We start from the raw sequence: 144179 nt of genomic DNA, 5'->3' as shown, positions 1-144179 counted from the left end.
GTCTGATTGTGATATCTAATACTCTATTGGTGTAACGTCGGGTGCAGCTGAGGCATCCTTAAGTAAAGCTTGCCTTGGCTGGATGGGTGTGGGTATGCCGGTAAAGTCCTTCAGTGGTACAGCACTATCTCTGTGTACAATATCCACAAGAATGTGGCCACGGGGCCTATACCACCTCTGGCTGGGACTTCAATGGTGGCTGCACGGGCGTTGATTGTATCAGCTGACTCACGACTCTAATTGTATTATTTGTACACCTTTGGAAATAGGTTGAAGTCAGGTAGAACGACAAGCGCTGTCATATTGTTCATATAACAACAAGCGATATGTCATTTGCTACTTGTTCAGTTAGACACTGACTTCCCCTTGACGTGACATTCGGAAGTATGTCTATACAATGTTAAAACATGCACCGCTGCGGATGCTTGTAATCTATGGGCCCGTGACATTAGAACTGAATCTATAGCAGAGGGACCCGTGTTAGAAGAGGTCCGATGCATTCTACTGTTAACAACTAAATTAGGTCGGGTGGTTGGGCTCGGTTGATTGTGTTTCCTGGGACCCGACTGAGTGGGCTGTTGTTCATAATATCAACCGCTGGTTTGTCGCTGTATGGCTGCGATGTTAAATTGTACCTCACTCTTGTCCAGACTCCGACTGAGTGGGTTGTTGTTCATAATATCAACCACTGGTTTGTCACTGTATGGCTGCGACGTTAAATTGTACCTCACTCCAGGACGCGTCTGTTACGGGCGGCTGTGATATTTCTGACTCTGGCGTTAAACAACATTCACTAACTCATGCATCCTTTTAGACAAAAAAAAACAACAACAGGCGATGTCCAGCGTCTCAAACTAAAACCATTACATATATATTATACATTGTGAGAACTGTTTGAAATCCAATGACGTTACATTGGCTACGCAACGAAAACAGGGATAATATGTTTGTAATCTCTATGCATCCGTTTCAAATAATATTTAGCACTACTTTATCTAAACATAACTTAGTTCTACAGATATTTATCTACCAGAAGATTCCCGAATGGTACATCGTATATTATCCATTCATGATCCGACAATCGTATAAATGTATATGTGAGCTTAGAGAACGTACATGTGTATGCAAAAAATATGAGATATCTTAGCATTCTGTCACTTTCCCCATTTTATACAAAGACACTCTTCGTATACTGTCACTTATTGTATCTTGTACATCCGCAGAGGTTGCATATTATATCTACTTAAAACCACTTACGACTGCTACCACGAACAAGCAGACAATGGCCCGGGTCAGTAGCTGGCGCCGTCGACGATGTCTTCACGACGTCTACAGACCACGGTGTGGCTTTATCCATGACAGCCTCGAACTCCCCCTGTCTGTTACACCAAGCGTAGGCCGAGCCACGGGGTAGTCCGTCGACGACGAGGATGTACGCCTGGCAGATGGATGGTATGACGTCGGCTGAGGGGTTGATGGTGACGCTGTTGTTGTCTTGTGTAGTAGACAAAGTACAGCTGCAGTGACTAAAGCCACCGGACATGCCGGCACTCTGGATGTGGAAGACGTAGTCTGTGAATGGGTCGGTACCGCACAGGTCCACGACTGAAGTGTGAGTGAGATTGTCAATGAGTTAGTGAGTTTTTACACCCTGTGAGAAAATCCCCATTGTTTATAAACGACAGCAACTAATATCCTGACCTTCAGGATGTGGGGCAACGAATTTTTGTCAAAACAGATGCTTGAAGTTATGTTCTACAAACATGGAATAAATGGCCTTTTTATTATGGATATTTGTTAAATCGTCAGTTATTATATTAATAATGGCAACGTGATTTAGCTCAAGCTGATGACAGAACAATTGAGTTCACGAGACCTGTCATATATATCCACGTCACTACCACGTTATTAAAGGTGGATAATTATATGTGTCCTTAGGTGCATCAAGATCATCAACTTTGTTCCTTCCTGCGTGTGCCTCGATGTACTCACCCGACACGGTAGTGGGAGGACATTCTGATACTAATGTCGTTTTTACCTGTGTACTGCATCCTATTACAGTCAACTATGGTTATAACGAACTCAAATGGACCACTAATTTTAGTTCGTTATAACCGTAGTTCGTTATAAGCATTATATACAGCATATATACATCAAATAGCCGGGACTTAAAAATAAGTTCGTTTTATCGGTCAGTTCGTTATAAGCGTGTTCGTTATAACCGTAGTTTACTGTAAATGAAACTAATACTAGTTTTCCATGTATTCCATATTAGTCTTACCCGGAATTCGATCTTGAGGACACTCGGCATAGACCCGGTGCACTGGAAGTAAATACAAATATCATATACAGCACATAATTCTTACCAATCAGAATGTTATTATATCGTATTCGCACTAATGATCTTATTTTTCCTCGGTCGTCAGACTGTATGTGACCGCCGTCATATAGCTGGAATATTGCTGCGTGCAGCGTTAAACAACAAATAAACAAACAACAACAAGACTGTATGTGAACAATAGGTATTAATTATACTATTTATTCACACATCACACCACTGTGAATGCATGTATATCTATATACATATGTACATACATAACATATCAATCATATTTATAAATGAAGGTGATATTAAATCGCATTTATTTAATAATTCATATATATATATATATAACATGTTCCTCGGGGTTTTAAAAATGCGTGATCAGGATTATAATACTTATGTTACTTATATACATCTCATGCCACACGGATACCTGAATCTCTTCAACTTAATGTACATGTACCTACCCGTGTTTACAAGAAACACAGCCAATGGTATGACCCAACCTATATCCATGCTTGTTAGTATCTCTTAATCCATTCTGAGTCTCCCTATGTCTCCCCTATGCCCACATCTGCTGGGGTCATCCCCTTCAAGCTCGCTCATACCTTTTATATTAGTTATGAACATATTCACATCATGTTGTGCACTTGAGCGTTGCGAAATGCTTTCTCCGCCATTATGTCCGCCACAAAAACTACTAGTTGTGATTTCACCTACTACAAGGAATGTGATTCTCCAGTCGTCATATATAGTACGCATTGTGTGGAACGACATTTAGCAATTGTTCGGTCCATTTATACCATAACGTCGCCAGATGGTCCCGCTCTAATACACAGGTCAATTGTGATAGGTAAATAATTTCTTCAATTCAACACTTCTCGTTTCCCACACACAATCTCCCGCCTAGCGCATCCAGAGGACTTGCGGCGAAAGCACATGTCTCTGCTATTGTGTGCTCAGTGATAAATTAGGCTACTTGTAAGGGACGTGAGAGGTACATGTAGGTATTCACTGTTGGGACGTTGACAGTCGCATAGATGCACAGCAACGACTCTCCTCTCTCGTTGATGTTCAAATATACATCCAAGTTTAATATTTGCTGACCTTCAATTCAATTTCGCAAGTGTATTTATCCATTGCTATGTTTGCATAAATTCCCAAAGAAAACAGTGAAAAAAGATATATTTACTCCATCCGCTGACAATATTAGTTAAGTAGAGTATAACTGTATATCATCACTAATATAACGATGTTGATCTAATTTGAGGTTTATTAACTTTATCACTAAAAACGGTAGAGATGTATGTTTATTATAAAGGTGAAGGTGGGGATATGTACATGCAAGGTAACTATAACTGACCCCTGTATCACCTTTGGTGAACATCTGAGCCGAAATAACATCACAAGGGTTCAGTAAATAACTGAAGAAAAGAACGCCAATATTTATGCAACTCTACCTGGATTCGTACTTAGAGGTTAAGAGGTATGTTTCAACTTTTATTGAATTAGTCGAATTTACATCCGATATACAAAATATTAAGCGCTAGATAAACTGGATATAGTTGCGATGTATTATATATATATTTCTATATACTATGTATGATATGTAATTTCAACACAGGGCGCTGCAAAACGGTGTTGCTACAATGTTCGCTGCTCTTTCCGAAGACCTTTCCTTACTCCCATCTGGGAAGAACCCCTTGACCATGGAGATGCACTCGTGGTGACAGTTTCATGGAAACGTAGGGACGCATTTTGTGATTTGGCAATTAGTACTAATTATTCGTGTCATCATGTTGAATATATACCCCCAAATGTGTCATTGTGATGTTATACGTTTACCTTAAATATACCCGATCACCTGTATAAAATATCCTGGTTTCCCTCGTTGTGATGTTGCGGGAATATATATAGCGGCGTCCCTTATACTCACTAAATATATATAAACTATTGGAAATGTATGTTTCAAAAAGGACGGGTTGGGGTACATCCCCCTTCACGACCTCCTGATCCGTGGATATGATGCTGAGTTAATTCGTCAACTGTAGTCACTCACTCACAACAAACTTCTTCTAGAAATTCTTCAGGTATCCACGATCAGGTACTTGGTTGCCCGCCCGTTGTCCGATTTTAGTCCGCTGTGATATCGTTATGATGAAACCCGACCCACTCACTCGCACATCAATAGACCATTAATACGGTCACATTATCCCGGTCAACATGACTGTAAGACCATCGTCTAAGGCGCCGCAATTCGCTATGCAGAGTTGCGTCCCTTGGGAACGCCAGAAACCTATGATTGTGGGTTCGAATCCCGGTTCGCCCCGATTATGTTTCTAGGTTTGTCAGCACCGTACCCGTGCTCGTGGGCTTCACCGAAGTGGTAAACGTCTTAGACCTACATCACTTCGGGCTTTCCTCCCACATTAAGCTGACACGCCGCGATATAACTGGAATACTGTTAAAAGCGGCGTTAAACCCAAATCATTCACTCACTCACTCACTCACTCACTCGCTCACTCACTGTAAGACCATCGGAGGACTGGTGGCTCCATTGTCTGAAAGGTCGCAATTTGCTTGCAGAGCACCGTCCCTTAGGTGTACCAGCAGCCTATGATCATTATTGTACAAGGCGGATCCCTTTGCCACCACGTTTAAGCAATGTCAATACGTTATTGAATTCATCCGTGATCTCATCGTTGCGATATGTGTACAGATCATACACCTTGCTTAATAGCTGCTGTTTCACTACGCATATGTAAATGGCATATGTTACTGGGGTGAATACAGTGTTAGCCCTGGGTAACTCCACCTGTGATTAAACCCGTGAAGATCCGGGGTAGAATAGGTCTTCAGTAACCCATGTTTGCCGTAAAAGGCGTCTATGCTTGTCGAAAGAGGCGACCAACGGGATCGGGTGGTCAGGATCGCTGACTTGATTGATGCATGTAATCTTATCCCAATTGCGTAGTTTGATGTTCTCGATGTCAATCAATGGATTGTCTGGTCCATGTTCGATTATTTACATACCGCCGTAATACATCTGGAATATTGCCGAGTGCGGCGTTAAACAACAAACAAAAAAAACCTGTAATTAAATACCGTTTTCAGATTACGTTTACAGCCTGTCAGTAATACTCTGGTTGTGCAGGAATTTTGCCGGTAGATTTCCATGGTAACTCATAATCGAATCATTGGGGGCCTTAAGAATATGTATATATGTACTCTTGTCTCTGTCAACTACAGAGACTGATAGAAATGCGAAGCTATATGTATTTAAATCATCGAATCTTTTTACATCACATGACCTTCGCGAAACACTCCTTTGTCAGGTAAATCTGTACGTATCTGCAGATCCACGTTCGGTATACGTAACCATCGCCACATTATATACAGCTGAATGCTTAGTGAGTTTGCTTGACGCCGCTTTCAAAATTATTTCAGTTGTATCACGGTGAGTAAGATGTTGGAGGAAAGCCCGAAGTGATGCAGGTGTCAGATGTTTACCACTTTGGTGAAACCCACGAGCACGTGTATGTTACTGTCAAGTTTTCTGGTATGCAAAAGTGATTCATTGTAGTCAGTGAATTGTACCGCCGTACCCCCCATAAACAACTGAATGTACCTCTTCGTGGTCGAAGTTTGCAATAAATTTTAAAAAAACTACCACTGCTACCATATAGCTGTATAATTACCGATGCGATTTGATCAAGCCCTCACGAATTTTACTCTCTTGGTGCAGTCTTGTGCAGCAGGTTACTTGTTGCAGAGACACAACGTGGACGATGCTAAGTGGATGCAAGTTTTATTTTACATTCATATATTATAGACAGATATGTGATAAATACAATTGTTCATGTACAAAAAAGATCACAATGATATAAAAGTATGAAATAACATGTTTAAAAGTTCTTCACAAGAAGTTACTAAATGCTTAGCTGAGTATACGGCTTTACATGTCAGAGTATCAGAGTAGTATATTGTTATCACAATGTGAAACCGTGGACAAAATAGTACATATGTACAAAGACCACTTGATATATACTCTACTAACCCGTAGTATACAATATAATTAACTAATCCATACACAGTACTTATTCAACGATGCGCCATTGGCTGTCTGATATAACTTGATAATTCTATAATGACCAATCAATTATTTACGCAAACATATATGCGTGGAAGTAACATTACAAAATGGGATTTAGAATGTGGTCTACGTGAACAATTCACAGCGTAATGTTCCTGCATACGTACATTTCCCCCCCCAAAAAACATTTCTGAAACAGAATGTACGAAACTTTTATTTTGATAAATATTATATATAAATAAATTCATATCAGGCTATTAATCCATCAGGAGTAATTGCTTTGGAGTATTACAAGATAAGGTCGATGAGGGTATCAGTTAGCAATCTTGAGACTGAATTGTGAACAAAGAAACCGTATGGTAAACCTTGTCCTCGTCCTTGTCTTTCCTCTCATTTTGAATACATGTAAACTGTACATAAATCTGCTTCTTCTGACACCCGGACACATGGACACCCGGAACCTAGGACAACTGGACTTCAGGGCAAGGAACCACGACATCCCATATGCGAACGATAACCCACACAGCCAGTGTCCAGAAGTAAGCCATTTTCGTTTGGCACCAATGGGCCTGACACAGCATCAACACAGCATCAACACATGATGCCGACCATCTTCATCACTGCATGTTCTGGGAGAGTCTCAGACGAGGTCCAACTGTCAGTGCCACGCAGTTCACTCAGTAGACTTTGTACGTGGGCAGGTAGTTGACTGGAGGGAAGAGGATCTCGTGGCTGGGCTTGTACATCAGGGTGGAGGCGTTACTCTTGAGCACCAGAGTACTTCTACTGAACAGCGTCCTGTCCCAACTCCCGTCAGATGTTGAATCAGTTGACGCATCGGACTCTGGATCGCTCTTCCTCCGACTTGCTAAAATACAAAAGCGTTGTCTCGAACATTTAGTGTATCTATAGGTTTAAGATAGTTCCTAACTCAGATTTCTAGGAGGAAATACAAAATAGATGGATGGTGATGATGTATAAGGTGTAAGCGAGGCGGGAATGAAAATACTGAAATTTGACATGATCAAAACGCTCGCCTTCGACTATTCCAGTGTGTTGATTAAGTAATGAGAAACAGTTTTGTACTCGGCCAACGTCTTCAAAGGGATAGTCATACATGTATGGTTGAATGGTTCTCCCGTCATGACACCACACTTGCCGTCAAAGGCGAATATGCTTGTAAGAGGCGACTAACGGGATCGGGTGGTCAGGCTCACTGACTTGGTTGATGCATGTCCTCGTATCCCAATACTCGTGATATCAATCCAGACTCAGTTATTTACAGAAAAACAAACAAAACCATGACACCATAACTTCGTGAGCTTCTTGAGCACGGACTGATGTTGAAGGATATTGTTATTCATCACTCATTGAGCTAAATGTAGCTCGCGAACATCCACATACAATGTTTTATTTTGTGCATAGGCCCCATGACGAAAAAATGGCTATTCAAGCCATACTGACTGTGGAAAATTCAACTATTCGTAATGTTCCATAATGTTGATTCATCAATACCAATTAACACACTCACAGTGATAATATCGACAGACGCCAGCGATGGCTATGAGAAGGACTGTTCCTAGGATACATCCGACCACCAACCCTGAAACAGATGTTAGTAAATCAATATTACATGTGTGTTTAGCCACAATTGATATACTTCATTAAATGAGAACGTGTAGATGCCAAATAAAAAGCCATTTCGATTGTTCCTTACAATCTCAGTGTTTACAATACTGGCCGGAATAGTATGTAAACGTAACGACGACCAACATTTTGCAGAGAATGTGTAAAGGGTACACATAGTACATGTTGGACACACTGTATAAACAAATCATTTTATTATTGACCGCCTTCATGGTCCAGTGGATAGAGTGTATGCCCGGAGAGCTGAATGTCGATCGAGTCATACCAAAAGACATTGAAAGATGGAACTTGTTGTTACCCTGCCTGGCGTTCTGCACTAAGGGGATATAAACAAGGATTCGTCGGGTGGGAGTCAGTATGATGTGTCTCAATGGGGCATCCATGTTAAACTGCGGCATGGTATATCAGTGTGCTAGCACTATAAAACCAGTATTAGTCCTGACCAGTACAAGCAGACACACAAACACAGACGCGCGCGGGCACACGCACACCTTCATGCACGTCGCTATATAAGTTAAGTAATCTTGATGTTAATCGTGAGGATTGATCGGTCCAGAATACATCATTTGCAGACTGTGCGTCACAGGGATTGGATATAACGTTCAATGAAGATCCGGGGGTGACAATCTGTGTTCTGCGTTAGCGCATTGCGATGGCATGGGTTGTGCTGACTGACCCTATTTACAGGCAGGTGTTATACAGCTTGAACCGTTGTCGGCTATTACAAAACAAATGCTTTGTCTTGCATGAAATTAAAATGAGTTCCAAGCTACCTATGCTGCTCGTGTAAGAGGTGACTTATAATTAGTGGCCTGGTGTCCAGGCTCGGTGACTTTTGTTTGTTTGTCATTGTACCCTTACAGTGGGGATCATGGATCAATATATCAGTGACCTGCTGTTTGGTTCAGACTCGATTATTTACAGACCGCTGCCATATAGCTGGAGGGGGCACGGGTGGCCCAGTCGTCTACGGCGCCACAATTCGCTGCTCAGAGTTGCATCCCTTGGGCACGCCAGAAACCTATGATTGTGGGTTCGCCCCAATTATGTTTCCAGGTTTGTCAGCACCATACCCGTGCTCGTGGGTTTCACCGAAGTGGTAAACGTCTACGACCTGCATTACTTGGGCTTTCCTCCCACATTAAGCTGACACGCCGTTATATAACTGGAATAATGTTAAAAGCGGCGTTAAACACAACTTACTCGCTCACTCACTTATATAGCTTGAATATTGCTGAGTGCGACATTAAACGAGAAACAAACAATCAAATCATACAATCATCACATGGTTAAACATACCACTTACCTATAAGTTCCCTGGTGTCGGACACGGCGGCTTGTGGTGGTTTGGGCGTAAGTCCTGTAATATCACCTGTTGTCGTGAGGGTTGAGGTGCTGGACGTATCTTGTCCAGGACTCCCTGTGTTAGTTGTGTGTATAGTGGGAGACACTGTAGACACCCCGGGTACACGGGGAGTTAGTGTAGTGGAGGGTATACTGTTAATAGTGGATACATGTGGTGAGGTAAGCATGGAAGACGGGGTATTGGTTATGACAGAGGTAGAAGAAAATGTGCGGCCTCCAGAACTCGAACCAGATGGTACACTTGATGTGCCTGATGCCGTTGCTCCAGAATCTGTAGCAGAGCCCGTTATCCCGATCGCCGATGTGCTAGTTTTGACTCCACTTTCACTTGTTTCTACAGTTGTACCTGTAGCAGTAGTGTCTGTGACTCCGCCTGTGTTATCAGTTGTGCCTGCGGCAGTGTCGGTAACGCCAGCTGTTTTATCAGTTGTACCTGTGGCAGTGTCTGTGACGCCGTCTGTGTTATGAGTTGTACCTGCGGCAGTGTCGGTAACGCCAGCTGTTTTATCAGTTGTACCTGTGGCAGTGTCTGTGACGCCAGCTGTTTTATCAGTTGTATCTGTTGCAGTGTCGGTAACGCCGTCTGTGTTATGAGTTGTACCTGTGGCAGTGTCTGTAACGCCAGCTGATTTAATAGTTGTACCTGGGGCAGTGTCGGTAACGCCAGCTGTGTTATCAGTTGTACCTGTGGCAGTGTCGGTAACGCCACCTGTTTTATCAGTTGTACCTGTGAAAAATACCATCTGTTTTATCAATCCTTGTAGAGCCAACAGTGCTGACCGTTGATACCATATCAGAAGTATGACCTGTGATCCCTGTACCGCTGTGTGTTGATGTGTTCGGCTCTGGAGATGTTAGTGCAACAGAGTATCATACACGTACTACATGCATAGTTTACGTATTTACAACATATATAACAACATCATGCAGTTAGAATGATACAAACGTTAAATTCATTATCATTATGTAACCCTTCACCATTAAATATTATATATTATCATTTTGCACATTGTGGCAGTGTCTCTGACACCAGCTGTGGTATCAGTTGTACCTGTGGCAGTGTCGGTAACGCCACCCGTGTTATCAGTTGTACCTGTGGCAGTGTCTGTGACGCCAGCTATGTTATCAGTTGTACCTGTGGCAGTGTCGGTAACGCCACCTGTGTTATCAGTTGTACCTGTGGCAGTGTCTGTAACGCCAGCTGTGTTATCAGGTGTACCTGTGACAGTGTCGGTAACGCCACCTGTGTTATCAGTTGTACCTGTGGCAGTGTCTATGACGCCACCTGTGTTATCAGTTGTACCTGTGGCAGTGTCTGTGACTCCGCCTGTTTTATCAGTTGTACCTGTGGCAGTGTCTGTGACACCAGCTGTTTTATCAGTTGTACCTGTGGCAGTGTCTGTGACACCACCTGTGTTATCAGTTGTACCTGTTGCAGTGTCTGTGACACCAGCTGATTTAATAGTTGTACCTGGGGCAGTGTCGGTAACGCCAGCTGTGTTATCAGTTGTACCTGTGGCAGTGTCGGTAACGCCACCTGTGTTATCAGTTGTTCCTGTGAAAAATACCACCTGTTTTATCAATCCTTGTAGAGCCAACAGTGCTGACCGTTGATACCATATCAGAAGTATGACCTGTGATCCCTGTACCGCTGTGTGTTGATGTGTTCGGTTCTGGAGATGTTAGTGCAACGTTACAGAGTATCATACACTACATACATTCGCATTTACAACATATATAACAACATCATGCAGTTAGAATGATAAAAACGTTAAATTCATTATCATTGTGCAACCCTTCACCATTAAATAATATATATTATCATTTTGCACAGTAATATATGTATATTGTGTAAATTAGTGCGTATTAAGTGCGGGATTAAAATATACGTGAGTGATTCTTTTTAAGTAATGACATTCCTCGGCAAATCCATACTTACGGCATAAACAATGTCTTCATATTTCGAATGGGACCACATTAAACATTCCACCTCAGCAACTTCATTAGAAGTCTTTCAGTAAACCCGTTAGTTCTATGAGTAAAAAATATCTGCATATTGTATTTAATGCTTAAAAATTTGTAATTGAACAATTGAGTGAGTGAGTGAGGTTTTACGCCGCTTTTAGCAATATTCCAGCAATATCACGGCGGGGGACACCAGAAATGGGCTTCACACATTGTACCCATGTCGGGAATCGAACCCGAGTCTTCGGCGTGACGAGCTAACGCTTTAACCACTAGGCTACCCGACCGCCCCGTAATTGAACAAGGAATCAATTAGTCCTTGAGACCGTTACCTGAAGAAGTTGGAGTTGATGTCGTCGTTGTACCTGGGGATATGATAGCACATGTCATACAAACACGTCCCATTTTAATTCTGGAAACCCAATAGTCTCGGTCAAAGGTATTTACAAAATTAAACATGCTGTTTTCATGGGAACATACCAAGGAAGAAATATTTTTTTTAAATTGTTCAAAAACTCAATAATTACACTATTTCGCCCATGGGCGACGAGTCGCCCATGGGTAGGCCCATGGGCGAGAATATGTTCCTTTACTTAAAACTCATGTTTTATTTCGCAAATACATAAATGTATTTTTTTCAAGTATCATGACACAAAATTTAACTCATTTTAACTTAATTCAACGATTTTATAGCGTTATTAAAATATTTCGCCCATCGAGGAGAAAAATGTTTTGCCCATGGGTCGTCCCTTTGCTCAAAACTCATGTTTTTGTTTCGCATCATGTTTCTACAAGATTCGGGTCAATGATATACGAAGGTATGACCGAACAAAAATTAAAGGACACTTATGATATATATTGAGTGAGTCGTGTTTCAACTGTCAGTATTTCGCGCTTCAGTCTGTTATGATAATTTTGGAGGAGTCCAATATGATCATTAGTCAGATCGTAAATGTTTTGTTTAAGTGTTTGTTGTTTGTTTGTTTGTTTGTTTGTTTGTTGTTTAACGCCACACTCAGCAATATTCCAAGTATATGACGGCAGTCTGTAAATACTTGAGTCTGGACCAGACAATCAAGTGACTGATATCATGATCATCCATTCACGAAATTGGGATTCGATGACATGCATCAACCAAGTCAGCGGGCTGACCACCCGATCCCGTTAGTCGCCTCCTTCGACAAGCATAATCACACGTCTGTAATACAATGCACTTCACACAATAACGCAAAACCCAGAACCAAGGCTTACTCCCCCACAGCACGTAAACACACAGGGTAGTTACAACTGGGTAAAACAATAGACACACCCTAGTGGTGTAATGCCCGTTAAGAACCTTGAGCCACATTTTGACAGTAAACCACGACAATGTCAGGCCACACATCATGCATTATTCCAAAGTCTCCATGCACCTCGTGAAAGCACCACAAAATATGTGCAAACAAACTAAAATCACAGCCACACCAAAGCTTTCTAGAGTAACTCGCCCTAATCACATCCACCGCCTCTACATTTTGTTCTTTTTCCACAATTCTCATAGTGTGTTAAATATCAAATCTTTGCACATATCCAACAAAAATAAAATTATATCAACTAGAGTGATCTTTATACAAACGAGCCGACTAGACTACAAGCATAAGCTCCAGGAGGTGACCCAACATCTACACCAACTTCGTCCCTCGTATACCTGTAAACACTGGTTGACTTGGCAAGGCGGGGAGTAGCCTCCCCTGTATTTTCGTTGTTGTGATAGTAGTAGCTGTATTGGAAACATGTTTCAAATAGGGGATACATCACAAACAATAAGACGTGGTTCCTATCTTTTCCATATATTCCATACGACCAACAAGGGGTAAGTCCAATGCAATGCGCTGTGCCGCTGTTAGACACTTTCTATTTCAGTTCAATCTCCATGAACCTTTGTTAAACTATTGGAATATGTTAATGTCACTCTCTCAAACAGAGCAATGGTCATGGTGATATTCAGTGAAATGCAGTTATATTCGCAGTAATCAGAGCAAATCAATGCAAATAAGATGTTTCATAAGTCATATTGTCCGAATGGCAAAAGAACTAGAAGCTTTGTAAAAACAGGATCAGATTTTATGAACATTTATATGATAAGTACATCTAACTTAGCACGTCTTTTTGTTTTGTTATATCTTGTTGTTTAGTTATGGGTCATTCCATTATCAATCAAGGTAACAGCATTGCACTTTGTTGTGCACTCAACCAGAAAAGTTGTTATAACTAATGGGAGGACACTAGGATCAGTGTTTCAGTGTTTCTCTGTGATCATTTTATTTGATACTTATTTGCCTTTGTATGTACTTGGTTCTAAAAACCTATCATGCTCCACCACATATCAAAAACAATATAAATTGTAGATTTAACAATATCAATATAGTTTTGTATGAGAAGAAATGAAACTTTTATAAATTGTAACGTCAATTTTGTTTGTAACGGTTGAGGCTACTGTTTTGCCTCGTCATCGATGACATGATGTTATTCACTAAAGTGACATGACTTCACGTTCTTCCAATTTCAAGAAGCCATCCAAAGATGTGGCTGTGTATACATGACAAGCACGTAGGGCAATATTTACCTTTAAAGGGAGGGAAGGGTAGAATCGCTACGGTGGCATTATCCCGCCGGAACGTATTCCTCGCGGTCACAGAGACAGGTGATACCGTATCCCTACTGGATGAGTCTGAGGATGCTGGTTGTGTTGTTGCATCTGTAGTGGATGCAGATGATGAGAATAGCGCGGGTGCAGTTGTTGTTGAACTACTGGATGAGTCAGATGTTGACGTAACGTCAGGCGGCGTCGTATCTCGTTGTAGGGACGTTGTTGGTGATACTGTTTGTTCTGTCGATGCTGAAGTAATGGGCGATGTCGTATCTGCCGTCGTTGTTGTTGTTGTTACCGTTGTCGTTGTCTCTGTCGTTGTGACCGGAGGTGCAGTGGTGGTCCGACGTTTTAATGGAAACGCATCAATCGTGTTCATGCCCCGTCTTGTAGTTGTTGACGTTGTTTGAAGCTGTTCACCGCATATGACATCAACAACTAAAATGTGTAGTTTTAATTGGTATTAATACACAATCCCAATGTTGCATATTAGTACGTGAGAGACGATAATGATGAAACGGCGCATTTTAAGCTATATCACGACGTTTTTCTTAGATTACATCCTGGTCAGTAGGGCTACCACGAGGACACGGGTATGGTGATGACAAACCTAGTATCTTTATCTGGGTGATCAGGGATTCGAACCCAGGATCATATGAGTGCGACGCGTTTGATGACATCATGGCAATCCCCAATGTGTTAAAAAAAACATATGATCAATTTTGTCAATACATAAATTGAATGTCGGTGCTATGATGTGTCATACACGAAACTGATATAAGTATACATTGGTATGACATGTATGACCATACATTGGTAAGGTATAATTTCTTTCTTTTGTATCACTCGCGCAGCATCCGCTGTGATACATAGTTTTTTAACATACACACACATACATGCACACACATACATGTATTGATGTACTTGTGTTTTAAGTAAATTATACTGTCAAAATTACATGTGTGTGTGTGTGTGTGTGTGTGTGTGTGTGTGTGTGTGTGTGTGTGTGTGTGTGTGTGTGTGTGTGTGTGTGTGTGTGTGTGTGTGTGTGTGTGTGTGTGTGTGTGTGTGTGTGTGTGTGTGTGTGTGTGTGTATTTATGTATTTATGATAAAGTACAAGAAATATTAGTAGCAAAAAGAAAACATACCCGTCTGTGCTGTAAGAAGAATGCAGTATCCAGGATCAGGGCTGTTCGTCGTGTCTGTCCTTTTGATAGTAAAACTGAGAGGGCCTCTGTTGTCGACTCGTTCATTTACCGTGGAAAATCCATTTGGGTTATCACAATTCCAGTTATAATTGGCATTACTCAGTCCAGCATTGAAAAACACATCTGTGAACTTGCATGTTGTGGGGTTCAGTGTGCTGCTCGGGGTCACAGTAACAACAACGGGTGAAGAGGACTCTACTCTGCAAGAACACTCGAGGTAGGCATCCGCCATGCCTTTTGAGTCTAGGTAGGCCCCAAACACTTTTAGTGATTCTGCTGTACACATCTGCAGCACTGACGAACAATTGAAACAATTACATACAAGAAGACAGAAAATAATAGAGTTGTAAACATACCTTCTAGTACTGGGAACAATAAAATAAATAGATATAGACACAACCTTAGTATACTGTTTTGTAAGAATAGAATATAAGTACATGTCGTAAATATAATCATTTAATGAAGAGTGCTTTTGAAGTAAATTGGACGTTTAATTCATATTATCAAAACTATACTTCCCCTAAAAGATTAGTTCTGTGACTTCCACATGGCTTTATAAGTGTTACGTGGGACATGTGTGGGTTTCGAAGATCACAAGAACAAGTCAACAAATAAATATACAAAATTGATTATCAACCTTCTATCAAACGACCAGTAGCATCTTACCCGGTGTTCCGTCATCTGGGCAGGCAGAGCGAACAACGTGGCCTGAGAGGAGCAGGGATGAAAGAAGATATCAGACAGTAGGGATCAAGATGGCCTCCAACTAAAACCTCCACAGTGACTTGCAGGTTACGATAGGAACAGGTATTCGAAAAGAAGTAATTAAAGAAAATAAGGCTGGGAATTTTTAGGCTGTTTTTTCATTTTTGACCTGACAACAACACAAATAGCGAGACAGATCAATTCATTTGGTTATCCCAGTTCCAGTTATAAATGGTATTACACAGTTCATGATCAGCATTAAAACACACATTAGTGAATTTCAGTAATTTATGAACAATATGTTTTTTTAATATTACAAGATTTCCCACAGTTATCAATACGAAGTGGAGGTTTTGGTGAGCATAGAAGTACGAATAAAAAAGGGCGAAGCGAACATGCAACAACATGTAAAGAACATATAGAACAGACAAAACATGTACATCTCTAGAAGGGGCAGTTAAGACAAGATAGACATTGATGACTGATACATGTAACTGGCACAATGAAATGAATAAAAATAAGACGTGAAGGCAAGTATATATAGCAATATTATATCTCTGCTAGTTGTGTGTGTGTTAAATCAAAGTTTGAGACTACTGACACGGATGCTCATATTAAGACCACAATAAACTTAGTATATATATTTAAAGTATATATATTTCGTAATTCATGTTCACGTTATTTGTATGTTCACAGACATACTATATCTACATCCACACCCTAAACATGCAGTCCTGAAAAAGCATTCACACTGTGTTTGTCACCCGCACACTTAAAATGTAGTCCTGAATTTTTTTCACATTAAACATGTAATCCTTTCCGCTCAGTAAACACTTAAAACGTACAGTCCTTTCCAAACTGTATCTCTGACACAATAAACATGTAGTCATTTCCACACAGTATTGTTCACATACAAAACGTATAGTCCTTTCCAAACTGTATCTCTGACACAATAAACATGTAGTCATTTCCACACAGTATTGTTCACATACAAAACGTATAGTCCTTTCCAAACTGCATCTCTGACACACTAAACATGTAGTCACTCCCATACAGTATTGTTCACACACAAAACGTACAGTCCTTTCCAAACTGTATCTCTGACACAATAAACATGTAGTCATTTCCACACAGTATTGTTCACATACAAAACGTATAGTCCTTTCCAAACTGTATCTCTGACACACTAAACATGTAGTCATTTCCACACAGTATTGTTCACATACAAAACGTATAGTCCTTTCCAAACTGCATCTCTGACACACTAAACATGTAGTCACTCCCATACAGTATTGTTCACACACAAAACGTACAGTCCTTTCCAAACTGTATCTCTGACACACTAAACATGTAGTCATTCCCACAGAGTATTGTTCACACATTAAACGTGTAGTCGTGTTCACAATGTCTCTCTGACACACTAAACATCCTTTCCGCACAGTATCTATCACACGCTAAACCTATAGTCCCTTCCACACAGTGTTTTCAACACAAAAGCGTGCAGTCATTTCCCCACTGCATGTTCCACACACTAAACACGTAGATTTTTTTTCCACAGTGTATTTTCAACACACTAAACATGTAGTCTCAAGCTCACTATATCTCTCACACAAAAAAGATTGAGTCCTTTTCACATTGGATTTTGCATACACTGAACGTGTATTCCTTTCCAAACTATCTCTCAACGCTTAACGTGTAGTCCTTAAATTTCTAAAAACTGTATCTTTGACACACCAAACGTGTCGTCCTTAAAGTTTCCAAACTGTATGTCTCACACAATAAACGCGGCATGTACACACAAACTGATCATGTAGTCCTATCCACAATATGCATCTACCACACACTAAACATTTCATCTCATAAACACTGCATACCTCAAACACAAATCCCTTAGCCATTTCCATGTTGCAGATCTCACCCATGGATCCTTTCGTACTGCAATCTCATCTCGCACATTATATAATTGTTGTAGTCGCATTCACATTGTATCATTCAAACACATAGCAAAGTTCTATCAATGGTGTATCTCTCAAATATGAAAGTTATGTCCTTGGCCTACATCTCACACACTAAACATTCTTCCCTATCAACAGTTTACCTCAAATACTGATCACCATGCAACATAAAGACTTATCCCTAACACATTCATTATTTCTACAAACCCACACAGTATGTCACACAATATATTGTTTTATAAATATTTTACTTAACTTTCACACTCTAAACATATAGTCTATCCGTGTTGTATTTATCATGCCTGAACACTTAACAATATCCACAATCTATACGTAACCCACTGCAGAATCAGGTCGAAGACATCACAGAGAAAACAATATCTTGAGTATACAGTTCAGAATACATAGCATGTATACCTGGTATGTGAAAAGCCCATACTCACCAACCAGGAACAATGTATTCCCCAGCAGCACAACAAAGGTCAACCCATTACACGTTTTCATCTTGGAATGATCTCTTACAATACGACAAGCAGTGAAGTCAATACTCTTCGATCAGCGTGACGAAACTGTTCCCGATGTACACGAGGAAATACAGTAACATCCATGGTAGATCCCCTCTCACTGGATGTGACATCCGCAACAGATCTCTGGTGGCGAGTTCAGACAGTTGTAGTCAAAAGGTTCCTCAAGTATGTGACGCAATCAACCCCGACAGAAACAACGTAACCTCCATTCAAACGGTGTGAAAGTAACATAAACCTAACGTAGCAGAGTCATTCAGGTGCTGCTACGAAATCGTTTCAGTTTCCATACAACTCTATTCATGCACTCATGTTTTCACAGACCAATGGCGTTAAACCATATAAAAGCAGTTCTGGCTTATTCAAATACACTCGCGAAGATGAGGATTGCTACACAATGTCAACGTCAATATAACGCTATACGTACAGCATCCAATGGAAGCCGCAGGCCTAACATATATATTTAAGCAAACTGACGCTGAGATGACTACCGCGGTATGTTGTCAGAACGGGTGGAGCATTGGTGGACAAAGGCCCACATGTTAGAAACAGTATAGATAAGATGACTGGCATCCAGCTTAGCGGATAGTAAGATTGTGATATATGTTTCTGGATGTTTGATGTCAATTGGAACACGCCCTGTGTACAATACCCTTGTAGTGGATATCGGGGTGGTAATACGGGTGGTGATTAAAGGGGAATCACGTTCCTGGAAGTTGATCTACTCGTGACTACCCTATCACAAGTAAATATTACGACATCAAGAGCTATATATTTACATCGTCTAACATTGACATCATGATGTTTATGAGTAAGCGGTGTGAATGTTTGTGACGGAGTAATCTGTTTGATTATCGTGATTAGTTACTCGGTCATAACGATGTGGTCGTCATGGATACAAGTTCCGTACATGTATCAAGGATGATGGGCGCGGGGGTCATCAGGTCTTGTTATATCCGGGGGGCACGGGGGGCCCAGTCGTCTGAGGCGCCGCGATTCGCTGTGCGTCCCTTGGGCATGCCAGAAACCTATGATTGTGGGTTCGAATCCCGGTTCGCCCCGATTATGTTTCTAGGTTTGTCAGCACCATACCCGTGCTCGTGGGATTCAGTGGTAAACGTCTGAGACCTGCATCACTTCGGGCTTTCCTCCCACATTAAGCTGACACGCCGCAATATAACTGGAATACTGTTAAAAGCGGCGTTAAAACCCAACTCACTCACTCACTTGTTATATCCGAAAGTCTAAGGTGTCCGTATTTATTGAGTTGTGTCCCGCTACCGTGTTGGGATCTCGGCTAAGGTTCGAATCTCGTTCGTTTCGGCGAATATGACCTGGTTTTAACACACATTATTCTGACATACTGTGCTTTAACTGAAATACTGTTCAAAGCGGTTGTAAACCAAACTCACACACTACTCATTTTCATGTTCATTTTGTCATACTTGACTTCGTAATAGGGGTCATTCGATATATCAGACCGTGTGTTAGCTGTAACATCACAATTGACAGGGTAGGGTACTAATAAACTTTATTTATCTTACATTTCAACATTGACCACATGTGGCCTACCTTCATCGCATCATGTTCATAAACTTATGTAAGATAGCTACGCGATAAATCGCAAAGAACAATACAGGGCGAGGCGTGGTTCATTTCACGATAAATCATTGTTCTGTAATGACGTCATTTCTGGAGATTCGAACATACGTTTGCATATGGATGACGTAGTATATTGGACGACGTTATATTTGAGAGGGAAGTGTGTGGTGAGTTGTTCCCCATAGATGTAGCCGGGCAACACAGATAAACGCTATGGTCCAACGATCCCATATAATTGTAGGCGAGATACGACACTCAATATTGGAGTGAGTGAGTGAGTTGGGATTAACGCCGCTTTTAACATTATTCCAGTTATATCGCGGCGTGTCAGCTTAATGTGGGAGGAAAGCCCGAAGTGATGCAGGTCTCAGACGTTTACCACTTCGGTGAAACCCACGAGCACGGGTATGGTGCTGACAAACCTAGAAACATAATCGGGACGAACCGGGATTCGAACCCACAATCATAGGTTTCTGGCGTGCCCAAGGGACGCAACTCTGCACAGCGAATCGCGACGACTGGGCCACCCGTGCCCCCCAAATATTGGAAGAAAAGGTATGGATAATCGACGTGAAAATTATGAGAATATCTGGGAAATACCAAACTTAACCACCCTGTTCATAAAATGGGCTTCTCAGACATAGCCGAGGACGGATTGAATTCAGGGAGTCACAATTATCTAAAACGGATAAATATTTTTAAAGCTTGTACATTTTATAAACATATTTAAACAGTCTGTACATACTGTTGAAATCTCATATAAAAAATAAACGACTCGTGGGCCCGCATGTTTTTTTCCCCGCAATGTTTTATTGCTGAGCTCATCATGGTTTATCTCCCTGCAGTGTTTAACTGAACAATGAACGACTCGCACTCGTCGTTTGTTTCTTAACTCAACATAAGTAAGTGAGTCAGTGAGTGAGTTGAACGCCGCTGTGAAGAGTTATTGAGTCACGTCACGGGTGTCAATTTGAAGTGGTAGGGAGCCTGAGGTGATGCGAGTCTAAGGCGTTTACCACTTTGGTATAGAGCTGGTAGAACCTAGACACATAATCAAGGCGAAACTACTGATTCGAACCCAAGAGCGTCTTAGATAGAGACATGCCAGTCAGTAACGAATTATAGGGGACAACAAAACGTTGTTAATAATAATTGTTTATGCGTACTAGATTTTATTGAAATTGATCTGAAAATGTGTTGCTTCCACGATACTCTCGGTATTTTTATTCCAATACCACCGTCATCACCGAATCGCCATCTAGATACTCAGAAATATCTCTATCAAAGCAAAACTTGAGTTATATTGTGCCTGTACATTTTAACAGACGGCCGATATCAAGGCTTGTAAGCAAATGGAAGAGCCATCACACAGTGGTAGAGGTACATGCTGCTATACTCATCCTCCGGTCTCACTTCATGTATCGGGTTTCTACGATGCCCTGAAATAATGATAAAGGTAGATCTCACTTGTATACGTCATGATTAGGAAGAGCATTTATGGATGTCAATTTCTTTATTAAGAGGAACACAACGTTTCGGAGTATATACTGACTCCTTCATCGGGTGAAAGAATGCTTTGAGGCAGTGAGCATACATATGTACATGTAAGGACAACAAAAGTAATAAGATAACAAAAGGCAATGCTACAAGGGGAGCCAACTGATAATTTGCGCTGATAGGTCATAAGCATAATTACGACATTGTTATTCGTCTAATATCGGTATCGCAATATATCTATAAATACTAAATTGTGGAAACATATAAGGCGGTATCAATATGGATCCGGAGAAGCGTAGGCATAGAATTCCAGTAACATCCACGTCAACTTTAACTATTAAAGGGGAAGTGTACACGCAAAAATCACTTTCTTTCTTTTTCTAAACAAAACGCAATTTTAGAATTAGTTAGTATCTGTGTTTGAAAATATACACTCATTTTTTCTCACAGTGAAAGTAGGAAGCTCACAATAGTGTTAAAATGATATGCCGTTATGAGGCCTTCGTTTTACGTGCAAAATAGGCCTGAGTTATCCCCCTTAGATTATGACGTAATTGGTGCTAATTCAACTGGGTCCCTGTCTATTCTCAACGCAAAAGATATCAAGGACCAGTTTTTATGTAAAACAACATGGTCTACGACACACTCCGGCGCAGTGGTGACTCAGCATAACACTATGCTGGCTGGCATCTGAGACGCTAGAATCACACACCTGGACCTACACCACGTGAAGCGGCTCCAAATAAGCATGATGACGTCATAATGTTTATCAATTGGCACCAATGACGTCATATTGCAAGGGGCATAAGCCCACACTCCGTCGCAGTGGTGACTCAGCATAACACCACTGCCACAGGCTAATTTGCATATCATGTGACCAGACTTTTCTCTTGTTTGTAAACAAACGCGCTTTTTCAGAAATCAGTATAGAACGGACTAATGCAAGTATTTGGGGGCGCTTTACATATTGTTTTGCATAACTATATAGATATGCTACTACAACTGCGACAGTGAGTTGCATGACAATATATATTTATGCATCAAAGTGACAGTGTCGCTAGCCCTCCGTTGGGCTTCGATGACAGCACGTGGAGCCGTACAACCAATGTAAACATAGGATAACTACGCAAAAACAAGTAGATTTTTACGTATTTGCATACTTTCTAAATGAAAGTTAACCATTCTTTGACATTTGTTTATGAAAATGTGTAGACTAGTCAAACACGAAACGGATGAAAAGCATATACAATATCTTGAATGGACTGTGAAAGATGTGACGAATCGTCACATGGCGCTGGCCTGTGGCAGAGGTACTATGCTAGCTGGCTGCCGGCCGCATGGAACTCTGGGTAGGAGAGTGGCATAAGCCATGGTGTTTTTGTTGTGGAAATAGAACACTTGGTAAATGTGAAAAATATAAATCGTTTAATGCGAAAAATATGTTAATTAATTGTGATATTTTTATATTTTTGTCTATGACACTTCTATGTTAACACTTTTAATGTGGAAAAAGTACAAGAAAAATAGGTTCATTTCCGTGTGAACTTGCCCTTTAAGGATCATGAGGGGTGTTCGCTGCTTTTGCGAACACCTGGCATTTTCACTATTTGACAATAATTCATAAAATCGGAATCGTACAATGGACGATTATGGAAATGGTTTATTACTTTTATTTAATCAGCAGTATTTTAAATTATATAACGGCCGCTGATAATATTCTCAGGGGAAAAAAGTGGTTCATAGCATGAGCAACGGCCAAGGCTATATATCCCGGTAAGATGACACTAATACTTTTTACATTGTGTCTACGCAATACACAGTTTAGACGATACGTGTTATCTGTTATCGTACCCCAACGGCGTAGAGCCATGCTCGCAATATAAATGACGCAATCGTGTCTGGTTACCGCCATGTAGCTAAGATATCACCGCTGAATGCGGAGTAAAGCAACAAACAAACAAACAAACGACAATCATGGTTTTGTGGGACCTTTTCTGCGAATTCCAGCGAGATACATGAAATTTGTTTGTTTGTTTGTTTGATCGTTTAACGCCGCACTCATCAATATTCCAGCTATATGACGGTGGTCTGTAAATAACCGAGTCTGGACCAGACAATCCAGTGATTGACGTCATGAGCATCGATCCACATAGTTGGGATACGATGACATGCATCAAACCAAATCAGCGAGCCTGATCATCCGATCCAATAACTCGCCTCTTACGACAAGCATATAACATGAAGTGCTACCGTCCCTACTAATGCTACTCACCAACAAATATAAACACAGCCACGAAGGCAAGCAGGAGGATGAAAGCTCCAACAACGGAACCGGATATAACGCCACCTGTAAGTACATCCATGATACATCCCGCGGGCGGAGTTCCACACAAGAAATCAGTGCTACACTATCGTACAGTTAAACCTCCTTGGTCCCAGTGAAATCCTTCGGGCGTTTCTGGTGCAACGAATTATCATGTCCTGGTTAGTACTATTGATTCCCATCCCGTATACTTGGTATATGTATATGCAAATGAGTTCATCTAGCAGGCACTACTTTCAAGTCCAAACATTAATGACTTCCTTCTCAATAAACTGTCACCTGACGTAACATATATGCTTAGTGTGGGGTTTACAGTTGTGTCTCGGTGTTTCTGAAGACAGGCATGGCTGCTTGTCATTGGCACTATATCATAAATTGGACGGTTCACTCACATATTGTATTCATACTCGGTTTCTAAAGCTACGTCAGTGCGAAAATTACTTCTTAAACATCGACAATTGACAGAATGACATTATGTGATAAATACATTAATACCTTATCAAACGTTAATATTATGTATAAGGATTCGAATAAATACTATACAAAATGCTTGCCAAAGTCTCGCATAAGACAATTATTATTCCTAATACTAGTATCGGATATTAAGTATACGTAAACCCACTCGACTAATACTCTCTAATTATGGGAACGAAGCCGTGAATATATAACATATAGTCCCTGCCAGTGATCCATTTTGCTTGCGATTAACACCATCATCATTGAGTTTTGATCACGTGATTACTATCGGGGTAATCTTCGGCAGCGTACGTACACTAGCAGCACGAACTTAAACAACACATGCATGTAGTATTAAAAACGCTTTTGGTCAAGGTCACTGCTCGCAGTCAACTGTTGGTCGATTCTTACCCGGATGGTAACCACGTGATCAAAACACAATGATGATGTTTGTCGCCAACAAAATGGATATTTCTTAAAAAGCGCACTTTGCAATTAATGTTAGTAATATTCTTTATCTGCGGAATGGCTTGTTTTTCACTTTATAAGTATTAGCACACATGCAGCAATTTTCTTTAATAAATCATCGCAATATTTCGTGATTCTATTTTAAGTGGCAAGGACTATAGGTATTATGTGACATACTACTTAATAGTCAATTATTCTGCAGATGACATTCACTGTTATATCTGGAATAATGATATGAAGTTAACCTTACCTAATGTATTCAGATTGTCCACCTTGTCATTCTGTTGGTTGTCTGGAGACGCATTTTGCACAGTACTCCCCGGAGACGATGTCGTGGACCAAACACTAGTCGAATCTGTACTTGAGCTGTTTCCTTCGTGTTCCAAAGAAGTGTTACGCTGCTGATCAAAATCCGTCGAGTGTGAACTCGGTGTTGAAATTGCCGTGCTTGTTAGAGTCGAAGTCGAAGACGACGTATTGGTGTATGTCAATAGAGTTGTTGCTGCTGTTTTGTTTGTTGTAGTCGTCGTTGGATTTGTCGTCGTGACGGACAGTGTCGACACCACGGGGTCGTCAATAGATATTTGCGTTCCAAATGCTGGTGATGTATACTGAAGTGTTGATGACGCTGTTGGAGTAGACGTTGTTGCCGTAGACGATAACGTCTGCGAGGGAGGTGCTCTTGACGGGCCATAAAACGTATTGAACACGGGTGTTCCGTTTACAGAGATAACTGAAATTCATTTATTCACACTTTGCTCATTGTTGGATATACAATGTATGTATAAACACAATGTCATTCTTTTCGCATATTGAAGCAAATGATATGTTACGGTTATGAGATATGTGTAAGTGTTATTCACCCTATTGTAATTACCAGTATGCCAAGATGCCTGAAACATTGGATTTGTTTGATTAGCAGACTCAGTGAAGAATAACCCACTAACTACTGTGTGAATTATGTCGTCGTTATCTTTAAGTGACATTTTAGAAACTGTATTATCCATAAAGACAAAGTTGAGCTATGGATACCAACTGCTTTACGCTTTCAATGTCCTATCAATGATATAAAGTCCACATGAGCATATGCATGTGTGTGGTTTGTAAAAATAGAAACAGGTGAAGAAATAGCAAGTTCTTTATATTCTTTCGATACCGAAACTTCACGCTGGAAGAATAAAGAAGATGGAATCTTTAAGCCAACTCTTGACATGTCATGTTATGATGTTTCTGGAAAGGACGTTAGCAATTTTACAGGAAGCTAAATAGCCGCCATTACACCTTGCATTAGCACTGATTCCAAATAATTAACATTCTTGTCGCTGGTGCAAACGATTAAGTGATTATGGTGATACTCACGTGACATACAGCCCCCACAGATGAGAGCAATCCAGTACATCAGACCCTCAATACAGAGCATTACGATGTGCGTCTCTTCTGCTCACACTTCGCAGAATGTCAACGACGTTCTTACAGAACACACTGGTTTGACAACACAGTTAAAAAAATTATTCATAACACGAACAAACCTATTTCTGTTTTGTCTCTAAGGTGTGAACACGCTTCCTGAAGCGTCAGCTTTTAAATTAGCTGGTAAAGCTTGTACAGATCCTGCATATGACGGCTTCTTGTACTGAAGATTAATTTCTTACGAGCTCTCTACATATTAACACCGTGCGGCAATTAAGATATGACAGTTGCATGTACATAGGATGTCCACTGCACCTGCTTACGGGATGTGAGATACATTATTGTAAATTTATGTGTCTGTCTGTCAATCTTTAGGAGGAACATTAATACTCATTTCCACCACACACGTAATGTTTAAACGACAGTTCTCTCATACTTATCTCTCTTTTCTGGCGCATCTGGGACTTTCTGCACCTGTTTTAGTGATACAAACCTTGTAAATATCTGTTTGTGTTCATTTTGTATCATTGACAGGACAGCGTGTTTTATTGATCATTCCTAAATCTGTGTATATTACATGACAATCGTCCATGTTCTGTCAAGCTTTATTTGGTGGGTAGCGGTTGAAGCTTTGTCTCCTCACGCCAACATCCTGGTTTCGATTCTCTACATAGATACAATGTGTGAAGTCGATTCTTGATTTCGCAGCCGTGATGTGGTTGTAATATTGCAAAACATAGTGTCAAATTGAAATCAATTCTTGATCTCTTTTGAGTATTTCATTCAAATATCATCTGATGAACATCATGGTTCCGAAAGATGACATAAAATAAGACACGAAGAAGGGGAATTTACAAAAAGCATGAAGAGACAAGGCCATATCCTTGTTTGGAATCATTATTATTTTTATTACCATTCTAATTACACTAAACTACGTTTATAAGGAACACGCTTGTAACAAACTGACCGATATAGCGAACATATTTTTAGTTCCAGCCATTTGTTGTATATATGCTGTATATATTATACTTATAATGAACTACGGTTATTGCAAACTACAATCAGTGATCCATTTGAGTTCGTTATAACCGTAGTTTACTGTACAAAGAAACAACAAATCTTGAATGTCTCCTTTCAGTATGTTACAACTCTAGCCTTAAGTTATAATAATGTGGTTAAGTCGCCGTAGACAGGTGTTCGAATCCCCCTTACAATGTGTGAATACCATTCCTGGGTTCTGAATAATGATCAAACTCACTCACCAACGGATCACGACACCCAAACTCTTTGGGGGAGACACCAATTGACACAAATATTTAAGACGCGCAAGAGCTTTAATCTTATTTCATGGTTCACTTTTATTATGCATTCATGCGTGTGCATCTCTTTATAGTATTGCAGTGATAAACAGACATGTTAAAACTGCCGGGGGTGAGTTTTGATAGCCATCCAAACATTCCTATATGCCACAGATGGTGCTTGTTACTTATCATGCTGTGAGAGTTATGGCTTGTTTTGTGTTCGTGTTATGCATGTTAGTGAGTATTGTGTTTGTATGTATTTTAATGAGCTGCGAGTGGCAAAGTGGTGGCACTGATAATGAATTTCCAGTTTGTTATCTATTCTGTCGTTAGATATCATGGGACACACAAGTATTCATTAGATATTTATTCAAGCTTCAGCACACATCTAGAGGTTCTTATCCAATGGGCGTTCGTCATTTGGGTAACATCTCGTACACTTATGTCCCAATAATGTTCTCCAACCAATACACATCCGACTAAAAAGGTACACTACACATGAGAGTAGAGCAAACTTTATTACTCTTCTAAGATGCGAATTGAAGGCAGACCTTCTGTTTTAGCGAAGATTGTTTTAAAATCAAATCTGTAGTGCGCAGCGCCGTAAATTTAAAATCCTAACTGACGAGCTCTTATTGTCAACACCCTTACGTTAAGATGCAAAAGACTATTTTAAACACAATGAAACAACTCTAAAACAAGGAAGGTCCAGGTTAAATACATGCAGGTCATATTTCATTATCCGTTCACTGTGTGATTATTCATAACCCCATGCAGCAATAAGTGGGATTTAAATAAAATTTTAAATTTAAATTTTATATAAATAGGTTCAGTTAAGCAACGTGACACGAAACATTCGCATTGTAAACAGCCGAATTTCTGTGTCGCTGGGTCCAGGACTGTGTGTTTTCTGTCGTAAAAGTTCAACCACTTATTTCACTGTAGCAACAGCAGCAGAAGCCATGATATGGCGTGCTTACGGAGTCGGTTGCATGTGAGACCGTAAACGACAATTGCAACAGACATCTGTGGGAGGACGAACACAGCGAGAAAAGCAACTGTGAGTGAGTGAGTTGGGTTTAGCGCCGCTTTTAACAGTATTACAGTTATATCGCGGCGTGTCAGCTTAGTGTGGGAGGAAAGCCCGAAGTGATGCAGGTCTCAGACGTTTACCACGTCGTTGAAACCCACGAGTACGGGTATGGTGCTGCCAAACCTAGACACATAATCGGGCCGAACTGGGATTCGAACCAGCGATCATAGGTTTCTGGCTTGCCCAAGGGACGCAACTCTACACAGCGAATCGCGGTGCCTTAGACGACTGGGCCACCCGTACCCCCGATAAAAGCAACTGATCAGCGGTCATTTTGTATGACTGCAGTATGCTGCTAAATGTTCTCCAGTGAGCAACAGGTGCACATGAGGTGTACATGTCACCATAGACACACATAATTCATAGGGCACAAATACAAACAACATGACGTCACCCCAATCCTAAAAGTGTACTCTATTGCAGGACAAACTGCCGTCGGCGCCTTTGACCTTTTGCAAAGCATGTCGCATTTGTGTGTTTGTTTCTTGTTTAACGCCGCACTCAGCAATATTCCAGCTATATCTGTAAATAATCGAGTCTGGACCAGACAATCAAGTGATTGACATCATGAGCATAGATCCCGCATGTTACAAATCTTGATAACATATCATTACGCGTATCCTATCTATGTATGTTACATTATGAGGTATGATATTGCGTGTGTATTTCCACCTAAACGTAACCCCTCGGTTAATGTTGTACCTCCTCATGGTTTATTCGGGGCGGTCGGGTAGCCTAGTGGTTAAAGCGTTTGCTCGTCACGTCGAAGACCCGGGTTCGATTCCCGGCATGCGTACAATGTTTGAAGCCCCTTTCTGGTGTCCCCTGCCGTGATATTGTTGGAATATTGCTAAAAGCGGCGTAAAACCATACTCACTCACTCATGGTTTATTCTCCCTGCAGTATTTCTTATATGCGACATCAACATTATGTACAGTCTACTTAAGGATGATGATAAAATATAAACGATTTAAAAATATTTACTCGTATTAAAATAATGATGACACCCACAATAGAATCCGACCTCGGCAAGGTCGGACAAGTACATTTTCTGCACAAGTGGGTTTTTCCCGCATATTCTCACAATCCTCGCGGCGATTACCTGTACGTACCTTTTCTCCCAATACCGATTGTCATAACTCTTCCGCTTTTGAATGCGATCATTCGGCCATCGCGTTTACCTGCGTTGCCCAGCTACATCTGTGGGGAACAACTCACAAGGCTCTTCCCTCTCCAAAATATTGTCGTCCAATAATACGAGATAATCAAATTGCATGTTCGATTCTCCAGAAATGACGTCATGATAGAACAATGTTTTATCTTGAAATAAACCGCGCTTCGTTCTTCATTGTTCTTTGCGATTTATTGCGTAGCTATCTTATATATATATACGTATATAACATATCCCTGTGTGTCCGCCGTGACATGGCCCGTATATTGCTACAAGCAACGCAAGATCACACTCACTGTCTCATTCAACACAACACTACCGATCTGTGAGGGGTAGGGTTCTCAGAACGAAACTTAATGACCAAAGAATGTTCAAAATATCATTTTAACATATTCTATATAAACTGATAAGGAACAAACAATCCGTTTGCTTTCCGTACATTATTTCGACCGTGGGCCAACAAGTCGACTCAGGCCATCAATTAATCACCTGAAAGTACACTATCCATTTGTATCTGACCTGGAGGGCACTGCTGTGGTCATTATAAACGTAACGTGTTCATCTGCATGACAAGAACACGGCTCCTACTTACAAACCCCATGTAAGCTCTGGGTGGTGACAGCTGTAAATAATACAGACACAGTCCGGACAGAGAATCGACCTGAACTGAGGTTAACTGGGTCAGATGTGGGATGGTGTGATCCTGGGTCCATGCTCCGAGCCTGTGGTAACATCCTTTAGGCGATACATGTTTTGATCTTCGGTTTACGGATGTGACACAATCAGAAGATGAAATATATATAGTATTACAGTAAACTACGGTTATAACGAACTCAAGGGGACCACTAATTTTAGTTTGTAATAGGCATATATACATCATTTTTCAACAAATGGTCGTGACTACAAATAAGCTCGTTATATCGGTCAGATCGTTATAAGCGTTTTCGTTATAAACGTAGTTTACTGTAGTTGAAAGTTTATTAAATTTTTTATTTGAAACAGTTAACCGTTAAACATGTCTAATGATAATTGAATAATTGTATAGTGTCCTGTCACTACAAATCTTTTTCATACTGAACAAGCCTTCAATGGCACATGTAAAAATAACCGTAGATCATACTGTATAAGTATTACATAATAACGATATTGTCCACTGTCTGTATACATGTGTATTGAAAGGGCATCGTGGAGGGAACAACTTTTGCCAAGTCCATCTGACCTTTCTCTGTCACTTAAACATGCTGAGACGACCGTAAAGCCAATTGACTTGCGATGGTTGTGGAGACGGGCCTTGTTGGCTTAACCCCAATCCCCCAAATAGTTTGCCCCTGTTATACAGTGCCAGTTTTTGTTATTCCGTTAATCTGTAAGGCAATGTCTCTCTTTATGTGACGTGTAACACTGCACAGTTCACATACCTCGTTAAATCATCTTGGTGAAGTTAGGTATTGTAATACATCAACTAAACCGTTCCAACCGACTACACTGACTCTCTGTCCTGGCGGCATGAAGTGCGACGCAACAACAGTGATGTACCAGGTCTTACGTTTGTTGAATAAATTTAAATTAAGTAAACTATAATTAGCTGAGAGCTACATGCCGCTGTGAAACAAACACTTTTGACACAGAGACACGCTCCAGTGAACAAGAATGAGTTAAATCCTGAAGAAACCCAGAACAAACCCCATATATGTTTTGACATTGTGATCAATGCTCAGTGTTGATATTCGGTGAAGACTCGGCCAAGTTTCTTGGAGATATACTGCAGCGTATCCAGTCCAGGGAGTCTCCTGTCATACTCGACTAGCATCCATAGTGCGTTGTACCATTGACCACCACACTAATAGTTCATCCAGTGGCAGGATGAGCCACTGTCTATTGGAAACTTCGGATGTACCGAAGTCGGCTATTACGAGCATAGCTGAAATACCTGACGTATTTGAGGTGTGTACTCAGGTGAGTCTCGAGTTTCTAGGATTGTTGAAATGTTCAGTAGTCCTCTGTGACATACACCACATTCTCCACGTCCTTCTTCGTGTAGGTCTTCGTCCTCTGGTGGCCTTGAGAAGGAGTAACACGTCACATTCAATTTGACTGACACCTACCAGTACCATTCAGATTGATGTTTATCATTGCATCATGGCAGTTTGAATCGCCTAATTCAAACACCACTTTATTCATTAGCATCCTCAACTGAATTATTTTAGGGCAGTCAGGTAGAAAATGGTAAAAGCCGTTAAAGTGTACTATGAAGTGTTAATGTCCTACCTCTAATAATGGAGTATTGAATACAGTGGGCCTCAGAACACCCCCCTGTATAAGTATACTGTCACCAGCAGGTACATGATGATAGTTACGATAAACACTAACCCATATTTATACATGTGGCCACCCGCAGGACAAGTAAAATGATGACGGTTACAGTGTGGTATTCACCCATTGTATACATGAAGCCACCTGCAGGACAAACCATTGGTGCCTGTTACAGTAAAACTTTACACCAATAATACTGCCACTAGTGATATAGAAGTGAAGAGCTTACCCATGTGTATGAATACAGCCACCAGCAGGATCAAGAGAAGAAGCCCGGTTACCGAAACGCCAATCGTAACGCTATCTGGAAAACAAACATTATTTTTAATTAGCTTTACGTTCCAGAAATTAGAAAATAAAAGGTTGTATAGGGGATATGGCACAGCCGGTTACATATTAATATGTCCAAATTGAATTTTACAATACATAACATATATCGAAATTTGAACTTAGTTATATTGAAGTATTGTCACATCGTAGGGAACCAGGAACGACAGTAGTATGGGCCACCTCCTTTCATAAAAAAATACATATAGTGAGTGAGTTAGTTTTAACGCCGCTTTTAACAGTATTCCAGTTATATCGCGGCGTGTCAGCTTAATGTGGGAGGAAAGCCCGAAGTGATGCCGGTCTCAGACGTTTACCACTTCGGTGAAACCCACGAGCACGGGTATGGTGCTGACAAACCTAGAAACATAATCGGCGCGAACCGGGATTCGAACCCACAATCATAGGTTTCTGGTGTGCCCAAGGGACGCAACTCTGCACAGTGAATCGCGGCGCCTTAGACGAAGGGACCACCGTGTCCCCAAAAATACAAATAGATTTCCTATGTGATTAAAGACCTTTGCGATTTAATCATTTATGACACTTTATTCATGTGTTTTTGCTTAATCTATGCAAATGGCGTTTGTATTTCAGTTATGATGACGTTTTTTATTGCTCTTGGTCTTCATGTACCCAATGCATTGTGCAATGATCCATGCGAGGCTGGTCGTCTAGCCAGTGCAAACAGGTTTGATGTAGTGGTGGATTTGGATGTAGTCGATGACGATGGGACTGGTGTTGTTGACGTCATCGTTGCAAAGTATAATGGCTCGCTCCCTGAAACAGAGGCAAAAAGCTAACGTCCACCTTTTAGCACAGAGATGATCAGATTCTATACTTATATCATCGATCTACCCTTTATGTTGTCTGTGTACTCACTGTGCACAGTCATGGGGTAAAAGTTGAAGGGACAGATGTTCTGTGCTCTGTGCTCTCAGGTGTACCCTGAGAGAGTGTCAGCTGTGATCACCCTGTCTTAGTGTACGATCAGTCCCGAGGGGTCCTATATGCATACTACATGTCAACACCAGCTTGACAGATTCCTTACGCCTTAGCTGGTATGAAGCTGACTAACCTCGTCCACACACTCATCACTCTACCCCATGACAGCAGCGTCAGCTGAATGAGGCAAGGCTCAATCAGTCTCGGCAAGTTTTGATCGGGTGCTTCTAACAACGCTTTACTCGTCTGCTTGTTCTCGGATCTTCCACAATCAGGAAGAAACTGTTTACTCTCATTGCGAATGAACAATCTTTCAGTTACACTCAGATTAGTAGTTATGGCCCACTCGTCCAAGGCGCCGCGACCGCCTCCGTGGTCTAGTGGTAGAGCGTCCGCCCGGAGAGCGGTCCCCGGTCCCCGGTCGCGTCATACCAAAAGACGTTAAAAGATGGTACTTGTTGTTACCCTGTCTGGCGCTCGGCATTAGGGGCTAAAACAAGGACTGGATGGCTCGAAGTCAGTATACTGTGTCTGAGTGAGGTATCCATGTTAAACTGCGGCATGGTATCTCAGTGAGCTAGCACAATAAATCAGCATCAGTCTGGACTATTGCAAGCAGCCACACAAACACGTGCATGCACGTCGCTATATAAGTGCAATAATCTTGGACGCGACGTTTTCACCTCACCTCACCAAGGCGCCGCAATTGGGTCGTGTCCCTTGGGTTCGCCAGAAGCCTATGATTGTTGCCGTCATAAAGGCTAGAGGGGGCACGGCTGGCCCAGTCGTCTAAGGCGCCGCAATTCGCAGCGCAGAGTTGCGTCCCTTGGGCACGCCAGAAACCTATGATTGTGGGTTTGAATCGCCCCGATTATGTTTCTAGGTTTGTCAGCACCATACTCGTGGGTTTCACTGAAGTGGTAAACGTCTAAGACCTGCATCACTTCGGGCTTTCTAGCCACATTAAGCTGACACGCCGTGATATAACTGGAATACTTTTCAAAGCGGCAATTAACACAAATCACTTACTTTCTCACTAATTACAGTGTTAAGACTTTTCATTAAACAGAGGGAATTTAATGCTTGCGTTGTGGAAGTATATATATGAGGCGTTATGTATTCGACTAACCAAGAACATCGCTGGGTGTTGTAGAAGTTGAAGATGTTGCAGCAGTTGACGTTGCTGTTGCAGCAGTTGAAGCAGATGTTGAAGTAGCTGGCGTGGATTTTGCAGAAGTTGTTCTTAATGTTGATGTTTCAGTTGTTGACGTTGATGGTGTTGTAGCGAATGTGGATGTTGCTGTTGTTGACGTGGCTGTTGCTGACGTTGATGTTGCTGTCGTTGACGTGGATGTTGCTGTCGTTGACGTGGATGTTGCTGTAGTTGACGCGGATGAGGCAGTAGTTGACGTCGATGTTGCTGTAGTTGACGTGGATGTTGAAGAAGTTGCCGACGTCACATCTACCGTAGATGTAGTTGCAACAGCGGTGTGGCCACATTTCACTAAGAACGCTATACAAATAAAGAAAGGCAAATAAGCTATTGTTTCAGGTGTGGAAATACTGACTGAAATTATTCTATTTAACACATGCTATGTGGCCGACTAGAACCAGGAGTGAGAAATGGTATTGATAAAGTTTCAGTGGGAACGATCTTTATTTCAATTCAAATGTGCTGCAATATGAACGTACTTCATCAAGAGGTAACTTAAGGACTATATTCGCTTTTCTTTTGTTTGTTTGTTTGTTTGTTGTTTTTAACGCCGCACTCAGCAATATTCAAGCTATATGACAGCAGTCTGTAAATAATCGAGTCACGACCAGACAATCCAGTGATTGATATCATTAGCATCGATCCACGCAATTGAGATTCGATGACCTGCATCAACAAGGTCAGAGAGCCTGACCACCCGATCCCGTTAGTCGCCTCTTACGACAAGCATAGTCGCCTTTTTACGGCTAGCATGGGTTGCTAAAGACCTATTCTACCCCGGATCTTCACGGGTCTTGCTTTTGTAAACAAACAGGTAACAAAATGATGATAATAAAATGTAGGTGACTGCATTACTATGGATTATCTTATTACATCCAAATGTGCCGAAGCTCCATTGTAATATCTTCTTTGAGAGGCTCCTGATTGTTATAAAGAAGTTGTCCATCCATAAATCCTATCCTTACTTATCCACTGTAATATGTCGTTACGATACCGGCTTTGCGTACCATTCCTATCCGTGCTGAAGACCTGCAGACAGAAGCCCGGGTCTCCCTCCCCCTCCTGGGACAACCCGTCCCCCCGCCTCGTGATGGAGATGGTCCATGGGATGGAACTGTAAGAAAGCTGACCCCAGACGTGGGGAAATTCACACGAGCCGTTATTATATTCATAAGCCAACGTGTCTAAATCCTGCCCCAGGGAGAGTGAAGCATTGTACCAGTACGCCCTACACGTCGTGGGCCTGGTCACCTCAACCATCTGCATGCTGTGGGAGATATACGTCGACAGGGTGCAGCTGCACTGGTGATGACCCTCCGCCATCATGGCGGAGTCGATATAGAAGTCGTTCCCGCTGGAGGCGCGAGGGTCGCACATGTCAATAACTGAAATCAGTATTATTTATCCTCTTTAGGATCTTACGACAATTATGCGATGTAAACATAGGAGTGCTTGTTTGTTGTTTAACGCCGCACACGGCAATATTCCAGCTATATGTCGATGGTCCGTAAATAATCGAGTCTGGACCAGACAATCCAGTGATTGACATCATGAACATTGATCTAGGCAATTGGGATACAACGACATGTATCAATCAAGTCAGCGAGTCTGACCACCCGATCCCGTAAGTCGCCTCTCACGACAAGCATTGTCGCCTCTTAAGGCAAGCATAGGTTTGTAAAGACGTATTCTAACCCGGATCTTCACGGGTCAAGAATGGAGTGAGTGAATAGGGTTTAACACAGCCTTGAACAATTTATCAATTTATTTTAAGCTTACTGTGGAGGAAAGTGTTTCATGATCAGGTTCTTCACGTTAACCACTTTTGTGAAACCCAAGAGCACGGATTTACTGCTGACTAACCAGGAATTACAATCAAAGCGAATCTTGGATTCGATCTCACGATCATTTGATTCAGGCACAACTTTGGGACACCGACAGTTGCATATATCAACTATTTCTTGATTTTAACATGATACGAGAAACTTGGTAATATATACAAATATTGATCATAATGACGAAAATCACGAAATACTTGTTTGAACAGATATTGGTTAGGAAACCCTGATAAAAAAATATTTATTAAACCGTTACGTTATTCACAACGAAAAATATCCCAAACCTTTCAACGACGTGGGGCAGGCTGCATCTATTGATGTAACTGAAACATGACACTTTCATATGTATACCGACCATTGTGTTTTTGTGTCCGATTGGTCAAAAGGCACATGAATGATTTCTGTTGTCAATATTTACTGCTTAAGCATTGCCAGGTTTTGAAGTTCGCATTTACAGGGGTTTTTATAAGGTGGAACACGGGAGCTTAATAATAAAAATAACTCCACTATCAATATTCAGAAATGTGCTTTATAACGAAAACTAACAACAGAACAAAGTTACGTATACACTGTGAAATTGTATGCGTTGACGGAAAACATTACGACAAGCCAAAGTGCTTAGGACCAATTCTGCCCCGGAATCCCACCAGGGTCAAAATATTTAAGATCGTTGGTTTATTTCGACATGAAAACATATTTTGAGAAAACAAAAAACTACAGCATTGTAAAGTCCTTGATCAACTTCCAACCACAGTTGTATCTGTATGATCAGTGCAAGTGAGCTTCACGTGGTGTAGAGAATCATTACGACTGCTTTTAGATGAATCATATGCATAAGCCACATGCCTGGTGTTGTAGCGTTGATAATGCTCGCTCATTGTTTTAACTGGAAGCCTTTCTTCATACTGAGGTAAAAACACATCCACCTCAAGCCACTTACCTAGCACAGTCGCAGCACTGATATAGGACCAGACGAGACGCGACATTTTGAGAGAACTGCAAGAATATTCCAGTACGTTCAATCCTTAGGTGTATGAGTAAAACTTGAAAAGAATCTCTAGCGGCAGACTTCATCAGAGCGCCTGTCCCATGGCCAAGGACGAGGGGATGGTTGGAGATATTTATAGCATGTGGGATACGCTTGTACACTGAACAGATGACATTGGTCCTGTCTCCTGACTTATGCCTTGGACAAAGAACATACAGTCCACAGGACTCGGATGATGTATCCTCTCTTCCCACTGTTTGATGTGACCCAGCTGTCTGATGTGGCGTCACGGCGAGAGCCACGGAAGAGGGACGAGTATGTTCAGAAGGTAACATAAAATAAATTAATATGTTAGGTCCTATTGTTTTGGGTATTGTTTTTTTTGTGGTTTAACGCCGCACTCAGCAATATTCCAGCTATATGACGGCGGTCTGTGAATAATCGAGTCTGGACCAGACAATCTGGTGATTGACATCATAAGCATCGAACCACACACTATTGGGATACGAAGAACTGCATCAATCAAGTCAGCGAGCCTGACCACCCGATCCCGTTAGTCGCCTCTTACGACAAGCATAGTCGCCTTTTATGGCAAGCATGGGTTGCTGAAGACCTATTCTAACGAAGATCTTCACGGGTCTAATGTCCTATTGTGTAATACACTCATGTATACACAGTTTCAACTCATAGAGTCATCTTCAATGGGACAAGTCTCGGGCAAATTGACAGTCCTTGGAAGTCTAAATCAAGTCTTTCAAATGTAACTTTGTTTGGTTTCTAAGTTGAATACAATAATATGAAAGTCAAGGAGTTGATCAGCACCGTACAGACACAGAGAAGAATGTCAATACTTCGCACACGGCACTTAGTGCAACGTATGCATGTTCGCGGACGTGAAATGAAGTAGTTAAACTTCGTCTTCAAAATTATGTGTGTGTGTGTGTGTGTTGGGGGTGGGGGTGGGGGGTGGGGGTGGGGGGGGGTGTGGGGGGGGGGGGGGGGGGGTGTTTGGAAGTGTGAGTATGTGTGTGGAAGTGTGTATGTGTGTGTGTGGAAGTGTGTGTGCTTGTACTAGCTCGTACTGATGCCAATTTTATAGTGCTAGCCAACTGAGATACCTTGTCAGTTAAACATGGATACCTCACTAAAACACCATACTTACGCCAAGCCAACCAGTGCTTGCTTTATCCCCATAATGCCGAGCGCCAGGCAGGTTAACAACAAGTACCATCTTTTAACGTGTTGTTGTATGGCGCGGCCAGGGATCGACCCACCAACCTTCCAGTCTTCGGGCAAGGTCTAAACCTGGAAATATGCACTTTGCGTTTACAGTGGGAGAATATTGACAGATTTATAATCTGTACACATTATATATCTGTTGGGAAGGGGAAACTCGGGTGATACATACATGCATAGCGTGATTCACGTTATTCATATGTCCTTTACACAGACGCGATTCTGGGCAGATGAGCTCCATGCTAGTAATGTTAGTCTTACAACGTGTTTGTTTGTTTGTTGTTTAACGCCACACTCAGCAATATTCCAGCTATATGACGGCGGTCTGTAAAATAATCGAGTCTGGACCGGACAATCCACTGATTGACATCATGATCATCGATCCATGCAATTGGGATCGATGACATGTATCAACCAAGTCAGCGAGCCTGACCACCCGATCCCGTTAGTCGCCTTTTACGACAAGCATAGTCGCCTTTTACGACAAGTAATGGTTGCTGAAGACCTATTCTACCCCGGAGTCTTCATGGGTCGTTACAACGTGTGAACTGATTGTCCGTGAGCAAATCGCACGCCGCCGTTCCTCGTGTGTATTTTTATTGTTCAGAATCGATTGTCCGTGCAACTGTAGCTATACTTTGGCTGACAATTGATTGAATATTAGCAACAATAACTAATTCATACATCTGTGTATTATCCATAAGAATATTGGACAATTAGTAAGGTGGCAAAAATGACCATTAAATAAATGAGAAATATCAATAAAGTACGAGAAAAAATACTAAAACATTTTCATACACAAATAAGCTGGTATAATATTCTAATGAGATAAAGTATATCAAATCCATACAAGATAAACGTATCTGATTAAACTGCAAGAGAATATAAGTGACGGAAATCAAATTCGCTAACCATACCCATTGGAACATAAACACAACGAACTTTGTCGGACTTTGCCGAACGCCGGACAGCGGTAAGAACATTCGTGACCAACTCGTGTTATTCCGGGACAAGCCGAATAGCGAGAAGCATATATCACCACTCGCATGTTTCCGTAATGTACATTCGGCTTGTCCCGGAATGGGACGAGTTGGTCACAAATGCAGTGGGAAGGAGGGGCTACGGTCACCGTGACTAGCTTGGTTTTACAACCCGGTGACACTGTGTCTGAGTTGGGTATTCATGTTAAACTGCGGCATGGTATCCCAGTTGGCTAGCACTATAAAATCAGCATAATTCCGGACCAGTACAAGCACCACAAACACACACAGACAGACACACACACACACGCACACACGCACACGTACGCACGCACACACACTCCATGTAAGTGAAATAATCTTAACGCGACTTTAAACTCCATTTCACCTCACCACCAAACTGGTTATGATATTGCCTGTGCTGACGGCTTCTTTACAGACCGTGTCATACATGCACAATTATGCACAGAATGTACAACGCAATATTCAAAGGCAGGAAAACAGCAGTAAGAGGCAATAGTAAGGGCGGATCCCGGATTCTTGTCAAAGGAATGCGCGTGTGTGTAGTGGGGTGTATCGTTAGATCTACTGTTTGTTTGTTTGCACTCAGCAATATTAATATTCCGGCTGCATGACAGCGGTTTGTAAATAATCGAGTATGGACCAGACAATCTAGTCGCCTCTTACGACAAGCATATTCGCCTTTTACGGCAAGCATGGGTTGCTGAAGACCTATTCTACCCCAATCTTCACCGGTCTTAGATCTACCTGTTATATAGGTGAAGGGATGATTTCGACAGTGTTTTATATCATACAGTGAGTCAACTCTTAATTTCTTAAAATGTCTTCAACTTAAATGTCCCTGAGCCAAAGGTGTTGTCAGAAAGCCGACCATTATCACATCAACAGTGGTATGTATTTAGTGGTTATGGAATAATGTTTATTCATTCGGATCTAGCTGCACTAATTACATCTGACGGATAGTTCTAAGGGCATAGGAAACATACAAGTAGATAACAAACATTAATTTCATACAAGCGCTATACATCACTTGGGCGTGTACAGAATGTCAGACCACGTGAAGTAGAGGTACAAACATCTGTGATATCTTGCACCAGAACGCAAATAATTATTTGTGTTTTAGTTTATTTATAACACTTGTAAATATAATCTAGTATTTGACAAAATCAGTAAATTTCTATGTGAAATGGTTTGGGATTATTATATCACGTCTTATGTTGTATTTTATCCAAAATATGATCCATTTCTCAAATCAATTGATCACGCATAAATATTACATGTCAGGTAAAAAATTATATTATTAATAAAAAAAAGTATTTGCAAATATGCATACTGAAGTAGTATGTTTACGGATGGGGGGAAAATGAGTTTGATGTGGTAAATGTGGTTGTTTGTGGAGAGATCGTGTTCGTTGTACACAAGTGCAGCTCTTCATGATATTAGACCGCCTCCGTGGTCTAGTGGTAGAGCGTCCGCCCGGAGAGCGGAAGGTCCGGGGTTCGATCCCCGGCCGCGTCATACCAAAAGACGTTAAAAGATGGTACTTGTTGTTACCCTGTCTGGCGCTCGGCATTAAGGGGCTAAAATAAAGACTAGTCGGCTCGGAGTCAGTATACTGTGTCTGAGTGTTGTATTCATATTAAACTGCTGCATGGTATCTCAGTGTGCTTACACTATGACTCGGCATCAGTCCGGACTAGTACAAGCAGACACACACACACGTGCATGCACGTCGCTATATAAGTCCAATAATCTTGGACGCGGCGTTTAACCCAATTTCACCTCACGTTTAAGATATGAATTGAAGAAGCAAAGTAGCGAATGTCTACCGTGAATAAACATGTATATTGTCTGGTCTGGTTACGCCCAATATCTTGTGTTGACGTTATCTGGTCAGGTATGATTCCATAGCGACGCGGTGTCCCCTCAGGTCTCGGCAGGCGGACTGCAGGATCACCTGTCGAATAGGATACTGTCGCTAAGTGAGACACGGGTGACTCAAAAGAACAAGCCATTTATCTCTCATGTGTTACGTGCGGTCGCCTGATGAATACACAACGTTGACAGTTTCGTCAATATGTTCTATGATATATGGGGCATATGTTAAACCAACACATGGCTGGAAGCCGATTAGGATTAGGATTAGCCCAGGGAATGCAATATTCAGTTTGTGGATAATGCTAATGACGTTGTGTCAAACGTCTTAGAATCGGTGGTTGAATGCATTACAGGGAGTCCTGCCTCTTTTCCCGACCTTGAGGATACTCATTGAGATTCGGGAGGTAGGTGTCACGGTGTACATATTCCCACATAACGCAAGGGACTAGGGTCACCTGTCGGGTCTCACTGTAGCAGGTAGATTCACGGTCCCGCCTTTATTTAAAGAAACATTCCACGTGCCTATTCACAACGATGACGGTAACCACTCCATAGTGAATGTGTAAGATTAGCGGGGTGTTCTCAAATAGAAGCTGAATAATAGAATAATAAATTTGCGCTGAGCTTCGTTCTCGCTTCGCTCAACACAATCAGTCCAACACTTTGTACCAAAAATACACAGTTAGAGCAATCCGCAGGACATTAACGCTAAGCAATAAGAACAGTGCCATAGCCAGCCGGGGGTGGGGGTGATTTTTTTTTATAGAAAACAGTTTATTTGAATCATGAAAATACAAGTTGGGGACAAGTGATACTTGTACAAATATTTGCTGGAATATTGCTAAAAGCGGCGTAAAACCATACTCACTCACGCAATCCTACCACATTAAACTGGCACGCCGTGATACAGTGAGTGAGTGAGTGAGTGAGTGAGTATGGTTTTACGCCACTTTTAGCAATATTCCAGCAATATCACGGCGGGGGACACCAGAAATGGGCTTCACACATTGTACCCATGTCGGGAATCGTACCCGGGTCTTCGGCGTGACGAGCGAACGCTTTAACCACTAGGCTACCCGAACGCCCAACGCCGTGATACAACTAGAATACTGTCCAAAGCGGTGTTAAACCCAACTCACTCACTCAGTCATGCAGAGAAACTGCACTGTCTCTTAATAAAAGTAATTTTAGAAAACAAAACAAACAGATGAAACAAACAAAAATTCAGAGACAGTTTAGTGACATCAAAATTTGTGTTACAGTACGAGATCCAAAGTCCGTTTTCTTTCGAATTCACAATTTACATTCACCCGCTTGTTCAGACGAGCAGAATTTTGATTTGGAGGGCCGCGACCACAAAGGTAAGTGGACACGTTGAAAGGTGTAAATGACTTTATACCCGTGTAGGGAGCAGAAATGATCAACCAGGAACAGGAAATAACTTCATTTGAGCCGGCTGAACAAAGTTCAAGTCGTCGCATAATATACAGCTATATTTTACGCCCGCTTCAAATAATATCATGAGCTCATATTCCACGAGTAACATTAACAAACAAAAATTCATAGTAAATGAATTGTTTTGATTTTATTGAAAATAGATACAATTTGATTGCTTTTAAAACAATATCCAGTTATTCAATTATTAAACACATGATTTTATTCCAGGGTATGGTTCACACATGTATATCAATTTTCAACAAAAAATATATATATAGCACTTGATTGAATGCATTTTGAACCCACATCCCAGTAAAAACAAATAAGCTGTGTCTAAAGATAATGTATAACAATTAATACTAGTGTCACTACATTGGCACCTCTCCCCTACATTCTGCGAAGTATATGTGACCTCAAATATTATGGGCCAAAGTCTGAGAATACAAAAGTGGAAAGCATGCTAATATAAATACTTATTTAAGAGGATATAGGTAAGTCTAGTGGTCCATGTTCACTTGAGTCTGTCAGTGTTACTTACATTTGTAAACAGTTTGCACAAAGTTAGTTTTGGATAATATTCTACTTTTTACCCGCAAAATGAATCATAATATCTATTTTTATGACATGGGTATTGGATGTTTAATGTGTATCACAATATTTTACAATGCACAAGGGGGTATTGCGATACATACAACGTATTGTATGTTTCAAAATTTTGAAGTCAGAAGCAATTTGAAACATCAATGCAGGAATTGAAGTTCATAAATGGAACAAAACAAGATGCTGGAAAAGCACGATGTTTACTCATTCAATAAATATGCAATGATTTGCGCTCCGGGACAGTGATGACTTGGCGTTACCCACTTCCAAAGAAGAGCTCCAGAATGTGAACTTGCGTTTTGGAATTACGAAAACATTTTGCAGGTAAATGTGTATGGAAAGTGAATATCATTAAACACATGATAAAAATCGCTGTTTAAATCACCCGATGTATCGAGCATTAAAACATGATATTGTGATACGTATCATGGATAGAATGAACCTCAATTTTACCGATATACCGTTAATACTGCACACCCTTACTTCCCACATCATGGCATTGTGTCAGAAAAAAATAATATAAGCAGCAGTTGCATCTTGTATTAAATTATATTTGATATAATATTTACAACACATCACAGTATCATTGTTTTCTTGCTTGTAATTGGTCGATGTTTAGTTTTGGTTTGAATTCTTATCACCCTAAATTTGAATCAATTTTTGTTTGTTTTTGGTATTTGATAGTGAGTGAGTTAAAATGTAACGTAGCATCGGCATTATTTCAGAGATTGGCAACAGCTGCCTAGCCAATCTACTGATGCACAAACTGGGGAGTTTCTGCATATGTCATGACAACTTAAGAGGTTGTATATGCCCTTCTGCCAAATCTTCTTGTATAATATGAACCCAGGGCTACAAATATATTTATATGTGACTTCAACAGAAGTATTTTATATTTTTAACACACTAACATGTCAGGTACATTTCTTATGTTGCCTGCTCAAACAGTTGGCTTTACATTTAGAACATACCAACTGCAATTTTGTATCTCAAATTAATAATGTTAGAAGCCATTCTCTGGATATGGACAATATTTTCTGAATGAAATAGATCTAAGGGAAGTAACTCTAAGTTTGTCTTTTTGTTTTGTCTGCTATAAATGCCTAACTGTGGTATTATTACCAATTCAGACCAAAGCATAAGACATACCTGTAATATAAACAGGTGTGCAGTAATATAAATTTGTTGTCCATCAGTTCCACAGGTGACATTAGTTGATGTACTGTGTTAGGTTTGGGGGCTCAGGGAACATAAACTAACATAGAGGATACATCAACCATTTTCATACCTGCATGTCAGAATAATGAGATCTGATTGGTCCATGTGATTCTGATGAAATACTATATATCCCACCCGGAAATAAATAAATCACCTATATCCCACCACGAGCCAGACTGACTGCACATGGAATTCTGAGATACAGAATAAATCCCTTATACCCCGCTTCCAAGCAAAAAGCTGCACACTTTCTCCGAGTCAGTGAAAGTCATGTGACATAGCACAAGCTAACCTCCGCTCAATCTAACAACTGTTTTCTAACAATATTGAATTTGTTTTCATTCTTTTACAATGTCATATTAAAACATGTCGGTAAGATAAATTTGTTGTAGCAGGATCACTTTGGGATATAATGGGTTTTATGCTTCCCTTGTTAGGTTTTATACCACTCGCCTATAAAACCTAACGCTGGACGCACAAAACCCCATGTACCCCTGCTGATCCTGCTACAACTTTATAATGTCCCCTTCAAGACTGGTGGACAGGCTATATTGCCTTTATCTCCATATATGGTCTTGTCATGAGTGAAATACAAGTCTGATTTAATTGAAAACATGAATAAGGGACTGTTCACTGGGCAATGAAGCAATGAAAAGGTCCCATTTTTTCAAATAAAAGAATGATAAATTTGTTTATTTTGGGGGGAGTGCTCATTAATTATTGGGAAGGGGCATCATGGAAAAATGTTACATGTATTTAGGGCACCATGAAAAAATGTTTCATAAAATGGTGGGGGGGTGGCAAAGTATGATACAGTCTTAAGGTCTTTCTTTATCAAATTCTAGAGAGGCACAGTAAAAATATAATTATGATAATAAGCATGTTTACAAATTGAAAATCTCAGGCATACAACCCTGTCAACCAAAGAAGAAAAAGACAATATATATAAATGCATTTACTTGCATTGCAGTCAAGAATACATGACACTATATATAGGTTGAAGCGTTTGGCCTGTACTTTTTACAACACACACAAAATAAATTGCAAAGGTAATGTATGGAAAAATTCAAGACATGCATAAAGAAACATTCAATTGTATCAGTGATGAGGCCAAAATATATTAATGATTAAATTTTATTCCCAAACAGATGTTTATGTGAACAAACAGTTAAGAGTGTTTTCAGGTGGAGGCAAAATTCCAAATGGTGAATAGTCTCATGTGTTGTGAATATATAGGGTGTTTTAAAATTTTAAATAATCATGGTAATGAGAGGTGTACTGTCTCTGTTTTGATTAATGCTTGGTTGATGAAAACATGTGTACATCTTATAATCGTTCACTCACAACAAGTGTGGTGTAATTGCGAGAATGTTCGAAATTGTCATATCCGTTATTATCGTACATTCTGTTGAGAGATGGGTGTTTCTTGTGACTCGAGGTAACTGCACGATGTAAAAAGTCTTCACTTCTCTCATCAAAACCATTGCCTATACGTTTGTGTCCAAGGTGGCTGTTGTTTCCATTGTCCAAATTACTATTTGCAGGTACACTGAAGCGATTTTTGTGTGCATTCCGTCTTGGTTGTCTCCTGAAAAATATATCTGGTTCAATCTGGTGTAATTTGTCGTTGTTAACGCTGATCACACAATATCCTTCTTTTCAGTTTGGCCATCCCTGGAAAAATTATAAGGGTGGCAGGTAACACATCAAGGGAGATAACTCTAAAATCCCTGTCACCAGTGTGAAGCTTGAAGCAGTTTACAAAGCTGTTACTTTCTGACTCGTCCATCAATTGCAACATCTGGGGTCATTGTAGAAGTAATCTTATGGAATTATTGTGTGGAGAAATGAACCAGGGGAGGACGATCAGATACAGTGGGGAAGAATCATAAAATAATACAAGTAATGTACAAGTAATAAAATAAATAATTGGTGAAATGGACCAAATTGACTGTATTTTCTTTAAGGACATTTTTTCTGTGATTTTGGCATCTTGGGTAGTGTCTTGAAATAAATGGAAAATCATTTTGGTGTTGTCAGCATATTAATAAATTGCTAGGGCTGTCTAATGATACAGATCGTGGAGATCGATAATCGTTAACTAAATATCAATCTATTATTGATAAATATCAGAGAAATAACTTTGAGCAAATACACAAAAAGAAGTCAGAAAGAAAACAACATATTTCACCCCACTGGTGATTGTTGGCACATTTATGCAAAGACTACTTTGTGGAAATTTAAGATATAAAAGAAACAGTTGCTTTACCTCTTCAGCAATTGAAATGATTGACAATAACAAGTCTGTTTTGGTAAATCTAAACTTGTTTTCATCACAATAATTCATTTAAGATATTGTCGATGACACATTTTTCATATCGATAATCCTTAATATTTCTTCCCATCAACGATAATTCTGTTTATTAATGCTTTCGCCAGCCCTATAAATTACACTTTGGAAGACTAATACTAGTACACTCATGGAAAACAGTTACAAATATTCTTGAGATAATTACAGTCATCTATCCCACTCAGACTATATGCATAAGTCAGTAGCTACCAAACAATCCCAATTCTTATCAACCAATAAGCCTTACATGCAGCAAATGAATTCTTCATGCAGGATGTAAGCATTAATTTGGAAGCCTATAATATCACAATGTGACAACTTCAAAATTATTTCTTGAATTATTTTGTAAATTGTATTATTTTCTTCCTGTATCTTAGCAATATTATTGCTGGCAATATTTCCACTTACCGTTTTCCCATGATGGCAGCAACTGCAATGATGATTCCGACTAGAAGACCAGCGCCAACAATAGAGCAGATGATAATAACTGGAAGGACAAATCACATCTGTGTGTGAGCTACTCAGCTCTTGTAAATATCTACAGATTGCAGAACAATGGCAGTGACTTGCAGAAGAGTTTTTAAAGAAATATTGGTTATATAGCTTCATGACAAGCCAATAGATAATAGTGTGTGTCCCAACACAGTAAATTTTCCTAATAATTATAACTCATACCTTAAAAATTGAACTCATTCTCATGTAATTTTAGACTAGAACTAGTTCTGAGATTAGTTGTTTTAAAATAGTAATGTTAATTTTACATGATGCTGCTGAGACACAAGAAGATCATGAATAGATATGTGAATGTGTTATCTTTCAGTTTTCATTAATTCATGTTACATCTCTGGTTGTATTGTGCAGTATATAGACAGTGTGACACATATATACACAAAAGAAGTATACACAAACACCACAGACCACTGAAACTGCTGTCTGACAAAATACATGCTGATGATAATGCTATCCTGAAAACTGATTTTCTTTAAAGCATTTTGGTAAAATCAGTTAGTACTCTCATCATAGTAAATATCCATGGGCAGAATTGAAGACAGGTTATGTCCATGTTTAATCTTGTAGCACTCATGGTGCTCTCTGGTGAAAACATAAAACTCATTGCTGCAGATCTATTTAAACTTATACCTCTGTCACTTTGAGAGTAAAAGTGACAGTTGAGTTTAATTGATTCTCAGCTTGGATAAATTTTCAGCTACACCTGCAAAACCTCATTAAAACTATGAGCCTAAATGTTTGTTTAAATATCTTGCAACAAATGTATTTTTTATGGCAAACACATTCTGTTTTTTTAACAATTACATATGACCTAAACGGTATCTAAAAATTTTTCAAAGCATTTTCTGGAACTATTTATTTTTCAATAAAATCACAGGCCCTCCTCCCCCAAAATATCAAATGGATGGTCTCTTAGTTCCTTCTTAAGTTGTTTGAAAATGTTGTCATTTATGCATTGTTTTTTAAAACTGGTCAGTGTCACCGTTTCAAATATCATATGCAAAAATTGTAATATCCTGTTGCTGGAATAACGCAAATGTGTCTGACATATAGGTTTCTTTTTGTTTTTGTTTTATATAAGGGTTGTTGGATACTTATGAACTATTTTTAAATTCATCAAAGGGTAGACATTGACAGAATGAAGTGATGTGACAGCTTGTAAAGAGTCAGACTCTACCTTCTACGTATACATATATGTATATACATGTACATAACACCATCAATATATGCAGTTGATTAGTATGTTGCATATTGCTTTTAAGCTTGTTAGCAATTATTAGTCTTTGATCCAATACAATAAATATGGCATCCAAAATGTGCTGTTTTTTTTGTGCAAAGTAAACCCTGAAAATATTGTCTGAAATCAATAATGATTGTGTGTCATTGTACCCTGATGGTGTCGGATGTTGCTCATAGTCGTTATTACCTGTCTGTTTGGTCCTGATTGGATTATTAACAGACTGCCATCATAGAGCTAGAAAGTTGCTAAGTGTGTCATAAAACAACAAACCCACAGTTTGGAACCTGTTATAACCCCCATACTGATCTCAGTGAGTTTGACCTCCTCTGTGGTCCTTGGATGGAGCCTCTTCCCGGAGAGCAGAAGGTCAAGGGTGTGATCCCCGCACGTGTCATTCCACAAGACGTGAAAAGATGGTCCTTGTTGTTACCTTACCTGATGCTTGGCACTTAAAGGCTGCTTGGAGGCAGTATACTGTGTCTGAGACAAGTATCCATTTTAAAACCCCTGCATGGTATCTCAATAGGCTAGCACTATAAATGCGACATAAATCTGAACTTGTACAAGCAGCAACACACACACATACACATACGCACATGCATGCATGTCACTAAATATATAAGTGCAATTATCTTGGGACCGACTCTTAATTTCATTTCACTTCACCTCACCTGCCAGTGTGTTAACTCAGGATCAGTTTTCAGGACCAAATTTCTTTCGTCTTGTGTGGTAATATATTAATTACAATTGCCCTATAGCCATTCACATGTTGTTGCAGTAAACTGCTCACTCAGGTTGCACTCTCACATCTCTCACTCACTTGTAGTAAACTGCACTGTTGACAAATGCCTTGGGCTAAGTTTCAGTTATAGCTGTCAGAAGATAACATTGAACAGAACTACAAAGATTTGTTGTGGGAGATTTCTGTGTATCTCCATGCTATGTTTACCCTGATAGTTAGTCTAGATTCTACCATGACACTGAAGAATGCTTGAGTCTGAATAGTCAAAATAAGATTAATATCTAATTTGATTCGATACCTCAATTTTAACTTGCCTTTTCACATGTAAACACTGGGTATGGAAAGATTGATAGTCTGTACATCGATGCATATAACAATGGCTGCCAATAATCCATTACATTAAGATATAAACCAACTGTTTTGAAGTTTGAGGTAGTCTATCTGTAGATTAGATATCTCTTATCTAAATTTGGTTCTAGATGAGAGGTGAGGTGAGGTAAAATGGGGCTTAACATCGTGTCCAAGATTATTGCACTTACATAGTGAGTGAGTGATTGAGTATGGTTTTACGCCGCTTTAAGCAATATTCCAGCAATATCATGGCGGGGGACACCAGAAATGGGCTTCACACATTGTACCCATGTCGGGAATTGAAACCCAGGTCTTCGGCGTGACGAGCGAACGCTTTAACCACTAGGCTACCGGACCGCCCCTTGCACTTATATAGCGATGTGCATGCACATGTGTGTGGCTGCTTGTACTAGTCCAGACTGATGTCGATTTGTAGTGCTAGTCCATTGAGATACCATGCCGCAGTTTAGCATGAATACCCCATTCTGACACAGTATACTGACTCCGAGCTGACCAGTTTTTGTTTTAGCCCTTAATGTCGAATGCCAGACAGGGTAACAACAAGTACCATCTTTTAACGTCTTTTAGTATGACGCAGCTGGGATTGAACCCAGGACCTTACGCTCTCCGGGCGGACGCTCTACTACTAGACCACACAGGCGGTCTCCAGATGAGAAGTAACACAGTCGTTTATCTCTATTCTTACTATGAAAACAGTTCTCTTTATAATGAACTTATGCTGAATTTATTTATTTTTTAACAATCTTTATTGAATTGGATAACAGGATTTTAGTTATTTTTATGTTGTACTTTTGTACCAGTTTGTTTAAAATATCTCCCAAACAGTAAAAGATATTCAGAATGACTATCTTTCCACTCCAAACTTGGACCTGGCTATATTTTACTCTTCACTGTCCAAAACATAGTTGTTCATGGATAAAGTGCTATTTACAAATTGCGTGAAACTATAGGACAATTCCAATCTGTAGTTATGTTCACATCAACCTGATGATTAACAGGTGGAAATGGACCAAATGGCACAACCATTTCCAATGGAACCTATCTTGAAGTTTGTCTGAATACAGCTGCTGTTTGCAGATGTAGACAAGCAGGCACTGTTCGACAAGAGAGACGGTGCTCATTTTCATGAACCAGTGGTTACTGGGTAGTGTATGTTTTACTTCATTGTATGTGTTCTGAAATAGACTTCATCATGTTTAATAAGCTGTCGTGAACAAGAGCATGTGCAGTGTACCAGTTAGTGACAAAGACATCAGATAATGTTCCATTATCGAACGTGTACTGTTCTAATCACCATCTTTTATATGCATCGATATGTAGGCTATCAATAAATTGATGTATTCACACGCATGCTTTTGTACGAATGGCTTGTTAGTTTTGAGTAATCAGTTGGAATTTGATACCTGATTTTAATCTAATTTTGACTAATAAGAATCAAGCATGTTTTAGTGTATAGCCTGGGTTGCAGGTTGCACAAAGCAGCAATCAATGTGTTGACTGTTTTATCAGCCTGAATGTTTATAAAAATATAATGACTGTGAGTTGAGTTGAGTTGAGTCTTCCTGCATTTCACAGTTACATTGTCAGGTCTGGCAATTGGTTTCTATTTCTGTATGGCTTTCTCTTGCCTATTGAATCAGAGGTCATTGTGACTCTCAAGTAGAAATGTCATGGGTGAAGAGGAATTTGAGGCCTAAGAGGCGTATGAGTAATAGTCTGTTTCATGTATGTTTCATGGGGAAGCATTTGCACAGATTCTTGTCGCAGAAACAAATATGAAGAATATGTGCATCGGAAAATCCTTGAAATCAATATTCCTGTTATGGTAATGATGGCAATCTAGAGGTGAAGCAATTGGCCAATCACCCTGAAGACATGGGTTTAACTGATGCATGGGTACATTTATCCCATTCTTTGTTTCCTCTGCCTTAATATAGCTCATATGTCAGTTGTGTCATGTTTGTAGACTGTGTGAATACACACACATAATTGAAATGAATCTTGTAAATATTTTGACGAAGAAGAATATATCCAAAGATCCAGAACAAAGACTACACCATATCCCTGAATATATTACATTAATGCTGTGCTTTAGACTTTCTATTGGCAGCATTTGGGTTTTTTGTTCAGATTAGTCAGGTTTTCTTGCTTTGGCCAGACCTTTGTATTCTTCTTTTACACATGTTTAGGCCAATATGGCAAGATGTAGGAGGCAAAAATTGATAAAAAATGTTGCTTGGGTTAGTTTGAGATGAAATTCTGCAAAGACTGCCAAGTCAGTAACCTAAGAGATTATGATAGGGTTTCGGAAATTTCTCTTGTAAAGTAATTGTTCGTATATAATTATAATTATAAAAGTTCTTGAAAGATGAAATTATTAATAACAAAATATATATATATATATTTAATTATTTCTTTCATCTGAAGAAGTAAGTGAGCCATTGCTTATGTAAAAAACATGAATACACTGGTCTGGCCCTGCTTGTTGAGTGCAGACATTTACTTACTCCCACAGATGGGCGATGTAAGCCAAGCACCAAGCAAGGTATACAGAACAATAAGGACAACATTTACTTTAAACATCGGCTCACTTGCAGTCTGACTGACACTGTTGGGGAAGCCAGTGTACGTGTAGACTGTTGTAGTGCGCGTCGTCTCGGTGGTCGGACCGTAGGTCTTCCTTGTAGTTACCTCCCCTGGCAAAGACGTGACACCTGGGGTGTAGGTCAGTCGGTACGTGGTTGGGTTGTAAGGGGTGCTTGTGGCAATGGGTTTTGGGATAGGGGTGGTAGTGCTGGTGGTCGTAGTTGATGTTGTCGTTGTCGGGATTGTGGTAGTGGTTGCTGAACGGCATACGAGTTGGACTGTGGTTATGGATCCTAGAAATATGCATAAGGAATAGTCATTGTAGATTTCATGCTGATTCTGTATCCTTGAAGAGGATATTAATAATATCACTGTCAGCTATATAATCAGTTGCTATTTGTTATGGAACCTTACTTAGCCATATCTAATCAAGTCTGTTTCTTGAACATGTGTTCTTGATGTCTGCTTGAAGGAGATGCGCTGATGTCAGTACACTATTCTGTCACTAAGATATGCTCGCTCTTTACAGGTGAAGGAGATGCCCTGATGTAAATACACTAATCTGTCACTAAGATAAGACCACTCACCTCCAGGTGAAGGAGATGTCCTGATGTCAATACACTATTTTGTCACTAAGATATGCTCGCTCTTTACAGGTGAAGGAGATGCCCTGATGCCAATACACTGGTCTGTCACTAAGATATGACCACTCACCTCCAGGTGAAGGAGATGCCCTGATGTCAATACACTGGTCTGTCACTAAGATATGACCACTCACCTCCAGGTGAAGGAGATGCCCTGATGTCAATACACTGGTCTGTCACTAAGATATGACCACTCATCTCCAGGTGAAGGAGATGCCCTGATGTCAATACACTGGTCTGCCACTAAGATATGACCACTCACCTCCAGGTGAAGGAGATGCCCTGATGTCAATACACTGGTCTGTCACTAAGATATGACCACTCACCTCCAGGTGAAGGAGATGCCCTGATGTCAATACACTATTTTGTCACTAAGATATGCTCGCTCTTTACAGGTGAAGGAGATGCCCTGATGTCAATTCAATAGTCTGTCACTAAGATATGACCACTCACCTCCAGGTGAAGGAGATGCCCTGATGTCAATACACTATTTTGTCACTAAGATATGCTCGCTCTTTACAGGTGAAGGAGATGCCCTGATGTCAATTCAATAGTCTGTCACTAAGATAGGATCACTCACCGCCAGGTGAAGGATTTGCTTTGATGTCCACACAGTAGTTATTGCTAGCCATCGGCACATCTTTCAGGAAGTTGATGTCAAAGTTCTTCTTTGCAGAAACATCAATTGTTATCCCAGAAAACAGGCATTCAAATGTCAGTGGATTAGATGCTCTGAAGTCAAGTCTGGACAGGCATCCTTGGTAGTTGGGTGCAGCGATGAGGATAACACTTAGAGAATCTGCCGTTGTTTGCAGAGAACAGGTGCAGTTGAGATTCACTTGCGGAGCTCTGGATGTGTCAAGAAATGCTCGAGCTCCAATGACAGAGTCCCCAGAACACATGTCTGCAACTGTTGGAAACATTATAACATAGAAATTACACAAGATCATGAGGGAGATCTATACCATTTGGGGCAATGAATATGATTGTGAAATAGTTTTGTCCATTAATCTTTCCATGGCTCTGTTTTCTGTTCATACTTACTTTAACCTATGACTTTTAAGAACTGTATCTTGTTACCCACAAGAACTGTGTAAAAGGTCAGCAATCAATGTTTAAATTGTAAGAGCTTAAGGAAAAGATATAAAGTGATCAAGAGGAATTCTCCCCAGAGAGCAGTCTGAACTGCTACCTTTATGCTGCTCCAGGCAGGTTCGAACCTTTGCAGTTAGGTACATTTAAACACCATGTATATACTGTATGCTTGTATCAAATCTCCTGAACTTTTTCTCATCATTATCATTGATGTCAACCCAACGGTAAATGAACGTTGATAATATGGCATGGAGTCATCCAACAGATGACATAACTACCTTGTCAGCCTGCTGAGGGGGTTAACCTTTTCAGTCATGCGGACAAGGTGTCTGATCTTGAGTCAGAAAGTCTGTTTGAATCCCATCATGGGACTAAGAATTTGTACGGCCACTATTCAAAGAATAAATGATGATTTGGAGCTGTTAATCATACAATAAAACACTACAGGGAGAAAAACCCATGAGGGGTGCAGATTAAATTGAGATACATCAGTAATTTAGCAATAAACTGAAAAATGCCCTGAAAATGGGAGAAGAAATAATTCTCTGTATTGAACATTTAAAATTTTGGATATACATATGTATCTCATAAAGTTTTGTGTGAAAATAGTCAAAAGATTTTGAGAAATGCTCTAGGTCAAAGTCCAAACTGATACCAAATGAAAATGTCAAAAAAAAGGCTTGACCCAAGCGCAAATGTTTGGAAAATAGGGATTGCCAAGTGAGTTATTCTCCAGAATCTAATTATTACAGGTTGATGCAGTGGCATATGGATGGAAGGACATGCTCAATTCTGTATCCCTATGCATTGTTTCCTGGGATATAAAACTGATTGTTGAGGGCTGTGTTGATCAGAGAGCCTCTGTATTAGCTATCAGTTAGCTGTTGATGTGGGAGATTGATTTGTATGGCAGTACCAGTATATTGTACTGCAAATCATCAATATGTGGTCAATACACCTGTGTGTCTTTGTTGCAGAGAAAACAACCTGTATCTGAAATTTCTATTAACAAAATGGCAGTTATTGAATATTAATGGCCATAAAAAGATTCTGTTATGCACAAACTGTTTTTTTGTTTAATCAAATGAAATACTCTCTTAATGTATTCAGATACAATATAGTGCTATTAATGCCTAAACCACAATAATAGCTCCAGCGATGATCAGATTTGTGATAGGTAGTGTTTAGTATCAACAGCCTTGATCTTTTTCTCTAGAAGGGTGAATGCAGAATATGATTATCTGAGTGCTGAGTAAATAAATTGTATTGATCAGGAAATAAGGAAATGTTGTACTAGTAGGATCCTGTAAACACCAAAATAAACATAAAAGATTTTGAGACAACCCCTGATTACAACTGTTAGTGATTTTCATCAGTTTTTAAGTAGTATCAGTTGATTACTTTTGATATTGCTAAATATATTTATTTTTTTCCATTTTTAACTGTTAACATTCAAGCTATGGTATATGAACACCAACAATTAAAGATTTCATAATTGTGAAATATAAAGGAAGTATATTGTGTGCATGTCTATGTCTGTATTAGGGAAGTGAGTGTACACTAAGTGTTTATTCAGAATTTTATGCCCAGGAGTGTGTTTACTGATATAACAAAGCAAGCTTCAGAATTTCTGCAATTCTTAAAGTCGTTGAAATAGAGTTGAACAGTTGAGCATGTTTATGCCACACAAATTAATGATTATATTTTCGTCCAAATAGTTAAAAAATGTGATGTGAGAAGCATTTTACATTTACTATGATTTTGTTTTTAAGCAGATTGTTAAAGGCATGTGTGAATATTAATTGTTGATGGTTGTGATTCTGTTAATTCTGCCAATATCTGCTGGTGGTGGGGCCCCTTAATTCTGCAAATATCTGCTGGTTGTGGGGCCCCTTAATTGTGCCAATATCTGCTGATTGTGCATCCCCTTAAATCTGCCAATATCTGCTGATTGTGGGCCCCCTGAATTCTTAAACTGAACGAATTTGACCGTGACTACATGTCAGTGTCAAAGTGGTACAGATGACAGTGTGTACATACCTGGTGCTGCTGATGATGGACACCCTTGACCTGGAATAGAAGGAGGAGACATCAGTGTGCTTGGTCATAACAACTGGATACTGGTGGTTAAGCACTACACAAGGAGGGTGTTACATTAGTAAAGGTTTTAACATGCTTTGTGTCACATTGTGACAGTGAAATAAAACACAATTCAGTGTTACTCAATTGTACCTAATATCAGCCAGGGACTTTGCTCAACTGCTAATCTTTGCTTATAATTCACTCTAGGCCACGTCATTGCACCATTCATGCTCATAGCTTATAAAGAAATTATTATTTAGGCCACAATAAATTAATTTTTATTTTTTTATCTAATTTGTTAAAATATGTGATGTTAGGGGGATTTTGTTTTATGCAAACTGTTCAAGGCATCTTGTACATGATGCTGTTGAATGATGAGATTCATTTGACACATGAGTGGTTGGTTGGACTGTGTGCATGGTGTATTCCATTAAGTAAAGAGGAACGCATAGCAATTTTCATCATTGATAGGTATACCTGTGGATAATGAGATAATGTGCCAAGTGGTGCCTGGTAGTTCTATGAGTGTTGATGAACATCTAGTGATTACTTTGTTATAGACATATCATTACTGTACTAGTACTAATGGGATGTTGATTCTGCAATGTTCAATCTCTCTCTCTATGCATGCACAGAAATATTTGTACCACAAATTGAGTGTTTCTGCTTTTTCAAATTATGATTGATGACCTATGAGACTCTCTGAAGTCTTGAATGAATATTAGTTACATGACTATGATCATACAACAAGGATATATTTGCTTTAGTCTTCCTAGTGGTGAACTACACCAGTATGTCGGAGGTGGTCATTAACTTGTGATGGGAAAAGATTACATTGTTTGTTTGTTTGTTTGTTTGTTTGTTTGTTTGTTTGTTTGTTTGTTGTTTAAAGTCACTCCCAGCAATGTTCCAGGTATATCGTTTGTTGTTTATCATTGCAATCTGCACAATTCCAGCTATATGATGGAGGTCTTTTAATAATTGAATCTGGACCCTGACATTCCAGTGATTGTCATGATCAGCATTACGTTACGCAAATGGGATACAATGACAAGCTTACCAAGTCAGTGAGCCTGACCACCTGATCTTATGACAAGCATGGGTTGGTGAATATAAAAGTAATCAATGATCCATTAAAGTTTGATCATGAATGAGAATAGAAACAACCGACATTTAGAGCATTCTTTTACCATAGCCTTCGTGTCATTAATACCAAATAAAACAACAAAAGTCTTGTGTGTTTATTGTATTAACTCCTGAAGAAAGCTTTTGATCTCATCAAAAGCAGGGCAGGGGGGACCATGGGATTTTATTGAACCAAATAAATTGTCCCAGAAAATTGTCGAAAATTGTTGAAAATATGCAATGATCAATCTCTAAAATAAAGGATGTGATACTTTGTTAGGGATCCTCAATCAAAGAAAGGAAGTTTCAGAATAGATTCCTCAGTTGGGTTTTGTCACATTTTTTGTGATCTAACTTGCCAGTTGCTGTCTTTTAGAATATCAGCTCTTTGCTGGACATGTATAACCGTTTCTTGTTGATTGATGTGTCTCTACTTATTCACAACATCACAGCTGGCTATGTTTACGCTTCAAGTTATCATAATACATGTGTCTGTGACTGGCCCATAAATAAATCTAAGGCAAGTAATATTGTCATTGTTTTACAGATGAGCTCGCTTTGAATATTGTGAAAGTTAACAAATTGAAATGCTCTGTTTAGAAGAAAATATGCTTATGTATGCAATTTTTCATTTGTCATAACTTGTTTTAAGAGCTGAATATTTTGTACATATTCAGGAGCACAATTTGTACTTGTAATCCTATACCTATGACACTTGTGACTCATAATATTTGTCATATGCTTAGTCTCAAGAAGAGCTTTTGTTCATTGGGATCATGAACTATTTACAAAGTTATTGACTAGACTACAAGCGTTAGTTCCGCTCTGCTGTCAGTACATTGTCAAGAACCAGCAGAACGCATTGGTATCATTGACTTCAGCTAGTTCTAATGTGTGCACGATGCTTAACATGAAAGAGTCAATTAATGTTTTATACGGTCCGTCTTGTACATGTAGCCTGTGTTGACTGGTTTACAGAGATCTAGGTGGCCAGCTTCAACATGCACAGTTGTAACATGTACTAGTTAGTGGGTTTTCCAGCGTGAATTTCTTTCTTTTTGAAAGGTGAGGAGAGATAGATCGTGTTACGCTGCAAAAGATGAGGACACATGTGTCTTTTGTTCTCTGCAATCACTGCAGAGCAGGTTTGACAGCTTTATAAGGCTTCCTTACATCTCAGATGTTGCTGGATTGTTAATTGTATCAAATTGGACAGTTATGGCTCTCCTGAATAAGAATTAACTCAATTTAAAAACCACTGTATTAAAATTAAGAATATTATTTGGTTACAATTATTCATTGTTTGGCCCTTTCACACAGCAGTCTTTCATGTATAATGTACACCACTTGTGGGTGTGCTGAAGAGATAAAGAGTGTTCACTGAGAAATATCAACTTGGGAATTCATTTGGGAAATATGTCTTCCTTTTCGATATGATTGTTTGATTGGACTTACATTGGACTCTTTCAAACATGTGATCAAGAGGATTAATAATTTCACAATTTCAGCATTATCTCAACAGTCTGATTCTCTGCCTACATGTACATGTCTGTAATCTGCAGCTCTCTCTAAACCAGCATCTCTGTAATCACACAATCACTCTAAACCAGCATAGTAATAATGTCCAAACCAGCATCTCAGAAACCTGACACTCCCTATATGTACATCTCAGTAATCTGCTACTCTCTCTAAACCAGCATCTCTGTAACCACCCAATCACTCTAAACCAGCATAGTAATAATATCACATTATCTTTAAACCAGATTCTATATAATCTGGAACTCTGTCCAAACCAGCATCTCAGACACTCCTTATAATTTGACACTCTATAAACTAGAACCTCTCTTAAATCTGCCTCTCTTTTTGCAACCAGCATATACATGACATCTCAATATATTATTGCTATGATCCAGCATCCATTACATCTGCCACTCACAACACCAGAGTTTCAATAAACCAACACACTCTATAAACTGGCATCTGCATAATATGGCAATTTCTATCAAGAAGCATCTCTCTATATCCCCATATCGGTATAAACGATTGCACTGTACAAAAAATGTTCTTCTAGCACTCTCTATAAACTAGATCCTCATAAATATGGCATTCTCTGTAAACAGGTCCTGAGAGTATGCAGTGTCAAATATATGCTGAGTATCAAATATTGCAGTCTTTTCTGATCCCTGCATGATGATTTGAAGTTTAAATCTGATATTATTCCTCTGTCATACAACACTTATGTCTTACTGCACAGTTTTAACAAGAGAAAAACATATTCTTACTTGTTATATTTGTGGCCATAAACTGGGATTGAAACCAAGGTCTTTCTGATTTGAGGTGCACCTCTGCCATTTGACCAGCAGGCCAACCCCATCATCAGGTGATTGAGTGAGTTGGGTTTAACACCTCTTTTAGCAATATTCCAGTTGTACCTTGGCAGGGGACACACAAATGCCAGGCTTCACACGTTGTACCATGTGGGGAATCGACCCAAAATGCTTTAAACACTAGGCTATCCCACCACCACCCATTATCAGGATGACAAAAATAGATGTGATCTGCCTGAGACTCCACACTCTGGTACCAACACAAGAATAAAGTTCCCTTTCCCTTCATCAAAGACATCTGATTTTATAGCTAATGACCGACTGTTTTCACAATGTTGACGTGCAAGGTGTTACCATGATTACAATATGTGACCTTACAGAAAATAATGTAATTCAATACTTTGCTATTATGTATGCAAACATGAAATATGTATGATAAGAACACAGATTGAAACGGAGACTGAAGGTTAAATGTCAGATGCATGTTTCATTCATTGTTATGGATATCAGATAGTGAAAATCTTTATTAATCAACTTAAACTGGCTACATTTCCCAGACAACCACTAAAGTCTGGGGTAGCCAACTCTGCATGATGCCTGAAGGTGGAACGTCTATGCTTCAACTACCCACAAGTCAGGCTTCATGGCTGTGCAGTCTTACTGCTGATTAGGTGTGTGAATAATACATGACATCCTGATTAGACAAACATGTTTACTGTACTGCATACAGATTAACTGCTCTAATAACATCACTCGCCTCTGATATTTGACATACCTATGATCTTCTATGGCAAATTGAAATAGTTTTGCAAAAGAGTTTTGTTGTTGAGAAATAACGTTTCTGTTCCATTCCACAGTTGTCAATAGCTGATCACATTCAATAGCATAGAACAGAGAAGGGGGGCATATCGGCAACACTTAAGGTTTCAGCTAATCTTATTTTTAATCCAGTGATTTATAAAGACTTCACTGTTTAACATAAGGTTTAGGATAAAGATCCTTTGATTTTCGGCTCTATGTTGTGAAGTCAGGCATTAGGATTTTAGAAATCAAACATACCCAACTATATCTTTTACTATTAGATCTTTCATGACATGGTCATACACCACATGCGCAAAGGCAACTGTTACTGTGATCATATATGTTAAGTTATGATTTAAACTTGTAACTACAAGATGAGACCAACTCTGTGGTGTGGTGGAAAGAGTGTCTGCCTGGATAGCCGAAGGGCATTTTGATCCCATGGCCGCATCATACCAAAAGATGTTAAAAGGTTGTACTTGTTGTTACCCTGCCTGGGGTTCGGCATGAAGGAGATAATGCTCTGAGTCAGTATACTGTGTCTGAGTAGGGTATCCGTGTAAAACTGCAGCATGGTATCTCAGTGGGCCAGCACTATAGGGCCAGCATAAGGACTAGTGGGCAAGCAGATGCACACACACACACATTGATGCATGTTGCTATGTAAGTGCAATAATCTTGAAGATGACATCAATGCATTACTTGAACACTGCACAGGATGACATGACTATAAAATAAATGCTGCTGATTTGTGCCTCTTATGTCATTTACTAAACATGTACATCCAAGAATAAGTGACATATTAGTGTGTGCGAACATTACATAAACATATGCATGATGGATATTTTAATTTAATATTTGAATCAGTCAAATACACATCTACCTGGTAGACAACAGAATTATCTTGGAAAAGATTTCAATATTTGTTCATTAAAGGATACCAATACATTATTAACTTAATAAGAATTATATCTAAGAAAAGGTGTACTAACCATTTACTTGATATGTCCAGGTAATCAACATCACAAGAAACATCAAACTCTTTGCACTGCAACATGAAGTCATTTTTCTATCAAGTGTAGATCTTCTTGTTTCAGAAAGTATTTCTTCAGTGTGATGTCGGATGGTAATATAAGCACTATATATCCTTGTCACTGAACTCTGCAATCCTCATGAGCAATAATGAGGCAACACTGTCAACTGTCACTGACGTCTTCAAATCAGTTTCTCCCCTCGGATGCAGAGAACCTCAACTGCGTAGGTACCACCTTGTCCGGAGGTTGATGCAGGCTGGATTAGGGTGGGGTGTTATGCAAAATGGCGTGATGTGATGATGAGGGATGCCATTAATCCACTTGACCGATCACAAGGGTCTGGGAAACAAAAAACTCTGTGTAAGGAAAGCCAATTATTGCAAATTGGGGTGTGGTGTGGCTCAATCCATGCAGGAAATTTAACAATAGAGATTTGTTAATATTTTAAAAGAATTTTATGAGTGAGTCAAAATTTGAAATTTAGCATGCACTGAGTTAGAATATGATTTATGTAACCGTGAGATGACATGATGTCTTCCACAGCCAACTACAACAGTTGGTTCATTCTGATGCATTTCTCATTTGCTTACTTTGTATGTTATAGGATTTCTACAATTGTCCATTGTATCATAGCTAAAAGTAAATGTTTTCATGTAGGCTTAACAAATAACTGTGTACAGCTTTTACCTTTTTTCTTAGATATACCAATTGTTTTACTTTTTTTTTAAATCTCAAGAAGAAATTGTGACAAAGCCTTTTTAAAACTTAGGCGTGTCTGTGTTGCATTCTAAACCAATTACTCACGTTTGACAGATCCGGAAAATCATGTTCAGTCAAGGGTTTTTAAGCATAACAAGACCAGTCCTTTTGCAAATAATGATCCAGTTGGCGTATGTTCACAATGAACCCTTGTTTGTTCCGAGTTTGTTGTATCAATTTAGGGAGTAAAACCCCTATTCCCACAGAAACACAAATGATCAGTTTTTTGTGAGTGGCGATATTTGGTGTAGATAATTGATAAAACAGTTGCCACCCTATAGCCTGGGGGCGTATGCCGATGTCAACATGAGAAGTCCCACACTGGCTGATGTATATTTCATGTCGCTGTGTTACATACACCTGTCAGTTGAAGAATAAAGTTGTCAGTCATTACCACATTTCAATCTGTTCACTCCTTGGTCATGATGTCTATGATATTTGTATTCAATTATGATTGATGCAGCAGTTACATTCCTATACTATGTCTATATTTATCATTGTCAGCATGGATAAATTTACCGGTCTTTTGAGGAGAACATTGTCATAATCAGCTGTACAAAAATTCTGCTTTCTCAGACAGCAAATCCATAACCTGTACCTAAAACAGTCGATTCTTGTTAGCTTATTTCTTCATGCAAAACCAGTATCTTGAATCAATAATATTGCACCTGAATGATCCTAAAAGATGTAGCATATGGAATGCTCTGAACAGGAAAATAATATTTCTAATTTGTAATATTTTTCATTTTCAAACATACGTTATAAATATGAAAATAGGTTCGTGAGAAAAATATATGAATTGAAACTTGATTAATCCATATCCAAGTGGTCGACAATGCAAATGCTGTGTATCCAGCTTATCTTATTGAGGATGTCTATATAAGACACAAAGGACTTCACTCAATACCAAGAAAATATTTGTGAGTCTAGTAATTTGTTAATCCAGACAATTTCCCAGCAGATGATACCGTCCAGTCTAAGAAGGTTTCTCTCTATACTTATTTTCCTGTCTTTTATTCCTTTTCTTCTGTAAGTTGTACAAAGTTCCAGTGACACTTTTAATACCAATGACAGGGACCATATTTTGTGAGAACTCGTATCCAGTCATTTTATGTGAATAAAATATGATTAAACAAATTTCACTCAAAAAGTGTGAATTTTTTTAGAGATTTTGGAGAAGTGTTCTCATAGAAGTGACGTAAGTTATAAACTGATTTGCATGTTTCATGAAAAATACATTTTGCATGTTTAGATGTTACAGTTCTATCTGCATGAGGAAGCCGACAAGAACCAGTGCAACTAGGGAAACAGCATGGAAGCTAACAAACGCTACTTTAGCTGTTATCAGTGATGATAACAGCATTGACATTCTTGACAATGACAAATTTAATGTTTGCTGTAAAGGATTCATCTGTTATATATAAGGAAACACACACTGCATAAAACTTGCTTAATTACTAGTTGGCGACCCTACTTTTGAAAGCAGATTTATATCAGAGGTCCATAAATTTGCATAATCAGATTTATGATTAGTAACCTAAGGTGAATGATTTCCCAGACATTTTTTTCTGAATCCTCCAATATATTGTTGTTGAGAGTGTTCCATTTATCTTAAAATTCAAAGATGTTACTCACCAAGTGTTTGGCTACTTGTATAATCCTGAAAATATGCCACCTGTAAATCCTGATGCCATTCTTCCTGTATGATCCTGATGAGATGCCACCTGTATTTTTGAGGAATGATATCACCTGTATAATACTGATTAAATTTATCTGTGATGTGACTCTATTGTTTAAATGCTTCATTATCTGTCTGGAATGGAGAGTTGGTTGTAAATTATTAATGCCTACATAAATCTTGAACCCACATTCCAATTAATGCACTTTGAAATTTATGGAACTGTTATTTATTTTGCCACTCAAGTGAATGATCATAAATTTTGTATTAAAACATGGGTCAATCTCCACAAGAGAGCTTAGTAGCCTGCGTTGTAAAGATCAACATGTGACAGAACGTCGCACACAAGCAGCAGAGAACACATTCCATTTACCTCATGCTAACTTATTTCACTGGACCCGTGAAGATCCGGGGTAAAATAGGTCTTCAGCAAACAATGCATGCCATAAAAGGTGACTATCCTTGTCGTAAGAGGTGACTAACAGGATCTGGTGGTCAGGCTCGCTGACTTGGTTGATGCATGTCATCATATCCCAATTGTGTGGACCAATGCTCATGACATCAATCACTCGACTGTCTGGTCCAGACTCGATTATTTACAAATTGCTGTCATATAGCTGTAATATTGCTGAATGCAGCGTTAAACGACATGAAACAAACGAACAAACCAAAACAAATATGGACTAGAAAGAGTTCTGTGGGTTGTTTTTTTCAAATATTTTCCACAACAGAAAGCTTTGTCAATTTCTAGAAGTAGGGATGTATTTTAAGTTGGAGAACATCCCATAACTGTCTGCTCGTGGAAGTATCTTCCATGAACCAACATTTACTTATATGGTTTCCTCAAACCCTACCTGTGTAATCCTGACGAGATCCTACCTGTGTAATCCTGATGAGATCCTACCTGTGTAATCCTGACGAGATCCTACCTGTTTAATCCTGACGAGGTCCTACCTGTATCAACTTGATGACATTGTACCTGTGTGTGTGGTGTCTTCCTATGCCTCTGACTGGAATTTTCAACCACTAGGATCAATAATTCATCTCTGTATAGGTCAAACAGCTTCCATGTTTCTCCACAAGAGATTCAAACAAGCATCAGTCAGTTGAGGAATCGCACCTGCTAATCACCTATACCATGTGTATGAAACATGCCGTTAGTATACCTACATGTGTTTATGTCTGAGAATCTGGACTGTTTGATCTGTGCTTATAGCAACATACCTGAGATTAATTTTTAATAACAGACCCTCAGGAACTGTGGTGTTATTGTACAGAATTAGTGGATGTGACTTTCTTTTGAGTTGAATCATTTATATCTTGTAGTAAATATAGCTGGGATCCAGTTAAATGGATTTGTTCCTCTACACCCTGACCTGACAGTAGTGATATACAGCACCGACTTGGCTGTAAACATCCTTTGTCGGGCTCTGTATCAGCTCAAATCAGCCTGCCATTATTGTAATGTTCTGCTTGCTGGATTTTCTGATTTGAGTGTAATATTTTAGTTGCGATCATAATTACATGAGGGCTATGTTACCGCTGTGTTGATTGGCATAGATTACTTCAGTTAAGTACTGTTAACATGCCCCTGGAGTGAGTTTGTGAGTTACACTTAATTCTGCTTTGAATAGTATTTCAGTTGTGTCAGCTGAATATGGGTAGAAAATTTCGGAAAGTTATAGGCATTTATCACTTTGGTGAAACCCATGATCCTGGGTATGGTCCAGCCTTAAGAGGATCATTATTGTGGGAAATCTAGGACTCAAACCCATGACTCGCAGGACGGGGTCGCTTATTTAAGGGGCTCAAATTAACTCTTTGTTTGGAACAGGTCAATCAGAGTAGTGATAGCTTGTGCCCTATCCTTTTCAAATGAATAAAATATGTTCAAAAACTGAAGTCCAATACATGTGCTACCCCATTTTTGAAGATTAGAAAGGAATTAATTTGGTAATATGTCAATAGGCTTTTGTTATTTGGTGCTGTAAAACATTCTATCCAAAGAAAAAGTTTGAATAGCGTAGCTGTCAACCCCTGGATGTCTAAATGAGTGAGAAGCCAGGGTGCAGGGGTTGCAAGCCCCGCTGGGTCCAGGGCTAAGCCCTGGTGGGGGGCACAGGGGAGCTAAGCATCCCCAGCGAAAACTGGTTTTAAATGATTTTAAGACAATTTTAATGGCCTTAGAGAGCATGTATTCTGAAATAACAACAAAGAGAAAAGTGTTTCAAAATATTTTTATCTACATTTTATATAAATGAGTGAGAATTTCCCAACCTTGCGTGTGAGCGTGATATAGGTGATAAATGGGTGAGACTCACGTGAGATGCGTGAGAGTTGACAGGTATGGAATAGTGTAATATCCAGTATTTTAAGTGCTAGTTATTCAAGTTGTTCAAACACCTCTGTGTATGTCTATCAACTCAAATGTTAATTTACTTATCAATCTATGAGCTAATAGTTACTCTGCTTACTCAGAATCAATGTCTCAGTTTCACATTTATTATTAATGTTCAGACCTAGTGGTCACCGGGCAGTGGAGCAGACTTCATAATTAACCATGCCCCTGGGTTTCATCCAGCAGGTAAACATCTCAGACCTCCATCACTTTGATCTTTACCGCCACATTAAGATGACATGCAGTGATAAAACTGGAATACTGTTCAAAGCAGTTTAAAACTCTAATGACTCACTCACCAAGTCACAAGATTGTTCGATCAATAAGCCCAGGAATGACCTATTCAGACACACAACAGTGTATTATGTGTAGACGCACCTTTGTCTGTTGTGTTTGTTGCCCTACAACAATAAGAATGTGTCCGATACCTGCTGATCTTGAAATCTGCTGTTAATCTGATTCATGTAGGTGATTGGTCCAAAATCAATGAATCAATGAATCAATACCAGTGTTAAGTCTAGATCAAGGAGTTCCATCAGTATAACAGAGAAATTGTGTACTGCTTAATGGTATACATTACTTTACAATAACAGTTTTTGTAAATAGAATTTGTTTTTTAAGGAAGCTGCAAGCTCATTTCCACTTGTCAAATGCATTAAACTGCTCAGTGTCTACCGAGATTGCTCCGACATGATTAATGTGATATGCATGTCTTGGAGATTGATTGCTTATGAATGTTTAGAGGATACATATTAAAATGTGATCAATTACAGATATTTTTTTCCGATTATGACAATAGTTATTTAGACATAATGCATTTATGTTTCTTCCAGTGCCCAAAATACAACATATTGCATAAATATATCAACCGTTTATCCATCAGAAGAAAGTGAGGAAATGGCTTTTTGTCTACTCATAGGGATTCTGGGTAAGACTAGGTCCCAGCATCCTATGTTGGTCATGGAGCTTTGGGGTGTGTGGTTAAAGTGTTTTTGCTCATCCTGCCGAAGGCCTGAGTTTGATTCCCATCATGGATGCAATTTGTGAAGCCCTTTTCTAGTGACTGTGCAATGACATTAAAGGTGGTGCAAAACCTCACTCACTCACTCACTCACTCAAACACCCACCCACCCACCCACCCACCCACTCTCACTCTCACTCACTCACTCACTCACTCACTCACTCACTCACTCACTCACTCACCCACTCACTCACTCCATTAAGTCGATGTTTATGACCAGCAGAGTGAGTGTGTGAGTCAATGAGTGACTGAGTGTGTTTTATCATTTCACGTCTTGACTTGTGAAGTTCCAGGGTAGAATAGGTCTTCAGCAACCCATTCTTGCTTATAAAGGTGAATATGCTTGTCGTAAGAGGCGACTAACGGGTTCTTGTGGTCAGGCTGACTTGGTTGATGCATGTCATCATGTCCCATTTGTGCGGATTGTTGCTCATAATATCAATCACTGGATTGTCTGGTCCAGACTCGATTATTTACAGACTGCCATCATATAGCTAGAATATTGCTGAGTGCGGCACTAAACAACAAACCAGAACCTGAACGGCATGGATCATTGCTAATAATATCAACAAGTGGATTGTTTTGTCCTGATTCAATGATTTAGAGGTTTCCATCATATGCTGAGTGCAACATTAAACAACAAAGCTTGTCATAATCAGTAAAATTATTACCCTGTCTAAATGAGTCAACCAGATTACATAACAGTGTTCAATATGAATCATGTAGTGGATATCCTGGCTATTAATTGTTATTGGTGCAACCTAATCAGGCAGTTATCCTACACGTCAGGGTAGTAGGTTGATATTTCCAGGTGGTCACCACTCTATGAAATGTTCATGGTAAGCAGCCATTGTAACCATCCAATCCATTTATTATTCACCCTCAACGTCATGCAAGTGGCATTGGGACCAATGTTACCCTCAATTTCCTCAGGATTCATGTACATGTATTAAATTGATGCAGTATATCTTTGGAAATTGAGACTGAACTGAAGTGAATCAGTTGTACTGGATCAATATTGTGTGGCATTTCTTCATCACTTTGAAACTGGAACAAACCATTTCAGCTCACTGAGTTTTTGCAAATGCATCCTAGAAAGACTATAAGGCTACACATTATTTATTTTTCATTTCATGGGCCTGCCACCTCTATTGAAAAGAAGCAAGAAAAGAAACAAATTAAGCATAATAATAGCGTAGGAATATAGACCCTCAAAAAACAATATTATATATAAATTCCATTTCTACATCACTATCAATTATTCAAGAAGCCAGCTGCAGTTTTAACTCCACTGCCGAATCAATAAATCAATCAATCAATCAATCAATCAATCAATCCTGGAAATATAACTTATGTCACTTTTTGTAATATTCCAGCAATATCATTGCAGGCTTCAAACATTGTACCCATGTGGGGAATTGAACCCAGGCCTTTGGCATGAGAGCGAACACATTAACCACTAGGCTACACCAACACCCTTTGTGAACATAAGAAGAATTGTCCTGGAAAGCATTCTGACTATACCATGTGCATGTGTTTATGAGTCTCTATGCAATAGTGATTATAGCAGATGTTTGCAAAAAGGTGAGCAATATCCATTAAGGGCACCTGTCCCATTAAAATGGTCGCATATAGCCTTCATCTCCAAATTTAGAATATGACAGTTTTGTAGGTGTACATACTTCAACGCTGCAAGTAGAATGCACCTGGGGCAGTTATATCCAGCAGTGTGTCAGCCAAGATGGATATCTGAGCCCTATTCTATTATGGTTATTGCTGATACAGATCAGTTCATGCATGAACGACCACAGTGATTAATCTCTCCTCCCTTTTTCTGAATAAAAGGAACTTAATAAGGATTTGAATGGATGTGTGAAAGTAGAGTCAGCACAGTTACTGACACAGGTTTGTAAGAGACAAGACGCAAGAAATTTTATACTGCATCCCGATGGACGCACAAAAATATATTCATTGTACCTATAGCACATCAAATGCAGATGTGGGTGTTTGTCATTCCATCCTTCAAACATGACAACTGTCCACTTGATCACTGATTTATTCCAGGCTCTTAACAAAATTATCAAAACATACAGTACACGACACCATTTCATTACTTTACAGGACCCAACGCATATTGCCTGCAAGGACCCTTAAAATTATTGGGGTTCCCGAGGCCTGGACCCGGCTTTTGTAAGACAAGATAAAACCTAGACATTCATAATGTCAGATATTGGATTGGTGAGGGCTTCCTAAGTTTTTCAAATACCATTGTTTTATTATTTGTTTTGTTCATGTCGTCTGCATGTGTACTGGTAACCTTAACATTAGATTTTATATAATATATATTTAATAATTACTTGATTTCTTTTCAACGAAAACTGACTTTAAGCAAAAGTTATGAATTTGTGTTTGTTTACAGAAATTTGTTTTTTAGTATTTAAACTTTTAGCAAAATGAAGAGTGTTCACAACATCGGAGGTCAGACATTTAAGGCTTAATGCAAAAGATTTGAATGGTTAAATATTTTTTGTATTGTAATTTGCATTATGGTAACTATGGCATGTCAGATTGAATGTCTGTTACCTGCAGTTGTGAAACAACACATCTTTAACAAAGGAACGACACAACACTTTCTAGTCAAAGGAGACTTTATTATCAAAACCTGATTATCAAATAGAATGATGGTAGTTCAGGATGTGAGTGATAAAAGCACTTTCGGTTGCATGTTTTCGAAATATCAAAGCTAATCAATAACAAATACTCAATATTTTATGTACATAAGGATCATAAAAAAATAGTCCATTGTATCGGATCCAATCATTGCATCTCAGAATTCTATCACATTAAATGTGTTAATGTTTGCATTGATGCTATTTTATTTACACAATAAAGATTGTTTTTAACAGTACAACATGCAATTATTCAATGTATTTATTTTACGCTCCAAGAGAAACAGCAAACAATGATAAAACTGATACTGACACACACAAAACATTGATGTCAGGGAGGTGACTAAACATAATATCGGTACACAATTTCAGAATTTCTCCAGAAGGGAGACAACTCCTCATTGCAAGGCTGGTAGATTGAAATAAGTTATTTATTTGACAAAATTATAAGCGTGAAAAAAATGTCAAGATAAATGTCCCCTGGTATAATAAAAATCCTGTTCAATCACCTGGATTGAGTTTCATATCTATTCTTTGGGATGTTCAATCCGGCCAGAGACCATATAATATCTATTATATGGTCTCTGATCCGGCGCAGTCCTGTTTCCTAACTTAAACAGTGACATTTCTCCATTGGTTATGAAATACTCACTGTCTTTACATGAATCAAACATTTGTACTGCATATGATAACATGCAATCCTCAGTACTCGAATACAATTCTGTGGTCATATAAATATAACATCAACATTACAGAGCTGTTAAAATGAGGAAATGTGTTTGAAATTAAAAACTTGTGTAGCATCCATTACGCAATCAGTCAACTGGCAGTCAATACCAACTGATAACATTTCAGATTTCATGATAAAAACAGTTATGACAACACGTATTTAATGTTCTTTTTCCCTATCCGTCTATACAAGGTGAGGAAAGAGTTGATTTAGGCTATTTGCAATGATGCATGCGATAGCGTGATGATTGTATAGCCCTGTAATGTTCAGCTTTCCAGCAGACTGCTCACAGAACAATGCAACACTATGATATAGCCTTCTTGTTGTGTTGCTTGCTTTACAGAATTGTATTCCACAACTATAGGGTCAGATTGATTTTTAAAACAATGTCTTTTTTTAATCAATTTCTTAAGAGAATTGTCCATACAGTTTAGATTAATAAACAGTGTTTTAGGGAAATACCTGTTGCAGCATTATTTTGTAGTTTACTTTTGTATAGATTGACGTTGTCAACATTAGTTAAAACAACACTTAATGTTATTCCACATTTGTAATATTTTTAGTGAACAGATCAGTACCAAGCAATGAAGGAAGGCTGTCTAAGTTACGAATATATACACTCTTTTTACACTAAATAAAGGCTAGTCTTTGGCAAGAGTTTTTTGGGAAACAGTACTATGAAATAAATATAAGCTACAATGTAGTTGCAAGGACTCCTTATGGTGGCTAATCTGATAAGGACTCGGACTGGTTGATGTATCCATTCTCTGTCAACTAATGTTTGTTTCAAGGCGTCAATAGCGGTAATCTGACCGTGGTTGCTGTTAATAACGATGAGTTGTGCGATCTTCCGATCACACGATTTCGCCGAAATTTATTAAAACAATATTAAAAGGAATTTTGAATAAAATTAATGAAATAAGTTATATACATAAGTCAAGATATACAAAGAACACTTTTTGTAGTCAGTGAAATTACATGATGATTTTGCGTACTTCAGTATGGATTTGTTGACATGGTATTTCCGGTGTTACGTGCTCACGGTAAAATCTATCAATGGGGAAAAAACATCAAAACTCATTATTTCATATATAATGCGCACCCCCTTCTACACAGCTGTGTTTTTTTTTAAAAAAAGTGCGCACTATACGCAAGAAAATACGGTAGCTAACCAATACTGAGTACAACACATCATTGATACAGGTGTAAAATTATCACTAAATTTACATTAACCTCTGATGGTGAGGTCATTTATATTTGTATGACAGTGATATTGTAAGTCAGCTCTTGAATGAAATGTATCATTACTTGTGACTATGAAATGTCAATCACATTTTATGAATTCACCAGAAATTACAATTATGTTGTTTTGTAAAGTTAAGGGACTATTTTGCAGTAACTGAAGACTAAATACACTGCTAGAGAACTCTGTTGAGCTAAACCTAGCAGCCACAAACCAGATACCCATATGGCACTCTACATAGACAGTGGTTAGTGTTGCTCTAGTAAATCATTTGATTAACCATATGTTACATAGATACACAAAAGTGTTCAAACCAATATGGATTTTTTAGAAAAAGAATTCACTGGAATAGAAGTATATTATGATAAAACATAATTTAATTATGCATAGTGAATATAGTTTCTGTTGATAAGCATTGCAAGCCAGGCAAAAATAGCATACATACAGAAACATTGATGACTCTCTAGATCCATTACATCTCACGATATACACATTTGTTTAGGTGCGGCATTAGATTATCAACTGTAGTGAAACAATACATTGGCTACATTTGTCTCAACTCAGTTCATTTTTATGTTTATGTTTAAGGAATCACTCAGCAATATTCTTGATTTATGACTGCAGCTTGTAAATGATCAATTCTGGACCATATAAGTCTGCACTAATAATGAGTCCTATCCAACAATGTTGGGCATTATGATGGTCAATGAAACAAGTCATCGGGCTTGACCCTTTGATCCATTTAAGATATAACAAGCATAGGTTGTTAGGGACCATTTCTTGTCTGAAATCCCAGACTTTAATTAAAAAAAGAAATATTGGTCTAATTTTGGCAGATAGCTACATTTCAATTGATCCCAAACTGTCGGTATTTTCTATGCAGATTGATAAAGCTGTGGTGTGTTGTATATGGTTGGAATTACGCTGGTGTACATTTAACTATTTGGGGGTGATCCTTTGGTATAGACAAGTTTTACTTATCACAAGTATTGGTATGTACAATCAGACTGCTTGAAAATAAAGCAAGCTTTTTTTAGCTATAAATCAAAAGCTCCTTGATAAAATAAACAAAAACACTTATGCAGGATCAACTCTCTTTGATAAAGACATTCCTCACAAAATATTACTTTATCATAAAATTCACATTTTGGTTGACCAAGTTTATTATGTCTCGAGGGCCCCATCCCACAAAGTGAACTTAGCGCTAAGATAATTGAAATCCAATGCTTAAACATAAGATCACTCCGTGAAACAAGGCCCTGTTTGTTCAACTGAAGCAACACAATGTACATTTTGACTGCACACAATATATCAAAAAGCAATTTCCCCAACACTTTTACCCATGGTATGCGTTATACTCAAGTGCACATAATTATTCACAAGAAAATATAGTACTGTGATGCTGAATTTCTGCTAGATTTCTTTGACAAATTACATTACTTATCTAATAAGTTACACTTAGAAGTCCCCATTATAAGTGTCTCACTCCTGTAACAATATTGTGTTGCCTTATACACTGTTTGAATCAAGATCTATTCATATGTCCTGGCTCCAGCTGCAGACACATATATCATCAACAGAATGCAACAGGCTGCATCTATAATGTTCCTGGTGTTCACACCTGATTATTGTCTCCTGTCAAGCATATCGAGGATAATTACCATGTGGCAGGAGCTCAACCTATCTATCCCATATGTATCACCTGGCTCAGTCATACATCTATTGTAGGCCATCACAACATTATCACATGGCAATCACAATGTAAGCTTATTTCTAGTGTAGATGTATCCCTTTGCTGCAAATACTGCTTTACTTTACTTGCCTATAACTTAGAATTGAAAGTTAAGTGTAACATTTTTAATTCAATTTAAATTCATTGTGATGTAAATGGCAATTGAGTTTGTCAGGATAGTCTTCTGTATCTATTGTAGAGTATGCTGTGAATATATTTATGAATTATCTAGACAGTGTTATTTGCTTTCAATTATTCTGGGATGTTTTCTTTTTACAGAACTGAATAATTTTGCATTACATAATGTTTGATGTTTGGCCTACACATGATCTCATATCTGTCAATGATTTTCCCCTTCTGGCATATTCACAACTGTGTGGCCAGTTTCTTTCCAGACACATCCTACATACATGGAATTTGGAAGGTGACTTTTGTCATGGTGACCATATATTTCAAACTTAAACAGATTATCAAGCTTAAGTTCATATATGAGAACATTTGCTTTATGTAATTCAACCAGGAAGTTCTTTTTTCTACAAAGCAGCTATGTGTCTACCTTCATTCTAAGGACTCAGTGGGCTATCACAATGACTTGTCGAACTTTCAAGCTGACAAATGGGAGGTAACCATTCAAAATATATCCATTGGGGTACACTAATGTAATCTAACTTTTCAAAGTCAGCCAATGTGTTGGGTTCACAATCTTTTGGAATGGTAGCTCAGTGTCAGTTTAATGTGCAGGGTAGACATTTATGGCTTAGGTGAAACCCACAGTAATGGGTATGTTGTGAACAAATGAAAGGTCATAAATAGACGAATTTGAATTTCTAAACCCACAACCATGAGATACTGGCATCTAGTAAGGGGACACAACTCTTTACAGCGAGTTGTACCATGGCATATGAACCCCCTTTTCTAAGTAAGTCACATGACATTACGCATTTTCAGATGCACTAACCTTCAGGGATTGTAGTACATTGCTAATAGTGTCATTTGTAAACCAACATAATATTTCTACATTATAAGGGTAACCAACTTGATTGATTTAATAATGTGTTTTCAAATGTTACCAACTGTTCATGGGAACAGCCTGCTCCATCTTCATGGATCTTGTAGCACGAAAAACACATATCAGGGCATTTCAGCTTTTGAATGTCCCTAGAGGTCAGTGGACTGGACTGTTGGATATGCTGGTGGTGTAGTATCATCCAACCCATCCTCTAATGCAGAGTTCATCATGCTGAGAGCTGCTTCCTGGTCATCAGCTGATAAATCATCTCCCTGACCAGAACCATTGTGATCCTTGATTTGCTTTCTGGATTTGTCTACTACAGCATACACGTCACCATCAGTAGCAGAATCCTCAACTGGCTTTGACTTGTCCACAACAGCGTAGATGTCTCCAGATGGACTGACTATGCCGTCCGGTGAACCTGGTTCATCTGTTGCTGTAGGTTGTCCTCCAGGCTTGTTCACAACTGCATACAGGTCATCGGTGCCAGGTAATCCATTTGATGCTTGTTCACCGTGAATGTCATCACCAGTATCTTGCAGGTCACTGTCTACGACCATAGGATTTCCTGCCTGAACTTCATCCACAGCTGCATACATGTCACTGTCTACGACCACAGGATTTCCTGCTTGAACTTCATCCACAGGTGCATACATGTCAGAGATATCACTGGACATTGGGGCAGGTCCTGGAACAGCCACATCATCTGAAGGTTTCATCCCACCACCAGATTCAGCTGAAGGAGCTCCTGAGACTGTAGATGTGTCTTGTTTCTGGATTGTGTCTTCCTCTTTGTCCAGCTTCTGTTCTTCTGGGTGCTTGTTATATGCTCCACTAGAATGGTAGAGATCATTTTCGTGGGATAAAGGTTCCTCATTTTCATAGGAATGGTTCACACAGCCACTGTGTTGTTTGCTTGTATTTGGGACAACTTCTAGAATCCTTTGATCATTATCCCGACTTCTCCTGTCAAGACAGATACATTCCACATATGATGGAGGGATAAAAAATAAGATTTGGATAAAAGGTTTTATTCTGATACATAACCAGTGGAACAATGCAAATTTTTAATTTATTTTGTGAATGACATATGGCCAACTACTTTCATAGATACAGTTTCATGCAGGAACAAATTATTAACTTAAATATGAGATGAAGGCTCCACTGGATGTAATCTGAACTGACAATGATGCTTTCCATTGAGTAAAAATGATCCAAATTCTAAATGGATACACACAATTGAAATAAAGGTAATAACATAAAAAATTGCAGTAAACAGTATGATTCTTCTGACCTGTAGCATGTGACAGCGATGACGATGATCAGGATGAGCAGCAGACCTCCTCCAATACCACCTGCTACTGCTGCCGCTGTAAGGTAAACATCCATGCTTTAGAAATATTTATACCTTTGTTGCATGAAATGAACACAATTCAAACAAGAAAATGTGGGTGTGAATACTCTTGCCATCTATTCTACACAAAAGAATTTAAAGAACATGTGATCTTTAACTTCTTTGAGTAGTATACATTGTAATGTGCCACATACGTTAAAACAATAGATTTTTGCCACTTTTACAAATACAGATTATTTGATATATATATATTATAGATGACTTTGAAATGCTTATGTACAGGACATAATATTTTGATACAGATTTCAAAGATCAAGATTCCTTTGCGTAACTCTGAGATTGGCTTATCTACAGTCATATACAATAGTCAAACCAGTGCTGAAGTGGTGACTTCATATGTGCTTTTAGATATATACTCTGTTTCAAAGTAGGACACAGAAACCATAATTGAAACACTGTTTGAAGATCAGTGTACACAATGTTCAAAACATTAATTGTGTCACCTAGACAGACACAGGTACACGATACAGTTAATGTCCCCGGGGTACAGAAAATGTCAGTATCTGTTGTGCCCACCACGTGCATCAATCACTGCTTGACACCGACGACCCATAGATGCAATCAAGTTGTCAATAACACGCTGTTGGATGTGCTACCATTCATGCTGAAGTGCATCAAGAAGCGCCGGAAGTGTTTGGGGCGGTGGATATCTTCTGCGAACGCGTTGATCCAACTCGTCCCACAGATGCTCAATCGGGGACAAATCTGGTGACCGGGCTGGCCAAGGTAATGTCTGGATGTTGTTGTGCTGTAGAAAGTCCTGACAAACACGTGCAATATGCGGTTGAGAGTTGTCCTGCTGGAACTGTCCGCCATGAATGTTGACGTGAGGAAGAACATAAGGCTGTAGGATCAAGTCTCTGTAACGCACACCTGTAAATGCACCTGCCACGTGCACGAGAGGCGTCCTACCACCGTGATGAATTCCGGGCCATACCATGACACTCCCGCCGCCAAATGGGACAACCTGCTGCAGACATTTGGGGGCGTAAGGTTCACCCCGACGTCTGTAGACACGTGCGTGCCCATCAGCACGTGTGAGTAGGAAACGGGACTCGTCAGTAAACAGTACATTTCTCCACCTTGCACGTGCCCATCTAACCCTCTGTTGGCACCAAAGCAGACGGTCCGTCAGATGACGTGGGGTCAGTGCATGACGTCGGACAGGTCTTCGTGCAAAAGTCCAGCCTCCCTCAGTCTGTTGCGTACCGTTTGAACTGATATTCTGTGTACCCCAGGGATCTGTGTGGTTGTAGACGTGGCAGTGGTAGTGCGGTCTCGGAGGTGTCGCAGCCGGATGTATCGATCTTGTGCTTGGGTTGTCACCCTTGGTCTTCCTGACCTTGGTCTGTCGTCAACTCTGTTGGTGTTGTTGTATCGGGTCCACAGTGCGGAGATTGTCTGTCTGGATATGCCAAAGTGCCTGGCCACTTCTTGCTGAGTTGCTCCAGCTTGTAATCTCCCAATGGCATTGTTCCATTGAGCTGCATTCAGTCTTGGCATTCTGTCACCGCCTCTACTGCCTTTATAAGGACTGTATGAACAGCCGTTGATGTGGATTTTTATACCCATTCAGCAGGGGGGCCTGCATGCCTAAATGAAGGACCTGTGCTGCACGTTTTTTACAGGCGGTTGCGTTTGGATGAAGCTGTAAAATTGATCCCCAAACACTACGTTTATGTGCTTTGCATGTGTTTTCATGAATTATAGATTATCTTTCTGTTTGACTTATTTGGTTCTCATTTAATGTAATTATTTTAGATATTTGGCAAAAAGTGGTTTTACATCTATGTCAAGTTTCTTTTTTTGAAGAATATATATGTATAAACAATATCAGGCTTACTGATTGCTCTTTTCGTCACTGAATAGAGTTGGTTTGTGAATATGTAAGGCATTAATACCTGGGAAGTTAATTGATGAATCCTTTTTATTGCTGTCTGGTGAAGGAGGAGCTTGAGTAGATTTTCCTGCTGACCCTGTAGATGCTCCAGGAGATCCTCCTGACCATGTAGATGATCCAGAAGTTCTTACAGTAGCAGCACTGGGAGAAGTGGTCTGTCTTTGAGGTGTGCTGTTTGTTGGTCTTGGAATCTCTGTGACAGTGGTAGGCTGGGATGAAGATGTTGGTTTCTCTGTAGTTACAGTTGTTGTTGATGTTGTTGAAGGAGCTGTTGTTGTAGAACTGTTCATGTTTAGCTCAAAGCACTCAATGTTCAGCTTGCCTGCTGCAATGGAGAAAGAAATACTCTTATGTATTATTTCACACAGATATTTGATGACAAAATGTCAATGTTCCATGGATTCTGATATTACCAGTACTGATTCTTATATACCGCCATGTTGACACCATAGTGTAACAATTTTCTGTTAAGCATATTGAAGAAGATTCTTAGTCTTAGTGAGGTAGTGCCAGAAACATTGTTACATTTCATCTTGAAAATATAGACCATAACTCAGTGGCTATCAAAATGATGGATAATCTTTATTAATGAATGTAATTGTTTTCCAGTCTACACACGCCATCTACTGGTCATTAGGTAGGGCAAACGTACACATTCTTGACTAATGTCTTCAACATTTGTTTTATCATTTGGTTTTTTTTAATATCTTGTCAGGTGAAAACCTGTGGGTGACCATTTGGTAAAAAAATACATCTATTGAAAGAAAAATCACCAGTGCACAATAATAGTTAAATATAGCTGATAAAGGTGCATATGAATCATGATACTGCTGTGTGTATGACACAAGCATACAATGCACTAAACAATGCTGATATGTACAACATTAGGTCTTGGGGTCTTCGGGGAATAAAGGACAAAATCGATATCACTGTCCCGGAACGCTTTATGCACAACGTGTAAACAATAAACAACAATTGCACAATGAGCGGAATACCTGCTCTGACAACACAAACACAGCAATGAGTGGGCCTTCCAGCTCAGGCGTACAAGAGGTGAGCAGAGCTCCAGCTCATCTCAGGGCCTTTCCTACAAGCGGCACACCCTGCTCGAGGTCGTCCCTACACCAGCACTCGGAATACCAAGCTTGACTAACACCCAAGTAACAGTGTAATTGTAGCACATATATACTAATGAACAACAATGGAAAGGCAATGACTTAGATCTGGACATGGGACTTCTGGGGGGGATGAACAGTTAAGGCAATAGATGTCATACTATAAATAACAGTAATTAACGGGAAGTGATAAAGTAGCCCAGGTTGGCTGTCAGTCAATATACAATGAAATGTTGGTGAGGATTAGCAACAGGGATTAGCGCCTAAAACGTAATGACAATTAAGTTATGGAGACATGGCTACAGGGTAATTTGCCTTTGGAGTCAAATATACTTCAGACAATGGTAGTCATAAATCAGTCGCTATGACATTTCATTCGCTAATATTTTGCTTGTGTCCCAGACTGGCAATCTAATTTGCATACAGTTACACCAGTCAATGGGATTCGATAGCTTGTTTCATCAATATATAGGAGTAACACTTCCATATATGGCACAAGCTTCTTGGATAAATGACAGTTGACTACATTACTTGGAAATTGTAATGCGTGGTAGGTCTAGTGCTGACTTTTGAAACTTCGTTAGGTGTAGCTTAATTGATGAAATATTTTATTTGAATACACCAGTCACCATCGAGAATCACACTATGGATCGTGGAAACTTTGTTGACACATAAGTCTAACTACAACAAATATGACTTTTAACAAGTCAAAGTATGCCATTTATGATATATACTGAACAACAAAAGTTCATGTGACATTGAATAAGATTTAATGCAAAATTATGTTTTTTACCAAATCTGAAACAACTTCGGTTTGCACCAGATAAATGACTCCTGTAAGTGTTCAAATGGTTTAGTTTGCCATACTGACTTCAGAAAATGTGTGATTTCATAAAAAAAACCTGAACATGCCAAAATGTCAAATTACAAATCAATAGCGTGTGTGTCCACCTCTGGTTGCGATGCAAGCAACACATCTTCGTCTCATGGAATGGACCAGGCTTCGCACAAAGTCCTGTGGGATATCTGTCCATATCTGCTGGAGCATGTTCTGAAGTTCCTGGAGCGTCTGTGGAACACGTGGTTGTCGTCGTAGGCGCCGATCCATCTGATCCCACATGTGCTCGATTGGTGAGAGATCAGGGGAGCCAACCATCCAGTGGATGACATTCACATTCTTTTGTTCAAGCGAATCCTGAACATTTCGAGCAATATGAGGCCGGGCGTTGTCATGTTGAAAGGTAATGCCTGGGCCATGACGGCGCAATAACGGTAGAACAACAGGTCCGATGATCTTGTCGCGGTAGGGCTGTCCATCGATTTTTCCCTCTACCACTATCAAACGGTTCCTCTGTCTTGCTGTAATCCCACCCCATACCATAACACTGCCGCCCCCAAACCGATCTTCCATGACAATGATTGACGTAATGTTCACCCCGACGCCGGCCCTCTCGAATCCATCCATTGCTGTGGCTGAGGTGAAAACAAGACTCGTCAGTGAATAGGAACTTGTCCCCACTGCATGGCCGTCCAGCGTAGATGCAGTCTGCGCCGCTGTAGACGTGCTTGATGGTGGTTTCCTGTCAAAATGGGACGTCTGGCGGGTCTTCTGGTGACAATCCCTGCACATCTGAGGCGACGACATACGGTTTGTGAAGATATTTGTCGAGGGCCAGGGATGCTTCTTGCAGTCACTGTTGCTGGCTGGAATCGATTTCGTAGGTGTGTTGTTCGAATCCAGTTGTCTTGTCGATTATTGGTTACATGTGGCCTGCCAGTCCAAGTATGATCTCTGACTTCATTCGTCTGTTGCCAACGTTGCCATAAACACCAAATGGTGTTTTTGTGGACATTAAATTGTCTTGCAACATCATGTTGACTCGATCCTGCTTCAAGCATACCAATGGCTCGCAGACGCTCATTTTCGGATGGGCGTGGCGTTTCGTAATGTTGAAAAACTTTGTTGTTTTTCTGAGTGTTTGTTGTCAGCAAGATGCTAAACAATGCGTATGGTATTCTGTTAACGCACATTTTTATAGCCATTCTTGGGTAGTGAAATGCATTTCACCAAAATGAATGTTAACAAATATTGAATGAAAGTTTGAATAAAATAAGTAATATATATCACAAACATAAGTAGAGATAAACAATGAACACCTTTTTTATAACCAGATAGTATAATAATGGGATTAAACTGCATATTTCAGTTCGGATATGGTCTCTGTTGACTGGTATTTCCCGTGTTACGTGCATGCGGTGATCAGCTGATAGTGTTTTTTTAGATGGGAAAAAAAATTGTGTCAGTGTAGAGCTTGCAAATATTTAATATGTAAGTAAATTTTGTGGGCCATGTGTTACTGTGTGCTGTAACCGAGTTAGCGCTATATTGAGGGAAGCAATAGCGACAGAACACTGTATCTCTCATTCTCGGTTCTGTAGATGTAACATTTTAAAATGGGGCAAATAAGAATGTTGGTCACACTTGCCCTTGGTCAAGTAGTATTTTTCTTAAATGTTCAACCTCTGCTGTTCCATATCTTGTGCCTTATTTGAAACATTTAGTACCTTCTTGCAATGGTTAATGCATTACCTGGATGACTTCCTTATGGGGCGCACAGTTGGCTCCAGCCACTCCTCAGACAACTCAACGGATGTGTACATATGCAAAAGGGCCCTACATTCTTTCATAGGCCAGCTTAACTATGTGCACTGCTTCCCCAAAGGTAATGGCCTTCAGCCTTAGGCTAATCAACCTGCCTAGCAAAGGCAAGCAACCATTTCACCACATTAGGATTACCAACTGGGTCAAGGAAGATTAACAAATGTGGTTAACATTTCTCACCGGTTATAATGGCATTTCAGTGTTTCAGGATCAACTGTGGATTGACAGCGATTTTCTTCAGCTGTTTACAGACACAGCCGGTTGGGGTGGCTTCGGGACCTACCAGCAGGTTTAGCGGCTGATGGCCAAACCAGTCGGTTACAGATGGAACTACATGCGACTTGACTCTACTACAGCTGTTCCCATCACGTTGGCCATCCAACTTTGGGGGCAAGCAACTAGCAAACAAAAAGGCCCTCTTCTACTGCGACAACCAAGCCGTCGTAGCAATAATAAACAAACAGTCTACCAAGGCCCCCAGAGTGATGAGCCTACTCCGCCGCCAAATCCTGCAGTGCCTCCTATATAATATTCTGTTCAAGACAAAGTATGTTTGTATCACTGCTAACACTATTGCCGATGCTCTCGAGGTTTCAGCTCAAATGCTTGCAGGCAGTAGCACCATACGCGTACCAGAACCCCATACCTATATCGTGCAACATATGGCTTATCTGAGGCAAGAAGCTGCTAGACTCCTGTAACAATCCCTGTCTGCAAACACATGGTCCACATACCAAACAGGCATCAATGCTTTACAATGATTGTTACAATGCCTACAATTAACAACAAATGTAATGCAACACAACTAATTTACATATTGTATACATGGTATTTACTACCCTTATTGTTTACAGTTTGGATGGTGGGCTCCAGCTACATGGCCTGAGCACGTCAGTACTTGCATTTGAAGGGCAGCAGTCCGGACCAACCGAGGATGCTATGGCTGGTGCAAGGTGGAATTAGGTGGAAGGGGAGCAGGATGCCATCTTATATGCACAGGTCAAAGAGACTCAGTGCAGCCCCAGAGTGCTCATCATTCACAGGGGCTCTAATGACCTGTGCACGGTCAAGGGCAGCCAACTCTACCTTGACGTGGTAACCCATCCTCCGGATACAACTCCAACTTCCCGACACCAGGATCATCATATCCTCAATGCTGCCAAGGCAAGATCGGGGGGATGCGAAAGAACATTAACTGCAGGCTTGCTAACTGAGTGAAAGAGCTTGGGCGGAACAATGGAGCCACATCCCCAGATTCTCAGACCTGTCAACCCTCCCGCATTTTGCGGGAGACTCAATTTGATGAAATCTCCCAGTCTCCCGCATTAGAGACGATTTCTCCCGCAAAACAGCATTTTTCAATAACTAAGAATGCGCATGCATTGTTCCGCGGGTTAAAAAAAACAACAGGAAGTTGACGAATACGGAAATCTACGAGAAAGTTTTCAGATGAAAGTTGATTGCAATCGCCTTTCTCCGTGTAACACTCAGAGCTTTTCGTAACACCCGATGATTACTGAAAGCTTTTCAGTGTTTATTGCCAAACAAACACACGTGTACGTGTGCTTTATAAAGGCGTTTCGTTAAGAAATTCGTATTGTCTTAATTATGGCAACCAAACGCCCAATGGATACAACACCAGGATCGACTTTGAAAAAGAAGGAATACGCCTGCAAGTTTCAAGAAAGTTGGAAGAAAGACCATCCGTTCCTTGCTCGAGGGAAATGTGAGTCAGAAGTCCTGTGTACGCTTTGCAAAGTTTATATCAACATTTGTTCTGGAGGATATTATGACGTGAAGCGACATATTAAGAGTGCAAAAACATTGTCAGGTTGCAAAGGAGATTTCATCCTTTCAACTGATAACGTCCTTCACACGTGTGGAAAACCCAGCCGCATCCAAAGTGGTTGAATCAGAAACCTTGTTTGCTATGATGGTCACAGAACACATCTTGTCATTTAGTTTCGCCGACCACTTTACCATGATGGTACCTAAGATGTTTCCGGACAGCGATATTGCGAAACAATTCAAGTGGGGAAAGACAAAAACGACCATGATCGTAAAGAATGCCCTTGCCCCCACCTTTGACACTGAAGTTACGGATATGTGCCAAGGATCGTTCAGTTTGCTTGTGGATGAGTCTAATTATCGCGGCGACAATAAGAACTTGGCAACTGCTTTTGTGTTCTATAAATAACAAACAATGAGGAGAAACTGATCATGGCGCAATGTTTGTTTTGAAATTAGTTTGGACTTTGCTTTGATTTTGAGTTAATCCTAATTGAATGACACCTGCTACTAATTGCTACTTACAGAGACCGTGGTCTTGATTGGAAGAACCTGATAGCCTACTGTTCAGACAATGCAAGTGTGATAATTGGACGACACAACTCTGTTCTGTCAAGGATTAGGGAGAGGCAGCCGGCAGTTTTTGACCTTGGCTGTATTTGCCACCTGGCAAACCTTGTAATCAAGTCTGGTCTCAAGAAACTACCGCTCTCTCTGGACCACATGCTTATTGAGATTCACTTTCATTTTCACCTAAGGTACTATACTTGCTTATGATACACTATTCTTGTTAAACATCAACTTTCATAAATCATTGATGTGTATTAAATCAATAAGACATTAACACATTGTCATCAAATATTGGATGAATATCACTGCAGTGTGTTTTATTGTTTGTAGTACAAAGAGGACAGAGCTCTACAAGTCCTTTCAGGAGTTCTGCGATGTGGAGCCAGACAGGATCCTGAAACACGTTCAGACAAGATGGCTCAGCTTGGAGAGATGTGTCAAGCGGACCCTTGAGCAGTGGCCAGCACTTAAATCATACTTCACAAGCCATGAAGACGTTGAGAAACCTGGAAGGGTAAAGACCTGCTGCAGCTACCTTAACAATGATGAGATGACAAAGCTGTACTTCCTCTTCATGGAGTTCATTCTGCCACCACTGAATGAATTCAACACAACATTCCAGGTACATTTCTTTTATAATAAATAATGTGTATATCCCTGTAAAGTGATGTTGGTGAGAAATGAAATATGTGATAATAAAACTGGATGAGGTGGGTAATCATTGATAGTAATTTAATTAATTTCCTTAATGTCATTAATTAGCTAAAAATCTATTATCTTTTTGAGGCTGATGAAGTCAAGGTGTGCTTCATGTACACAGAAATGCACAATCTTCTCAGGAAGTATCTGGCAAAGTTTGTCAAGATTGACATCATAAAGACACACCCACTAACAGAAGTAACCTTCACTGAAAAAGACAACCAGCATCATGGCAGCATCATGGCAGTAGGCATAAGAACAAGGGAGTTCATTTCCAGATTGGATGATCTTGATCTGATCAACAGGTTCATGAAATAAGTTTATTATTTTTTAATATTCTGAAATATGGAGCATATGTTATTATGTCTGCATTATATCACATAAAATGTGTATTAAAAACTAATTAGTGCAACCTCTTTATTTCAGAAACATCAGGCTCTTCTATCAGGAAACTGTGACAACAATGTTGAAGTCCTGAACATATTGAATGGATCAACGCAGACCCTGAAAAAAAGCAGGCTTTCACATCAGACTCAGGTATAGCCATGTACAATTAATATTTCATCTATTTATTAATTTTCATAGTTATTTTACAATGCATATGTAATTTAAATATTACATGATGTAGCCATTAAGATATTTATATAATATACATATGTTCCTAATGTTTCAGTCCTGGCCTGTGCTTCTGCCATAGCATTTCCGTTGACAGATGAACTGACAGAAGAGTTCCTGGAGTACAGCCTGACACCAGAAGAGGTGCTGCCTTCAATCACACTAAAGCCAGAGCAGTACTGGATTAAGCTGCAGAAACAGAAGACTCTTGATGGCACCAGAAGATTTAAGTATCTGTCTGCCCTGGCCATCAAGCTCTGTCTCATTCCAAATTCCAATGCTGACACCGAGAGATTGTTTTCCATGGTCAGGAAAATAAACACAGAGGGCTGATCAGAACTGGATAATTCTCACGGTCTGTGCTCTGCTGAGTTGTAAAGTGAACTGCAGAGACCCATGCTACAGCTGCACATTCAGCAAAGACCTCTTGTGCAAAGCTAAATGTGCTACAAAACTGTACAATTCACAGCACATTTGAGACAGTTAAATGTTTATTTGAGCACTGCCATATGGAATTTTGCTATTGTTTCTTTTATTTGTTAAATGACCTTTTTCCAGTGTGATATGATGTGATATGATGCCTTTATCTGAGCTATAATTAAACTTGTACATTATCTTTGTCAAGTGTTATTGCCCTTTTTTAATAATCTCCCCCTTTGGAGTCATATCTCCCACATTTTGAAGGCAAATCTCCCAAATTGTCATGATGAGGGGTTGACAGGTCTGGATTCTGGCATCAGACAGGACATACACCTCAGCCACAATTTATGGCATGCCCTGGCACTTGTTTTGCACTAATTGGGGGATGGTATCTCCAAAGGTCAGTGTTTTCCCCATCTAGGCAAGCTGGGCGGCTATGCTATGTCTGTGTAGCAGTTTGATGCTTTGTGGCATGGTTCTTGTGGGTGACCCTGCTTGTAACAAATTAACTTGCTTCTAAACTAATACCTGGGGCCGGGCAGTGGTAGCTTCCTTTGGCCAGCAGCGGATACAGCTTTTGGCAGCGTGGTAGTTGCCAAGCAACAGTAGCATTTCTTATAATTAAATATGCTATCAGGGCTGGGCAGCGGTATCAGCTAATCACCACTGCTAACGGTAAATTTTTCGTGTAGTTTTGTAGCCCACTACCACATGCACACCCTCTGCCATTTAATCCACTCTCATCTTGTGTTGTTATTATGGGCTCGAGTAGACACAGTTTGGTAGCCAATGCCTCACCTTTGGCATAACATGTGATAATATCTGTGTATCTTATTTGTGTTTCAGTTAAAGGCTACCTGTTTAGTTTAAAATTGGACTTTGTTTTCCATCTTAATCTTTGAGTTCATTTACTTTTGAAGATCCAAGTTAACATTGGTCTTCAGCAACCAATGCTTGTCATCAGAGGCGACTAACGTGATCAGGTGGTCAGGCTCACAGACTTGGTTGGTGCATGTCATCCTATCGTTTTGTATAGATCAATGCTCATGATGTCAATCACTTGATTTCCTTACAGACCACCATCATGTAGCTTGAATATTTCTGAGCACAGCGTTCAACAATAAACAAGCAAACAAAATCATTTTAGCCCTTGAATGTGATCTATGAAATCATGTTGCTAATGCCCAAACATGAGTTACAAATCCTCTGGCTACAACATGATACTTTAAATGTGAATTTTGAAACTTCATTCAATGTCATTTTTCTTATTGTGTAGCTAGTTCATGGTTGTTTGTTTAATCATACCTCATACTTTCTTACCTTGTGGTTGCTTAAATTTGAACTGCAGCTTTCCAAACAGTTTTTTGGTCTCAGCACTTGAACCCACTAGTAGTATCCAGATTTCATCACTTCTGGTGACGTTCTTAACCAGTGCAGGTGGAGGTTGCACAGGAGTATTCCCTCTACACTGTGTATCAGTTTTCCACTTCTGTATAGTCATGTACGTTGAACAATCTTGAGACCAGCTCCTATCCACAAGGAACATCTCCACCTGTAATGTCTGTGACACTGTCAGTCTACAGGAACACATCCATCCCTCAGTGTTGGTCTGTGTTGAAGACACACCCAAAATGATTTGGTTTGTGGTGGTCTCTGTCCCAGAGGAACATGTCTGGAGATCTTGGAGAGTAGAAAAGTAATTTTATCATAAACCTCATAGGGACATATTAATAAATTATCCAATCTTTGCTGTGTTGTACCAGTCATATATGATATTGTTTTTACTTCTGTTTGTGGATGAAATAGTCACATTCTCAAGGACAGTACTTTATAATAGAAGCAAATAAAGTTACTGGAGGACTTTTATGAATTGTCAAAACTATCTCTCAATTTAGTATAGTTTAAATAAAGTATAGTAATAGGTTTGAAGACATTTTAAGCATGAACAGATAGCTAGAACACAGCTGGAATGCAACTTGCATTGGAGAGAAAACGTAAGTATAACATAGCATGTGCAAAACGATGCAAATTGGACTCACTTGAGGTAAGGACAGATTTGCATGATATGTCCTCGTGATAAGACCTACACTAAACAGATTTATTTTATAGCTTGTCAAGGTCGGACGTAGGTAGAACACATTTATTGAAATCATTCATTAGGTCATCGCAATAGGGTGCAACCATAGCGAGCTACAGTAGAGCGCTAGACTATATTGATAGACAGATAGGTTTGATAGCACCAAATAGATCTGAAAACATATTTAGTTAATTTTGTCACATTTATGTTTCTTCATTTTTTTTAGCAGATATTCACATTTTATTCCCCACATTTATTTTCTGAATTACTTCATCAATATCAAGAGAGTTAAGTTCCCCACATACAACAGTAATTTTAAGGGATGTTCACATTTTAGTTACGGTTACAGTTTATATACCACTGTGCAACAGTAGTAGATACAAATAGTGTACCCTGTCTAGAATAGATAAATAAATCCAACTGGTCATTACATAACAGTCAAGAGCAACAAACCAAGACCGTTTTATTTGGGATATCCTGAATTTGGAAGGTTTGGGGTAATGTTTGACATGTTTTTTTAGATATTTGATAAAAACATCAGGCTTATTTTATTGTATGGCTCTGAAACCTTTCAATTGGGACATTTTGATGTCACTGAAAGTCATATTTGTATGCATGTAGATCGTTTTTGTGTGTAAAATCTAGCTTATGAAATCCAGTGGTTTATGGTGAATGTTAAGGTTTCAGTTTATTAAGGGTAATAACATAATATATATTGGGTTGAAATATTAAATGGCAAGAGCAAGATACCCTAGAAAATATTTACATGTTGATGTTTGTCTATGAAAAGAATAGGAAACATAACTGGGCATCAAAGGCTAAAATGTGCTGTATAAATGTGGATATGGGTATATCTGGTTACAATAACATGTAGACACGGCTGGTCATATTTAGTCTCTTGGCAGAACCTCAAATACATGTACATTTAATCACAGCACGGTTCACTGTCCAAGTCTCAAAAAGCCAATTATTTCTTTACAATCAAATTTGGCTTTACTGTTAGGCACTATCTGTTAAATGTACCTTTTTGTAAGTTCATTCTCAATCTTTCTCATCTTGAGAACTGTTTGTGATATCAAACAATGGAAGATATGTCATTCATTATTTGTCATCACCAACATCAGGTTGAACAAATATATTATCTAATTCCTAACATCATCAGTGATGCAAGGGAATAGTGGTGACAAACCATGAAATATAAGAATGAGGGTGAATCTCAGATTCAAACCCATAAACATAAGTTCCTGGCCCAACTTAGAGATGCAACTCTGCACACCAAATTGCAGTGCCTAAGATAAATCATCCACCCATGCCCATAATAATGTCAAAATATAATGTATGACATCATAGACTTCAAACAAAATAGAATCACCAGGTTACAACAATGAAGAGGAAAATCTGACTGAATGTATAATGAACACAATATGCATGTTGCATAATGCCGAATCATATGTCTTGAAGACATATCTATTTGGCTTTAGGATAAGTTTGAAAATGGGGATGGAAATATTTAGAGGTGAGTTTCAAAGGTTTTATTCATGTGGACATGTTTAATTATTCTTGAAATGAGAAAAAGATTAATAAGATTGCCTGAACTCCACCAAACTGTATCATTCAATAGGTGCTCATGGGTTTCACCAAAGTGGTAAATGTTTAAGACTGAACAGGCTTTTCTCCAGCATCAATCTGACATGCTGTGATATAACTGAAATACTGTGTAAAGCACTGTTAAACCAAACTCATTCTGTCTCTAGTTCATAATAGATGGCTAATGGTATCCTGACATTGTCACCTGGCCCAATAACATGATGGAGATAGAAACCATCAAAAGATACTGCCTGTAATGTTATTGTTATACACAGATCTGAATGTATCTGTTCATCTAATGATCTGAACATGCCAAGAAGGGCAATAGACTTAACCATGATGTTCTTGCATTAAACATAAAGAATATAGTGTTACAATTCCTGGCTACCTCCCTCTCCTATCTGAGTTGTTGAACAAATCTTTCAAGTGTCAGTAATAGGTTACGAGTAAGGATGGTGATTTTTCTGTCAATTATCTATTTTAAACAAATTTTGTGTATATATGTGTGTATTGAAACGGGGGAGATTTTTTATTGTTATGTTATTACTATTATTATGATTGTAGGGAGATTTTTCATTAAAATGTGTTAGTCCACAGGATACAAGTTGATTTGGAACTCTGTATATAATGTGTATACTATAGAATATAAAAGCTGCTTCCTTTGACGATATGGTTTATAGAAAGTATAATATAAATATACGCCATTACAATATCTATATGAAACATTCATCACCTTAAACTGATATCAATAATTATAATTGGGTATATGCTTTAAATAACCAACATTTCAACATCACCAGATACATAGAGATGTACTTTTATGTATGTCTATTATATCCTTACAGAAGTAAATAAAATAATCATTTTTGTATTTACAAATCACATCTGTGAAGTGTGTTTTTCCTACCTGATGTGACATCCCTAAAGATGTACATAAGCAGCAGAATCAGCCAAGTGACACCCTGCCCTCCTCCACAGTGAGAGATCCCCATGCTGTCTATGTAACCATCCACGGAGCAGTCCGCTCACACGACTACAACATGGGACCAGTGATGTCTAGATTATAGCACCTGTCTCCTCCACTCCTGGACAGGCTAGGAGACTACAGGCCAGCCATCATAGGCATTCATGGACTACTGAGTGTGTAATCTGGCAGTCAAGTGAGCACCACTACCACATGCAGGGCTCATACACACACTTACATGCTCACTGAAAGGGTACACCACTACCGCATTGTATGCAATAAATGCATCTGTGGTTGTCAAAGAACACAATTCTATACTTGTCTCCTTGTCGGGTGGAGTTTTGTATAACTTGGTTTAGAAGTCTTATAACCTAAATTTTCCTTGTTCCTCTCTGCCAAACCTGTCAAGACAATTCAGTATACAATGTAGAAGATCAATATGGGAAGGGAAGTAACTCTGTTATAACTTAACATTCAAAGAAACACTAAAAAAAACCTGTTTACTTCTTTAAAATTATTTTTTTAAATCCAAAAGATGTATTTTTACAAGTTATTGGTAGTTTTATTCATATTTTGTGTGTGTTTGTATCTGCTTGTACTAGTCCAGACTAATGCTAGTTTTATAGTGCAAGATACCATGCTGCAGTTTTAACAGGAATACCGCACACACAGTATACTGACTCCGAGGTGACCAGTACTTGTTTTGTTCCCTTATACCCAAGGGCCAGGCAGGGCAACAACAAGTACCATCTTTTGGTTTGAATCAGTCGGTATGAAACCCACCTGAACTCTCGACTCTCCGGAAACAAAGTAGATCCTATATGTACATAAAACTCCCAAGGTCCAAGTTAGCTAACATGCATGTATCAAAACCCAATATGATCATTCTATAGTATATTATCATATTACAAATTTGCTGGTGGTTTATATATTTTGTTTGCTATACATTTTAGTATGGAAGGTATGCAAAATTAGCCATAGCACATTATCAGATTACCAACTGAACATAATAAAGAAATTGTCCTCATTAGAATTATGGGGTAGAAAGGTCCCCAGTAACCTATGTCTGTTGTAAGAGTCAAATGAACCTATGGATTAGGTTGTCAGGCATGGTAGGATGGTATCATGCACATGCAAAATATCAGATGTAAAAAGGGGTGTGTGGCCACACCCAGAACACCCTCCACTTCCTCTCCTCCCTGGATGACTCACTGCATGTCATTTTGACCAAGTGTCATGGATCCTTGCTCATGCTTTCATGGTCAAGATCTGATTATTATTTTCTGGATGTAGTCCTATACCTGGAGTGTTGCTGACAGCAACAATCACTCACTCACTCGCTCAACACATGAAAACATTTCCATGTGACAAGAAGGTTTCTCTGTTGTAGTCTGACATATGACAATGTTTATGACTGTACATATGTATTGTATTGTAAATATCTTGGAACGGAAGATCACTTTCACACAATCAAAGTGAAAATATTACTGATTAGAGTGCCAAAAATAGATACAGTGCAATTACGGGGTAATTAAAAATGATACATATATCTCAAGTACAAAAAAATTACAGAGCATTTTTTATTCAAAAGAAATACAGTTGAAAGAGTAGAATACTGTGTTGATATTTCCCTCCAGTATACGGTAAGTAAGTATCAAGTTGTGTCTCTCACTGGGATCAGGAAGTTTATTGGTATTGATTATACCGGGCGGGTAGAAACATTATTATTAGAAACTTGCAGAACAGGTCTGTATAGCTGATGTCTCTACTGTGTTTTACCCAACTCGACCATCTCAACACTTGATATCTCACAGAAGCACTCATATAGGCCCTGCAAACAGCAGAGAAAATATTTACACAAGTCAATGTGATAATCACTTATTTGCTCTTTATATTTGGTGTGATGATGCATTAAATTGTATCATTCATGCTTCCTCCTGACTATCAGCATGTGAACAGCTTTGAATGGTGCATAAGGAGACAGCATTGGCTGATAGAGGCTGATACTTTGTGTATAGCTTTATGGTGACTTCTGGCAAGTGGGCTATTCAAGTCGGTGATGCATTGAACTCATTTATGCATATTTCACTGTACATTGATTTGCTTTTTATTTCATTAGGTCCATAGCAAAACGTTGTTATTGTAAGTATCCTGTGCTATGATGTATACTGTACTGATAATTGATGTTTTTTCTCATCAATTTTCATAAATGTTAGGACTCTCCCCAAAACAAGATGAAAATATTGTGGTTTGTTAGTTACTGAGTGAGTGAGTGAGTATGGTTTTACGCCGCTTTTAGCAATATTCCAGCAATATCATGGCAGGGGACACCAGGAATGGGCTTCACACATTGTACCCATGTCGGGAATCGAACCCGGGTCTTTGGCGTGACAAGCGAACGCTTTAACCACTAGGCTACCCGACTGCTCCTGTAAGTTATTGATTGTATTAACAAGTTTAAGGGCGTCTTAACAACCCCTGTACTGTGTCAGTCTATAATACATGATATTATCAGTGTTCACATAGGTTGTCATTCAAAATGTTTATTGCTCAGGTTACACACATTACAGCCACCAGCTAGTATTGTATGACTGATACGGGTTTCAATTGAGGTAGGTTGACCATAGTAGTTATTCATCATCTTTAAACAATTTGATAAGTTTTGTCAATGCCTTTAATGTATCGAAAATTACCATTCTATATCACTGTGTCCTAAGTATTAATTGTGTATTCAGTGTATTACATTTTCCATAGGTTCAAAGGTGTTCAGCTCTGGCATTGTATGCTTATGAGGAGTTTGCACTCATATGGTTTGTAGGCATTTTACAACTTCTTCAATATGTTTTGTTGTGGATGAACTCACTAGTGGGCTGCTGCTGTGGTAGTAGTGGATAGAGCATTGTGCCCAGACAGCAGAATGTTGATGGTTCATTGCCTGGCCTTGTCATACTAAAATACATTAAATTATGGTAGTTATTGTTATTGTGCCTGACACTTGGCATTAAATTGTTAAAACAAATACTGGTCAACTCCATACTGTATCTCAGCAGGCTAGCACCCTACTACCAGCATTTGATAAGACCAGACTGCTACAAGCAGCCCCCACCACACCACACATGCACATGCATGCATGCAACAATTTTGAATGTGATATCATACCTCACCTCACTTCACCTCACCTATAAGCATTTATTAATGAATGATGTTTGAGTGTGTTTGAGATAACCATCCACCCACTATCCCAAGGCCAGTTATTTTTATGTTTGATTTGTGTGGTGACCAACCCACATATTTCGATCCTTCTGAAAACCAAAATATGTTTGCTTCATCCTAAAGATAATTATTGTTATTACAGATTAGTTTATGGATATTGTTTTGTCCATGGGGATTGTGGGTAAGAATTGGTGCCTAACTATGCCTGTCATGCAAGGCAACTAGATGGATCATGTGGTCCGAGGTTTGGTGACGTGATTGATTGTGTATCGTGAATCACTGATTTGTAACTAAATTAATTCTGGGTAGCCATCATATGGCTAGAGCTTTGTTGAGAGCAGTCACCAAACAAGCCATATAGTTTCTGTTATAGCACTCATAGTATTCAGTAGTTAAACAAGAAGACTGAAGATGTTGATGGTTGCACTGTCAAAACAGCTGAATGGATGCTAGAGACAGGCTTAAACATCACACTAAGCATCATGTCTGAGTCAGCAGGTATGTACTGTCCTGTGATCCTGAATAAGAAATATTGGTGAAATATCTTACACTACCGCTGTCACAACTAGACAGGTACATGTACACTTTGACTGGACAGTCATCAGCTTCGTGGCAACTCTTAAATGCTCAGGCTAAACTGAACACATATGTGCTTGTTATCAAGACATGGGATATCTCAGTCACTTCTTTGTGGTTTAAAATTCACTATTTGAACAAATACAATTCAAGATTGGCCCTTAACCTTGACATATTTTCAGCCAGGGTGGCTGAAAGTGACACTTGACTACAGGGGCATGTAGGGAAAGCAACTATCTGATAAATATTGATCATATGACAGTATTGTAATCAGGTCACTCACAGCATTCATAATCATATAAATCAACTCACAAGTTGTTGCTACACTGTATTCTTGTTGCATCATTTTCTAGTGATTTATTATGATGTTTCCTTGGTTACCTTATCTGTTTTGTAAGCCTACTTTGTTTGTAGTCTAGCTAGGTAACCAAGGTAAACCTGGTGTAGGCAGTGTAAGAATGCACCACACAGGTTTAAAAAAGCTTGCTGAGTCTGTGAAAAAAAGTAAAATAGAATGGACTCTTCACATTGTTATTTTTGTTCTGAAGATGTTGCAATGTGTATACTATTAGTTGTTTTATTTGTTTTGTTTGCTATTTAGTGCCGCTCTCAGCAATTTTTCTAGTTATATGACAGCATTCTGTAAATCATTGAGTCTAGACCAGACAGTCCAGTGATTGACTTCACGAGCATCAATCTACACAAATGGGAAGAGGATGATGTGCAATCAACCAGGTCACCAAGTCTGACCATTCAATCCAGTTAGTCACCCCTTAGAACATAGCTTGCCTGGAGACATCTATCCTTACCTGTAGTCATAACAGATGTTATGTCAGTTTAGCTTATCATGTCACCTATTGTAAACTATGGTCTTGTAGTATGACACATATCACTCATTTGCTTTTTGTGGTGAATTCAAAAATTTGCAGAAGGAATAATATAATTTATGTTTTTGGCTGTGATCATTTTTTAGTGTCAGCAGAATCTTTACATCAGAAGTCTCATCTGTATGGAACTGGTGTGGACCCAGTGCACTATGGTATGGTCGTCATGAAGCTGACATGACAAACAACATATCCATGACAAGGAAACATTGTAACACTTTAAGTATCAAAGAAATATGAATTATTGATTTGTAATTTAGATAGTATTTTTAAAAACAAAAGAACAAAAGATGTTTGTTTTATCCAGTTTCTTTCTGTTTTAGGTCACACAGATAGAAGACTGTACAGCAGTGTATTAGTGGTCAGAAGTGTCTTACATGCCTCTGAATTTATTATGATGATTCCGCACATGTTCCTGCTTAGATGTCGTATGAGAAAAGATGTGAAACATTAAAGTGAAATAGAAATATGAGTAATTTGGGCAAAGAATGTAAAAACTAGTTTGCTGGTTGTTTATTTTCATTTATTTTTCATAACAGGTTTTGAATATAATATCACTACAAATGAAATGTTGTAGAAACTATGCATAGGAAATCTCACAAAAATATCTTTCTTAAGTTTGTTCACAATTTTTGTTTCAAATTATATGAATAAATATTTGTTCCAATTGTTTGGATGTTTTTATCTGATTCTACAATACAATCAGTCTGTAGGTAAGCTCCAGGATGCACAATTCAGCAACTGTTATTAGGGTTATAATATGTAGCATATTGGTAATATTTATTGAAAGCTGAATCTTGCATATGGATGAACATCAACTCTTTGAATTGAAGCAGTGTGTACCATGCTACACTCATTATTATCCCTGTCTTGGCACAGGCACCATGTTATTAGTGATAATCCCATACCCTCCACTCCCTATCAGGCACTGACTTCAATCCGAGTCTACCACAGACACCACTCTTTTAGCTGTGTGTCCACCTGACAGTGTACTGGTATTTCATTTGACATTCATTGACATGACAAGGTGTATGTTTATGTGCACACATGTCTTTTTCCATTCTATATATATATATTAAACATGGATTCTGCAAAACATTTTGTGAAGGCTCAAAACTATATTATGATCTGGATGAGTGTCTTAATGTATCTTTATCACATTTGTTCTTGTGCAGCATATACAACACAATGTGTTTTAACTAATATGTACTGTGTCTGTTCACACATCTGTTTATCAACACAAGTACCACCCTCGTGTACAGGCTAAACACTAATAAGAATTAACTTGAACATGAGGAGAATGTCAGTAGTAGTTTGGAACAGGAAGTGAGAGTTAATAGTAACAGCACACACTGCAGATTGTATCTATTGTTCATTCGTGTAGGGGTTGGTGATGACCTGTGCAGGACTAAGTACATCATAGTTGTTGCCTGTATCCACAGCTCTGTTGCTGAAGCCAGCATACGTGGGATGGTCCTCAGACACAGGGAAGTCAGCAGGACTCTTACGGCAGGATGTCCTGCATCTTGGTCTGGAATATGTCAGAGTTATACGCATGATGTGAGACAAAGGAACCTTCACTAGTATTGACATAGAATTATTGTTTTCATCTATAGCACATTTCACAAAATGAACACGACAGGAATGATGTTTGTGAAATGTACACATATATCTTACATACATCATATTGCTAGTAAATGACATATACAATGAATATTTTTTGTAACACCCTTTTGTGGATGTATTGAGAATAAATGGAAAATCTGTGAATGGTCCATACTTTATGATGAAGAAGTAGATGACTTGAACTATAATGGCCACTCCGCCACCAGTGGCTATTCCTGCAGCAAATATGTCACCTGTAATTATAAACAAAATGATTGTCAAGACCAAAATGTTGTGTACCATCAGCTGGGCATTGACAGATATTTTCCAAATCTTTTCCAAATCTTTTTATGATTTTAATCAAGGTGCTCACATTATTTGATGCACCTCGAGAGAAAAAAACCGTTTGATTACAATATAGATTTTGATTATCGATCAGATCGTCTTGACTAGGCGCCTTCTTTTTATTTGAAGCAAGTGCAGGTAATAAGAGAAGTGGAATCTGATTGATTAATATAAGGGACATAGAAAGCTTCGATTGAAACCATAAATTCCATCATAGTGTTAAAGAGTGGTCAGGTAGCCTAGTGGTTAAAGCGTTCACTCGTCACGCCCGAGTTCGATTCCTGACATGGGTACAATGTGTGAACCACATTTCTGGTGTCCCCCGCCTTGATATTGTTGGAATATTGCTGAAAGCAGCGTAATATCAAACAGACTCACTCACTCACTCATGTGTTAAATGTCATACTTGGGAAAACATCCTGACTGCCATCAGATAGGCCAACTGCACCACATGGTTGAACACTCTTGCAAGTACAGTTAGCCATATTAGGTCTATTACTGAAAGAATCAGGAGACGTTTCACTTTGACGTTGACTGTGACTTTCGTATGGAATAGCTGTGAATGATTCTGTGCGCCTGTTAGGTTTTAGTCTGGTCCATCCCTTTGCAGTTGTAAATAAGGATGTAATTAATTGCCTCAGCAGTTGTTGTCATTGGCTGGGTTGTTTGGGTTGTTGAGGGAGTATTGATTGTATTCGGCTTAGGTCTGGTCCATCCCTTTGTAGTTGTTAATAAGGATGTAATTGCATCAGCAGTCATTGTCATTGGCTGGGTTGTTTGGATGGTTGTTGAGGGAGTATTGGTTGTAGAACCGTTGGTGTTTGGCTCAAAGCACTCTAAAGAAAGCTTGTCTGTTTAAAACCAAATGTAGTATGTTGTAGGCAGAAATTTATCTGAGAGCGTTTTGATATTTTGGAACCCTCCCTTTTAAAAATGCTGGATCCGCCCTTGATTCCCCAGCCAAACTGCTATTTATGTCACAATAACTTTAGTTTAATTGAGGCACACATGTTCTACATTGCATTTGGGTCTTGTCATATTACTTTGTTTAGCTATACTTTGTTGATGCCATACCTCAACCCCATACCGAGTATCTTCATTGAGCATGTTACTTGACTTAATAAAAGCTTCAGGACACAAACTACTCCTCAATATTTAAGTGCTGTCATTGAATCATGATTATTATATTTCAAGTGATGGGATCTGAATATAACATACATGGAAGTAAACACATGTCATGATCAGATGTCTATTTGATTGATGATGATAGAACCATTTTTATTTAATCTGAGGTGTGTGTGTACATACCTGATGATGACTTAAGCTTGAGCAGCAGCTGCCCCAACAGTCTGGCTCCAGGTCTTGCAGCCACCACCAGTATCCAAATCTCCTCACCCGTGGGGACAGTTTTAGACAGTGTTAGAGTTTGAACAACACCATTTGTACACTGTGTACTCGTTTTCCACCTCTGTATAGTCATGTATGTATCACACTGTTGTGACCAGCCAATAGGGAACATCTCCACCTGTGCTGTCTGTGAAACAGTCAGCCTACAGGAACACATCCTTCCCCCCTGTGTTGATCTGAGCTGAAGACACATCCAGTATGACTTGGTTAGAGCTGGTCTCGGTCCCAGAAGAGCTGTTCTCGGTCCCAGAAGAGCAGGTCTGTAGACCTTGACAGTAAATCAACCGTTATGATTTAATTACCACACCCAACAGTTACATGGAGGTACATTACTTCAAGTACACATAAAACAGAAACCCAGATACACATTTTTGGATTATTGTCCCAAGCCTCTTCACATATAAATGTACTTACAAAACCACATACAATTCATACGTCCCGAGTTCTAAAACCTCTAGTGCTTATATCGTAAAACAATTCAGTTGATATAAGATGAGCATTCTCTTGAGTGGACATACGATATTTACGAATGCCGTTATTTCTAACCCGTTGGGTAAAAATATACTGATGTCAAACACAGTGGCTTATGGTCCTCGTTGACTGCTTGACTGAGCGCCCATTACACATTTTATTAGATCTTATTATGTTCTCTGACTAACAACACATAGAGTCTCAAATTTTATAGAACACTTAGCATATGTACTGCAATGAACTCGTTCAACAAATAAAAACGTGTAAACTATCAGGGGTCTTTATAAGCAACTCGGACATCTACTCACTTGTAGATAGTTTACACACCGATAGATAACCTAATGTCTGGGTGGCATACGTACAAAACCAGTATATATAGATCACTGACACATGACGAGCAATGTTGACTGAGCGCCTGTTACACAGTGTATAAGTTGCTAGTATATGGCTGAAATCTTACCTGAGCTTACTGACGGCAGTGTGAGGACAACGAGAGTCAACAATACGTCCATGATAATCTAATTTTAGATGTTCTTCTCTGTAGTGAATTTCTCAGGGTGATATTGACTTACAATCAGGGAGTAGATGGTTCTATGATACTGAATACCATTCTTGTACATGTATAGCAGCCTTCGAGTTATGCCAAGTAGGGTTTGTTACAAATGCTAATAACTCTTTGCATGATAACCAATCTGTCCTTTGTGTATAGTCTGATATCCCACAAACATATACAGTGAAGCCTCGATATGCAGACTATATTTCCTAATAAATCGCCCGGGTAGGCGTTTCCAGCGTTAACTAATATTGATCAGAGTGTAATGTTTTAGGGGCCTTGATTTCCGGACCAGTCGGGTCTCGACTAAAGAGGGTTTTCTGTATTCTACTCAACCATTTGTATGGATATTGAGATATGTCTCGCTATCTTCATTTGAAGTAATCAGTTTGGTGTATGGTGCAATAATAGAAATATCTTCAGTTAGGTTTCGGCAGTACAATATTCCCGTAATTCTTTTGTAGATGTCCACTGCCAAGTATTTCCATACGGAAAGGTAAAGAAAGACGTATTTTGATTGTGGTACTTAGCGTTGATGGATATTTCAAGCAAATGTATCCAATATTAAACATTGTTAGACTTATCTTAGTATAAAGCATAAATATATGTAACATATAGACGTTTTTCTTAGTTGTTTAATATGTTTACCCAGTTCGAGTCATATTTGCAACGAAATTATTTTAAACTATACCAATTGCTCTTAATCATGCCAAGACTGATATTTGCCAATGTCTATTCTAATTTTACTGACACAAATCTGTTTAGCGTTAAGTTCAAGCAGGTTCTCTAACCATGGATTATCGCTCAGTAACTCTACTCATGTGACAGAAATATTCTGAAATGTGTTATGTGATCTAGTGCAAGCTGTATTTGATAACCAGGGACACTGCAGTGAATAAGTGCACCACTGAATGACATGTATATTCTCGTACAATTAAAAGTCCCGTGTCAGGATGAACTCCAACAACACCCATCCCGTGTGACTGATTCTACTCGCATCCTTCTCTGGGACCTGACACTCACTGTATAACAAGACAACACTGACAATCTTGGGTCATAGCTTCAAAACATACTAAATAATGCAACGAAAGGAGAAGCCGAACACAGTTGATTTCCGAGAATACCAGCATCTCCAGCGTAAAGAAACTCTACTGTCTAAAATCTGAGGCCAATTTCTTTGTTTCAAGTATCTACTGGAACAACTTATTTTTTTTAAATGACAGGAAGACACGAAGTGGCCCAGTCGTTATTCGCTGTGTAGAGTTGTGTCATTAGTGTCATGATCGATGATCGTTGGTTCGAATCCCAAATATTCCCTGATTATGATCATTTGTCAATGAGGTTTGTACCAAAGTGATGAAAGTCCAAGACCTGTGTCACTTTGGGCTTTCTTCCCATATTAGGCTTATACACCGTCACATAACTGGAATACTGAGCATAAACACTCCACATCTGCGTAATTGTCAGAAATACAAGGAATTCTTTAAGTGTATATGTTTATAGGCATGCATGCATATGTCCACATCGGACAAGATTCTTATCTCTTCGTCAAGAATTATCTATTCCATAAAGCTGAATTCTACCTTGACAAAGAATAGATAACACGCCTGGATATTTAGTCAGTGTATATATACATTGTAAATGTAAGAGAATAAATAACCTGTCAGATTCCATTTGGCCTAAATGGCAAAACAGGGTAAAATAGCTGTTATAGAAATAGCTGCAAAGAACATCTGATCGAAATGACTTGCCATTTATTATTGCACAGAAAGGGGTACAATGACATGACAATTTAAACTGGGGATAAAAACGATAAGGCCTGCTGATGATTGTGACCTTTCCTTCGAAACACAAATGACACACGTATATCTAACTCCATGCATCTCTATTACAGTTATGGTTCTTACAATATCGACGATTCTTACACTTTTGCAATATGTTATTACGCCGACTAAGTACATGCACATAAACATTACCTACAGTTTTATGTCACACAGGGTGACTTCTCTGTCTCATCCATGTATCTTTACACTATCAGGAGAAGCGAACACTGTGTATAAGTATATATGTTTGTTGTACCGTTTAATTCCACCCAACACTGAATTTAAACCAGCACGTACACAATCCAAGTCTTTGCATATATAATATAATTTATGGGGGCATGGGTGGCCAAGTCGTCTAAGGCGCCGCGATTCCCTTGGGCACGCCAGAAACCTATGATTGTGGGTTCGAATCCCGGTTCGCCTCGATTATGTTTCTAGGTTTGTCAGCACCATACCCGTGCTCGTGTGTTTCACCGAAGTGGTAAACGTGTGAGACCTGCATCACTTCGGGCTTTCCTCCCACATTAAGCTGACACGCCGTGATATAACTGGAATACTGTTAAAAGCGCCGTTAAACCCAACTCACTCACTCACTATATACTTTATATGAATATCGATATAGCTTCGTTTAAATGAAATACCCAAGACCTATTTGTTTTTTTGTTTTTTTTCTGACAGTCTGAAAGGAGCAATCTTTCAATTCATTTTTAGCGGCATTGTAAAATACACACGATCGCGAGTGAGTGAGATTATCACAGTGTTGTATGTTTTGTTTTCTTTGTTTGTTGTTGAATGCCGCCCTCGGCAATATTCATACTATATGACGGCGGTCTGTAAATAATCGAGTCTGGACCAGACAATCCAGTGATTGACATCATGAACATCGATCCACGCAATTGGGATCGATGACTTGCATCAACCAAGTCAGCAAGTCTCACCACCCGATCCTGTTAGTCTTACGACAAGCATAGTCGCCACTTACGACAAGCATAGTCGCCACTTACGACAAGCATAGTCGCCACTTACGACAAGCATAGTCGCCACTTACGATAAGCATAGTCGCCACTTACGACAAGCATAGTCGCCACTTACGACAAGCATAGTCGCCACTTACGACAAGCATAGTCGCCACTTACGATAAGCATAGTCGCCACTTACGATAAGCATAGTAAAGGCAAAAAGTTGTGACTATACATGACAATACAACCAAACTTAGGCTTTAGTTCGAGGATGATGGGAAAGGAAAGCTAATATTTTCATTTCTGAGCATTATGTCTTGTAGTCGTCCGGCGTGATATTTCAGGAATATTGAAATGTGGCGTAAAACAAACAAAGTGGCGTAAAACCATACTCACTCACTCTTGTAATCGTTTTCAAACATCTGCTTCCCTAAATATTTTCCTTGAGGCATTTATTAACCGCAGGCAAACGACATGTGTACATTGTAACAATAACATGTAGAATTGCACGAAGTGAAGGTCTTGTGAGGTAACATGATCGAACAGGTACATTATAACATACGAGATAACACAAGAAATTAGGAACTGAATGGTAAGCACTCAAATAATGCATACTTAGCCAATTCAGATTTAATCATTCCATTTTATTGTTCAGTATATGACATTACTTGTTCCATGTCTGTGATAGCAATCTTAGTCAAATTTAGTAGTTGTGATGTTTATTAATATTCATTTATGTTCCGTCATTTCAAAAGTAATTACGTGTGAGGGAGCAGTATAATTGTTTCTCGGTTTTCAGTATATATGTATCTCCATGTATGTGCTCATTCAGTCCAACATTTCTGGGTGAATCTCAAGATCTAGTTGCGCATCAAAGTAAGTATTTGAATTATTTCTATAATACATGTCAACACATCGTTTAAGCATGATGCAGTTAATGTGTGTAGCTATAGCATGGACATATCTGTATTTTCATTAGCAGCACAAAATCATTTAATCCATATTAACATTGTACAACACACATGTGTGTTGTGTGAGAGATTTTTGATAATGTATGTTGTTGTAATATTTGTTCTATACGAGATGCGTGCGACTGTCAGTGACTCCTGTAAAAGATTAGTGAGGTGAGGTGAAATGGGGTTTAACGTCGCGTTCAAGATTATGGCACTTTTGTAGCGACGTGCATGCACATGTGCATGTATCTGTTTGGCTGCTTGTACTAGTCCGGACTGATGCTGATGTTATAGTGCTAGCCAATTGAGATACCATGCCGCAGCTTAACAGGATTACCCAACTCAGACTCCGAGCAAACCAGTCCTTGTTTTAGCCCATGAATACCGAGCGCCCGGCAGGGTAACAACAAGTTTCATAATTTAACGTCTTTTTGTATGAAGAGTCCGGGGATCGAACCCACGACCTTCCGCTGCCTGGGCAGACACTCTATCCGCTAGACCACGGAGGCAATGTAGAGGATTAGTTTTTGTTGACTTAGCAATATCCCAGTTATATATAAGCAACAAGTACATCACCTTAGCTATATGAGCAGCGATCAACAAAGTCAACAGTCAAAGTCAATAGTCAGTCAACAGAAACGCCCAGCCAGACTCCCTCTTACGACCAACATAGGTCAACGTGGACTTTTTCTTACCCTGTATACGACGGGGCTTTGCACTGCAGGGATTGGGGACATAAACTGTACAAAGCTTGTGTCTAGTGAGTGAATACGTTGGGCTTAAACGACGCTTTGAATCGTATTTCGTTTGAGCACGACGTGTTAGCTTGATGAAAACTGACGAAGATCCCAGATGTTTGCGGATGTGGTGAACTCCGCGATCGCGAGTATGTTACACGAACCGAGAACATCGGGGCGAATATGGGATTACAGTGAGTGATTTCACATTTAAAGTCGTAACTGTAATATCTTTGCTGTAAATGAAAGCAACGCGAGCAATAACATTTTTTGTATTATTTGATCATAAAGTACATGTACAGTAATACGGGAGGGCAATTATCACAGATCCATTCAAAAGGACGCCCGAAAGATACAAGCAAAATATGTCTGGACAAACACATGAACTACAATGAAAGCATGTGATTCACGCAGATTTTCACATTTAATGATGAAGAAAATCACTGTGACATGTGTACAATCAGATTCCCGCTTAAATGGTTAAAACATCTTTTAGATTTGATGCCTAACGTTATGAAGAGATGGGATTAGAATCCATGATAATTGAAAACTGGTAGGCATATGGGATGCTTCTGCAAAGCTGAATGTGGTGGCTTAGCTCATGGTCACTTGTATATAACAATGGTCAAACACTCAAGACATTGTCAACTCTATCTTGTATATAAATTAATTCCTTTTTAAGATGAGAAGCTTCATCTTTGCTCTCCTGCTGCTTGGGGTTGTGGTCCAGCCGACTGATGCTTTTTGGGGTGCAATTCTCAAGCTCCTGAAGATACTTGGGACAACGCTGCTTGGAAGTAATATTAACTTAGGCACATATCCATGTCCGAATATCTAAGAATTTGAATGTCTATCAAAGAATGTTTGTTGTCAAGACATTATAAATTTTACATGTTATCAGATGAATGATCCGTATTTCGCATTCCTAGGTATAACATGCTTCGTATGTTCAGGCGTACGTTCAAAGCAGGACCTCCTCTTCTACATTAGTTCCATTGGGTACAATGTGTGAAGCCCATTTCAGGTGTCCCCCGCCGAGATATTGCTGGAATATTGCTGAAAGTGGCGTAAAACCATACCTCACTCCAATTATGGTCATGTCGCCAGAAAGGATCTCAATAGCTGATCGTAGCCGTCGTTCTTTCACGTATAGTCAGAATTCTGAATAAATAATTAAATTCCACGAGGAATACAACCTATTCCGTAGAACAAACGTGGCATTCCATTTTGCAGGTACATGTACATTTTTACATTCAAATAGTGAGAATTTATTTTTTGAACATTTGTGATCACCACGCAGTTAAACAAATATCATTGTAAACGTGTTATAAACTAGCCCCTCTACAGTACTGGTTACCCAAACATGAAGTGACGTCTCAATAAAAATATGTTGCACAATATATAGCCATGATTGTTGCCACTGTGCAGAAAAGCCCTGACGATTCCGGGTTTTCAGCACCCATGCTTGTCGTAAAAGGCGACAAACGGGATCGGGTGGTCAGGCTCACTGACTAGTCTGATGCATGTCATCGTATCCCAATCGATGCTCATGATGTCAATGATTGTCTGGTCCCGACTCGATTATTTACAGACCGCCGTCATATAGCTGGAATATTGCTGAGTGCGGCGTTAAACAACAAACAAACAAACACACATAAGCTGACGCTATCCTTCTACTTGAAGCAACGATAGATTCGGAGGGTAAGCGTGGTGTTCAAGATGTTGACTCGAATGGAGATGGGAAGCTTGATATGGCCGAACTGAAAGCAGAGTACGGACAACTGGGCGCTCGTGAACTTATGCACTTTGCTGATTCAAATGGTAGGTTGTTTGTGTATGCATACTATTGTTACTGGATCCACTGTTAAGAGACAAGAGAACCGAGGATTACTGCCAAAGACGATTTCTTTGCCCTTCCCGAATGTATTATATGTATCAAATGATTGACAATGATTCTCAATAGGTAACCACGTTCTTGAGGCTCAGGAGATTGTGGCATTGGAGCGATACGCAGACTCCCACACATAAGGTAAACATTAAGCATTACGTTGAATCGATATTAATTAGCGCTTTCATTGATTGGGAGCAAAATATAAAAAATCATACAAAATGGATCTCCTGCTGATATGTTCAATAATGATAATATTCTCGGTTTGCTATTCTCTGGCTACATTTAAGAGAAATGACATCGCGAACTATCAAAAATCACATGTGTTACGAGCTGGTAAAGTGTATGTATGTGTATGGATACTAATACATGTTTCTGTATGCACTCGCTAATGACGTTATTTTATTTTAACAGAGGACATGGAACAACAATGAAAATCTCCGATTAACATGAACGTTTCAATGAAATAAATTGTTTGCAATCGATTTGGGTGTCTGGGTTTTCTTTGTTTAGAAGTGAAAGTTTGATGTAACGATCCACGTGATAAAAGCCGACTATCAGACAAGTCACCGAATCTGACCATTTAATGCAATTGACTCCGTGGTTCAACGTATGTTATTTGGAAATTACTTTACCCCCTGGTAATAGTTTATATATTAAAAGGCCCTGACTGAAAAGCATCATTGTAACATTGTTTTCGTCCGTGGCAGGGAACTAACTTCAGGAACTGTGTCGTCGATGGCACGTGCATAGAGGGTTCGTAAAACTAAAGCATGTATACATACAAAAATACATGTATTGTGTTTTGGTATTCACTCCCTCACCATTATCACTCAAACCTGTAGACCATGAGTGAGTGAGTGAAGTGAATGTTATCAATATTTCCACAATAACGGTATGGTCTATAATTATTCAGGTATGTATCAGGCAAACGCTATACCATAATCAGGTTGAATCTGGGATTCAACAACACAATACTACAATATTTTATCAAACGGCTAGCACGGTACAGGGAATAGCTACACCTTACTCTACTTTGCTACCTGAGATTTAAGTCACAGAGCAGTATGTTGAGACGTTTGGTAATGCTATTAACTAACTAAATAATATAATTGAAATGACTATTTAAATGTATTGTACTCAAGTGAACGACGACGTTTTGCATTATACAGAAATCATTTTAAAGGATAGGTATGACTAAGCACTGCGCATGTATGACAATCCAATAAAAGGAGCATTCGAGAATACTTAACAACATGAATGATTGCTCAATCCAGTCCTAGTGCTTTACACAAACACACAGTACATGGCAGGCCAGATCATGGTCAGGACGCCCCAGTGTTATTGAAATTGGTCTTGGTCATTCTCAATGTCAGTTATATATATTGGTGAATGTATATTATCAAACTATCTAATTGCTTTGAGACCTATGCCCAGAAGGCGCATGCTCATTGGCAAATCTGGTGATGCCATACTTCCGAACTCTGTACGTCCCCAATTGATTGTCATGGGCTGGACCACCTGAGGTATAACACCCCTTTATCATCAGTCTTTGCAGCTTGGAGATCTGCTGCAGCATAAAACTGTCCTCGTAGACACTCGGTGTTGGGTGTGGAAAAGGGATGCTGCATCAGTTTCCTTTCAAACATGGCTACCCAACAACCGTGTTAAAAAAGACGACATAGAGATTCTGACAGTTCCTCGTCTGACAGAAAGCCTCCATGGTCTGGTTGTAGAGCATCCCCCCAGAGAGCAGAAGGTCCGGGGTTCAATCCCCGGCTGCATTATAGCAAAAGACATTGAAAGATGATACTTGTTGTTACCCTGCCTAGCTCTCGGCATTAAGGGGCTAAAACAAGGACTGGTCGGCTCGGAGTCACGATACTGTGTCTGGGTATTCATGTTAAACTGCGGCATGGTGTCTCAGTGGGCTAGTACTATAAATCGGCATCAGTCCGGACTAGTACAAGCAGCCACACAAACACACACACGTACATGCACGTCGCTATATAAGTGCAATAATCTTTGACGCGACACTAAAATCCATTTTACCTCACCTCCTCGTGTGACACGTTTCTTCATTATTGAAGCTTGTGAAAAGAACCTATTCAACTGAATCTATTTACAACCGCCAAAGGTTACGTGCCTCTGGTATCAGCGGAGAGATTACAAATGACAGAACGCCCTGAACCGACTGTCTCCTTGTAGAGCATGCATGGAGACAGAAATCTGTTAATCTGCTCAAATTAACAAAAGTTTGTCAATGTCCATTTTGCTATCACAGTGCACAAGACACTGATATAGTGTTGAAGGCATTGCCTGTGATCCAGCATGCTGCCTGACCAAAGATAAAATAGTCAATGAACTGGTTCAACACTAAAGTTTCAACACTTGTGTTGAATGGTCACTTTTTCTTGACGATTTCAACATTTCTTGTCGAAATATTATGAATACGATTGAAAGACAGCTACAACTCTGTCTTAACGAAATTTTTAAAAAATGGGCCAATGAAGATGGCTTCAAGTTGTCTAAATCCAAAACAAACAGTATTTACTTTTGTCGTAAATGCAAACCTGCCACAGTAAAAGAGGAGTCCCGGTCCTGGTTCTCATATTTACCCATCATCTGACATTCTTTCCACACATCCATTTTTTTAAATGTTAGACCCTCGCTGATTGGCTGATTAAAAAAGTTCACCTGACGCGACCTTCTGTCTTAGATCGGTCTTCACGCAGAGTGGTATCGTATCGTGGGTTAAAGGTCTGATTTTAATGGTATTATTGCAATGATACGTCTGTGTTCGAGGTGAGTGAGGTACAATTTAGGTGGTATCATTAATTCCTTATCCATATAAGTTAAACAAATCTCTTTATGGAACACATATTCGGTTGATCGCAATAAGATTCTATCATGACAACACAAATACAATCGCTTTCGTTATAATAGAAGTGCTGTCTGATGACTTTCCTTCGGCACAGTCGACTGTTTTCTGTGTATTGAATGTTAGAATTCAAGAATCAGTTACGTAGCAATCACAGATCGTCTTTATTTCCGAGGGGGCACGGGTGGCCAAGTCGTCTAAGGCGCCGCGATTCGCTATGCAGAGTTGCGTCCCTTGGTCACGCCAGAAACCTATGGTTGTGTGTTCGAATCCCGGTTCGCCTCGATTATGTTTCTAGGTTTGTCAGCACCATACCCGTGCTCGTGGGTTTCACCGAAGTGGTTAACGTCTAAGACCCGCATCACTTCGGGCTTTCCTCCCACATTAAGCTGACACGCCGTGATATAACTGGAATACTGTTAAAAGCGGCGTTAAACCCAACTCACTCACTCACTCACTTTATTTCCGAGCGTGTGTCCTTAAACAATACAAACATTTTACCACTGTACTTAAATCATCTAACAGGGATTATAATAGAAAACTGCACAGCTAATACAACACTCAGTTCGCGCTGAAGAAAATGAAGCGACAATGGCATGTCTTGTAAGTACACTAGAATGTTATAACTTCTACATTTAGAAGTCGGGGAAATGGGACGTCGTAAATAGGACGGGATGAAATTAAGTCAAATGAACGCTTTATATATGTGCAAGTATACAATTTTACATATTACTCATTTTGTCACTGAATGTTCATCACGTGGTATATATATTTTTGTTAATGTTACAACCGCAGAAGGTCTCAGAAAGAGGTGCGCTATCAAATGATGTGGATAGGGATATTGCGATAAGTCATGTCATACGTATTTGAAGTAATCAATTTGGTGTATGGGGGATCCTCAGGACAGTTTGGGTAATAAATTATTCACGTATGTCTTTTGTAGATTTCTACTACCAAGTGCTGTCACCCATGCTTGCCGTAAAAGGCGACTATGCTTGTCGTAAGAGGCAACTAACGGGATCGGGTGGTGAGACTTGCTGACTTGGTTGATGCATGTCATCGATCCCAATTGCGTGGATCGATGCTCATGTTGTCAATCACTGGATTGTCTGGTCCCGACTTGATTATTTACAGACCGCCATCGTGTAGCTGGAATATTGCTGAGTGCGGCGTTGAACAACAAACCAACAACAACCAAGTGCTGTCCAATGGAAACATAAAGAAGAATGTGTATTGAGTGTGGTACTGGGAACCTCTTGATTTTGCGTTGATGGATATTTCAAGCAATAATTATTGAACCCGATATTTAACTTTGTTAGACTGTAGCTTAGTATAAAGCATAAACATATGTAATACAAGGAGACATTCTTTTCCAAGTTGTTGAATATGAATATCCAGTTCGAGTCACATAAAAAAAAATAACATTTTTGAATCAAACAAATAGCCCTTGATCACGTCACGATTGTGCTATGTATCTAATTTTATTGTCCATTTGCCGACACAAATTTGCTGAAACAGTATTCAAACAACGACTGTAGTTTTCCGTTTCGTTGTTGTCATCCTGGTTCCAGAATGAGACAATACTCTTGATCCAGCATAATTCTAAACCACAGCTGTAAGAAGATAGGAGCAGTCGGGTAACCTAGTAGTTAAAGCGTTCGCGGCGCTCGTCACGCCGAAGGCCCGGGTTCGATTCCCGACATGGGTACAATGTGTGAAGCCCGTTTCTGGTGTCCCCCGCCGTGATATTGCTGGAGTATTGCTAAAAGCGGTGTAAATTCATTTCATGTGTAATGCTAGACAAATAAAACCAAATGGCAAGATAATTGACAAATACCTAAAACCACAAACCTTAGAATACTGCCACCAACCTCTGATATTTTAAATAACCTTTTATGATTGTATTATATTTATTCTTATTTAAATACTAATATATTATACACCATTCTATACCTCATCATTTTAATATAGATATATACAAACAAACAAACCAAACTAAAATATTAATATGCCACTGCTATAATATTAACCACCTTCCATTTACAATTGATTTCTTGTTGTTGACGATAACCACATTGATTGTGTATCTGTGTTATTGTCTGTACAAGGAGGTGTTTTGAAAACTGGAATTGCACATTATTTGTTGTATAGGACGACTGAGTTGTAACGCCATTACTGTACTTGGGTACTGACAAAAGATGTGAGTCATATGCGCATGTAACTGTATGTTATCTAACTATCTACATAATATGTTCTTGCTGCCGATTGAACTGAACGCAAAAACACGTTAAGTACAAACTATGTTTGATATCCAGGGACATCTCGGTGAATAACATGCTGTCATGATGACCTCCACTCTCACCCTTCATCACTGTTTAACAAGTAGAACATACCTTTGCTAGACTGTTTTGTTGAAGTTCGGATATTCTTGGGTGCCCAGCTAACAGACATTTCTGTCTGAAACCTGAGGCCAATGTCTATGCTTCCAGTATTTTCTGGAACAACTTATTCTTTAAATATGACAGGAAGGCACGAAATGCCCAGTCGTCCATTTCGCCGTTATTCGCTGTGCAGAGTTGTCATGGTCCGATGATCGTGTGTGTAGAGTTGTGTCATTAGTGTCATGATCGATGATCGTTGGTTCGAATCCCAAATATTCCCTGATTATGATCATTTGTCAATGAGGTTTGTACCAAAGTGATGAAAGTCCATGACCTGTGTCACTTTGGGCTTTCTTCCCATATTAGGCTTGTACACCGTTATATAACTGGAATACTAAGCATAAACACTCCACATCTGCTTAATTGCCAGAAATACAAGGATTTCTTTAAGTGTATATGTTTATAGGCATGCATGTATATGTCCACATCGGACAATATTCTTATCTCTTCGTCAAGAATTATCTATTCCATAAAGCTGAATTCTACCTTGACAAAGAATAGACAACACGCCTGGATATTTAGTCAGTGTATATATAGAGAATCTCACCCGAGTGTCTTTTGATATCAAATATATCAACACTCGTTGATAAAAGTGGAAAAAAGTCGAGGCTTGCCGAGGATTTTTGCAACTCTTTTGAACGAGTGTTGATATATTTGATATGAAAAGACACGAGGGTGAGATTTTATTTATCGTCCAACATCATTCCTTCAACTTTTTCAGTTTGTCGACAGTAATTAGCAGTGTCTACAATGTAAAAAGTACTGCAAACAGCTTCAGTAGCAGAGCCATTAGTAATGTCATTTGATTGTGACGTCATGATAACCAGTGACGTCACAATGGTCTGCAAAGCATTGTGATGTAATTTCATTGCAGCGATATCTACAGTGTAGATATCGCTTGATCTCATCCAAGCGATATCTCCCGTGTGAGCCAGTTTTGGATGATAAATACATTGTAAATGCAAGAGAATAAATAACCTGTCTAGGTTATCCACCGAAACAGATTCCATTTGGCCTAAATGGCAAAACAGGGTAATATAGCTGTTATAGAAATGGCTGCAAAGAACATCTGATCGAAATGACGTGTCATTTATTAAATCATAGAAATGGGTACAATGACATGACAATTTAAACTGGGGATAAAAACGATAAGGCCTGCTGATGATTGTGACCTGTCCTTCGAAACACAAATGACACACGTATATCTAACTTCATGCATCTCTATTACAGTTATGGTTCTTACAATATCGACGATTCTTACACTTTTGCAATATGTTATTACGCCGACTAAGTACATGTACATAAACATTACCTACAGTTTTATGTCACACAGGGTGACTTCTCTGTCTCATCCATGTATTTTTACACTATCAGGGGAAGCAAACACTTTTACCGTTTAATTCCACCCAACACTGCATTTAAACCAGCACGTACACAATCCAAGTCTTTGCATATATATAATATATGGGGACATGGGTGGCCCAGTCGTCTAAGGCGTAGCGATTCGCTGTGCAGAGTTGCGTCCCTTGGGCACGCCAGAAACCTATGATTGTGGGTTCGAATCCCGGTTCGCCCTGATTATGTTTCTAGGTTTGTCAGCACCATACCCGTACTCGTTGGATTCACCGAAGTGGTAAACGTCTGAGACCTGCATCACTTCGGGCTTTCCTCCCACATTAAGCTGACACGCCGTGATATAACTGGAATACTGTTAAAAGCGCCGTTAAACCCAACTCACTCACTCACTATATAATATATATGAATATCGATTCAGCTTCGGTTAAATGAAATACCCAAGACCTATTTGTATTTGTTTTTTTCTGACAGTCTGAAAGGAGCAATCTTTCAATTCATTTTTAGCGGCATTGTAAAATACACACGAGTGAGTGAGATTATCACAGTGTTGTATGTTTTGTTTTGTTTGCTTGTTGGTGTTGAATGCCGCCCTCGGCATGTTCCAGCTATATGACGGCGGTCTGTAAATAATCGAGTCTGGACCAGACAATCCAGTGATTGACATCATGAACATCGATCCACGCAATTGGGATCCATGACTTGCATCAACCAAGTCAGCAAGTCTCACCACCCGATCCTGTTAGTCTTACGACAAGCATAGTCGCCACTTACGATAAGCACAGTAAAGGTAAAAAGTTGTGACTATACATGACAATACAACCAAACTTAGGCTTTAGTTCGAGGATGATGGGAAAGGAAAGCTAATATTTTCATTTCTGAGCATTATGTCTTGTAGTCGTCCGGCGTGATATTTCAGGAATATTGAAATGTGGCGTAAAACAAACAAAGTGGCGTAAAACCATACTCACTCACTCTTGTAATCGTTTTCAAACATCTGCTTCCCTAAATATTTTCCTTGAGACAATTTTTAACCACAGGCAAACGACATGTGTACATTGTAACAATAACATGTAGAATTGCACTAAGTGAAGGTCTTGTGAGGTAACATGATCGAACAGGTACGTTATAACATACGAGATAACACAAGAAATTAGGAACTGAATGGTAAGCACTAAAATAATGCATACTTAGCCAATTCAGATTTAATCATTCCATTTTATTGTTCAGTATATGACATTACTTGTTCCATGTCTGTGATAGCAATCTTAGTCAAATTTAGTAGTTGTGATGTTTATTAATATTCTTTTATGTTCCGTCATTTCAAAAGTAATTACGTGTGAGGGAGCAGTATAATTGTTTCTCGGTTTTCAGTATATATGTATCTCCATGTATGTGCTCATTCAGTCCAACATTTCTGGGTGAATCTCAAGATCTAGACTGTGCATCAAAGTAAGTATTTGAATTATTTCTATAATACATGTCAACACATCGTTTAAGCATGATGCAGTTAATGCTTGTAGCTATAGCATGGACATACCTGTATTTTCATTAGCAGCACAAAATCATTTAATCCATATTAACATTGTACAACACACATATGTGTGTTGTGTGAGAGTCTTTTGATAATGTATGTTGTTGCAATATTTGTTCTATACGAGATGCGTGTGACTGTCAGTGACTCCTGTAAAAGATTAGTGAGGTGAGGTGAAATGGGGGTTTAACGTCGCGTTCAAGATTATGGCACTTTTGTAGCGAGGTGCATGCATGTGTGCATGTATCTGTGAGGCTGCTTGTACTAGTCCGGGCTGATGCTGATTTTATAGTGCTAGCCCATTGAGATACCATGCCGCAGCTTAACATGATTACCCAACTCAGACTCCGAGCAAACCAGTCCTTGTTTTAGCCCATTAATACCGAGCGCCAAGCAGGGTAACAACAAGTTTCATAATTTAACGTATTTTTGTATGAAGAGTCCGGGGATCGAACCCACGACCTTCCGCTGCCTGGGCAGACACTCTATCCGCTAGACCACGGAGGCAATGTAAAGGATTAGTTTTTGTTGACTTAGCAATATCCCAGTTATATATAAGCGACCAGTACATCACCTTAGCTATATGAGCAGCGATCAACAAAGTCAACAGTCAAAGTCAATAGTCAGTCAACAGAAACGCCGAGCCAGACTCCCTCTTACGACCAACATAGGTCAACGTGGACTTATTCTTACCCTGTATACGACGGGGACTTTGCACTGCAGGGGTTGGGGGTATAAATTGTACAAAGCTTGTGTCTAGTGAGTGATTACGTTGGGCTTAAACGACGCTTTCAATCGTATTTCGTTTGAGCACGATGTGTTAGCTTGATGAAAACTGACGCAGATACCAGATGTTTGCGGATGTGGTGAACTCAGCGATCGCGAGTATGTTACACGAACCGAGAACATCGGGGCGAATATGGGTTTACAGTGAGTGATTTCACTTTTAAAGTCGCAACTGTAATATCTTTGCTGTAAATTAAAGCAACGCGAGCAATAACATTTTTTGTATTATTTGATCATAAAGTACATGTACAGTAATGCAGGAGGGCAATTATCACAGATCCATTCAAAACAAAGCCCGAAAGATACAAGCAAAGTATGTCTGGACAACCACATGAACTACAATGAAAGCATGTGATTCACACAGATTTTCACATTTAATGATGAAGAAAATCACTGTGACATGTGTACAATCAGATTCCTGCTTAAACGGTTAAAACATCTTTTAGATTTGATGCGAGAGAGATGGGATTAGAATCCATGATAATTGAAAACTGGTAGGCATATGGGATGCTTCTGCAAAGCTGAATGTGGTGGCTTAGCTCATGGTCACTTGTATATAGCAATGGTCAAACACTCAAGACATTTAACTCTATTGTGTATATAAATTAATTCCTTTTTAAGATGAGAAGCTTCATCTTTGCTCTCCTGCTGCTTGGGGTTGTGGTCCAGCCGACTGATGCTTTTTGGGGTGCAATTCTCAGGATCCTGACGAAATTTGGGACAACACTGCTTGGAAGTAATATTAACTTAGGCACATATCCATGTCCGAATATCTAAGAATTTGAATGTCTATCAAAGAATGTTTGTTGTCAAGACATTATAAATTTTACATGTTATCAGATGAATGATCCGTATTTCGCATTCCTAGGTATAACATGCTTCGTATGTTCAGGTGTACGTTCAAAGCTGGACCTCCTCTTCTACATTAGTTCCAACGTATTTTATAGAGGTACCTTATCACACTAAATTAAAAAGCTTGAGGCAGAAATCGAAACGTTTAGTGAAAATGTCCGTCTGTTTTTAAGTAACTTCTTCTATCGTCTACTTCGGTACCGATTTAAGTAATTAAATACAGAAAATACATTTCTTCGTATTTCATGCCAACCTTATATGATGCTTCCAATTATGGACGGGGCGGTCGGGTAGCCTAGTGGTTAAAGCGTTTGCTCGTCACGCCGAAGGCCCGGGTTCGAATCCCGAATTGGTTACAATGTGTGGAGCCCATTTCAGGTGTCCCCCGCCGAGATATTGCTGGAATATTGCTGAAAGTGGCGTAAAACCTTACCTCACTCCAATTATGGTCATGTCGCCAGAAAGGATCTCAATAGCTGATCGTAGCCGTCGTTCTTTCACGTATAGTCAGAATTCTGAATAAATAATTAAATTCCACGAGGAATACAACCTATTCCGTAGAACAAACGTGGCATTCCATTTTGCAGGTACATGTACATTTTTACATTCAAATAGTGAGAATTTATTTTTTGAACATTTGTGATCACCACGCGGTTAAACAAATATCATTGTAAACGTGTTATAAACTAGTCCCTCTACCGTACTGGTTACCCAAACATGAAGTGACGTCTCAACATATAGCCATGATTGTTACCACTGTACAGAAGAGCCCTGACGATTCCGGGTTTTCAGCACCCATGCTTGTCGTAAGAGGCGACAAACGGGATCGGGTGGTCAGGCTCACTGACTAGTCTGATGCATGTCATCGTATCCCAATCGATGCTCATGATGTCAATGATTGTCTGGTCCCGACTCGATTATTTACAGACGGCCCTCATATAGCTGGAATATTGCTGAGTGCGGCGTTAAACAACAAACAAACAAACAAACAAACACACATAAGCTGACACTATCCTTCTACTTGAAGCAACGATAGATTCGGAGGGTAAGCGTGGTGTTCAAGATGTTGACTCGAATGGAGATGGGAAGCTTGATATGGCCGAACTGAAAGCAGAGTACGGACAACTGGGCGCTCGTGAACTCATGCACTTTGCTGATTCAAATGGTAGGTTGTTTGTGTATGCATACAATTGTTACTGGATCCACTGTTAAGAGACAAGAGAACCGAGGATTACTGCCAAAGACGATTTCTATGCCCTTTCCCGAATGAATTAAATGTATCAAATGATTGACAATGATTCTCAATAGGTAACCACGTTCTTGAGGCTCAGGAGATTGTGGCATTGGAGCGATACGCAGACTCCCACACATAAGGTAAACATTAAGCATTACGTTGAATCGATATTAATTAGTGCTTTCATTGATTGGGAGCAAAATATAAAAAAATCATACAAAATGGATCTCCTGCTGATATGTTCAATAATGATAATATTCTCGGTTTGCTATTGTCTGGCTACATTTAAGAGAAATGACATTGCGAACTATCAAAAATCACATGTGTTACGAGCTGGTACAGTGTATGTATGTGTATGGATACTAATACATGTTTCTGTATGCACTCGCTAATGACGTTATTTTATTTTAACAGAGGACATGGAACAACAATGAAAATCTCCGATTAACTGGAACGTTTCAATGAAATAAAATGTTTGCAATCGATTTGGGTGTCTGGGTTTTCTTTGTTTAGAAGTGAAAGTTTGATGTAACGATCCACGTGATAAAAGCCGACTATCAGACAAGTCACCGAAACTGACCATTTGATGCAATTGACTCCGTGGTTCCACGTATGTTATTTGGAAATTACTTTACCCCCTGGTAATAGTTTATATATTAAAAGGCCCTGACTGACAAGCATCATTGGAACATTTTTTTCGTCCGTGGCAGGGAACTAACTTCAGGAACTGTGTCGTCGTTGGCACGTGTATAGTGAGTGAGTGAGTGAGTTGGGTTTTACGCCGCTTTTAACAGTATTCCAGTTATATCGCGGCGTGTCAGCTTAATGTGGGAAGGAAAGCCCGGAGTGATGCAGGTCTCAGACGTTTACCACTTCGGTGAAACCCACGAGCACGGGTATGGTGCTGACAAACCTAGAAACATAATCGGGGCGAACCGGGATTCGAACCCACAATCATAGGTTTCTGGCGTGCCCAAGGGACGCAACTCTGCACAGCGAATCGCGGCGCCTTAGACGACTGGGCCACCCGTGCCCCCGGCACGTGTATAGAGAGTTCGTAAGCTAAAGCATGTATACATAGAAAAAAAACATATATTGTGTTTTGGTATTCATCCATCACCATTATCACTCAAACCTGTAGACCATGAGTGAGTGAGTGAAGTGAATGTTATCAATATTTCCACAATTATAGTATTGTCTATAATTATTTAGGTATGTATCAGACAAACGCTATACCATAATCAGGTTGAATCTGGGATTCAACAACACATAATACAATATTTTATCAAACGGCTAGCACGGTACAGGGAATAGCTACACCTTACTTTACTTTGCTACCTATGATTTAAGTCACAGAGCAGTATGTTGAGACGTTTGGTAATGCTATTAACTAACTAAATAATATAATTGAAATGACTATTTAAATGTATTGTACTCAAGTGAACGACGACGTTTTGCATTATACAGTAATCATTTTAAATGATAGTTATGACTAAGCTCTGCGCATGTATGACAATCCAATAAAAGGAGCATTCGAGAATACTTAACAACATGAATGATTGCTCAATCCAGTCCTAGTGCTTTACACAAACACACACAGATCATGATCAGGACGCCGCAGTGTTATTGAAATTGGCCTTGGTCATTCTCAATGTCAGTTATATATATTGTATATTTATCAAACTATCTAATTGCTTTGAGACCTATGCCCAGAAGGCGCATGCTCATTGGCAAGTCTGGTGATGCTGACTTCCGAACTCTGTACGTCCCCAATTGATTGTCATGGGCTGGACCAGCCTGAGGTTTTTATTTGGAAGATAGCTACAGCTTGTGTGTAAAAGTTTCCGAGGTACACCCCTTTATCATCAGTCTTTGCAGCTTGCAGATCTGCTGCAGCATAAGACTGTCCTCGTAGACACTCGTTGGTGGGTGTGGAAAAGGGATGCTGAATCATGTTCCTTTCAAACATGGCTGCCCAACAACCGTGTTCAAAAAGACGACATAGAGATTCTGACAGTTCCTAGTCTGACAACCTCCATGGTCTAGTTGTAGAGCATCCGCCCAGAGAGCAGAAGGTCCGGGGTTCAATCCCCGGCCACATTATAGCAAAAGACGTTGAAAGATGGTACTTGTTGTTACCCAGCCTAGCTCTCGGCATTAATCGGCTAAAACAAGACTGGTCGGCTCGGAGTCACGATACTGTGTCTGAGTGGGGTATTCATGTTATACACTGCGGCATTGTGTCTCAGTGGGCTAGCACTATAAACTCGTCATTAGTCCGGACTAGAACAAGGCGCCACACACTCACATGCATGCACGTCGCTATATAAGTGCAATAATCTTTGACGCGACACTAAAACCCATTTAACCTCCCCTCCTCGTGTGATTATCTGACACGTTTCTTCATTATTGAAGCTTGTGAAAAGAAGCTTTTCAACTGAATCTATTTACACCGCTGTCTCCTTGTAGAGTATGCATGGAGACGGAAAAGTGTTTATCTGCTCAAATTAACAAAAGTTTGTCAATGTCAAGTTTCCTGCACAGTGCACAAGACACTGATATTGTGTAAGGGCATTGCCTGTGACCCAGCACGCTGCCTGACCAAAGATAAAATAGTAAATGAACTTGTTCAACACTATATTTTCAACACTTGTGTTGAATGGTCACTTTTTCTGGACGATTTCAACATTTCTTGTCGAAATATTATGGATACGATCTAAAGACAGCTACAACTATGTCTTAACGAAATTTAAAAAAAGGGCCAATGAAGATGGCTTCAAGTTTTCCAAATCCAAAACAAACAGTATTTACTTTTGTCGTGAATGAAAACCTGTCACAGTAAAAGAGAAGGCCCAGTCCTGGTTCTCATATTTGCCCATCATCTGACATTCTTTCCACACATCCATTTTTTTAAATGTTAGACCCTCGCTGATTGGCTGATTAGAAAGTTCACCTGACGCGACCACCTGTCTTAGATCGGTCTTCACGCAGAGTGGTATCGTATCGTGGGTTAAAGGTCTGATTTTAATGGTATTATTGCAATGATACGTCTGTGTTCGAGGTGAGTGAGGTACAATTTAGGTGGTATCATTAATTCCTTATCCATATAAGTTAAACAAATCTCTTTATGGAACACATATTCGGTTGATCGCCATAAGATTCTATCATGACAAAACAAATACAAAGATATCGTTATGATAGATGTGATGTCTGATGACTTTTCTGTGTATTGAATGTTAGAATTCAAGAATCAGTAGCAATCACACATCGTCTTTATTTCCGAGCTTGTGTCCTTAAACAATACAAACATTTTACCACTATACTTAAATCATCTAACAGGGATAATAATAGAAAACTGCACAGCTAATACAACACTCAGTTCGCGCTGGAGAAATTGAAGCGACACTGGCATGTATTGTAAGTACACTTGAACGTTATAACTTCCACATTTAGAAGTCGGGGAAATGGGACGTCGTAAACAAGACTTGATAGAATAAAGTCAAATGAACGCATTATATATGTGCAAATATACAATTTACATATTACTCATTTAGTCACTGAATGGTTCATCACGTGGTATATATATTTTTGTTAATGTTACAACCGCAGAAGGTCTCAGAAAGAGGTGCGCTATCAAATGATGTGGATAGGGATAATGCGATAAGTCATGTCATACGTATTTGAAGTAATCAATTTGGTGTAAAGGGGAATAAAAGAAAGATCCTCAGGACAGTTTGTAAATTATTCACGAATGTCTTTTGTAGATCTCTACTACCAAATGCTGTCCAATGGAAACATAAAGAAGAAAGTGTTTTGAGTGTGGTACTGCGGACCTCTTGATATTTCAAGCAATTGAATCCGATATTTAACTTTGTTAGACTGTAGCTTAGTATACGAAAATATAAACATATGTAATACAAGGAGACATTTTCTTTCCAAATTGTTGAATATGAATATCCAGTTCGAGTCACATATGCAAAAAAAGATATTTGAATCAAACAAATAGCCCTTGATCACGTCAACATTGTGTGAATTTTTCTTAATTTATTGTCCATTTGCCGACATAGATTTGCTGAAACAGTATTCAAACATCGACTGTAGTTTTCTGTTTCGTTGTTGTCATCCTGGTTCCAGAATGAGACAATACTCGTGATCGAGCATTATTCTAAACAACACCTGTAAGAAGATAGGGACGGTCGGGTAGCCTAGTAGTTCATTATAAAGCTTTCCCTCGTCACGCCGAAAACCCGGGTTCGATTCCCGTTATGGGTACAATGTGTGAAGTCCGTTTCTGGTGTCCCCCGCCGTGATATTGCTGGAGTGTTGCTAAAAGCAGCGTAAATTCATTTCATGTGTAATGCTAGACAAATAAAACCAAATGGCAAGCTATTACAAATACCTAACACCCTAAACCTTATAATCCTAATAATATATAATATTTTTAGCGGCATTGTAAAATACACACGAATGAGTGAGATTATCACAGTGTTGTATGTTTTGTTTTGTTTGTTTGTTGTTGTTGAATGCCGCCCTCGGCCATATTCTAGCTTTATGACGGCGGTCTGTAAATAATCGAGTCTGGACCAGACAATCCAGTGATTGACATCATGAACATCGATCCACGCAATTGGGATCGATAACTTGCATCAACCAAGTCAACAAGTCTGACCACCTGATCCCGTTGGTCGTCACTTACGACAAGCATAGTCGCCACTTACGACAAGCATAGTCGTCACTTACGACAAGCATAGTCGCCACTTACGATAAGCATAGTAAAGGTAAAAAGTTGTGACTATACATGACAATACAACCGAACTTAGGCTTTAGTTCGAGGATGATGGGAAAGGAAAGCTAATATTTCCATTTCTGAGCATTATGTCTTGTAGTCGTACGGCGTGATATTTCAGGAATATTGAAATGTGGCGTAAAACAAACAAAGTGGCGTTAAACCATACTCACTCACTCTTGTAATCGTTTTCATACATCTGCTTCCCTAAATATTTTCCTTGAGGCATTTATTAACCGCAGGCAAATGACATGTGTACATTGTAACAATAACATGTAGAATTGCACGAAGTGAAGGTCTTGTGAGGTAACATGATCGAACAGGTACATTATAACATACGAGATAACACAAGAAATTAGGAACTGAATGGTAAGCACTAAAATAATGCATACTTAGGCAATTCAGATTTAATCATTCCATTTTATTGTTCAGCATATGACATTACTTGTTCCATGTCTGTGATAGCAATCTTAGTCAAATTTAGTAGTTGTGATGTTTATTAATATTCTTTTATGTTCCGTCATTTCAAAAGTAATTACGTGTGAGGGAGCAGTATAATTGTTTCTCGGTTTTCAGTATATATGTATCTCCATGTATGTGCTCATTCAGTCCAACATTTCTGGGTGAATCTCAAGATCTAGACTGTGCATCAAAGTAAGTATTTGAATTATTTCTATAATACATGTCAACACATCGTTTAAGCATGATGCAGTTAATGTTTGTAGCTATAGCATGGACATACCTGTATTTTCATTAGCAGCACAAAATCATTTAATCCATATTAACATTGTACAACACACATATGTGTGTTGTGTGAGAGTCTTTTGATAATGTATGTTGTTGCAATATTTGTTCTATACGAGATGCGTGCGACTGTCAGTGACTCCTGTAAAAGATTAGTGAGGTGAGGTGAAATGGGGTTTAACGTCGCGTTCAAGATTATGGCACTTTTGTAGCGAGGTGCATGCATGTGTGCATGTATCTGTGAGGCTGCTTGTACTAGTCCGGGCTGATGCTGATTTTATAGTGCTAGCCCATTGAGTTACCATGCCACAGCTTAACATGATTACCCAACTCAGACTCCGAGCAAACCAGTCCTTGTTTTAGCCCATTAATACCGAGCGCCCGGCAGGGTAACAACAAGTTTCATAATTTAACGTATTTTTGTATGAAGAGTCCGGGGATCGAACCCACGACCTTCCGCTGCCTGGGCAGACACTCTATCCGCTAGACCACGGAGGCAATGTAAAGGATTAGTTTTTGTTGACTTAGCAATATCCCAGTTATATATAAGCGACCAGTACATCACCTTAGCTATATGAGCAGCGATCAACAAAGTCAACAGTCAAAGTCAATAGTCAGTCAACAGAAACGCCGAGCCAGACTCCCTCTTACGACCAACATAGGTCAACGTGGACTTATTCTTACCCTGTATACGACGGGGACTTTGCACTGCAGGGGTTGGGGGTATAAATTGTACAAAGCTTGTGTCTAGTGAGTGATTACGTTGGGCTTAAACGACGCTTTCAATCGTATTTCGTTTGAGCACGATGTGTTAGCTTGATGAAAACTGACGCAGATACCAGATGTTTGCGGATGTGGTGAACTCAGCGATCGCGAGTATGTTACACGAACCGAGAACATCGGGGCGAATATGGGTTTACAGTGAGTGATTTCACTTTTAAAGTCGCAACTGTAGTATCTTTGCTTTAAATTAAAGCAACGCGAGCAATAACATTTTTTGTATTATTTGATCATAAAGTACATGTACAGTAATGCAGGAGGGCAATTATCACAGATCCATTCAAAACAAAGCCCGAAAGATACAAGCAAAGTATGTCTGGACAACCACATGAACTACAATGAAAGCATGTGATTCAGACAGATTTTCACATTTAATGATGAAGAAAATCACTGTGACATGTGTACAATCAGATTCCTGCTTAAACGGTTAAAACATCTTTTAGATTTGATGCCTAACGTTATGAAGAGATGGGATTAGAATCCATGATAATTGAAAACTGGTAGGCATATGGGATGCTTCTGCAAAGCTGAATGCGGTGGCTTAGCTCATGGTCACTTGTATATAGCAATGGTCAAACACTCAAGACATTTAACTCTATCGTGTATATAAATTAATTCCTTTTTAAGATGAGAAGCTTCATCTTTGCTCTCCTGCTGCTTGGGGTTGTGGTCCAGCCGACTGATGCTTTTTGGGGTGCAATTCTCAAGATCCTGATGAAATTTGGGACAACGCTGCTTGGAAGTAATATTAACTTAGGCACATATCCATGTCCGAATATCTAAGAATTTGAATGTCTATCAAAGAATGTTTGTTGTCAAGACATTATAAATTTTACATGTTATCAGATGAATGATCCGTATTTCGCATTCCTAGGTATAACATGCTTCGTATGTTCAGGTGTACGTTCAAAGCTGGACCTCCTCTTCTACATTAGTTCCAACGTATTTTATAGAGGTACCTTATCACACTAAATTAAAGAGCTTGAGGCAGAAATCGAAACGTTTAGTGAAAATGTCCGTCTGTTTTTAAGTAACTTCTTCTATCGTCTACTTCGGTACCGATTTAAGTAATTAAATACAGAAAATACATTTCTTCGTATTTCATGCCAACCTTATATGATGCTTCCAATTATGGACGGGGCGGTCGGGTAGCCTAGTGGTTAAAGCGTTTGCTCGTCACGCCGAAGGCCCGGGTTCGAATCCCGAATTGGTTACAATGTGTGGAGCCCATTTCAGGTGTCCCCCGCCGAGATATTGCTGGAATATTGCTGAAAGCGGAGTAAAACCATACCTCACTCCAATAATGGTCATGTCGTCAGAAAGGATCTCAATAGCTGATCGTAGCCGTCGTTCTTTCACGTATAGTCAGAATTCTGAATAAATAATTAAATTCCACGAGGAATACAACCTATTTTGTAGAACAAACGTGGCATTCCATTTTGCAGGTACATGTAAATTTTAACATCATGATTCAAATAGTGAGAATTTATTTTTTGAACATTTGTGATCCCCACGCAGTTAAACAAATATCACTGTAAACGTGTTATAAACTAGTCCCTCTACAGTACTGGTTACCCAAACATGAAGTGACGTCTCAATAAAAATATGTTGCACAATAGATAACCATGATTGTTACCACTGTACAGATAAGCCCTAAAGATTCCGAGTCTTCAGCACCCATGCTTGTCGTAAGAGGCGACAAACGGGATCGGGTGGTCAGGCTCGCTAACTAGTCTGATGCATGTCATCGTATCCCAATCGATGCTCATGATGTCAATCACTGGATTGTCTGGTCCCAACTCGATTATTTACAGACCGCCGTCATATAGCTGGAATATTGCTGAGTGCGGCGTTAAACAACAAACAGACAAACAAACACACATAAGCTGACGCTATCCTTCTACTTGAAGCAACGATAGATTCGGAGGGTAAGCGTGGTGTTCAAGATGTTGACTCGAATGGAGATGGGAAGCTTGATATGGCCGAACTGAAAGCAGAGTACGGACAACTGGGCGCTCGTGAACTCATGCACTTTGCTGATTCAAATGGTAGGTTGTTTGTGTATGGATACTATTGCTACTGGATCCACTGTTAAGAGACAAGAGAACCGAGGATTACTGCCAAAGACGATTTCTATGCCCTTTCCCGAATGAATTAAATGTATCAAATGATTGACAATGATTCTCAATAGGTAACCACGTTCTTGAGGCTCAGGAGATTGTGGCATTGGAGCGATACGCAGACTCCCACACATAAGGTAAACATTAAGCATTACGTTGAATCGATATTAATTAGTGCTTTCATTGATTGAGAGCAAAATAAAAAAATCATACAAAATGGATCTCCTGCTGATATGTTCAATAATGATAATATTCTCGGTTTGCTATTGTCTGGCTACATTTAAGAGAAATGACATTGCGAACTATCAAAAATCACATGTGTTACGAGCTGGTACAGTGTATGTATGTGTATGGATACTAATACATGTTTCTGTATGCACTCGCTAATGACGTTATTTTATTTTAACAGAGGACATGGAACAACAATGAAAATCTCCGATTAACTGGAACGTTTCAATGAAATAAATTGTTTGCAATCGATTTGGGTGTCTGGGTTTTCTTTGTTTAGAAGTGAAAGTTTGATGTAACGATCCACGTGATAAAAGCCGACTATCAGACAAGTCACCGAAACTGACCATTTGATGCAATTGACTCCGTGGTTCCACGTATGTTATTTGGAAATTACTTTACCCCCTGGTAATAGTTTATATATTAAAAGGCCCTGACTGACAAGCATCATTGGAACATTTTTTTCGTCCGTGGCAGGGAACTAACTTCAGGAACTGTGTCGTCGTTGGCACGTGTATAGAGAGTTCGTAAAACTAAAGCATGTATACATACAAAAATACATGTATTGTGTTTTGGTATTCATCCATCACCATTATCACTCAAACCTGTAGACCATGAGTGAGTGAGTGAAGTGAATGTTATCAATATTTCCACAATTATAGTATTGTCTTTAATTATTTAGGTATGTATCAGACAAACGCTATACCATAATCAGGTTGAATCCATGATTCAACAACACATAATACAATATTTTATCAAACGGCTAGCACGGTACAGGGAATAGCTACACCTTACTTTACTTTGCTACCTATGATTTAAGTCACAGAGCAGTATGTTGAGACGTTTGGTAATGCTATTAACTAACTAAATAATATAATTGAAATGACTATTTAAATGTATTGTACTCAAGTGAACGACGACGTTTTGCATTATACAGTAATCATTTTAAATGATAGTTATGACTAAGCTCTGCGCATGTATGACAATCCAATAATAGGAGCATTCGAGAATACTTAACAACATGAATGATTGCTCAATCCAGTCCTAGTGCTTTACACAAACACACACAGATCATGATCAGGACGCCGCAGTGTTATTGAAATTGGTCTTGGTCATTCTCAATGTCAGTTATATATATTGTATATTTATCAAACTATCTAATTGCTTTGAGACCTATGCCCAGAAGGCGCATGCTCATTGGCAAGTCTGGTGATGCTGACTTCCGAACTCTGTACGTCCCCAATTGATTGTCATGGGCTGGACCAGCCTGAGGTTTTTATTTGGAAGATAGCTACAGCTTGTGTGTAAAAGTTTCCGAGGTACACCCCTTTATCATCAGTCTTTGCAGCTTGCAGATCTGCTGCAGCATAAAACTGTCCTCGTAGACACTCGTTGGTGGGTGTGGAAAAGGGATGCTGAATCATGTTCCTTTCAAACATGGCTGCCCAACAACCGTGTTCAAAAAGACGACATAGAGATTCTGACAGTTCCTAGTCTGACAACCTCCATGGTCTAGTTGTAGAGCATCCGCCCAGAGAGCAGAAGGTCCGGGGTTCAATCCCCGGCCACATTATAGCAAAAGACGTTGAAAGATGGTACTTGTTGTTACCCAGCCTAGCTCTCGGCATTAATCGGCTAAAACAAGACTGGTCGGCTCGGAGTCACGATACTGTGTCTGAGTGGGGTATTCATGTTATACACTGCGGCATTGTGTCTCAGTGGGCTAGCACTATAAACTCGTCATTAGTCCGGACTAGAACAAGGCGCCACACACTCACATGCATGCACGTCGCTATATAAGTGCAATAATCTTTGACGCGACACTAAAACCCATTTAACCTCCCCTCCTCGTGTGATTATCTGACACGTTTCTTCATTATTGAAGCTTGTGAAAAGAAGCTATTCAACTGAATCTATTTACACCGCTGTCTCCTTGTAGAGTATGCATGGAGACGGAAAAGTGTTTATCTGCTCAAATTAACAAAAGTTTGTCAATGTCAAGTTTCCTGCACAGTGCACAAGACACTGATATTGTGTAAGGGCATTGCCTGTGACCCAGCACGCTGCCTGACCAAAGATAAAATAGTAAATGAACTTGTTCAACACTATATTTTCAACACTTGTGTTGAATGGTCACTTTTTCTGGACGATTTCAACATTTCTTGTCGAAATATTATGGATACGATCTAAAGACAGCTACAACTATGTCTTAACGAAATTTAAAAAAAGGGCCAATGAAGATGGCTTCAAGTTTTCCAAATCCAAAACAAACAGTATTTACTTTTGTCGTGAAAGAAAAACTGCCACAGTAAAAGAGAAGGCCCAGTCCTGGTTCTCATATTTGCCCATCATCTGACATTCTTTCCACACATCCATTTTTTGAAATGTTAGACCCTCGACGCTGATTGGCTGATTAGAAAGTTCACCTGACGCGACCTTCTGTCTTAGATCGGTCTTCATGTAGACTGGTATCGTATCGTGTGTAAAAGGTCTGATTTTAATGATATTATTGCAATGATACGTCTTGTGTTCGAGGTGAGTGAGCTACAATTTAGGTGGTATCATTAAATACCTTATCCATATAAGTTTAACGAATCTCTATATGGATCATATATTCGGTTGATCGCCATAAGATTCTATCATGACAAAACAAATACAAAGATATCGTTATAATAGATGTGATGTCTGATGACTTTCCTTCGGCACAGTCGACTGTTTTCTGTGTATTGAATGTTAGAATTCAAGAATCAGTAGCAATCACAGATCGTCTTTATTTCCGAGCTTGTGTCCTTAAACAATACAAACATTTTACCACTATACTTGAATCATCTAACAGGGATAATAATAGAAAACTGCACAGCTAATACAACACTCAGTTCGCGCTGGAGAAATTGAAGCGACACTGGCATGTATTGTAAGTACACTTGAACGTTATAACTTCTACATTTAGAAGTCGGGGAAATGGGACGTCGTAAACAAGACTTGATAGAATAAAGTCAAATGAACGCATTATATATGTGCAAATATACAATTTACATATTACTCATTTAGTCACTGAATGTTCATCACGTGGTATATATATTTTTGTTAATGTTACAACCGCAGAAGGTCTCAGAAAGAGGTGCGCTATCAAATGATATGGATAGGGATAATGCGATAAGTCATGTCATACGTATTTGAAGTAATCAATTTGGTGTAAAGGGGAATAAAAGAAAGATCCTCAGGACAGTTTGTAAATTATTCACGAATGTCTTTTGTAGATCTCTACTACCAAATGCTGTCCAATGGAAACATAAAGAAGAAAGTGTTTTGAGTGTGGTACTGCGGACCTCTTGATATTTCAAGCAATTGAATCCGATATTTAACTTTGTTAGACTGTAGCTTAGTATACGAAAATATAAACATATGTAATACAAGGAGACATTTTCTTTCCAAATTGTTGAATATGAATATCCAGTTCGAGTCACATATGCAAAAAAAGATATTTGAATCAAACAAATAGCCCTTGATCACGTCAACATTGTGTGAATTTTTCTAAATTTATTGTCCATTTGCCGACATAGATTTGCTGAAACAGTATTCGAACATCGACTGTAGTTTTCTGTTTCGTTGTTGTCATCCTGGTTCCAGAATGAGACAATACTCGTGATCGAGCATTATTCTAAACAACACCTGTAAGAAGATAGGGACGGTCGGGTAGCCTAGTAGTTCATTATAAAGCTTTCCCTCGTCACGCCGAAAACCCGGGTTCGATTCCCGTTATGGGTACAATGTGTGAAGTCCGTTTCTGGTGTCCCCCGCCGTGATATTGCTGGAGTGTTGCTAAAAGCAGCGTAAATTCATTTCATGTGTAATGCTAGACAAATAAAACCAAATGGCAAGCTATTACAAATACCTAAAACCCTAAACCTTATAATCCTAATAATGTATAATATTTTTAGCGGCATTGTAAAATACACACGAATGAGTGAGATTATCACAGTGTTGTATGTTTTGTTTTGTTTGTTTGTTGGTGTTGAATGCCGCCCTCGGCCATATTCTAGCTTTATGACGGCGGTCTGTAAATAATCGAGTCTGGACCAGACAATCCAGTGATTGACATCATGAACATCGATCCACGCAATTGGGATCGATGACTTGCATCAACCAAGTCAACAGGTCTGACCACCTGATCCCGTTTGTCGTCACTTACGACAAGCATAGTCGCAACTTACGATAAGCATAGTAAAGGTAAAAAGTTGTGACTATACATGACAATACAACCAAACTTAGGCTTTAGTTCGAGGATGTTGGGAAAGGAAAGCTAATATTTCCATTTCTAAGCATTATGTCTTGTAGTCGTCCGGCGTGATATTTCAGGAATATTGAAATGTGGCGTAAAACAAACAAAGTGGCGTAAAACCATACTCACTCACTCTTGTAATCGTTTTCAAACATCTGCTTCCCTAAATATTTTCCTTGAGGCATTTATTAACCACAGGCAAACGACATGTGTACATTGTAACAATAACATGTAGAATTGCACTAAGTGAAGGTCTTGTGAGGTAACATGATCGAACAGGTACCCAATACAGTACATTATAACATACGAGATAACACAAGAAATTAGGAACTGAATGGTAAGCACTAAAATAATGCATACTTAGCCAATTCAGATTTAATCATTCCATTTTATTGTTCAGTATATGACATAACTTGTTCCATGTCTGTGATAGCAATCTTAGTCAAATTTAGTAGTTGTGATGTTTATTAGTATTCTTTTATGTTCCGTCATTTCAAAAGTAATTACGTGTGAGGGAGCAGTATAATTGATTCTCGGTTTCAGTATATATGTATCTCCATGTATGTGCTCATTCAGTCCAACGTTTCTGGGTGAATCTCAAGATCTGGACTTTGCATCAAAGTAAGTATTTGAATTATTTCTATAATACATGTCAACACATCGTTTAAGCATGATGCAGTTAATGTTTGTAGCTATAGCATGGACATACCTGTATTTTCATTAGCAGCACAAAATCATTTAATCCATATTAACATTGTACAACACACATATGTGTGTTGTGTGAGAGTCTTTTGATAATGTATGTTGTAGCAATATTTGTTCTATACGAGATGCGTGCGACTGTCAGTGACTCCTGTAAAAGATTAGTGAGGTGAGGTGAAATGGGGTTTAACGTCGCGTTCAAGATTATGGCACTTTTGTAGCGAGGTGCATGCATGTGTGCATGTATCTGTGTGGCTGCTTGTACTAGACCGGGCTGATGCTGATTTTATAGTGCTAGCCCATTGAGATACCATGCCACAGCTTAACATGATTACCCAACTCAGACTCCGAGCAAACCAGTCCTTGTTTTAGCCCATTAATACCGAGCGCCCGGCAGGGTAACAACAAGTTTCATAATTTAACGTATTTTTGTATGAAGAGTCCGGGGATCGAACCCACGACCTTCCGCTGCCTGGGCAGACACTCTATCCGCTAGACCACGGAGGCAATGTAAAGGATTAGTTTTTGTTGACTTAGCAATATCCCAGTTATATATAAACGACCAGTACATCACCTTAGCTATATGAGCAGCGATCAACAAAGTCAACAGTCAAAGTCAATAGTCAGTCAACAGAAACGCCGAGCCAGACTCCCTCTTACGACCAACATAGGTCAACGTGGACTTATTCTTACCCTGTATACGACGGGGACTTTGCACTGCAGGGGTTGGGGGTAAAAATTGTACAAAGCTTGTGTCTAGTGAGTGATTACGTTGGGCTTAAACGACGCTTTCAATCGTATTTCGTTTGAGCACGACGTGTTAGCTTGATGAAAACTGACGCAGATACCAGATGTTTGCGGATGTGGTGAACTCAGCGATCGCGAGTATGTTACACGAACCGAGAACATCGGGGCGAATATGGGATTACAGTGAGTGATTTCACTTTTAAAGTCGCAAGTGTAATATCTCTGCTGTAAATTAAAGCAACGCGAGCAATAACATTTTTTGTATTATTTGATCATAAAGTACATGTACAGTAATACGGGAGGGCAATTATCACAGATCCATTCAAAACGAAGCCCGAAAGATACAAGCAAAGTATGTCTGGACAACCACATGAACTACAATGAAAGCATGTGATTCACACAGATTTTCACATTTAATGATGAAGAAAATCACTGTGACATGTGTACAATCAGATTGCTGCTTAAATGGTTAAAACATCTTTTAGATTTGATGCCTAACGTTATGAAGAGATGGGATTAGAATCCATGATAATTGAAAACTGGTAGGCATATGGGATGCTTCTGCAAAGCTGAATGTGGTGGCTTAGCTCATGGTCACTTGTATATAGCAATGGTCAAACACTCAAGACACTGTCAACTCTATCTTGTATATAAATTAATTCCTTTTTAAGATGAGAAGCTTCATCTTTGCTCTCCTGCTGCTTGGGGTTGTGGTCCAGCCGACCGATGCTTTTTGGGGTGCAATTCTCAACCTCCCTAAGACACCTGGGACAACGCTGCTTGGAAGTAATATTAACTTAGGCACATATCTATGTCCGAATATCTAAGAATTTGAATGTCTATCAAAGAATGTTTGTTGTCAAGACATTATAAATTTTACATGTTATCAGATGAATGATCCGTATTTCGCATTCCTAGGTATAACATGCTTCGTATGTTCAGGTGTACGTTCAAAGCTGGACCTCCTCTTCTACATTAGTTCCAACGTATTTTATAGAGGCACATTATCACACTAAATTATAAAGCTTGAGGTAGAAATCGAAACGTTTAGTGAAAATGTCCGTCTGTTTTTAAGTAACTTCTTCTATCGTCTACTTCGGTACCGATTTAAGTAATTAAAATACAGAAAATACATTTCTTCGTATTTCATGCCAACCTTATATGATGCTTCCAATTATGGACGGGGCGGTCGGGTAGCCTAGTGGTTAAAGCGTTTGCTCGTCACGCCGAAGGCCCGGGTTCGAATCCCGAATTGGTTACAATGTGTGGAGCCCATTTCAGGTGTCCCCCGCCGAGATATTGCTGGAATATTGCTGAAAGCGGAGTAAAACCATACCTCACTCCAATAATGGTCATGTCGCCAGAAAGGATCTCAATAGCTGATCGTAGCCGTCGTTCTTTCACGTATAGTCAGAATTCTGAATAAATAATTAAATTCCACGAGGAATACAACCTATTTTGTAGAACAAACGTGGCATTCCGTTTTGCAGGTACATGTACATTTTAACATCATGATTCAAATAGTGAGAATTTATTTTTTGAACATTTGTGATCACCACGCAGTTAAACAAATACCACTGTAAACGTGTTATAAACTAGTCCCTCTACAGTACTGGTAACCCCAATATGAAGTGACGTCTCAATAAAAATATGTTGCACAATGGATAACCATGATTGTTGCCACTGCACAGAAAAGCCCTAAAGATTCCGGGTTTTCAGCACCCATGCTTGTCGTAAGAGGCGACAAACGGGATCGGATGGTCAGGCTCGCTTACTAGTCTGATGCATGTCATCGTATCCCAATCGATGCTCATGATGTCAATCACTGGATTGTCTGATCCCAACTCGATTATTTACAGACCGCCGTCATATAGCTGGAATATTGCTGAGTGCGGCGTTAAACAACAAACAGACAAACAAACACACATAAGCTGACACTATCCTTCTACTTGAAGCAACGATAGATTCGGAGGGTAAGCGTGGTGTTCAAGATGTTGACTCGAATGGAGATGGGAAGCTTGATATGGCCGAACTGAAAGCAGAGTACGGACAACTGGGCGCTCGTGAACTCATGCACTTTGCTGATTCAAATGGTAGGTTGTTTGTGTATGCATACTATTGTTACTGGATCCACTGTTAAGAGACAAGAGAACCGAGGATTACTGCCAAAGACGATTTCTTTGCCCTTTCCCGAATGTATTATATGTATCAAATGATAAACAATGATTCTCAATAGGTAACCACGTTCTTGAGGCTCAGGAGATTGTGGCATTGGAGCGATACGCAGACTCCCACACATAAGGTAAACATTAAGCATTACGTTGAATCGATATTAATTAGTGCTTTCATTGATTGGGAGCAAAATATAAAAAATCATACAAAATGGATCTCCTCCTGATATGTTCAATAATGATAATATTCTCGGTTTGCTATTGTCTGGCTACATTTAAGAGAAATGACATTGCGAACTATCAAAAATCACATGTGTTACGAGCTGGTACAGTGTATGTATGTGTATGGATACTAATACATGTTTCTGTATGCACTCGCTAATGACGTTATTTTATTTTAACAGAGGACATGGAACAACAATGAAAATCTCCGATTAACTGGAACGTTTCAATGAAATAAATTGTTTGCAATCGATTTGGGTGTCTGGGTTTTCTTTGTTTAGAAGTGAAAGTTTGATGTAACGATCCACGTGATAAAAGCTGACTATCAGCCAAGTCACCGAATCTGACCATTTAATGCAATTGACTCCGTGGTTCAACGTATGTTATTTGGAAATTACTTGACCCCCTAGTAATAGTTTATATATTAAAAGGCCCTGACTGAAAAGCATCATTGGAACATTGTTTTCGTCTGTGGCAGGGAACTAACTTCAGGAACTGTTTCGTCGATGGCACGTGCATAGAGGGTTCGTAAAACTAAAGCATGAATACATACAAAAATACATGTATTGTGTTTGGGTTTTCACTCCATCACCATTATCAGTTAAACCTGTAGACCATGAGTGAGTGAGTGAAGTGAATGTTATCAATATTTCCACTATAACGGTATGGTCTATAATTATTCAGGTATGTATCAGACAAACGCTATACCATAATCAGGGTGAATCTGGGATTCAACAACACAATACTACAATATTTTATCAAACGGCTAGCACGGTACAGGGAATAGCTACACCTTACTTTACTTTGCTACCTGTGATTTAAGTCACAAAGCAGTATGTTGAGACGTTTGGTAATGCTATTAACTAACTAAATAATATAATTGAAATGACTATTTAAATGTATTGTACTCAAGTGAACGACGACGTTTTGCATTATACAGTAATTATTTTAAATGATAGTTATGACTAAGCTCTGCGCATGTATGACAATCCAATAATAGGAGCATTCGAGAATACTTAACAACATGAATGATTGCTCAATCCAGTCCTAGTGCTTTACACAAACACACACAGTACATGACAGGCCAGATCATGGTCAGGACGCCCCAGTGTTATTGAAATTGGTCTTGGTCATTCTCAATGTCAGTTATATATATATTGTTTATTTATCAAACTATCTAATTGCTTTGAGACCTATGCCCAGAAGGCGCATGCTCATTGGCAAGTCTGGTGATGCTGACTTCCGAACTCTGTACTTCCCCAATTGATTGTCATGGGCCGAACCAGCCTAAGGTTTTTATTTGGAAGATAGCTACAGCTTGTGTATAAAAGTTTCTGGGGTACACCCCTTTATCATCAGTCTTTGCAGCTTGGAGATCTGCTGCAGCATAAGACAGTCCTCGTAGACACTCGGTGGTGGGTGTGGAAAAGGGATGCTGAATCATTTTACTTTGAAACATGGCTGCCCAACAACCGTGTTCAAAAAGACGACATAGAGATTCTGACAGTTCCTCGTCTGACAGACAGCCTCCATGGTTTAGTTGTAGAGCATCCGCCCAGAGAGCAGAAGGTCGGCCGCATTATAGCAAAAGACATTGAAAGATGGTACTTGTTGTTACCCTGCCTAGCTCTCGTCATTAATCGGCTCAAACAAGGACTGGTCGGCTTGGAGTCACGAAACTGTGTCTGAGTGGGGTATTCATGTTACACTGTGGCATGGTGTCTCAGTGGGCTAGATCTAAAAAATCGTCAGTATTCCGGACAAGAACATGCTGCCACACACTCACATGCACGCACGTCGCTATATAAGTGCAATGATCTTTGACGCGACATTAAAACCCATTTTACCTCACCTCACACCCATTCTATCTGACACGTTTCTTCATTATTGAAGCTTGTGAAAAGAACCTATTCAACTGAATCTATTTACACCCGCCAAAGGTTACGTATCTCTGGTATCAGCGGAGAGATTACAAATGACACAACGCCCTGAACCGGCTGTCTCCTTGTAGAGCATGCATGGAGACAGAAATCTGTTAATCTGCTCAAATTAACAAAAGTTTGTCTTGTCAATGTCAAGTTTTCTGTCACAGTGCACAAGACACTGATATTGTATAAGGGCATTGCCTGTGACCCAGCACGCTGCCTGACCAAAGATAAAATAGTCAATGAACTGGTTCAACACTAAAGTTTTAACACTTGTGTTGAATGGTCACTTTTTCTGGACGATTTAATCATTTCTTGTCGAAAGATTATGGATACGATTGAAAGACAGCTACAACTATGTCTTAACGAATTTTTTTAAAATAGGCCAATGAAGATGGCTTCAAGTGCCACTGCTATAATATTAACCACCTTCCATTTACAATTGATTTCTTGTTGTTGACGATAACCACATTGATTGTGTATCTGTGTTATTGTCTGTACAAGGAGGTGTTTTGGAAACTGGAATTGCACATTATGTGTTGTATAGGACGACTGAGTTGTAACGCCATTACTGTACTTGGGTACTGACAAAAGATGTGTCATATGCGCATGTAACTGTATGTTATCTAACTATCTATGTTCCTGCTGCCGCTTGAAGTGAACGCAAAACCATGTTAAGTACAAACTATGTTTGATATCCAGGGACACGTCGGTGAATAACCGCACTGCTGTCATGATAATCTCTACTCGCGCCCTTCATCACTGTTTAACAAGTAGAACACACCATTGCTGGACTGTTTTGTTGAAGTTCGGATATTCTTGGGAGGCCAATTTCTATGCTTCCAGTATTTTCTGGAACAACTTATTCTTTAAATATGACAGGAAGGCACGAAATGCCCAGTCGTCCATTCCGCCGTTATTCGCTGTGCAGAGTTGTCATGATCCGATGATCGTGGTTTGAATCCAAAATAATCCCTGATTATGATCATTTGTCAACACCATATACCGTTATATAACTGACATAATGCCCATAAACACCTGTACATGTCAGAAATACAAGGAAGTGTATATTATGTATATAGGCATGTATGAAGGGATATGTCTACATCAGACAGTATTCTTATCTGTATTTCAAGAATTGGCTATTTCATAATGCTGAATTCCACCTTCGCAAAGAATAGTAAGCACATCCAGATATTTAGCCAACGAATAGCTAATAGAAATAACTCGTTTTTTATTGTTGCACAGAAATAGGTACACGAACATGCCCCACAACACTAACACTCCTTATGTGAAACAGCACAGACTTATTTCCCTTACAATTACTCAATACTCTGGACACCGTTTCCACTACTTCCTCATCCTCATCTGTTGACCATGCTTGTCGTTTTCATCACCTAAACAGACCAGCTGTAAGTATAATTCATTTGTGAGTGAGTTTATGTCACGCTTAATCAACCAAAAGGGTCTGACATGGAATCTCTATTTACACGAGGTTTATTTCAGTTTAGTCTCCCATAAACATGCGTCAGTCAAGGACTATATTATACATCATTAACGGCACTCTGAGGACACGTCCATGTTACAGCCAAGGGTATGCAAACTACAGAAATGTACGGTAATGTTTACCAGCAGGAAGTAAGTGTATACTAGATACGACGTCAAACATGTGTCATTGTTACTACTTGTACAGCTGTGCGGCAATATGTTCATAAACAGAACTAGACGTTAACTTCCTTACGTCACTATTTCTTGAGATGAATATTCCCCCTCGTGTGTATGCAACAACCTTTTGGAACCTCGTTGATCCCTTATATAGAACAATCATAGTTTGATTATCAATGTAATAGTTATAAAGTAGTGTTGCACCGTGTTGAAATAGGAAAGTAGTGTTATAGGATAATTGCGGGTTTAACTCTGCTTTGAACTGTATGAAAGCCAAATGTGATGCAAGTATTACAGCTTTGGTGAAACTCACGAGTGTGGGCTGACAAACCATTACACCGCCTTTGACGACCATCTCATCCGTCCCTCCCTTTCTACTCAGAAGGCCGATCTGCAAACATGACTCTATAACACTAACCGGTATCAACATACTGTATTAACATCCTATATAGACAGATGCAAGGCAGCAACACGGCGCTAAAGTCAATGTTGTATGGTGAGAAAAGACATTGAATGTTTGAACAGGACGAACGATCAAGTGTTCGCCCATAATAAAATTAATAAAAGATGGACTTGTTAGGCGTGACAACGACGACCAAAGTTCTCCCTCCCACGGGAATGGTAACTGATATCCACCTACGTTGACAAGTATGAAGACACAGGAACAACGTGTAATGATATTATGAATTATTCCTGTGCATGTGATAAGAATCAACTGTGTTAGGGCGAGATGGGATAGCCTAGTGGTTAAAGCATACGCTCGTCACGCCAAAGCTCCATGTGCGATTCCCAATGGACACAATGTGTGAGGCCTTGGTGTGCCCCGCCGAGATGTTGCTGGAATATTGCTACAGTTGGCATAAGACCCAGACCTCTCACTCGCTTCGTTAACTCTCTTGGCTTTCAACTTTAGGCGTAGGCATGTATTTGATTTGCAGTGCACGTGATGTCCTTATTAGTCCTGGCGTGTGGTACAAAGTCCGTTGATCTACATGCACATGTACGGATGTCCATATCCACACATTGTGAAACACAGGCTCCTGATTTGAACGTACGTGGCTGTTCATATACACACAACATACAGTGAGACTGAATATGTTAGATGCATCCAATTAATGTTAAAAAATTGTGGTAACCAGGGCTACAAAATTAACCCTTCTCTCGTGTAACAAGACGCAAAACAAATAGCAGAATATCTATGTTACATTGATGTATGGATTGGCTGTGCCTTTTGAGGGGTTTGGATCTATTATGTCATAGGTGTTACTCGGCTCCTGTGTTCTGGGTGTGAGCCCTGAGTAGGTGGGGTGGACTTCAGAGAATGGAATGTCATCAGACTTCTCCTGGCGGGACCTCCACCATCTTCTGCAAAACAAACCATAATTAATCATGTTTAATAAAAGTAACATTATCCACTTCTATCAACGGTTACATAGAATATCTATGTTTGCCTACATGTACCGATCAGCCTTGACCATTTATTTTGACAAAGCATACATTTAGAGTCATTTGGTTTAAATGTCTGTACCTTGATATGGCGACATAAAGCCCACCAGCAATGACGACTAGCACGGCACCTGTAGCAACTCCAGCTGCAAAGATACCACCTGCAATAAAACCCATAATGTTGTCACAACCACAACCACTATGTGGACACTCGGGATGAATCTGTTCAAGGATTGCTCCGAAGTGTTATGTGTACAGATATATTTTGATTATGACCCTTGGTGGATGCTTCTGTGCCTCACATTACACCTGTAATCTACCACGAGCATCACTTTGGGTTTTCTTCTCGGATTATAATTACACACTGCAGTGTAACTGAAATATTGTAGAGTCATTTCCTGGTTTAGACATCAAGGAAACATTCCATTAATACAATGAAGTTTCAAGGAACATTCAATAATACTTTTCACCAGTACATGAACATATTTTATCATTGAGTTCATGAAACTACCGATTGCAGGAAAGTAAGGGCATATAATGTGGGCACTATATCCATGAGTGTGTCATGCATGACTTATGACACATTTTTTGTAAAATGAGTATGAGCAATACAAATCTTCTTGTTAATTTTAGGTGTAGGAAAGAATCGGCGACTTCTATAGAAATAACTGTGTTATCCACATACCTTCAACCATTATAGGGTTTGAAGAAATCGTCTGATAGAAAACGACTCATAAAACCATTATTATGGCGTGTCATTGCCACGCTTTGAACCACACGAGTAATAAACATTTTAAGAAATTTGTACCTGGAAAGCTTTTCACGGGGATTTGAGTTGTAGTCGCTTTAGTAGTCTCTGCCCCTGCAGGTACACCAGTCGACAAAGATGTCGTTTGTCCTTGAGGAGTAATGTTGGTTGGACGTTGTGTCTCTGTGGTATGCTGGGACGTGGATATAAGTCTCTCTGTACTTGTCGTTACTGCTGTTGTTTGTGGAGAAGTGGTTGTAGTTAATGTCGACGAAGATGTTGATACCGAGGTTGTTGAAAGAGTTGTAGTTGTGGAACTGTTACTGTTTGGCTCAAAACAATCTATCTTTAGCTGGACTGTTGAAATGAAAACGAAGCATCAATACTATTGTCTTCAATTGTTTTGAGACTCCCCTTAAGGTTGTGATGTGAAAGCTACAGAATATAAATATCATTATTATGAAATAATTTCCTGGATCTTGCGAAATCAGAATACTATTACACGGGTTCTTCCTATTTATAGTAAACACATTTTTTTAGGATTTTGAGGAAGCAAAATTAAAGTTTCATTGCGAACACCATTAACATAATACATAAGGTTTCTGTTTACTTCTGCGGCTGTCCTGACAACCACCACCAGTATCCATATCTTCTCACCAGTGTTGACGGTGAGAGACTGTGCAGGTATTGTTTGAACAACTCTATTTGTAGAACAGTGTCTACCAGTGTTTATTTTTAAATGGAATATATACATCTATATCAATATGTACATTAAAATACATTTTTATGTCAAAACAAAATCATAACTTCGATCATAATTTAGCCCTCACATCTCTCACCTGATGACGATTTAATCCTGAACTGCAGCTGTCCAGACAGTCCTTTGGCTCCAGGCGTAGCCACCAACAGTATCCATATCTCCTCACCAGTGTTGACAGTGTGAGTCTGTCCAGTTACAGTATAAAAAATACCATTTGTACACTGTGAACTAGTCTTCCACTTCTGTATAGTCATGTATGTATCACACTGTTGTGTCCAGCTATTAGAGAACATCTCCACCTGTGCTGTGACACGGTCAGTCTACAGGAACACATGCCTCCCCCTGTGTTGATCTGTGTTGTAGACACATCCAGTAGGATTTGGTTAGAGCTTGTCTCTGTCCCAGAAGAGCAGGTCTGTAGACCTTGACAGTAAATACAAACTATGTTTTAACGGTCACACCCTACAGTTACACGAAAATACAGTACATCATGTACACATACGCAGATATCCATACAAACAAAACCACTTTAAATTTATGTTAATACTTTTCGTCAGATCCATAATATCATGTTTATATCATAAGACATTTCAGTTGTCGGAAGACAATAAACAGTGTCATAAATGATTTGATGTATGACAAAGATCAGTCCGTATTGGTACAGTTGTGTTTTTAACTACTGGGTTTCTTTGTATATATCAGTCTCAAGTTTACTCCCATACATCCCCGCAGACGGAAACGTCATGATCAGGTAAAAACTGAGCGAACTTTGACCGACCAATCAACACAATTAGGATGCGTGAGTCGTTCATCTTTAAGTTTTGTAAGAGGTATATCTGCTTTATTTCTGTTCCACTTCGTTTCTGTACAACCATAGACAACAAAAATACCCTCGACAGTGCCCTGTTTTGGGTATATATGCCATGGCGCTCAGAAACATATCCACAACAGCTAATGTGCGGTTATAAATTTTTGCAGTCGGAACTCCTCAGTTAGATTAATTTTCGAGTTACAGAAATCAAATTTGCTTGTCTGAATGCTTTTGTCACTGGTGCCGAGAATATGGAAGGCTCGACGCTGATTGTTTGATTAGAAAGTTCACCTGACGGGACCACCTGCCTCAGATCTCCACGCAGAGAGGAATCGTGTAGGAGTAGAGATTACGTGATGGAAGTGAGTGAGGTAGAATTAATGTGGTGTCGGCAATATCTTAGCCATATAGTATGTATCACACTTTTGTGTCCAGCAGGGAACAAATCCACCTGTTTTGTCTGTGACGGCTTATATGTTGATCTATGTTGTATACAAATCCAGTGTGATTTGTGTAGGGCTGGTCGGTGTCCCTTAGGAACAGCTAGGTCTGAAGCTCTCCGAGACAAAAGAAATAGAAGACCCGAAACTTCAAGGGGACATAGTATCATCATAGTTATATTTGATGTAAATAGTCGTCCAACCCTGACCCTGCGTTAATCTGTGCCGTAGACACACCTTATATGACGTTGGAGCTAACCCATGCCTTTGTACATCTTGACAATAAATATACTGTTATGTTCTTAAAATGACACCCGACAGGTACATATAGCGGTACATTAAAAAACATGTAAAAGAAATCCCGAAAAGCAATTTTGGAATAAACGTCACATGCCTCTTTATATGCTTCCGTAACAACATAATGTTCATACTTTACTTCAGATTCTAAATATCATGTTCATAACATAAGGCAATTTGATTGGTGGAAGATGAACACTGTCTTGAATGATTTGATGTGAGACACTAAACAGTTTTCTATTACTTTCGTTGTTTGTTTCAAATTGATTTAAAGACTTCAAACAGAGATTTTACCTACTGAGTTTCTTTATGTATATCAATCTCACTTAAATCAGATTTTCTACTCCGATACCCAACAGAAGGTCGCGTCAGGTGATCCCCTGAGCGAGCTGTGACCGCCAAATCAAAGTGAAGGATGCGAGGGCAAGTCAGATGTCAGCTTTCTCTTACATACATGGGTTATTTTTCTATCCCCAAGATTCGGAAATTTCGATCACAGCAAAAGAAATCCACCACAGAAAACAACAGGTATCGGAGTAAAAGATTTGATTTTAAGGAGATAATGATAATGATACTTCTGAGTTCCAAGTGAGTGAGGTACAATTAATGTCGTATCAGCAATAGCTCAGCAAACATATTCTCTTTGGTTACAGTAGAAGTGATGAGTGACTCCCTTTGACACAGTCGACTGTATTTTGTATGTAAGAATTCAGGAATCAGTAACAATCACAGATCGGTTCATTTCCCAGAATGTTCGCTTACACAATGCAAACATTTTACCACCATATTTTAATCACCTAACAGGGATAATAATTAAAAAATAGCGCTGATGTTAAAACACACTCGTTTCGCGCTGGGGAATATGAAGCGACACTGGCATGTATTGTAAGTACACTATGGTGTTACAACTTCCATATTTGGACGTCTGGGAAATGGGATGTAGAAAACAGGACGAGGTGGAATTAAGTCAATTGAACGCATAATACATGTGCAAGTATACAAAAGGTATTGGAAAGAGATACCCAATCAGCGTCGGTCGCGGAGCGTCCTTGGATGGGTGACCGCGTTTCGGCAGCTTGGCACCTGACAGTTTCTAGGACTTCCGTACTGCCACAGCCTGAAGCACATGTAACACATGTGGCGTCTCCTTGGGCAAGTGACTTTGTTCGAAATGTGCCTCTTCTCACCCAGCAGTGAATGGGTACCCGGAAGGATGAGATGAACATGTGGTTGATAACCCCCTAGGCATCTTGGGTTGTATACTCCCCAGGGAGCTGAGAATGATTTTGACCGGGGTAATAATAGCGCTTTGAGCATGGCCCTGAGTGGTGTGGAAATATGCGCAATATAAAAAGCCTATTATTATGACTATTTTGGTCTCGGTGGTTGGGTGATGAAGCAAATCGTACTTTAACATACATGTACGACTATAATAAGAATATGTACTGCAATGAACTCGTTCAACAAATAAAAACGTGTAAACTATCAGGGGTCTTTATAGGCAACTCGGACATCTACTCACATGTGGATTGTTTACACACCGATAGATAACCTACTGTCTCGGTGACATACGTACAAAACCGGTATATATAGATCACTGACACATGAAGAGCAATGTTGACTGAGCGCCTGTTACACAGTCTATTATGTAACATAATTACTGGTATATGGCTGAGTTCTTACCTGAGATTACTGATGGCAGTGTGAGGACAATGAGAGTCAACAAGACGTCCATGATAATCTCATTTAAGATGTACTTTTCTGAAGTGCTGTACGTCTGGTGACATTCATATCCAACCAGGAAGTTGATGGTTGTGGGATTCTCGATAGCAGCCTTTGAGTTATGCCCCAGTGGTTTTGTAAGAAATGCTATAGGTCTTTGTGTGGCCACCAATCTCGCCTTTGTGTATAATTCGATATCACAGGCACATATCCTGTGAAGTCTTGTTATTCCCGACTGTAGCTTTCCTAATAAATCGGCCGGGTAGGCATATTCAGGGTTATGTAATATTGACTTCAGTGTAATGTTTTAGAGGGTTGGATTTCCGGACCGGTCGGGTCCAGATTAACGTATATATGTATATAGGCATGCATGAAGCTATTAAACAAAATTCTTGTCTCT

General features: G+C 39.4%; 12 protein-coding genes across 23 annotated transcripts in view; 5 read left to right on the top strand and 7 right to left on the bottom strand.

Annotated features, from left to right (window-relative positions):
* LOC124140004 (hyphal wall protein 1-like) overlaps positions 1-3217 on the bottom strand; it is a 15161-nt gene extending 11944 nt beyond the window's left edge. The window contains exons 1-3 of the mRNA XM_046507329.2: positions 2791-3217; positions 2282-2323; positions 1258-1605 (exon numbers count right to left, since the gene is read on the bottom strand). Coding sequence (XP_046363285.2) covers positions 1258-1605; positions 2282-2323; positions 2791-2839 — 439 coding nt within the window. The 5' untranslated portion in view covers positions 2840-3217. The remainder of the gene's footprint in view (positions 1-1257; positions 1606-2281; positions 2324-2790) is intronic.
* A 2913-nt stretch (positions 3218-6130) lies between these two features.
* LOC124140005 (putative per-hexamer repeat protein 5) lies at positions 6131-19412 on the bottom strand. 6 transcript variants are annotated; one of them, XM_048384403.1, is made up of 10 exons: positions 18335-19412; positions 15898-15939; positions 15172-15525; positions 13999-14460; positions 13081-13152; positions 11726-11758; positions 10480-10983; positions 9370-10155; positions 7948-8019; positions 6131-7284 (listed from the first exon to the last, which is right to left on the bottom strand). In XM_048384403.1, the coding sequence occupies exons 1-10, from the start codon at positions 18393-18395 to the stop codon at positions 7094-7096; spliced, it is 2577 nt and encodes an 858-aa protein (XP_048240360.1). In that variant the 5' UTR covers positions 18396-19412; the 3' UTR covers positions 6131-7093. The 6 variants fall into 6 exon arrangements, with proteins under 6 accessions (XP_048240360.1, XP_048240361.1, XP_048240363.1 ...); XM_048384404.1 differs by having other exon boundaries at positions 10522-10983; positions 18335-19411; XM_048384406.1 differs by having other exon boundaries at positions 10564-10983; positions 18335-19411.
* Positions 19413-21169: 1757 nt separating this feature from the next.
* On the bottom strand, positions 21170-26283 carry LOC124140077 (cell wall protein DAN4-like). Its single transcript, XM_046507432.2, has 4 exons — positions 26121-26283; positions 25012-25494; positions 23787-23861; positions 21170-21456 (listed from the first exon to the last, which is right to left on the bottom strand). The coding sequence occupies exons 1-4, from the start codon at positions 26179-26181 to the stop codon at positions 21353-21355; spliced, it is 723 nt and encodes a 240-aa protein (XP_046363388.2). The 5' UTR covers positions 26182-26283; the 3' UTR covers positions 21170-21352.
* Positions 26284-30526: 4243 nt separating this feature from the next.
* On the bottom strand, positions 30527-37522 carry LOC124140078 (bypass of stop codon protein 1-like). Of its 2 annotated transcripts, XM_046507433.2 has the most exons (7): positions 37310-37522; positions 36654-36692; positions 35539-35916; positions 34448-34831; positions 33010-33153; positions 32279-32353; positions 30527-31796 (listed from the first exon to the last, which is right to left on the bottom strand). In XM_046507433.2, the coding sequence occupies exons 1-7, from the start codon at positions 37353-37355 to the stop codon at positions 31726-31728; spliced, it is 1137 nt and encodes a 378-aa protein (XP_046363389.2). In that variant the 5' UTR covers positions 37356-37522; the 3' UTR covers positions 30527-31725. The 2 variants fall into 2 exon arrangements, with proteins under 2 accessions (XP_046363389.2, XP_046363390.2); XM_046507434.2 differs by lacking the exon at positions 33010-33153.
* Positions 37523-42787: 5265 nt separating this feature from the next.
* Positions 42788-106587, top strand: LOC124140009. The gene is made up of 5 exons (XM_046507342.2): positions 42788-42833; positions 104897-105011; positions 105898-106035; positions 106178-106243; positions 106517-106587. The coding sequence occupies exons 2-4, from the start codon at positions 104897-104899 to the stop codon at positions 106240-106242; spliced, it is 318 nt and encodes a 105-aa protein (XP_046363298.2). The 5' UTR covers positions 42788-42833; the 3' UTR covers position 106243; positions 106517-106587.
* On the bottom strand, positions 43038-61974 carry LOC124140008 (integumentary mucin C.1-like). Of its 4 annotated transcripts, none has more exons than XM_046507338.2 (6): positions 61594-61974; positions 56307-56336; positions 53752-54081; positions 52533-52820; positions 47486-47564; positions 43038-46315 (listed from the first exon to the last, which is right to left on the bottom strand). In XM_046507338.2, exons 1-6 carry the CDS (start codon positions 61664-61666, stop codon positions 46054-46056), a joined length of 1062 nt encoding a protein of 353 aa, XP_046363294.2. In that variant the 5' UTR covers positions 61667-61974; the 3' UTR covers positions 43038-46053. The 4 variants fall into 4 exon arrangements, with proteins under 4 accessions (XP_046363294.2, XP_046363295.2, XP_046363296.2 ...); XM_046507339.2 differs by having other exon boundaries at positions 46208-46401; XM_046507340.2 differs by having other exon boundaries at positions 46208-46401; positions 52516-52820; positions 61594-61957.
* Positions 70124-91010, bottom strand: LOC124140007. The gene is made up of 5 exons (XM_048384563.1): positions 90632-91010; positions 87381-87740; positions 78193-78516; positions 76172-76247; positions 70124-75843 (listed from the first exon to the last, which is right to left on the bottom strand). The coding sequence occupies exons 1-5, from the start codon at positions 90714-90716 to the stop codon at positions 75024-75026; spliced, it is 1665 nt and encodes a 554-aa protein (XP_048240520.1). The 5' UTR covers positions 90717-91010; the 3' UTR covers positions 70124-75023.
* LOC125373470 lies at positions 82152-87365 on the top strand. Its single transcript, XM_048384565.1, has 4 exons — positions 82152-84514; positions 84657-84948; positions 85452-85562; positions 85699-87365. The coding sequence occupies exons 1-4, from the start codon at positions 84480-84482 to the stop codon at positions 85720-85722; spliced, it is 462 nt and encodes a 153-aa protein (XP_048240522.1). The 5' UTR covers positions 82152-84479; the 3' UTR covers positions 85723-87365.
* Positions 95879-99926, bottom strand: LOC124140010. Its single transcript, XM_048384564.1, has 4 exons — positions 99650-99926; positions 98620-98986; positions 97142-97220; positions 95879-96892 (listed from the first exon to the last, which is right to left on the bottom strand). The coding sequence occupies exons 2-4, from the start codon at positions 98909-98911 to the stop codon at positions 96727-96729; spliced, it is 537 nt and encodes a 178-aa protein (XP_048240521.1). The 5' UTR covers positions 98912-98986; positions 99650-99926; the 3' UTR covers positions 95879-96726.
* Positions 106588-114141: 7554 nt separating the features above from the next.
* LOC124140079 lies at positions 114142-117668 on the top strand. 2 transcript variants are annotated; one of them, XM_048384160.1, is made up of 5 exons: positions 114156-114229; positions 115718-115833; positions 116977-117114; positions 117258-117323; positions 117598-117668. In XM_048384160.1, exons 1-4 carry the CDS (start codon positions 114171-114173, stop codon positions 117320-117322), a joined length of 378 nt encoding a protein of 125 aa, XP_048240117.1. In that variant the 5' UTR covers positions 114156-114170; the 3' UTR covers position 117323; positions 117598-117668. The 2 variants fall into 2 exon arrangements, 1 of the variants encoding a protein (XP_048240117.1); XR_007218348.1 differs by lacking the exon at positions 115718-115833 and having other exon boundaries at positions 114142-114229.
* Positions 117669-122549: 4881 nt separating this feature from the next.
* Positions 122550-126093, top strand: LOC124140080. Its single transcript, XM_048384138.1, has 5 exons — positions 122550-122623; positions 124120-124235; positions 125404-125541; positions 125685-125750; positions 126023-126093. Exons 1-4 carry the CDS (start codon positions 122565-122567, stop codon positions 125747-125749), a joined length of 378 nt encoding a protein of 125 aa, XP_048240095.1. The 5' UTR covers positions 122550-122564; the 3' UTR covers position 125750; positions 126023-126093.
* A 4611-nt stretch (positions 126094-130704) lies between these two features.
* On the top strand, positions 130705-134218 carry LOC124140081. Of its 2 annotated transcripts, XM_046507437.2 has the most exons (5): positions 130705-130744; positions 132244-132358; positions 133528-133665; positions 133809-133874; positions 134148-134218. In XM_046507437.2, exons 2-4 carry the CDS (start codon positions 132244-132246, stop codon positions 133871-133873), a joined length of 318 nt encoding a protein of 105 aa, XP_046363393.1. In that variant the 5' UTR covers positions 130705-130744; the 3' UTR covers position 133874; positions 134148-134218. The 2 variants fall into 2 exon arrangements, 1 of the variants encoding a protein (XP_046363393.1); XR_006861867.2 differs by lacking the exon at positions 132244-132358.
* Positions 134219-144179: the final 9961 nt, after the last annotated feature.

Source organism: Haliotis rufescens, unplaced genomic scaffold (genome assembly GCF_023055435.1).
Source record: "Haliotis rufescens isolate VD_foot unplaced genomic scaffold, xgHalRufe1.0.p SCAF_5, whole genome shotgun sequence".
In the NCBI taxonomy this organism is placed as follows: domain Eukaryota; kingdom Metazoa; phylum Mollusca; class Gastropoda; order Lepetellida; family Haliotidae; genus Haliotis; species Haliotis rufescens.
The sequence above is the reverse complement of the archived record's forward strand: the minus strand, read 5'-3'. Positions and strand labels throughout refer to the sequence as shown.

What these genes read in the sequence shown, in the direction of transcription:
- LOC124140005 (XM_048384403.1), bottom strand. Translation starts at nt 18,395, where the DNA reads ATGAAAACGTGTAATGGGTTGACCTTTGTTGTGCTGCTGGGGAATACA. An exon ending in ACCCTTCCCTCCCTTTAAAG is followed by an intron (nt 13,153 to 13,998) that starts GTAAATATTGCC and finishes TTTCCAATACAG; the next exon opens with CTACTACTATCACAACAACG. An exon ending in AAGTCAACCAGTGTTTACAG is followed by an intron (nt 11,759 to 13,080) that starts GTATACGAGGGA and finishes TCATATCCCCAG; the next exon opens with GTACAACGACGACATCAACT.
- LOC124140077 (XM_046507432.2), bottom strand. Translation starts at nt 26,181, where the DNA reads ATGCTCTGTATTGAGGGTCTGATGTACTGGATTGCTCTCATCTGTGGG. An exon ending in CTGTGGGGGCTGTATGTCAC is followed by an intron (nt 25,495 to 26,120) that starts GTGAGTATCACC and finishes AATGAATTTCAG; the next exon opens with TTATCTCTGTAAACGGAACA. An exon ending in GGCTGTGTTTATATTTGTTG is followed by an intron (nt 21,457 to 23,786) that starts GTGAGTAGCATT and finishes TCATTATTTCAG; the next exon opens with GGCATCGTAGAAACCCGATA.
- LOC124140078 (XM_046507433.2), bottom strand. Translation starts at nt 37,355, where the DNA reads ATGTCGCGTCTCGTCTGGTCCTATATCAGTGCTGCGACTGTGCTAG. An exon ending in CTGCCCCACGTCGTTGAAAG is followed by an intron (nt 35,917 to 36,653) that starts GTTTGGGATATT and finishes TACTGATTTCAG; the next exon opens with TTATTGACATGTGCGACCCT. An exon ending in GGCTGTATTCATACACATGG is followed by an intron (nt 31,797 to 32,278) that starts GTAAGCTCTTCA and finishes CTCCTTCTCAAG; the next exon opens with GCCACCAGAGGACGAAGACC.
- LOC124140008 (XM_046507338.2), bottom strand. Translation starts at nt 61,666, where the DNA reads ATGACTTCATGTTGCAGTGCAAAGAGTTTGATGTTTCTTGTGATGTTG. An exon ending in TCCATCATCAGCAGCACCAG is followed by an intron (nt 54,082 to 56,306) that starts GTATGTACACAC and finishes TGTTTCCAACAG; the next exon opens with TTGCAGACATGTGTTCTGGG. An exon ending in GCTGCCATCATGGGAAAACG is followed by an intron (nt 46,316 to 47,485) that starts GTAAGTGGAAAT and finishes TATATTTTTCAG; the next exon opens with GAGACAACCAAGACGGAATG.
- LOC125373470 (XM_048384565.1), top strand. Translation starts at nt 84,480, where the DNA reads ATGCTTATTGAGATTCACTTTCATTTTCACCTAAG. An exon ending in CACTTTCATTTTCACCTAAG is followed by an intron (nt 84,515 to 84,656) that starts GTACTATACTTG and finishes TATTGTTTGTAG; the next exon opens with TACAAAGAGGACAGAGCTCT. An exon ending in AATTCAACACAACATTCCAG is followed by an intron (nt 84,949 to 85,451) that starts GTACATTTCTTT and finishes TCTTTATTTCAG; the next exon opens with AAACATCAGGCTCTTCTATC.
- LOC124140007 (XM_048384563.1), bottom strand. Translation starts at nt 90,716, where the DNA reads ATGGGGATCTCTCACTGTGGAGGAGGGCAGGGTGTCACTTGGCTGATT. An exon ending in TTCATCAATTAACTTCCCAG is followed by an intron (nt 76,248 to 78,192) that starts GTATTAATGCCT and finishes TTTACCTTACAG; the next exon opens with CGGCAGCAGTAGCAGGTGGT. An exon ending in ATCGCTGTCACATGCTACAG is followed by an intron (nt 75,844 to 76,171) that starts GTCAGAAGAATC and finishes CTGTCTTGACAG; the next exon opens with GAGAAGTCGGGATAATGATC.
- LOC124140010 (XM_048384564.1), bottom strand. Translation starts at nt 98,911, where the DNA reads ATGTGTCTTCAGCTCAGATCAACACAGGGGGGAAGGATGTGTTCCTGT. An exon ending in CAAGCTTAAGTCATCATCAG is followed by an intron (nt 97,221 to 98,619) that starts GTATGTACACAC and finishes TTATAATTACAG; the next exon opens with GTGACATATTTGCTGCAGGA. An exon ending in ATCTACTTCTTCATCATAAA is followed by an intron (nt 96,893 to 97,141) that starts GTATGGACCATT and finishes GACATATTCCAG; the next exon opens with ACCAAGATGCAGGACATCCT.
- LOC124140009 (XM_046507342.2), top strand. Translation starts at nt 104,897, where the DNA reads ATGAGAAGCTTCATCTTTGCTCTCCTGCTGCTTGGGGTTGTGGTCCAG. An exon ending in TGGGACAACGCTGCTTGGAA is followed by an intron (nt 105,012 to 105,897) that starts GTAATATTAACT and finishes TTCTACTTGAAG; the next exon opens with CAACGATAGATTCGGAGGGT. An exon ending in GCACTTTGCTGATTCAAATG is followed by an intron (nt 106,036 to 106,177) that starts GTAGGTTGTTTG and finishes GATTCTCAATAG; the next exon opens with GTAACCACGTTCTTGAGGCT.
- LOC124140079 (XM_048384160.1), top strand. Translation starts at nt 114,171, where the DNA reads ATGTGCTCATTCAGTCCAACATTTCTGGGTGAATCTCAAGATCTAGAC. An exon ending in TGGGACAACACTGCTTGGAA is followed by an intron (nt 115,834 to 116,976) that starts GTAATATTAACT and finishes TTCTACTTGAAG; the next exon opens with CAACGATAGATTCGGAGGGT. An exon ending in GCACTTTGCTGATTCAAATG is followed by an intron (nt 117,115 to 117,257) that starts GTAGGTTGTTTG and finishes GATTCTCAATAG; the next exon opens with GTAACCACGTTCTTGAGGCT.
- LOC124140080 (XM_048384138.1), top strand. Translation starts at nt 122,565, where the DNA reads ATGTGCTCATTCAGTCCAACATTTCTGGGTGAATCTCAAGATCTAGAC. An exon ending in TGGGACAACGCTGCTTGGAA is followed by an intron (nt 124,236 to 125,403) that starts GTAATATTAACT and finishes TTCTACTTGAAG; the next exon opens with CAACGATAGATTCGGAGGGT. An exon ending in GCACTTTGCTGATTCAAATG is followed by an intron (nt 125,542 to 125,684) that starts GTAGGTTGTTTG and finishes GATTCTCAATAG; the next exon opens with GTAACCACGTTCTTGAGGCT.
- LOC124140081 (XM_046507437.2), top strand. Translation starts at nt 132,244, where the DNA reads ATGAGAAGCTTCATCTTTGCTCTCCTGCTGCTTGGGGTTGTGGTCCAG. An exon ending in TGGGACAACGCTGCTTGGAA is followed by an intron (nt 132,359 to 133,527) that starts GTAATATTAACT and finishes TTCTACTTGAAG; the next exon opens with CAACGATAGATTCGGAGGGT. An exon ending in GCACTTTGCTGATTCAAATG is followed by an intron (nt 133,666 to 133,808) that starts GTAGGTTGTTTG and finishes GATTCTCAATAG; the next exon opens with GTAACCACGTTCTTGAGGCT.